The sequence below is a fragment of the Aotus nancymaae genome, unplaced genomic scaffold (assembly GCF_030222135.1).
Source record: "Aotus nancymaae isolate 86718 unplaced genomic scaffold, 86718_ANA_hifiasm-v0.15.2.pri h1tg000058l, whole genome shotgun sequence".
Classification (NCBI taxonomy): domain Eukaryota; kingdom Metazoa; phylum Chordata; class Mammalia; order Primates; family Aotidae; genus Aotus; species Aotus nancymaae.
Genome location: NW_026988472.1, coordinates 13,862,030 through 13,983,925, shown reverse-complemented (window position 1 = coordinate 13,983,925; position 121,896 = coordinate 13,862,030). Strand labels below are relative to the sequence as shown.

At 42.5% G+C, this 121,896-nt stretch overlaps 2 protein-coding genes and 1 non-coding gene across 6 annotated transcripts; 1 reads left to right on the top strand and 2 right to left on the bottom strand.

Moving 5' to 3' along the window:
* The first annotated feature begins 23,349 nt into the window (after positions 1-23,349).
* Positions 23,350-23,704, top strand: LOC105714305 (metallothionein-1E-like). The gene has a single exon (XM_064364610.1). The coding sequence runs from the start codon at positions 23,379-23,381 to the stop codon at positions 23,595-23,597; it is 219 nt and encodes a 72-aa protein (XP_064220680.1). The 5' UTR covers positions 23,350-23,378; the 3' UTR covers positions 23,598-23,704.
* Positions 23,705-29,205: 5,501 nt separating this feature from the next.
* Positions 29,206-81,934, bottom strand: DIPK2B (divergent protein kinase domain 2B). 4 transcript variants are annotated; one of them, XR_010338158.1, is made up of 6 exons: positions 81,652-81,897; positions 73,355-73,619; positions 39,126-39,299; positions 34,332-34,620; positions 31,922-32,698; positions 29,206-30,291 (listed from the first exon to the last, which is right to left on the bottom strand). XR_010338158.1 is itself a non-coding variant. In XM_064364401.1 (5 exons), exons 1-5 carry the CDS (start codon positions 81,882-81,884, stop codon positions 32,358-32,360), a joined length of 1,302 nt encoding a protein of 433 aa, XP_064220471.1. In that variant the 5' UTR covers positions 81,885-81,897; the 3' UTR covers positions 29,206-32,357. The 4 variants fall into 4 exon arrangements, 2 of the variants coding, with proteins under 2 accessions (XP_064220471.1, XP_012303600.1); XR_010338157.1 differs by having other exon boundaries at positions 29,206-32,079; positions 32,182-32,698; XM_064364401.1 differs by having other exon boundaries at positions 29,206-32,698.
* Positions 81,935-94,320: 12,386 nt separating this feature from the next.
* Positions 94,321-94,484, bottom strand: LOC135270016 (U1 spliceosomal RNA). The gene has a single exon (XR_010338243.1). It is a non-coding gene; the product is annotated as a U1 spliceosomal RNA (small nuclear RNA).
* Positions 94,485-121,896: the final 27,412 nt, after the last annotated feature.

Below are 121,896 nucleotides of genomic sequence, written 5' to 3'. Positions count from 1 at the left end.
TAAAGGGATTCCATTGATTTCCATACATTTGGTGACATTTGCCAGAGTTCTGTGGAACGACAACCTGATTGCCATGGATGGGAAAAGGTACTGAGTTTGAGAGTGATGGGTCAGTTTGATCTTCCCAGGAGCCCCAGATATGAAATTATGTTGGTCTTTGGTGATCTCACCCATTTTAAACATTGTGCAGCATTATCCTAAAATGCTTTACAAAGTAATAGCTTTGTAAACATACGTTGAAGCAACCCATGTGATGTTTTGCTTTTAGGGAAAGATACTTTCAGTTGAACAGGGAAATGAAAATGAGAATGGTATTTTTTTAGTGTGGCCTAAAGATACCTACCATTTACTGAGAATTTATGCAAGGCACAGTGCTAAGTATTACATTCTATTTAATCCTTAATAAAAATAAACTGATTTAAGTACTGTTTTATTCCCATCATTACAGATAAAGTTAACTGAGGCAAAGAGATTGTGTAAGTTGCTCATGGTTTCATGGTTAAGTGGTGAAGTCAGGATTCTAACTCTCAGCAATCCAACTCCAGAGCAAGTACTATTCTACCTCTGAGGAGAAATACGAATTTCTGAGTGCTTACTCCACAGTCACGTTTGGAAGAAACTTTTCATTTTGAGTATTTCTTTAACAAGATTAGAATGTCTTTAAACTTGTATAATTAAGCTGATGATATCTTTTAGAGTCCAAATCAGGACCCGTTTAAGATTGAAAGGAGGCATTATTAATAGTTGGCCTAGGCACCGGCTATAAAATGGTGTTTAAGTTGTCTTCAGAAGCAGCATTTTGGGAGTCACATTTACCTCCTCCCAACATCATTATCCTAGATTTTTGCACTCTTAGAATGGAAAGGACACATGAGTTTACATGCTAACGTTAGGACCCATAATAGTGGTTGAAACAGGTGATGAATTATCACAGTAAAGCTGTGTACATGAAATGAATCAGAAAATGGAAATGACAGAGAAAGGGGAAATTCCTGTTTTTAAGCCTTAGTGATGTTTGCTGAGTTTTTCTCAAAATAAGTAGTGGCAAGTGAAAAAAAAAAATGTAAGAAAAAAGTGAGCAAGAATATAATATTCACAGTGTAAAGATTTTATTAATATGCATTTTCCTAAACTCTTGGTCCAACTGCAATTTACCCATGTAAGATGGGAATCTGATGTAACATATTCAAAATAAGATTTTTAAATGTGTCAATTTGAAAAAAAATGTAGTCACTGTTTTCTCAGGATTTTAAAACCATTTAGTGCCATGTAGTTTACTTCCAAGTGATTAAGCATGTTTTAATATATAAACCAACAAAGATTTCTAATGAACATAAGGACTATGCTAATGTATTTAAATTATAACTGTGTGTGAGAGAAAGATGACTTCAGATAGATTCGAGGTATGGTTAACACAAAGCAATACTCTGAACCACACCTTCTTTCAAAAATGCCCAGATATAACATCTAAAGAGAATGGAGAAAAGAGGAAAAAGTGAATACACTGATTTTGGAGGCCTATATAGTTTATCGTAGTTAAGCATTAACTTCAACTCACTGCTTTGTGGAAGAAAAATACAGTTGACAGACTGAAACTAAGAATGTTATCTTTAGAAAACTAGATACAAATGATTTAAATGCTATTATCTTTCTATGAAATGTAGTCATTGGATGCAACTTTTAAGATAACTGTAGAGAGGAATCTGTTTAATAAATGGGAATCAGTACCCAGATCTATAATCAGCAAGATTTTCTGGGCTAAGGTACTTAAAACATTTGGGTAGAGGAGGGCAAGTTCAAAACTACATGAGGTACTGATGCATCAAACATTTCAGGAAAAAAAAAACACCTACCAGAGATTTGAAAATACACTGCTGTGTACAAAACCTGTATAGTTTAAAAATATTGGTGAACCTGCAAGTTATATGGCATTCTAGATCAGATGGAGTTGTTTGTAGTCTATGCATTATAATTTCTCTTAAGACTGTCTCCATCTCCATCTGCTTCTCCGGAAAAGGTCAGTCTGCTGAAATTTTCATGAATAAGAGTCCATGGAAGAGCTGTGTGTCTAACAGCAGGTAATCTAGCTAACCTGGAAAGGCCACGAGATGCTAGCATTCTGAAACTTGCCTTTTAGGCTTGCTTCCACCTCTGTCTGGTTCCCTTTCCTCACTTCCTTTTATCTTACCTTTTTATCCCCTCTTCCCTCCCAATTCAGCTCTCCAGTTATTCCCATTAAATAATCATGACAGAATATTTAAATTTTTATTTGAGCTTTTAATCTTAATTTCTATAAACTTTGTATTGAAATTTGACATGCATAAAGTGCACAAATCATAAGAGTACAGCTTGAGTTACTGCAAAGCCAACACCCACGTAACCAGCCATATAAAGAAATAGAACATTACCAGTGCCCCACGGGCCCGCTTCTTCATCCTTCCTATGACTATGCCTTCTACAAAGGTAATGTCAGCCTGGCCTCTAAGACCAGAAATTATTTTTACCATTTTTGAACTTTACATACCATATGTATTCATTTGCTTCTGGCTTCTTTTATATTTGCTTTCTCTTCACATTTTATAGATAAACACATTTTTTTTTTTATTTTCACAGAACCATTTAAAAGTTGGTTGCAGACTTCATGTTGCTTGCCCCTAAATATTCAACATGCACATTGTGAAAATGCAGAAGCTAAAAATGTAATTACATATCTAAGAGTAATTCCAATGTCAAATATTCAGTTCAAATGAAAATCTCAATTGTCCTCAAAATTGTCTGTTAGGCTTTTTTGTTTTTTTAGAGCTAAGATCCAATCAAGACAGGTGCATTGTATTTTGTTTTTATTTCTGTTTAGTCTCTTTTAATCCACTGACCCTTTTTTAGAAAAAAAACAAAACATTGACTTAAGAGTCCAGGACAGTGTCTTTTTCGAGACTGTCCTGCATTCTGTATTTGTCTTACTGTTTCCTCGTGGTGTCATTTAACTTAGGTGAGGTTTCATATAGATGATGTTGTATACCTTATATTTGTGTCCCATCAGGAGGCACATTATGTCAGATTGTCTCACTGTTTGTGATGTTGTTTGATCATTTGGTCAAGGTAGTGACTGCTAGATATTTCCACCATACAGGTACATTTTTCACTTTCTGAATAGGTAGTTATGAGGGTGATACTTTGGCACCATGCAAATATCCTGTTCTCAACAAGATTTTACTTAGTATTTTAACCCACTGATCATTTTTGGCTGAATTGGGGGTTGAAAAATGCTAATTTTCTTTCTTTTTGTTTTTTTTTTTTTTTTTGATGGAGTCTTCCTCTGTCACCCAGACTGGAGTGCAGTGGCATGATCTCAGCTCACTGAAACCTCCGCCTCCTGGGTTCAAGGGATTCTTCTGCCTTAGCCTCCTGAGTAGCTGGGCTTACAGGCGTATGCCACCACGCCTGGCTAATTTTGGTATGGTTAGTAGAGATGGGGTTTCACCATCCTGGCCATGCTGGTCTCGAATTCCTGACCTCATGATCCACCCGCCTCGGCCTCCCGAAGTGCTGGGATTACAGGCGTGAGCCACTTCACCTGGCTGAAAATGCTAATTTTCTAATTACATTGTTCTAGCTATGTTAGCTAGTACTCTTCTCTAAAGAAGAGTATTATTTTTCTTCTCTGACTTATTCTCTATTACCATAAACTCACGGATTTTTGAATGTTTTACCATCAATTACAGTCATTACACTTTTTTTGATGCTCAAATTGTCTCAAGCTGGTTTCTGTGTCGACACTTCTGACACACCCCTCATCAGTCTATCAGCTAGTTTTGCTGGAAGGTGCCTCAGGCTTTCTCACCTTCTGTTTTCCCTGCCTCAGCCCTGGGATCATTTCTCAAAGAATCTTGATTTTATTTCCTTTTTTTTTTTTAAGTGTAAAAAGGTATTTAGAATCCAAGGTCTGTGTGCTAAGTGTGTGTATTGCTACTGTGGTATCATTGTTTCTAATCCTTTTTTTTTTTTTTTTTTTTTTTGTAGACAGCTTTTATTTTTAAAAATTGAGGTTGAGTGCAGTGGTTCACGCCTGTAATCCCAGCACTTTGGGAAGCCTAGGCAGGCGGATCGCTTGAGCCCAGGAGTTCAAGAGCAGTCTGAGAAACATGGTGAAACCTCATCTTTACACAAAATAAAAAAAAAATTAAAAATTAGCTGGGCATGGTGGTATGTGCCTGTAGTTCCAGCTACTCAGGAGGCTGAGGCAGGAGGACTGCTTGAGCCCAGGAGGCAGAGGTTGCAGTGAGCTGAGATCGTGTCACTGCCCTCCAGCCTGAGTGACAGAGTGAGACTCTATATCATAAAAATAAAAAGTGAAATGAATTGAGTTCATATTGGTATTTTAAATTCGCATTTGATGTTACAGGTTTTTCTTTTCTATTTTTCTCCTCTTACGTGCAAAGTCTTGGTTCCTAATAACATGAATTTTTAATTTGTTATTCTATAATAAATATAAATGTTGAAATTACAATACCTAATATTATTACCAACCATAAACCTACTGATATTTGAGATTTCTCTGCAATTGTTTGGTTGTTAGAATATATACCACTAAGGATGAAACACTGTGTTCAAAAGTTACTTACAATTTTCTTTTGTCTGTGTGGTTATGTTACCACTTTGATATTCACTTTCGTTTAAATTTTTTTTCTACCTTATGTTTGGCTTTTTTCTATTGATTTAACTTTATTTTCAAAATATATAACATTTGTGTGGTTCAAAATGCAAAATTATATTAAAAGGTACTTTCAGAGAAGACTTGCCCTTTCACCTTCAAATTGCCTTCACCTCCCATCTGTAGGTAACCATTTACAACTCATTAGGAAAGTTCCTTTCCATTCTCTTTTCCAAAAGTAAATTTGTACATATAGTCTTATTTCTCCTTTTTTACACAAGATGTAGCATGCTGTATATGTTGACACCTTGATTTTTTTCATTGACTGTATCCTAAAAAGCCACACGACAATTCATTGGTGCTTCTTTGTTGTGTGCATGTACCATTTCCTAATGATGGACATTTGGGGTGTTTGCAATCTTCTGCTATTTCAAATAATGTTGCAATGACTTATACCTACATTGTTTTGTGTTTGTGGAGGTATATCTTCCAGGTAGAGTCCTAGAAGTTTGATTGGTAGGCCAAAAGGTAAGTGCAGATATAGTTTAGCTCAATACTGCCCTTCATAGATGTATGCTTTGCGCTCACCCCAGCAATGTGTGAACGTGACTACTTTTCCCACAGCCTTGACAGCAGACTGTATTATGAAACATTTGGATTTTTGCAAATGTGATAGGTGAAAATGGAATCTTAGGATAGTTTTAATTTGCATTTCTCTTATTACTAAGGTTGAATATCTTTCCATATATTTAAAGATCTGTTTTTTAAACTTCATCTTTTTTTAATGACGTATGGTTACGTACAGTAAGCTGAACAGATCTTAAGTGTACAGTTTGATGAGTTTTGACAAATGAATACACTTGTGTAATCTTTATCCCCCTCAAAAAATGCATTGCCATCGCCCTAGAACGTTCCCTTGTGTCTCTTTTTATTCTATCTCCTTCCTCCCCTGCCCCTGGAGGAAATCGCTTTTCTGATTCCTATACCTATGGATTAATTTTGCTATTCTTACAACTCTTAAAATGGCAGCATGGAAAATGTACTTTTTTATCTTTGACTCCTTTCACCTAGCAGAATGTTTTTGACATTCATAATTTATAATGATGTGTGCTTACTGAGTTAACCCTTTCTTGCACATGCCACCCGCCACAAATTTGGATATGGTATCTTTTCATCTTCATTTATTTTATAATACTTTGTAATTTCTTCCTTGATTTCCTTTTTCACACATAAATGATTTAAAAGTGTGTTATTTAGCTTACAAATGTTTAAGAACTTTCAAGATATTTTTCTTACTGGTTTCTAATTTAATTCCATTGCTGTCAGAGAATATATTTTGTATGTCTTGAATCCTGTCTTTGATTTCACTAAATTCTACTTCCACAGTGTCTAATTTGCTCTTAATCCCATCCAGTTGTTTATTTATATCTCAAGCACCATAATTTTATCTCTGCATGTTGAATTTGAATCATTTTAATATCTTCCATGTCTCCTCCTTTCCTCTCCTTTCTTGAACGTATGCAATATAAGTTAATAATGCTTTCAAAGTCCTTGTATACTCATTCTGTCATTGAAATAATTTCTAGGCATTTTTGAATGCCTTTTCTTCTCATTATAGGTCAGATTTTCCTGTTTCTTTACATGCCTGATAACTTTTTATTTAATGCCGAACTGTGCAAATTTTATGTTGTTGGGTTCTAGATACTGTTTGATTTCCATAAATATCCTTGGACTTGTTTCTAGGATGCAGTTAAGTTTCTTGGAAACAGTTTGAACATTTCAGGTCTTGCTTTTAAGCTTTGTGAGGTGAGACCAGAGCAATATATAATCAAGTTCAAATTTTGTCCCACTACTGGAGTAGAATCATTCAGAGTACTCTACCAGATACCATGTGATTTATGAGGTTTTGCCAATTCAGTTAGGGAGAAGAGCAAATATTATTGGCTGAGTTAGCTCCAGGTATTTATTCCTCTAATTTTATAGAGTGGCTCCCCTCTCCCCTACTCATCCTGGCCCCAAGTAGTTTCTTCAACTCATACAAATCCTTTGTGGAAGACTTGAATCATAGACAAATCTCAAGAGCTACTGTTCTGCACATCTCTATTTAGTACCCTGCCCTGTGAATCTGTAGCTGTCTTGGCCCCCTTGAGTTCTTAGCTCTGTCTCTTAAACTCAAGGAAACCACAGAGCTTTGTTTGGGTTCTCTCTCCCTGGGCTACAGCCTAGAAACTCTATACAAACAATAACCTGGGGCGTACTTTGTTTTTTTCCCATTTCTCAGTGATCACAGTCTTGTGATGCCAGTTTTCCAATGTCTGAAAACCATTGCTTTATATATTTTGTCCAGTTTTTTACTTAAGGCAAGAAGGTAAATAAGTCCTGCTATTCCATGTTTACTGGAAGCAGAAATATCTGTTTTTAAATATGGAACTATCTGCCTCGATATTTTTAAGTTTGTTGGATATTATTTTGTTTGTATTATTTAGTACCTCCATACAATGCTAAATATTCATGCTCTTATATTTCAAACATACTGTTAACAACCAACCTTAACTTGCATCAGCTAGGTTTATTTTTAAGACTTCAGATTGATGTTTCCTTAGGGGACAGTCATGGGGAGATGTTGCTCAAAGGGTACAAAGTTTCAGTTAGGTAGGATGATTAAGTTCTGCAGGTCTAGTGTACAGCACGGTGACTATTGTATATTCGAAGTTTGCTAATAGTAGATCTTAAATGTTCTTATCTCCCTTTCACTCACACACACACCTACACACACACAATGTGAGGTGATAGATATGTTAATTAGCTTGATTGTGGTAATCATTTCACAGTACACATATATCAAAACATCTTCACAATAGCCAAGATTTAGAATCAACCTTCTACTCTCTATCTGCAAGGGTTCAATTGTTTTGATTCTTAGATCCCACAAATGAGTGAGAACATGCGACGTTTGTCTTTCTGTGCCTGGCTTATTTCACTTAACATAGTGATCTCCAGTTCCATCCCTGTTGTTGCAGATGACAGGATCTCTTTCTTTTTAGTGGCTGAATAGTACTCTGTTGTGTCTATATGTATCACATTTTCTTTATCAATTTGTCTGCTAATTTATTAGTAATAGGTTTAAACTGGGAACAACCAAAATGTTCTGCAATGACTGAATGCATAAGCAATAATTGGTATCTCCATATGACAGAATTCTACTCAGCAAGAAAAACGAACAAAGTACAGATAGAACGTGGATAAACCTCAAAAACATGCCAAGTGAAAGAAGCTAGATCCAAACGAGTGCACACTGTATTATTCCATTTATGTGAAGTTCAAGAACAGGAAAAACTAATCTGTAGCACGAGAATCCAGAATTACTGTTACCTTTGTTGGAGATGGGAGGAGACACAGTATTGACTGGGAAGTTGCATGGAAGACATTTCTTGAGGAATGGAAATGTTCTATATCTTCATTGTATGTGTGTGTGTGTGTATGAAAAATTCATCAGACTCTATACTGAAGAAGTACACTTGTTATGGTGTCTAATTTATACCTCAATTAAAAGAAGGAGAAGAAAAGAAAGAAGAGGAGTAGGAAGTGGGAAATTAAGCCATCAATAAACCCAACAAAGCACAAAACAAGGCTAGCAGGATCTGCCATGCAGGCTTATTCTCTCTGCAGGGGGGAGACAGGCAGCTGTAGCGTGGCGCGCCTGTGAATGGAGCCAGTGTTCTGGGCTCAGAGGCCTTGCTTGGCTGCTTCCTGCTGGTGCCTGTGCAGAGTTCGCCCAAGGCTGGGGGGAGGACGGCTTGACTTGATCTTGCGGCAGGACTGGCTCTAACAGGCCACAGGCTCCTCAGCCACCAGAAACGGTTATCAGACGGTCTTTCTGGGAAGACAGATAATTTTGTAAAAATTACAGGAGCTTTTGCCAACAGCATTTCGGCCTCTTAACTTTTTGGCAGCTGCTTCAGGAGCATCACAGAGCCGGCTGAAACAGTTTCCAGAGCACAACAGAGTGGGCATTAATCCCACAGATTTGCTGCCAAACAGGGAGGAAAAATGGCAACTTAAAAAAAGACAAAGAAATAGTAGTTGGAGGCTGAGACTGCTTTAATGCAGGGCCAGAATATCTCCCAAAGCCACAGCTGAGTTCTGTGTTGGGTGCAGTGTCCTATTCTCAGAGGACTTGGCCCTTCTGATTTTCTATTTATTTATTTATTTTTATTATACTTTCATTGCTGGGGTACATGTGCAGATCTTGCAGGATTGTTACATAGGTATACACATGGCATGGTGGTTTGCTGCCTCCATCCCCCCATCACCTACATTAGGTATTTCTCCCAATGTTGTCCCTCCCCAATCTCCCCATCTCCCTCTATCCCTCCCCTAGCTCCCCACCCCCAACAGACCCCAGTGTGTGATGCTCCCCTCCCTGTGTCCATGTGTTCTCATTGTTCAGCACCCACCCATGAGTGAGAACATGCGGTGTTTGGTTTTCTGTTCCTGTATCAGTTTGTTGAGAATGATGTTTTCCAGATTTATCCATGTCCCTACAAAGGACACGAACTCATCGTTTTTAATGGCTGCATAGTATTCCATGGTGTATATGTGCCACATTTTCTTTATCCAGTCTATCATTGATGGGCATTTGGGTTGGTTCCACATCTAGGCTATTGTAAACAGTGCCACAATGAACATATGTGTGCATGTGTCTTTATAATAGAATGATTTATAATCCTTTGGGTATATACTTAGTAATGGGATTGCTGGGTCAAATGGTATTTCTATTTCTAGATCCTTGAGGAATCTCCACACTGTCTTCCACAGTGGTTGAACTAATTTGCACTCTCACCAACAGTGTAAAAGTGTTCCTATTTCTCCATATCCTCTCCAGCATCTGTTGGCTCCAGATTTTTTAATGATAGCCATTCTAATTGGTGTGAGATGGTATCTCAATGTGGTTTTGATTTGCATGTCTCTAATGACCAGTGATGATGAGCATTTTTTCATGTTTCTTGGCCGCACAAATGTCTTATTTTGAAAAGTGCTTGTTCATATCCTTCACCCACTTTTTGATGGGGTTGTTTATTATCTTGTAAATTTGTATTAGTTCTTTGTAGATTCTGGATATTAGCCCTTTGTCAGATGGTAGCTTGCAAAAATCTTTTCCCATTCTGTTGGTTGGCAGTTCACTCTAATGACAGTTTCTTTTGCTGTGCAGAAGCTCTTACGTTTCATTAGATTCCATTTGTCTATTTTCGCTTTTGTTGCCATTGCTTTTGGTGTTTTTTTTTCGTTTTTTTTTTTTTAGAAAGAAAGAAAAAGAATAAAGAAGAAGAGGAAAAAGGAAGAGAAAGAGAGAGAGAGAATGGGAGTATTGCTTTCTTGCCCAGGCTAGAATGCAGTTTAGTAATGGGTATTAAAAACCTCTTTTATACCAATAATTATACTTGATGTAAACAGGAAGGAATAAGGGAAGAAAATAACAAACGAACAGCCAACCAATATTTCATTTAAACCTATGAAATGCTATGCGATTACTGAGAAGTGATTTACTTCCAATTATGTAGTCACTTTTGGAATAGGTGTGATATGTGCTAGTGGTCAGCCACCTTGGATCTCTCTCTCTGTTCGCTTTTGGTGTTTTAGTCATGAAGTCCTTGCCTATGCCTATGTCCTAAATGGTATTGCCTAGGTTTTCTTCTAGGATTTTTATGGTGTTAGGTCTTATGTTTAAATCTTTAATCCATCTGGAGTTAATATTTTTATAATGTGTAAGGAAGGGGACCAGTTTCAGCTTTCTGCACATGGCTAGCCAGTTTTCCCAACACCATTTATTAAACGGGGAATCCTTTTCCCATTGCTTGTTTTTGTCAGGTTTGTCAAAGATCAGATGGTTGTAGATGTGTGGTGTTACTTCCTAGGCCTCTGTTCTGTTCCATTGGTCTATATCTCTGTTTTGGTACCAGTACCATGCTGTTTTGATTACTGTAGCCTTGTAGTACAGTTTGAAGTCAGGTAGCATGATGCCTCCAACTTTGTTCTTTTTGCTTAGGATTGTCTTGGTTATGTGGGCTCTTTTTTGGTTCCATATGAAGTTTAAGATGGTTTTTTCCAGTTCTGTGAAGAGGGCCAATGGTAGCTTGATGGGGATAGCATTGAATCTATAAATTACTTTGGGCAGTATGGCCATTTTCACAATATTGATTCTTCCTACCCATAAGCATGGAATGTTTTTCCATCTGTTTGTGTCCTCTCTTATTTCCTTGAGCAGGTTTGTAGTTCTTGAAGAGTTCCTTCACATCCTTTGTTAGTTGTATTTCTAGGTTTTTTATTCTCTTTGTAGCAACTGTGAATGGGAGTTTGCTCATGATTTGGCTCTCTGTTAGTCTGTTATTGATCTATAGGAATGCTTATGATTTCTGCACGTTGATTTTGTATCCTGAGAGTTTGATGAAGTTGCTTATCAGTTTAAGGAGATTTTGGGCTGAGATGATAGGATCTTCGAAATATACAATCAAGTCGTCTGCAAATAGAGGCAATTTGACTTCCTCTTTTCCTAATTGAATACCCTTTATTTTTTTTCTTGCCTAATTGCTTTTGCTAGAAATTGCTTGAATAGGAGTGGTGAGAGAGGGCACTCTTATCTAGTGTCAGTTTTCAGAGGGAATGCTTCCAGTTTTTGCCCATTCAGTATGATATTGGCTGTGGATTTGTTATAAATAGCTTTGATTATTTTGAGATACATTCCATTGATACCTAGTTTATTGAGAGTTTTTAACATAAAGGGCTGTTGAATTTTGTCTAAGGCCTTGTCTGCATCTATTGAGATCGTCATGCGGTTTTTGTGATTGGTTCTGTTTATGTGATTGATTACGTTTATAGATTTGCATATGTTGAACCAGCCTTGCATCCCTGGGACATAGCCTACTTGATCATGGTGGATAAGCTTTTCGATGTCCTGTTGCATTCAGTTCACCAGGATTTTATTGAAGATTTTTGCATCAATGTTCATCATGGATATTGGCATGTAATTTTCTTTTTTAGTTGTCTCTCTGTCTGGTTTTGGTATCAGGATGATGTTGGTCTCATAAAATGAGTTACAGAGGGTTCCCTCTTTTTGTATTATTTGGAATCGTTTCAGAAGGAATGGTACCAGCTCCTCTTTGTACATATGGTAGAATTTGGCTGTGAACCCGTCTGGACCTGGACTTTTTTTGGTTGGTAGGCTATTCATTGCTGCCTGAACCTCAGATCTTATTATTGGTCTATTCAGGGATTCAACTTCTTCCTGATTTAGTCTTGGGAGGGCGTAAGTGTCCAGGAATTTATCATCTGTTTCTTCTACATTTACTGGTTTATGTACATAGAGGTGTTTGTAGTAATCTCTGATGGTAGTTTGTATTTCTATGGAATCAGTGGTGATATCTCCTTTATCATTTTTATTGCATCTATTCGATTCTTCTCTCTTTTATTAGTCTGGCTAGCAGTCTATCTATTTTGTTGATCTTTTCAAAAAGCAGCTTCTGGCTTTATTGATTTTTTTAAGGGTTTTTTGTGTTTCTATCTCTTTCAGTTCTGCTCTGATTTTAGTTATTTATTGTCTTCTGCTACCTTTTGAATTTGTTTGATCTTGCTTCTCTAGTTTTTTTAAATTATGACGATAGGGTGTCAATTCTGGATCTTTCCTCACTTCTCATGTGGTCATTTAGTGCTATAAATTTCCCTCTAGACACTGCTTTAAATGTGTCCCTGATTTTCTAAACCATAGATGAGGAAGAATTATTGGGAACACAGTTCTCAATCTTTCTCCCCTCCGCTTTCCTCCATCCTGCCACATTCCTAGTTCCCACCAACACTTGCGTTACTTGGTTGCTCCATGTACATTGAGCTATATGTTCAATGAGAAGACATCATCTGTTCCCTTACGTTCAGCCTAGAGTTGTCTCTGCTTCTGTTTGATTCCTCCTGTTGGTCCTAATGGTGTGATGGCAAGTTGGATTTCTCTCTCCCTCTGTTTTTCCCTCCTTCTCTCCCATTTCATACATTCAACATGTATTTTTCAAACATCTATTCATGAAAAGCTCTATTGTGGACATCTGTGTGGACAATTACTCTTAATAGAACAGTAAGCAAAAATTGTCCATATGCAACCTAAACAAAAATTACTTATATATAAGTATTATCAGTCTTACCCCCTCCTTTTTTCTATGAATACACAAAGGCAATATAAACTCTAGTTCCCCATACAAGATGATATGGTTAGGCTGTGTCCCCACTCAAATCTCATCTTGAATTGTAGCTCCCATAATTCCCACATGTTGTGGGAGGGACCTGGTGGGAGATAACTGAATCATGAGGGCAGTTTCCCCCATATGGTTCTCATGGTAGTGGATAAGTCTCATGAGATCTGATGATTTTATAAGGGGTTTCCCCTTTCACTTGGCTCTCGTTCTCTTGTCTGCTGCCATGTAAGATGTGCCTTTTGCCTTCTGCCATGATTGTGAGGCCTCCCCAGCCACGTGGAACTGTGAGTCCATTAAACCTCTTTTTCTTTATAAATTACCCACTCTCAGGTATGTCTTTATCAGCAGCATGAAAATGGACTAATAATACGTAAGTCATGACTCTAAGAACCAGCACACTATCAAATGGAAATCCAGGAAAAGCAGGCTTCAGATTTAAGACTGAAGCAAATAAAAGGAATGATCAATGGGAAAATCATTTTTTTCCAGCTTTCATTTTTAGTTACCCAGTTTCTGAAATTCTTCTGAAACTTTGTGTCATTGTAGTTTTTTTTTTCAGTTCCTGGGACTTGAAAATAAACATCAAAACTGGTTCAGATTTTTTTTTTTAATTTGCCATTATGAAGGCATGCAAAACAATTCTATCAGGTTTTATCTCAGTATGAAAAAATAGTGATTATTACTGCCTCAGATGAAGTCTGTCTCAATGTCAAGGCTAAGGTCTTGGTCAGGTCTTCATTGGCCAAACCGTCGTGAGTATGGCTGCTTTTTTCTCATAAGGGAGAAATTCCCATGCTTCAAAAATGTCTTTTTTTTTTTTCATAATAAAAGCAATACATCTGGATGACTTTCATTTTTTTCTTAGACCATGTTGACATTTTTCTATAATAAACACATATTAATATTATTAAAAGTATTTTTTGGCTGGGTGCAATGGCTCATGTCTGTAATCCCAGAATTTTGGGAGGTTGCAGCAGGAGGATCACTTGAGTCCAGGAGTAAGAGACCAGCCCAGTCAACAAAGCAAAACCTTGTCTCTTCTCTCTCTCTCTCTCTCTCTCTCTCTCTCTCTCTCTATATATATATATATATATATATATATATATATATGTATTTAGACCTCACAATCTAAAACTGAACCTAATTGGCAATAATATATATATTGCTCCAAAAGAAATACTTGTTAAACACAGAAGAGTAAACATGATTTTTAAAGAATCAAAAGCCACATGATCCAAATCCAACCACTGTTAATATTTCAGTATCTTTCCTTCCATTCTTATTTCTGTGCAAAACTATTTATTGAAACAAAAGAGAAGTCAAACATAAGAAACAAAACGAAAAGAGCTTGACATCTGTAGAACATTTTGCGACCTGTTGATTTCACTTAGCATTTGGTCATAAGCATTTTCTCATAGCATTATAACTTCCCTAAAAGAAAGAAGTATTCTAATTTCGTTGTATATATAATTGTGTGGATACCACTATAATTACTTAGCCATTTCTCCACTCTTGGGAATGTAAATTATTTACAACTCTTTATTATCTAAAATAATGATGTGATTATAATTTCAATGCACAAATCTCCTGTTTATTTTATTTGAAAAGTTTTTGGTGTTGCATTTACAAAATTTTTTTTAGCAAAGTTATAGATAATATATAGTCTAGAGAGACATACAGATCTGCAGTGTTTGTTGCAAACCCCAGCAATCTCTCATCTCTCCTTCACCATTTGTCTTGCCTCACAGCCTCTTTTAGCTAATTATGTTGGGTGCTTACTGCCACTTTTCTAAATAACGGGTTTGAAGGAAACTTCTCAATTTTTTTCCGTTGTAGGCATTATCTATTGAATCTCCCCAGGGAAGATGATTTGTTTAGCTTTATTTTTCTTCTCCCTGGCCCCCTCTTCCCATGCACATCCTTCCCATACTCCCAATATCAATATATCATTATTTGGTTAAATCAGTATGTTGTGTTTAAATAACTATGGTTATGTCAACACCATTCAAAGCTGGGCCATGAGGTCTACAAGGCCCACTTTTTCTTTCCTGCTTAAATGTTTGTTTCTCAGAAGTTCTTGTGTTGTTTGTGCCTTACTTGGTTTTCTATGTAGTTATCATTAATTCAAATCCAAATTCTTTGCCAGTTGTCTAAATCTTCTCTCAAAAAAGTTAGATATAGGTTGGGCATGGTTCACGCCTATAATCACAGCACTTTGGAAGGCTGATGCGGGAGGACTGCTTGAGGCCAGCCTGGGCAACAGAGCAAGAGCCCATCTCTACAAAAAATTAAAAAATTAGTTGGGCTTGATGGTGTGTGCCTGTGGTCCCAGCTAGTCAGGAGGCTGAGACAGGAGGATTCTTTGAGCCTAGGAATTTGAGGTTGCAGTGAGCTACGATCACACCATTGTACTGTAGCATGGGGGATAGAGCTAGACCCTGTCTCTATAACAAACAAACAAACAAATAAAACATTCAGATAGATTGGGTTTTTAAAGGTTTCATCTTCCTGAAGGAATGAATCTTTTTCTTTCTTTTTTTTTTTTTTTGAGAACTGTCAATGGATTACTTTATTTCATATAAAACTTACATTGAAAGAAGAGGTTGAAAAGTCAAGTATACTTGATTTGCACACACTTGCCAAGTCTCACGGGATTCAACCACTCTTGAAGCCTTCTGACCTGCTCCCCTGTGGACTGGGGGGCCCATGCCTGGTACACAGCTGTTTCCTTGGATCCCATTTCCGTCTCTCCTGTATTGGATCCCTTATTTCCTACAACTCAGGCCTCCTTTACCTTGGTCTACTGCACTCTTTTGATAGAGCATATCTTCCAGTATCCTTAGCAATCCTTCCTAAGATAGGATGCTTGGAAACAAAAATATTTGAGAACTTACATGTCTGAAATTGATAGCATAGATATAACATTGATTGATAATTTGCTTGGGAAAGTGAATTCAAGGTTGAAAATAATTTTCATTCAGAATTTTGAAGTCATTGTCTTTTGGCTTCTAGTGATTTTGACACCCGCCCCCCACCAAGTCCCTGCCACATCTATTGTGATGGGAATTCCAAAAGTCCTTCCAATGGAAACACTAATGGCCTTTAATTATGGGAAATTGAATTTTCTTGTTGATTATTTCCTACTGTCTGTGTCTGTACGTTTGTATCTCTGTGTTTGAGTATGTGTGTCTGTGTGTGTCTTTGATGTTTATGTGTCTTTGTGCCTGTGTCACTGTGTGGTGTCTGTGTCTATGTACACACCTATGTCAGTGTGTGTTTGTCACTGTGTTTGCGTTTGTCACTGTGTGTGTGTGTTTGGAACTCCTATTATTCAGACTAATTCTGTAATTATTTTTTCCTCTTGCCTTTAGACTGACTTTTTGCTCTACTTTCTGGGAGTTTTCCCACTGGTCAAACCTGGGAAAATTTGGAGCATCAAAATAAATGGTAAGAATATATTATAATCCATCAAATAAAATAAGAATCTGCTGCTCCATACTTATATAAATGTATTAATAAATAAGTAAGTACGGGAAAGGAAAAGTTCTTTTGATTTTTGTTTTTTTTTTTAACAAAAGAATATCAACTAATAAGTGTAGAAGGAGTAACAGAATTAGAAAAGCACCATTTAGCAACCATCTTAGTAATAATTGATTCAGGCAAGAATCATTAGTGATGTTAAAATGAATGGGTGGAAGTTTGATGAATACAGGATATTTACAGGGTCTCAAAGTATTTTCTCCTCAGTTATGTATTAACTTTAAGTGGAGAAACCTAGCAGACCTCAGCTTAACCAAGTGAACATTACCAACCCAAGGGACAAACTGACCTGAAATATCTTCTGTTAGGACTGAGAAACTATTCCAGATTAAAGGTAACGAGAGAGACACAATAACTAAATGCAATATGTGATCCTGGACTAGATCCTGGGCCAGGAAAAAAGAATTTCTATGAAGGGCATTATTGAGAAAATTGCCAAAATTTAAATAAGGGCTTGTTAAATTAAGTTTAGTCAAAAGCTGCCTCCTTACATGGTTTACGTTTGCTCCGTCACTCAGGGTGGAGGCACAATCTTGGCTCACTGCAACTTTCACCTCCAGGGCTGAGGCCATCCTCCTGCTTCAGCCTCCCAAGTAGGTGGGACTACAGGCACATGCCACCACTCCCAGATAATTTTTGTATCTTTAGTAGAGACAGGGTTTCATCATGTTGGCCAGGCTAGTCTCGAACTCTTGGCCTCAAGTAATCTGCCTGACTCGGCCTCCCAAAGTGTTGGGATTACAGGTATGAGCCACCACACCCAGCCGTTCATGTTTTGCCTAAAGGTTTCTCCATACACAGTGAACTGTAACCTAACCGTATGTGTAAACAGACTGTAAAGTGCTCTTGTAACAAATAACCCGAGTCTCAACCAATTACAGCTGCTGAGTTTCAGCCAATCACAGTAGCTGAGTTTCAGCCAATCACAAGTGGCCAACTGTTTAAGCCTATGCAAATAAGGGAAACACTGAACTGTAACCAATCCAGTTGTTTCTGTAACCTCACTTGTGTTTTCTCTACCACACTTTCCTTTTTCTGTCCATAAATGTTATCTAACCATATAGCAGCCCTGGAGTTGCTGTGAACCAATTCTCGTTCTTCTGCTGCCTGATTCTTGAATTGTTCTTTGCTCAGTTAAACTCTATGAAGTTTAATTTGTCTAAAATTTTTCTTTTAACAGACTATATAGTTAGATAATAGTATTGTATCAATATTATTCTCCTGATTCTGATAATCGTTCTGTGGTTAGGTAAGACTATATTTGGTTTTTAGGATATATACTCTGAAGTATTTAGAGGCACATCTGTCACTTCTCTAAAATGGTTCAGAACAAAATGGGTGGGAGTTGGGCAGGATAGTAGGGGGAGAGCATGAGGAGGAACATTCAGGGAGGGAGAGATGGATAAAGGAGGGGAGAGAATGATGGAGCAAACAATGGGAATATGGATTTGTATTTTTCCTTCAACCTTTCTAAAGGCCTAAGATTATTTCAAAATAATGTTAGGGGGGAAAAATCCCAGAAAATAAAAGGAGTGGGAAACTAAAAAATGACTGGGTGCTCTGGACAGCCAGTGGGGTTTGCTAGCTGTGACTTTCAATGTGAGGACCTGGCTGGGTAGGAGTGGTTGAGGGGCTTCCGATGACAGAAATGAAATACCCTGGGGGCTCCCTCTTCCATTCTCTGTGCAGGTGAGGATGGGGAGCCCACAGTCACTGTGCACACAAGCCCTTCATCCCCTAGTTTTCAGTGTGACTTGCCACCCCGATATTGCCTTGGTGCTCCTGAAGACCTTTGACTGACTCTCTCTAGGGAAGGAGCCTCCAATCTTTTGTTGGTCTTGGAGGACCATTACCTGGCTGTGAGGAGTAGGGAGAGCGAACCAGATCCAACCGTTTAAAACAGTCTTAAGCTTCATCCAGATTTCAGCCACCTCTTCCCCCTTATTTCCTGAGGGATCTAGTGCCATCAATTCCTTAACCTTTTGAGGGATTTGATGGTGTAAATCAGGTTGGTTCTCAGCATTCTTTGCTGCCGGTTTAGGATTCAGTTTTTTTGGTCCTGCTATTTGCTTTCCAGCTTTCAAAACTGCGTTTCTATTTTTCTCCTCTCTCATTTTCTCCTGTCTTGTAGTTTATGCCTATTAAAAATTCCTCTTACTTTTATTTTAGCAGGGGTTACAAGTGTTCAATCCATGATTTTTAACAGCCGGTCTGTGCATAAATCTCTCTGCATTCTTGATGACTTCCTTTGGATAGCATCCCGGAAGTGGAATTATGGGGTAGAGTGTGCCATAGTTTTTGAGGCTCTTGATGAACTTTGCCAAATTGCGTTCAATAGGATTATATTCTCACCAAGTTTCCATGACTTGCCTCTTTTCTCAATTTTTGCCTGCCTTGCATAGGATCACTTACAAAAATGAAATATTAAAAATTTGTTGTTTTGACAAGAGGAATATGAACTCACTCTGCCACAATTCTCTTTAAAGGATGATTTTTTAGAGAGAAGCTCCAGGTATGAGTAGGTGACAGAAAGGTGGATTCAGCTAAATGGGCCGAGGTGGGGTGTGGGGTGAGTTTCTTTTTCTTCTTCTTCTTTTTTTTGGGGGGATGGTGTTTCACTCTTGCTGCCCAGGCTGGAGTGTGACCACAACCTCTGCCTCCTGGGTTCAAGTGATTCTCCTGCCTCAGCCTCTGGAGTAGCTGGGATTACAGGTGCCTGCACCATGCCCAGCTACTTTTTGTATTTTTAGTAGAGATGGGGTTTCACCATGTTAGCCAAGCTGCTCTTGAACTGCTCACCTCTGGTGATCCGTCTGCTTCGGCCTCCCAGAGTGCTGGGATTACAGGCGTGAGCCACCGCGCCCGGCCGGGGTGAGGTTCAACTCATGCTCGGTGTCCTCTCTGCAAGAGGTACGGTGGTCTGTGTGGAGAAGGGAAGGAATTGGAAGTGACCGCGTGGAAGGTCCAGGTCTCTGCTGCTTTCCAGGGTGGTAGGGGCAGTCCTGGTTGTAGCATGGGCATATTCACTTGGGCAGATTAAATAGAAGAACGGGAGAGAAAGAGCAGTAACAGTGAAAACGAGGCAGTGATGCATCTACTCAAGGAGCATTACCCTAGAGTAAGACCTAAACAGGAGCCCTGAATCTTCCTTTCAATCCTACTCAATTTCTATGCGTTGTCTGGGCCATCTTGTCACACAGGTAATGCTTTAGTGTTTTGAGATATGCGTTTAGTTTTATACAGCACAGCTTGGATATGCAAGTCAACCTCTTCTTCATACGCTAAGTTTTTTTTTTAACTTTTTATTTTGGAATAATTTTATACTTATGAAAAAGTTCCAGAATAGTATACAGAGTTCCTCTATACCCTTCATCCAACTTCTCTCTCTCTTTTTTTTTTTTAATACAAATAGAGATGGGGTTTCACTATGCTGCCCAGGCTGGTCTTGAACTTCTGGGCTCAAGGGATCCCCCTGCCTTGGCCTCTCAAAATGTTGGGATTACAGGTGTGAGCTGCCGCTCCTGGCCAACTTCCCCTCCTGTTAACATCTTACATAATCATAGTACAATGATTGAAAGTAAGAAATTAACACTGATAAAATGCTATTTACTAATCTGTAGACCTTATTCAAATTTCACCAGTTGTCCTATTGAGAAAGAGAAAAGCAGCTCATGCCAGCTGGGAACTGGCTTGGCATTATCAGTTAGGCCTCACCCTTGGTGTCACTCAGGGCTGGCTTGGCCCTCGTAGCTTGGCCTTTGTGGTCTCTTTGAACATAAACAATATATCAGAATGCCATCAAACAAAGCTGCTCTGTGACCAAGATAGATCAAGACAAAACAAGGCCACTCTGTACTCACGGCTGAACACAAACCACAATGCGAACATTGTTCAAACAGAAATGACTACAACATCCCCCTATCCTGGTTAGTATGAGAGTATGAGTGACTGCCGTGACTTTACTAATTAGAGCTTCATTCCTCCTGTTCCGTAGATAAGATGTATTGATATATTCGAGCATAGAATTACCCCCACTTCCTGACAGCATCCAATCCAGAGCATTACAAATGAGCAGATATATAAATGATTTCCCTGTTTTTTTTTTTTTTTTTAAACCGGATCTCACTCTGTCACCCAGAGTGATCTCGGCTCACTATGACCTCCGCCTCCTGGGTTCAAGCAATTCTCCTGCCTCAGCCTCCCAAGTAGCTGGGATTACAGGCATGCACCACCATGCCTGGCTACTTTTTGTATTTTTAGTAGAGATAGGGTTTTGTCTTATTGGGCAGCCTGGTCTCGAACTCCTGACCTCAAGTGATTCACCTGCCTCGGTTTCCCAAAGTGCTGGGATTACAGGCATGAGCCACTGTGCCTGGCCTAAATGATTTCTTATATCCCCTTCTTTTTTATATGGAAGGTAACATCCTGTAAATACGCTTCGCTTCTTGCTTTTTTCCCCCTCACTTAGCACGGTATCCTGCAAATCATTCCTTATCAGGTCACCGAGCGTTTCCTCATTCATTTGTACAGCTGCACAGCACTCCATTGTGTAGATGAACTGTAGTTTATTCAACCACAGACATATAGATTGGTAACAATATTTTGCAGTTGCAATGAATGATTTGCTTATTCATTGCAAATATTTGTTTATTCATTACTCAATTGCAATGAACACCATGGCGATAAATAACTTTGAAGCTCTGACTTTTGAAGAGGGACTGGTACAGGATCTGAAGGCAGACGTGTCTGCATTCGGAGCCAGTGCTCTCTCTGCAACGGCGTAGTGCCTCTAGAGTCATTGTCCAGGACTGACACTATTCCCTGGTCACTTGATTGGGACAGGAGTGTTCCTGTCTCCTTGTTTGATTCTAAAAAAGGCTCTAATGGGTGCACAGGGTGCCTAGCCTACCTTTCTTGGTTGATTACTTTGTTACCTTTTTTTTAATTTTTTTTTTTTTTTTTTTGAGACGGAGTTTCACTCTTGTTACCCAGGCTGGAGTGCAATGGCGCGATCTCGGCGCACTGCAACCTCCGCCTCCTGGGTTCAGGCAATTCTCCTGCCTCAGCCTCCTGAGTAGCTGGGATTACAGGCACGCGCCACCATGCCCAGCTAATTTTTTGTATTTTTTAGTAGAGATAGGGTTTCACCATGTTGACCGGGATGGTCTCGATCTCTTGACCTCGTGATCCACCCGCCTCGGCCTCCCAAAGTGCTGGGATTACAGGCTTGAGCCACCGCGCCCGGCCTTTTTTTTTTTTTTTTTAGAGACAAGGTCTTGCTCTGTCACTCAGGCTCCAGGCTGGAGTTCAGTGGTGAAATCACAGCTCATTGCAGCCTCAACCTTTCAGACTTAAGCAATCCTCCTGCCTCAGCCTCCCGAGGAGCTGCGATTTCAGGCACATACACCACCATGCCTTGCTTTTATTTTTTTTGGTAGAGATGGTGTCTCGCTATATTACCCAGGCTGGTCTCAAACTCTGGGCTCAAGCGATTCTCCCGCCATGCCCTCCCAAAGTGCTAGGATTATGGGTGTGAGCCATCATGCCCGGCCTAAGTTGCCTTTTAAAAAAAATTCTTAATTTTTATATTTTTATATCTTTAAGTTCTGGGATACATATGCAGAATGTGCAGGTTTGTTACATAGTTATACACATGCCATGGTGGTTTGCTGCATCTAAGTCACCTTTTTGAAGGGTCATTATATCTGCAAATGCCGTGGCCCTTTCCTGTGTGTTGACCCTTCCACACAGCCCATGACCATCTTTCAACAATGTCATAAAGAGAGGCAGACATGGCCGAGAGCTATGGCTCATGCTTGTAATTCCAATACTTAGGGAAGCCAAGGCAAGAAGATCACTTGAGCCCAGGAATTTGAGACCATCCTGGGCAATAGAGTGAGACCCCATTGCCTCTACAAAAAAAAATTTTTTTTTGAGACAGAGTATCACACTGTCGCCCAGGCTGGAGTGCGGTGGCATGATCTCGGCTCACTGCAACCTCTGCCTCCCAGGTTCAAGAGATTCTCCTGCCTCAGCCTCCTGAGTGGCTGGGATTTTAGGCATCCGCCACCATTCCCAGCTAATTTTTTGTATTTTTAGTAGAGACAGGGTTTCACTATGTTGGCCAGGCTGGCCTTGAACTCCTGACCTCAGATGATCTACCCGCCTCACCCTCCCAAAGCGTTGTGATTACAGGCGTGAGCCACTGCACCTGGGCTACAAAAAATTTTTTGTAGCCAGGCATAGTGATGTACTGTGGTCCCAGCTACAGAGAAGGCTGAGGCGGGAGGATTGCTTGAGCCCAGGAGGCAGAGGTTGCAGTGCGCCATGATCATGCCATCACTGCACTCCAGCCTGAACAAAGCCCTGCCTCAAAAACAGAAACCAAAAGACTGTGGACAGAGCAGAGAGTATACTTGTGTGCATGTGAGCATGTGGGACTCAGCCGTGCCAGCATATGTGAGCAACAGGCCCCAAGCCACATCATCATGAACCAGCAGTGGAGCTGCAGTTTTCAACGGGCCAAACTGCATTCCTCCTTTCTCTTCACAGACTGACTATGAATGGACTTCTTCAGGCGCCCAACGTTACCTGGTTAAAGAGGAGCCCCTTCTGAGCCTGGCTGAGGGCCGGGCTGTGGAGCCAAGGTTAGTGGCTGCTCTGCTGCCATTCATGATCCACCCAGAATTTGGCTGAGGAAGGGAAGAAAAATGGCCTGAGGCATCCTGGTGGCTCTTCTGAGCTAAAGTAGAGGCTTGGAGTAGGGACCAGAATCCCTCCCAAGATGCCGCTGTGCTCGCCATGGCTGCGTGAGGAACCCTGTCTGCCTGGAGACGCTCTGCTCTTTCCCTACCTTTACCTTCAAATATAGACCTCCCAACCACACCTTCCACGTGCCTCACAATTTCCCAACTTCTCACATGGGATCTCCAGCCTCATTGTGGCTCAAAATGGACCCCAACTGCTCCTGCACCACTGGTGGCTCCTGCACGTGCGCCGGCTCCTGCAAGTGCAAAGAGTGCAAATGCACCTCCTGCAAGAAGAGCTGCTGCTCCTGCTGCCCCGTGGGCTGTGCCAGGTGTGCCCAGGGCTGCGTCTGCAAAGGGGCGTTGGAGAAGTGCAGCTGCTGCGCCTGGTGTGGGGACAAACCTGCTCCCAGATGTAAATAGACCAACCTGCACAAACCCGGATTCTTTTTTAAATACAACCCTGAGCCATTTGTGCATTTCCTTTTCTATTAAATATGTGAATGACAATAAAACAATTTTGACTTGAATCTTAAAAAAGAAAAGCAAACAGAAATATAGACCTCCCATGTGTGCCCGGCTCTTGAGGGACATTATGTTATTTACACAGGATAATGACTTGGAAAGGATAAATCTCTTTCTCCACGTTTTCTAGATGGGTAAAAGGAGGCTCAGAAAGGTTAAGTAACCTGCCCAAGATTACACAATGTCAAGCAGAGTCATGATTTGATCCTAGGTCTGTCCGATTGCAGAGCTCTAGATCTTTCCAGAAAAGAATACACATTCAACAGAGCATTTATTTTAACTCCAGAAGAAATGCTCAGGCTCATGGAATCACTTACAGGCAGAAGTCAGATGCTACAGCGGAGGACTGGGAAAGCAGGAGACCTAAAAATGATCATTTTGTGCAAATCAGTGAAATCACTTTCCTTGTGTGAAAAGGGGATCTTGCCTGCGGGGCTGTGGTTTGGCTCTCCTGATGACTGCAGCTGGTGGAGTCTGTTCTTATAGGTCAGTTCGTTTGCCCCGTGGAGGTTAATTTTTTTTTTTTTCCGAGATGAAGTTTTGCTTTGTCGTCCAGGCTGGAGTGCAGTGGTGTGATCTCACTGCAGCGTCTGCCTCCAGGATTCAAACGATTCTCATGTCTCAGCCTCCTGAGTAGCTGTGATTACAGGCGTCTGCCACCACGCCTGGCTAATTTTTGTATTTTTAGTAGAGACAGGGAATCACCATATTGGCCAGGCTGGTCACGAACTCCAGATCTCAGGTGATCCTCCTGCCTCAGCCTCCTAAAGTGCTGGGATTACAGGCGTGAGCCACAGCGCCTGGCCTAAATATTTTATATATTGCTGCTAGTCCCACATCTACTCCTCTGGGGTGTGGAGGTCAACTGAGACCCCAGCAAACGCTGAGAACACTCTATGCCAAGAGTAAGGAGAATCAGTATTTATAGGCACCCAGGGTCAGCTTTGTGGACCTGCAACCAATGCAATCCCAGGGGGCGTGAGCTTGGTTTAGTTCTCTGCTACCTTGTCTTGTGATTCTTAATTGTTGGACAATGAACCTCACGTTTTCATTTTGCACCAGGCTCCACAAATTATGTAGCATGTCCTGCAGGCTAAAAGGCAAATGCTTGACATAATTCAGAAAAATACCCTAATGCCTCCAATCAAATTCCAGGGGACTAAGAATACACGACATATAATTTCTTTCCGCCTGAAGTCACTGGAGTGTCGACTCTCCTGTTTCCTGGCTATGGAAGGGAAGGCACAGTTCCTGAGGAAGTGGCTCTATCCCGTGTAAGGCCAGTATGGTGTATGAAGTACTCCAAGTGAAAAGGGCTAAGAACGCCATCATTATCCTCAGCAAGAACATTTTCCCAGCATCTGCTCTAGTTGCTATGGGGAACACTTGAGGCCAGGAGTTTGAGACCAGTCTGGCCAACATGTTGAAACCCCATCTGTACTAAAAAAAAAAAAAATGAAAAAATTATACAGGAGTGGTGACACACACCTGTAACCCTCAGGAGGCTGAGGCATGAGAATTGCTTGAACATGGGAGACAGAGGCTACTGTGTGCCGAGATCGTGCCACTGCACTCCAGCCTTAGTGACAGACTGAGACCCTGTCAGAAAAAAAAAAAAAGAGAGAGAGAGAGACGTCAAACTGTGAGGCAGTCTCAACAGTCTTGATCAGCTTGGTGGGAGTTCCGGAAGGAGAACTGCCTGTTAGAGTTGTTGCTCGATGGAACAAAATGGCTGGGCCTTCACATTTCTCCATGCCTAGTCACTGGGTATAGATATGCCCTAGGAAGGCTGTGACCTCAATTGAAACCACTCTGTGTGGCTGAGGCAGAGCCTGAAGGAGCTGATGGCTTACTACTGCATGCCAACCATGCTCCCATGCTGGGAAGAGCATTGTTTCTTGAAGGGAGAGCTGGGTGGCTCATCTCTGTGTCCACCACAGGGTGGGTGGGGGAGGGTTAGCAGGTGGCAGTAGTAGGAAGTAATCATAGCAGTAGTAGTAGTAGTAAGAAGTAGCAGTATTAGTAGGAAAGTAGTAGTAGCAGTAGTAGAAAGTAGTAGTAGTAAGAAGTAGTAGTAGTAGGAAAGTAGCAGTAGTAGGAAGTAGTAGTAATAGGAAGCAGTAGTAGTAGGAGGAAAGTAGTAGAAGTAGTAGTAGGAAAATACTAGTAGGAAGTAGTGATGGTAGTAATAGGAAGTAGTAGTAGTAGAAAGTAGTAGTAATGGGAAGTAGTAGTATTAGTAGGAAAGTAGTAGTAGTAATATGAAGTAATAGTAGTAGTAGGAAAGTAGTAGTAATAGGAAGTAGGAGGAGGAGGAAAGTAGTAGTAATGGGAAGTAGTAGTATTAGTAGGAAGTAGTAGTAGTAATATGAAGTAATAGTAGTAGCAGGAAAGTAGTAGTAATAGGAAGTAGTAGTAGGAGGAAAGTAGTAGAAGTAGTAGTAGTAGGAAAATACTAGTAGGAAGTAGTGATGGTAGTAATAGGGAATAGTAGTAGTAGAAAGTAGTAGTAATAGGAAGTAGTAGTATTAGTAGGAAAGTAGTAGTAGTAGTAATATGAAGTCATAGTAGTAGTAGGAAAGTAGTAGTAGTAGGAAGTAGTAGTAGTAGTAGTAGGAAAGTAGTAGTAAGGAAATAGTAGTAGTAGGAGGTAATAGTAGTAGTAGGAAAGTAGTAGTAGGAAAAAGTAGTAGCAATAGGAGGTAGTAGTAGTAGTAGGAAAATCATAGTAGTAGGAAAGTAATAGTAATAGGAAGTAGCAGTAGTAATAGGAAGTAGTAGCATTAGTAGGAAAGTAGTAGTAGTAATATGAAGTAATAGTAGTAGCAGGAAAGTAGTAGTAGTAGGAAGTAGTAGTAGTAGTAGGAAAGTAGTAGTAAGGAAATAGTAGTAGTAGGAAAGTAGTAGTAGTAGGAAGAAGTAGTAGCAATAGGAAGTAGTAGTAGTAGTAGTAGTAGTAGGAAAATCGTAGTAGTAGGAAAGTAATAGTAATAGGAAGTAGTAGTAGTAGTAATAGGAAGTAGTAGCAGTAGTAGGAAAGTAGTAGTAGTAATATGAAGTAATAGTAGTAGTAGGAAAGTAGTAGTAATAGGAAGTAGTAGTAGTAGTAGGAAAGTAGTAGTAGTAATATGAAGTAATAGTAGTAGTAGGAAAGTAGTAGTAATAGGAAGTAGGAGGAGGAGGAAAGTAGTAGTAATGGGAAGTAGTAGTATTAGTAGGAAGTAGTAGTAGTAATATGAAGTAATAGTAGTAGCAGGAAAGTAGTAGTAATAGGAAGTAGTAGTAGGAGGAAAGTAGTAGAAGTAGTAGTAGTAGGAAAATACTAGTAGGAAGTAGTGATGGTAGTAATAGGGAGTAGTAGTAGTAGAAAGTAGTAGTAATGGGAAGTAGTAGTATTAGTAGGAAAGTAGTAGTAGTAATATGAAGTAATAGTAGTAGCAGGAAAGTAGTAGTAATAGGAAGTAGTAGGAGGAGGAAAGTAGTAGTAATGGGAAGTAGTAGTATTAGTAGGAAGTAGTAGTAGTAATATGAAGTAATAGTAGTAGCAGGAAAGTAGTAGTAATAGGAAGTAGTAGTAAGAGGAAAGTAGTAGAAGTAGTAGTAGTAGGAAAATACTAGTAGGAAGTAGTGATGGTAGTAATAGGGAGAGTAGTAGTAGAAAGTAGTAGTAATGGGAAGTAGTAGTATTAGTAGGAAAGTAGTAGTAGTAATATGAAGTAATAGTTGTAGCAGGAAAGTAGTAGTAATGGGAAGTAGTAGTATTAGTAGGAAAGTAGTAGTAGTAGTAATATGAAGTAATAGTAGTAGCAGGAAAGTAGTAGTAATAGGAAGTAGTAGGAGGAGGAAAGTAGTAGTAATGGGAAGTAGTAGTATTAGTAGGAAAGTAGTAGTAGTAATATGAAGTAATAGTAGTAGCAGAAAGTAGTAGTAATAGGAAGTAGTAGTAATAGGAAAGTAGTAGAAGTAGTAGTAGTAGGAAAATACTAGTAGGAAGTAGTGATGGTAGTAATAGGGAGTAGTAGTAGTAGAAAGTAGTAGTAATAGGAAGTAGTAGTATTAGTAGGAAAGTAGTAGTAGTAGTAATATGAAGTCATAGTAGTAGCAGGAAAGTAGTAGTAGTAGGAAGTAGTAGTAGTAGTAGGAAAGTAGTAGTAAGGAAATAGTAGTAGTAGGAGGTAATAGTAGTAGTAGGAAAGTAGTAGTAGGAAAAAGTAGTAGCAATAGGAAGTAGTAGTAGTAGTAGTAGGAAAATCATAGTAGTAGGAAAGTAATAGTAATAGGAAGTAGTAGTAGTAGTAATAGGAAGTAGTAGCATTAGTAGGAAAGTAGTAGTAGTAATATGAAGTAATAGTAGTAGCAGGAAAGTAGTAGTAGTAGGAAGTAGTAGTAGTAGGAAAGTAGTAGTAAGGAAATAGTAGTAGTAGGAGGTAATAGTAGTAGTAGGAAAGTAGTAGTAGGAAAAAGTAGTAGCAATAGGAAGTAGTAGTAGTAGTAGTAGTAGGAAAATCATAGTAGTAGGAAAGTAATAGTAATAGGAAGTAGTAGTAGTAGTAATAGGAAGTAGTAGCATTAGTAGGAAAGTAGTAGTAGTAATATGAAGTAATAGTAGTAGCAGGAAAGTAGTAGTAGTAGGAAGTAGTAGTAGTAGGAAAGTAGTAGTAAGGAAATAGTAGTAGTAGGAAAGTAGTAGTAGTAGGAAGAAGTAGTAACAATAGGAAGTAGTAGTAGTAGTAGTAGTAGTAGGAAAATCGTAGTAGTAGGAAAGTAATAGTAATAAGAAGTAGTAGTAGTAGTAATAGGAAGTAGTAGCAGTAGTAGGAAAGTAGTAGTAGTAATATGAAGTAATAGTAGTAGCAGGAAAGTAGTAGTAGTAGGAAGTAGTAGTAGTAGTAGGAAAGTAGTAGTAAGGAAATAGTAGTAGTAGGAAAGTAGTAGTAGTAGGAAGAAGTAGTAGCAATAGGAAGTAGTAGTAGTAGTAGGAAAGTAATAGTAATAGGAAGTAGTAGTAGTAGTAATAGGAAGTAGTAGTAGTAGGAAAGTAGTAGTAGTAATATGAAGTAATAGTAGTAGCAGGAACGTAGTAGTAGTAGGAAGTAGTAGTAGTAGTAGTAGTAGGAAAGTAGTAGTAGTAGGAAGAAGTAGTAGTAGCAATAGGAAGTAGTGTAGGAAGTAGTAGTATGAGTAGGAAAGTAGTAGTAGTAATAGGAAATAGTAGTAGTAGGGAAATAGTAATAGTAGGAAGTAGTGGTAGTAAGAAGGCCGCTGAGTGAGGCCTGTGGTCTTCAGGCGTGTTGATAAGAACATCTGCTCTGTGGTGAAAGTGTATGAGAAAAGGGACTCTGTGACCTCCTGAAGCTAGGAAAGGCCACTAGCTGGGGAACTATTTCGAAGCCACTCCTAAGCACATGGAAGCCCTGCCTAACATCTGCCCTGCTTTCCTTAGCACACAGCTTGTAGTAGGCCATTTTGGCATTACTATAAAGAGATACCAGAGGCTGGGTAATTGATAGAAAAGAGCTTTATTTTGGCTTATGGTTCTGCAGGCAGTACAGGACGTGTAGGGCTGGCATCTGCTTCTGGTAAGGGCCTCGGGAAGCTTCTAACCATGGTGGAAGGCAAAGGGGGAGCAGGCGCGTCACATGGTGAGAGAGGGAGTGAGAGAGAGAGAGGTGGGGGAGGGAGGTGCCACACTTTCAAACAACCAGATCTTGAGTGAGCTCGGAGAGCACTCACTCATCACCTCGGGGAGGGCATGAAGCCATTCAGGAGGCAATTGCTCCCATCACCCAGTCACCTCCCACCAGGTCCCACCTCCAATGTTGGGGATCACAGTTCATGAGATTTGGAGGGGACAAACATCCAAACTATATCATCACAGCTTACACCGTGGATGTGAACACAGCTGTACACATACACAGGATATTATTGTAATTTATACTAAAAACAAATCTCCCAACAGCTCCCCAGAAGAGAGCTCGCTGCTTTTCTTATTGGCTCCATCCTGGGATTGGGACAAGTGGGGCACAAGGTCTCTTTCTGCTGACAGAGGTGGGTGCCAAGTCTGCATTTCCTGCCTGGACCCAGCATTGCCAGCGGCTTCGTGATGGTTTAGGAGGAACATTGCTCAGCGTCTCAGGCAACTGGTCTGGAGGAGAGAAGGGGCAGGGCCAGTGCTCACCCCAAACCCGTACAGGTGGACAGACGTGTGGCGGAGGTAGTCGAGGGTTACCTCAGACCACACGCTGGCCCATACAGGGCCAAAGTCACTCATTGTGTGGCGGCATTTTGTGGTGGAAACACACCCGGACGTAGGGACAAGCACTGGGACCTGACTCGCGCATCAATCTCTCTGGTAAGCCTTCTTCCTCCGGGGGACTCTGGATGCTCTGGAGGCTGTGGCCTCTCTCCTGGTCTGTGGTCAGGTGGCCAGCTGCAGTCAGGCCAGCAGGAGAGGGACTGTGACTGTGCAGGTGTGAAGGGTGGTCAAGCCAGAAGGCAGCCATTTCAAAGCGTCTCAGGCAGCCCAAGCTTGCCGGCCAGTCCACAAGCTTGGCCAGTCATCTTCTCAATCGTGGTCGCCCTGGGGCAGTGCCTGTAGCAGTCAAGAGAAAACCCAAAAGGCAACCAGGTACACCACAAAGTAAGGCTTTTATGGGGTCCATTTTTGAGTGGAAGTGAAGGGACCAGAATTGGGTAGCACAGGTGAGAGTCAGAGGCTGAAGGTGAGGGTAACAGAAGCCTCCTAATAGCAGGGGTTCTGGAAATATCCCTGCAGATCACTCTTCCTTTCTGGGCCTCAGTTTCCTCATCTGGATAGTGAGACCTGTTAAGCCAGGTGTTCTGAATTTATTTTTATCTATTTATTTATTTATTTTGAGACTGAGTCTCGCTCTGTTGCCCAGGCTGGAGTGCAGTGGCATGATCTTGGCTCACTGCAACCTTCGCCTCCCGGGTTCAAGCGATTCTCCTGCCTCAGCCTCCCGAGTAGCTGGGACTACAGGTGCATGCCACCATACGTGGCTAATTTTTGTATTTTTAGTACAGATGGGGTTTCACCACGTTGGCCAGGCTGGTCTCGAACTCCTGACGTCAAGTGATCCGCCACCTAGGCCTCCCAAAGTGCTGGGATTACAGATGTGAGCCAGCGTGCCTGGCCTGTTCTGACTTTAAAGGTGGGGATTCAGAGGTAGAAAAGAGGAGGTAGACTGAGAGGTTCCTGGGGTTAAAGGATGGCAGGGAGGCTGGGCAAAGGTGCAGAAGAGCCCCCGCTTATGTTTCAGGGGTCAGGGCAAGAGTGTACATGGAAGCCATGTCGACATACCATGTGGCTAAATATTTAAAAAGCAAACTGACGAACTGTTGAATAAAAGTATGTTCTATTGGTTGACCTTGAAAAAAATGTATTTCTGGCGAGTGACCTGTAAGGCCAAATTTGAATGAAAATTCCCAGATTCAGAGTCCCAACTTGAAGCATGTGGTGTGGAGGGAGCCGGTTCAGGGCCTCAGCTGTGGCTACAAGAAGAATGTTCTTTCACTCAAGATCTCCTGCTCTAGGGAGCAGGGTTGACCAGGGGGTCCTCACTGCTCTGCTCTGAAATCTATCTTTGTGGTGGGGCGGAGGCCAAGCTTACCACAGGCTGTATCCACCAACCACTGCGTGCAGCAGGGATGCCAAAGGGGTCTATTTGTGGGAGACATGGGGATCCTCTGATGGCCTTCGCCTTGAGAACACCCCTTGAGCGCCTTGCAGGATCTTTCTTCGATTTTGAGCTTAGCAAGCATCTGCCGGACCTTCTCTCCTTCGCTGGGGCTCAGCTTGCAGCTCGACTTCATGGTCCTCCCAGTCTTCTCCGGCTCCCTCCTTTCCTTTCACACAAGCATTTCCCCTAATACATCTCTGTCCCATTCACTCTGTCTTGACACCTCTCTTGGAGGACTTGGGCTAACACACTGGCCCCCCGCTGGCTCCCCTTTCTCTTCCTACCCCTGGCTTCTTCCCACACCCGGAGAATCCCCATGTGCAGGTGGATGAAGCCCCAGGTACCAGGCTCTAGGCAGTGGCAGGCGTGTCCCCTTGGCCTGCAGTCTCCTCATCCCGCAATGGCATTGGGAGTGTGGCAGGGCCATAGGGAGCAGAAAGGGGGCCCCTCTTGTCCGAGTCTAAAGTGGTAGCAGCAAAAAGCCTGTCTTCCCCCGCCTTCCCTCCACTCCAGTCTCCTGACCTGTGCGGCTCTTGCCCATGCTCCCTGCCTCTGTGCTTTTCCAGAACACACATCGTAACCACTGGGATGGAGGTGGTGAGCACGCGTACCAAGCCCCATGCTTGGGACACATGCTCAATGGTGGCTCCATCTCCGTCTTCTTTCACCCTCCTGAGAGTCTGGTGGAGAAGAGAGGAAACTGATGCTCAAAGACACTGAGTGAGCGTCCACACCCAGGTCTTCTGATGCCCCCCCCACCCCCGGGCTTTGCCAGGACATACCAGCCAGCAGAGACAGACACACAGTATCTCACAACTTCCCTCTCAGTTCCTGAGAAATGCATATGCCTTTGTCCTCATATTTTAGAAAGAGCGGCTTCTTTCAACCTTGCAGCAACTCAACTGGGGGAATGGAGAGCCCAGCGTGTCATCCCCGAGGCTAGTTAGACACCAGCCTTTCAGAACTTATCGTTATATTTGCAGTCTGGGTAACGGTAGGCAAATCTGGAGTCACAGGTTCTCAGGGGCCTCAAGATGTCTTTCAGCTGGCTGGCGGCCCCAAGGGCTTCTGGGTCTGGGCGGGTGGCATCCCCACATTGAGCAAGAGCAGAGTCTATGTCATCTTGCACGGCGGAGGGGAACCTCCCCTGGAGAAGTCGAGGCAGCAACTTCTGACACACCAGCACCAGGCTCTGCTTCTCAGAGACGCTGTCGCAGGAGGGCAGCTGGGCCTGGCAGCCAGAAACCAGGCAGCTAAAAATGTCTTTATTCTCTCCGGCCCCGGTGGCTTCTTGGCTGCCTAGAAGACAAATGGGAAATATTACACACCCTGCCACCTGTGTTCATTGAGGAAGGGCACCACTAATTAGAATTACTGGGTGAGGCCGGGCGTGGTGGCTCAAACCAGTAATTCCAGCTACTTGGGAGGCTGATGCAGGAGAATCGCTTGAACCTGGGAGGTGGAGGTTGCAGTGAGCTGAGATCACGCCACTGCACTCCAGCCTGGGCGGCAGAGCAAGACAAGACTCCATCTCAAAAAAAAAAAAAAAGAATTGCTGGGTGACATAGTATAGTCTCCTAGCATTTCCCTGTCACCAGGAGATTTAGAACTCAGAGGCACAGTGGTTCCTTTTGAGAACCACATGGAAGGAATCCTCTGCTACAATAAGGTGAGGCCTGGGCACGGAAAACCCACTTACCTCACCAGAAGTTAGGCTGATAATTGCAGGGATCACATCCATATTGTTAGACTCTCATTATTACTAAATTAGGGAACTCAGAAAATTACTGAGATGTGTTTCATTTGCGCCTTTAAAATGCAAAGTTAGGGCCAGGCACGGTGGCTCATGCCTGTAATTCCAGCACTTCAGGAGGCTGAGGCGGGTGGATCACCTGAGGTCAGGTGTTTGAGACCAGCCTGGCCAACATGGTGAAACTCGGTCTCTACTAAAAATACAAAAATTAGCCAGGTGTGGTGGCACACATTTGTAATCCCAGCTAATTGGGAGGCTGAGGCAGGAGAATCGTCTGAACCCAGGAGGCGGAGGTTGCAGCGAGCTGAGATCATGCCACTGCACTCCAGACCGGGCAACAGAGTGAGACTGTCTAAAAAAATAATAATAAAATAAAATAAAAACAAAATAATATGCAAAGTTAGGAGAAAAAACAAGTAATCCCAAATATGTATTCAATGAGTTGTAGTGTGTCTGACGTTTCATGATTTATATATCCAGAATATTCTGGAATCAGCCTCATTTCTTCTAATTTGATTCTTCTTAAAGGCAAATCAGGAAATATATAAGTGTGGTGTAATTTGTCTATTTTTGTAGGCTTTTGCATACAAACAAAATCAGAAATTAGAAAATAAAACCCTTTGTCCTCTTATTGGGCTCAGAAAATTTGGTCAGCATTAGAGATTAGGGTGTTTGAAGGGTTCTAGAACCCTGAATGAATCTCTACACATAGTGAGAAACACAATTCAGTCACCCACCTCGTTTGCTTCCATGCTTTTTCACTTTGAAAACTTTATAAAGAGCAATTGTGCCAAAATAGATTGCAAAATGTACCAGTGAATCAGCCTGATACTTAAGTTTCAGATAAAGGGTAAAGGCATCTGATGAGAAAGACTCTGAGCGAGAGATGGACCCAAAGGTTGTGTGTGTGTGTGTGTGTGTGTGTGTGTGTGTGTGTGTGTGAGAGAGAGAGAGAGAGAGAGAGAGAGAGAGAGCACGCAAGGAGGGGCAAGGCAGAAATTCAAATAGGAGTATGGGACATTTTACATGAAATCTAACATTCTCCAGACTTGAGTGGGTCTCACTGTGACATGCAGAGATGGGAAAGGCCCAATAGTGTGACCCCTAGCCACCCCTCCCTAGCTCCAGTCACCCTGACTTCCCCTCTGACAGCTGCTCGGCCAGGCCCATGCTGAGTACCTTCCTGCTTGTCGATGACGCCCACTGCACTGGCATCTCGGATGAACAGATGCCCGTTGTTAAAGACACCGAACATGCCTGCATCAATATGGGTGAAGTAGAAGAAATAGTTCAAATCGTTGCTCTTCAGAGACTCCAGGACACCCAGGAGCTGGTAGGCAAGGTCAGCCGCCTGATCTGGGGGTGCATCATAGAATTCCTGTAGCGGTCTGGTGCTGGTGCTGACGACGAATCTGCCACAGGAGCCCAGGTACTTGGGCAGTGGCCATCCCTCGGCCCCAGGGAAGATCTGCCAAGCCAGAAGGAGGAGGATTAGAGAGAAAAATCTGGCGACAGTTATCTATGTATGTATGTATGTATGTATGTATGTATGTATGTATCTATCTATCTATCTATCTGTCTGTCTGTCTGTCTATCTGTCTGTCTGTCTGTCTATCTCTGTCCCTCACGGCAAGCACAGAAAGATCAGCATCTCAAAACACATCAGCGAAGTGTCTCTCAACCTTTTTTATACGTCTTGGAACATGCAATGCCTCTGTCCCTCCCCTTCCCCATTTTTTAATTCTATTGCTGATAGGAAGATTCAGAAAAGGAGGCTGCTCTCATTTCTTTGTAGTAGACGGCATTTCAACAGAGTTCCTCCAAGCAGGGTATGAGAATGTTAATGGACTTGCCACAATTTTAGATAGTATCCGGGATTCAGGGAAATATGTGTGAGTTGTATAGTTGAAAAAAATAGGACTATTTGAGATTTCACAGATATCACTGCTTAGGAAGAGGCTATGGGAAAAATAATGGAAGATCAACTTAAGGCTGACTTAAAGAAAAACTTTTTTTTTCCTCAGAGACAAGGTTTTGCTCTGTTCGCCAAGCTGGAGTGCAGTGGTACAATCACAGTTCACTGCAGCCTCAAACTCCTAGGCTCAGGCAATTCTCTCACCTCAGTCTCCTGAGCAGCTAGGACTACAGGCAAGTGCCACCATGCCTGGCTACTAAAGAAAAACATTGTTAAAAATAACAGCGGCCAGGTTCCGTGGCTCATTCCTGTAATCCCAGCACTTTGGGAGGCCAAGGCAGGTGGATTGCTTGAGGACAAGAGTTTGAAGTCAGCTTGGCCAACACGGCGGAACCGTGTCTTTACTAGAAATTTAAAAATCAGCCAGGAGTGTTGGCGCATGCCTGTAATCCCAGCTACTCTGGAGCCTGAGACAGGAGAATTGCTTGAACCCAGGAGGCAGAGGCTGCAGTGAGCCAAGATTGTACCACTGCACTCCAGCCTGGGTGACAGAGCAAGACTCTGTAGGGACATGGATGAACCTGCAAACCATCATCCTCAGCAAACTGACACAAGAACAGAAAATCAAACACCGCATGTTCTCACTCATAAGTGGGAGTTGAACAATGAGAACACATGGACACAGGGAGGGGAGCATCACACACTGGGGTCTGTCAGGGGGAAATAGGGGAGGGACAGCGTGGGGTGGGGAGTTGGGGAGAGATATCATGGGGAGAAATGCCAGATATAGGTGAAGGGGAGGAAGGCAGCAAATCACACTGCCACGTGTGTACCTATGCAACAATCTTGCATGTTCTTCACATGTACCCCAAAACCTAAAATGCAATAAAATTTTTTTTTTAAAAGTGTGTATATCTATATATACACACACACATATTATATTTATATGTATATATACATACATATACTATAATGTAAATATATGTAATTATGTAATTTATATATAAACATATAATTATATATAATATATGTTTATATATTATATTAATATATATTAATATGTTATACTATATATGCATATATACACATATTATATATAAAATGTATATTTGTATACACACACACACACACACACACACATAACAGTACAGGTACCTTGTTCTGGGATAGGGAAAAAATGAAGGTGTTCTGTGGGTGGCTGAAGTTTTGGGAACTACTGTACTAGCCTTAAGCCTCTCTCCTGCCAGCCCTGGGTGAACGTGTCTGGCTGGGGTAGCTACATACATGGAACAGATGTTCCCCAACTAACTGGAACCTTCCAGACAGCCTAACAGTGGCCTAGGGAAGCACGAAGCCCTCACCTGTCTCCTCTGCCTCCTTGTGAGGGTTCCAAACCTGTGGATTTGTGAGATGAAAAGCGGAGAGGTACCCTGGCTAACCTTTTGCTGACTATTTCTTTGAAGCAGCTATATCTAGAATGGTGTTTCTTTAAACTATGGGGAAAATAACAGCAACTCAGCATTTTCTTCCTTGTTCTCCTTCTTTGAAAAACAAAGTCATCCCATCTCTGACGGTTTTCTGCAGTCCTCTGCCCATTTTATCCCACATACTGCATTGTGAAGAACCCACGCCCATTTGAGTTTCCCCTGCTTACAGGGACCTTTTTTTTTTTTTTTTTTTTCAGACAGAGTCTCACTCTGTTGCCTAGGCTGGAGTGCAGTGGTGTGATCTTGGCTCACTGCAACCTCCACCTCCCGGGTTCAAGCATTCTCCTGCCTCAGCCTCCGGAGTAGCTGGGATTACAGGCATGCCCCTCTGTGCCTGGCTATTTTGTTTTGTTTTGTTTTGTTTGTTTGTTTGTTTGTTTTTGAGATGGAGTGTCGCCCTGTGGCCCAGGCTGGAGTGCAGTGGCACAATCTCAGCTCACTGCAACCTCCGGCTCCTGGGTTCAAGTGATCCTCCTGCCGCGCCTCCTGAGCCGGGATTACAAGCATGTGTCACTGTGCCCAGATAATTTTTTGTATCTCTACTAGAGATGGGGTTTCACCATGTTGGCCAGGCTGGTCTCGAACTCCTGACCTTGTGATCCACCTGCCTCAGCCTCCCAAAGTGCTGGGATTACAGGTGTGAGCCACCGCACCTGGCCTTTTTTTTTTAATTAAAAATTTTTTTATTTTTATTTTTGTCTTGCATTAGAATAAATTTTTTTATTTTTTAGTAGAGACTGGGTTTCACCATCCTGGCCAGGCTGGTCTCGAACTCTTGAGCTCAGGTGACGTGCCCGTTTTGGCCTCCCAAAGTGCTGGGATTACAGACATGAGCCACCACGCCTGGCCTAGAGGGGACCTTTCTTACTGAGTACCATGAAGGGAAGTCCTGGGCCTACTGTGGTTGTCTACAGGTGCAGCCACACAGCCATTCCCGGGTTCCATGCCATGCCCTTCCTGGGCAGAGCCCAGAGCTGAGTGGAGGGTCCCAGCCCCATGCTCTTAGCCCATGCCTCTCAGGAGCCAGGCCTGGAAGTAGCCAAGGTTTGGGAGAAAAGACCTGTGAGAGTGCGGGACAACCTGCAATTCCTTTTCCTCCACCAGTATTTCAAAGGCCAATGTCGCCAGGCAGGTTTTAGTGGAACGGCTCTGCATTTGGGTTCTATTACTCACGGTGGCCAAAAGTGACTTGGGCTAAGTCACTTCACATCTCAGAACTCCACTGAACCTCATCTGGAAAGGGGACAACAATAATATTCTCGGGGGGAGGTTGTGAGCAATAAATGAGATAATGTCCCTGTAATCCCAGCACTTTGGGAGGCCGAGGCGGGTGGATCATGAGGTCAAGAGATCGGGACCATGCTGGTCAAAATGGTGAAAACCTGTCTCTACTACAAATACAAAAATTAGCTGGGCATGGTGGCGTGCGCCTGTAGTCCCAGCTACTCGGGAGGCTAAGACAGGAGAATTGCTTGAACCTGGGAGGCGGAGGTTGCAGTGAGCCAAGATCATGCCACTGCACTCCAGCTTGGCACCTGGCGATGGAGCAAGACTCTGTCTCAAAATAAATAAATAAATAAATAAGATAATGTCAAACTTTCAGCCCAATGCCTGGTACATGGCAGGTGCTCAGTAAATGACAGCTGTTACCATGTATTCAATCATCATCCCTTTGGCCAGTGTTTGTTTAATAACTGTCTGTGCTGTGGCTTCCTCCTCCTCTACCTGTATCTTTTTCTCCTCTTCTTCCTTCTCTTCTCCTCCTACCTTTCCCTCTCCTCCCCGCCCTCCTTCCTTTCTCTTCCTTTTCTTAGTCTTCTTCCTCCTCCTCCTCCTCTCCTTCCTCTTTTTCCCTCTTTCTCTCTCTACCCCTCTTCCTTTTCCAGCTCCTCTCTCCCGCTTTCTAGTTCCCTTTGTGTCCATTATGTGATCCCTGTGTCCTTACCCTTGAGGTCAGGGGTCAGTCAGACTGATTGGGCTCCACATATTTTATGGGTGTTTGTTTCCATGTTAAGTGTCTGTCTCTACCACTGGACTGGAAGCTGCATGAAGGCAGGAGACACCCTACTTGTCTTGTTGACCAGTTTATCTCCAGGCCCTTAATGAATCTTCATTTATTTGACCATTTCCCTGTGTATGGACATTTAGGAGTTACTTCCTTTTTTTTTTTTTTTTTTCTCCTTTCCAAGCATAACTGCAAGGTACATCTCTGGGTGGGTCATTCTTTGGCTGTTTCTCCACTTCTGAGCTCACTCCCATCTGACTGATCTTTGAGGCACGGGTCAAAGTTGGCCTCCTTTACACAGCCCTTCAGGGCTGCTCAGGCAGTGAAGGTGGCTACTCTTCCCTCCTAGCCCCATCCCCCTCCCAGCTCTGGACTCCCACCCCTGTTTCCTTACAGCAGCCACAGCACTTTCACACTGCAGAAACCAACAAATGCCAGAAAGGTCCTAACACGGGCGAGTGGCCCCAAGACATGCAATAAAAAGAGGGAGAGGGCTCAATCCAGGGTGGCTTCTGGGAGTCCAAAGTTGACCTCCAACCTAGAGGGCTTGCTGGGTCGCTGCGTACCTGTAGGAGGATGGGGTGCGAGTTGACAGCCAGCGTGTAGAGCAGGCGCAGCTTGTCCCGGTCGGTGAAGTGGTCCATGAAGATGCTGCCAGCGTCGGCCACCTCTGCGTAGCGCCTGACCACGCGATCCAGGAGTCTCTGCGAAGGGCAGCGCAGGAGGGGGCTGGCCAGGCCCTAGGAGCAGGTGGGAGAAAGGTGAGAGAAGACAGGGTGGGTGCCCAGCTCTTGTGAGGGGCTGATGTGGGGGGAATGGGCAGATCCTGCTGTCAGAGGTGTGGTAGAGTTTGAGGTTGAGGAGGCCAGGTAGGGCGTGGGAGAAAGACCTGCAGGAGTAGGGGTTGGGGGTTGGGAGTTGTTGGGTGGCTCTGCCCAGGTGGAGGAGGGGGCAGACCCCTGTGGCTGGGGAGAAGGGCCAGAGCACTTTTGGGGGTGCAGGGTGGGAGGCCCCGTCGCCCACCGCAGGCTACACTAGGGGCAGGGCCACAGAGACCCAGGGAACAGAGAAGGGAATGAGCTCTCTTGGGGAGCACGGCGGGAGGGCACCGGGCAGGTGAGGGGAGGGCTGGGGAGAGGAAGAAGGGGAGGGAAGGTGGACTCCTCCTTCCCTTCCCCCACCCCTCAGCTGGCCATCTGAGTTTTGCATTTCCTGTGTCTCTACCCACTGTTGCACCCTGACCCTGCCCTTGGAAAGAAGGCTGATCCCAGGCTGAATTCATTCCCTGCCATGGGCTCGTTTGATTCCTTCTGCCATTTGACTTCGATATCACAACTATGAGGCGACACATGAGCGTCTTTATATGCACCACTGTGTTCTTGGGATAAAACCTGGAGATATAAACCTAGGCTTTTTTTTTTCATGACTTTCTAGCCGTACCCTACAACTTTCTCCCCATGCTGAACAAAGACGAGGACGAACCTCCTGATGAAAAGAAATAGAGTTAAGAACAAGGCCCTGGGGCCAGTCTGCCTGCATTTTACCCGCTTCCACAACTACCAACTGTGTGACCTCGGACAAGTTACTTAGGCTCTCCGTACCTCCTGTTCCAGCTGAAATTGAGGAGGGTACTAACGGGTCATGAGGATCAAGTAAATTAATAGATGTAATTCATTCGGTGCCTCACTGAACCCTCCCAGACCCTCTAAGAGGTAGGTGCTATTACGATCCTCATTTTTCAGGAAGGAATTGGAATGCAGAGTGTAGGTAACGGTTGGAAAAGTTGGATTCAGGATTTGAACCCAATGGGTTAGACCCTAATATTTGTGCCTTTTCCCAGTAATAGACCCTGCCCTGCCCCCATCCCCATAAAGCACCCAAGTGGAGGCCATAGAAAATGATTTGAGGCCATGGGATTGCCTCTTTGCCTCTGGTCACCTTCTCCTACACAGCCTGAAATCCCACCATTAGAGGTGATCATTGGGGAGCAGGAGGTGGGGGTGGGGATGAGTAATTTCTTCTCTTCTCCAGGAGCCAGTTCTTAAATGAACGGATTTCTGGGAGAGATAGGACAGTAATTGGCCATAGTAACAACAGCAATAATACGTAATAATTATTGAGTGCTTACTACGCAACAGGAACTGCTCTAAGCCCTTCACAGGTGGTGTATTCTTTTATCTACCTCACAAGAACTTACTATTGCTCCATTTTTCGGATGGCAATACTGAGATTTAGAGAGATGAAGTCAGTTGCTCCAAGCCACATATACCTAGCATTGGAACCAAGACAGTATGGGTGAGAGGTAGGTGAGGATAGATAAAGGTAGATGAAGGTAGATAAAGGTAGATAAAGATAAGGAGCCAGGCAGGACCTGCACCCTTATCTTTACTGGGGATGAGAGGATCACATCACATAACCCTGCAGTTAGCACCAGGCTGTATTCAGATTGTATTTGTGGAAACAAAGGGAAGAAAACAGGCCCCGCCCTCCAGGGTGCCTCTCAGCTGGGAGAGACTGTCAGGCGCCAGCAGTTAAGATGTGGTGCAGGAAGAGTTAACGCTGAAATGAGCTATTGGAGCCAACAGGACAAGGGCCACATTACAACTTTCACGGGCCCTTGGGACCCTTGCTTTCGCAGGCTCCTTCCTCTGTGAAAAATATTAAAAATTATATTTTACAGCTGCACTGGTATAAAGACAAACATATTAAAATGATACATTCAAACATGTTCTTGGACTTGAAAGTTTGCTTTCTTCTTCTGATTTTAAAAGAAAGCAAAACGCTTTTGTGGGACCCTGATACAGTTTGGCTCTCTCCTGTGGAATTGTGATCCCCAGTGTTGGAGGAGGGGCCTGGCGGGAGGTGATTGGCACGGGGCTGGATTCCCCCTTGCTGTTCTCGTGATAAGGAGTGAGTTTTCATCCTTCCTCTTTGCCTTCTGCCATGATTGTGAGTTTCCTGAGGTCTCTCCAGCCATGCTTCCTGTACAGTCTGAAGAACTGTGAGCCAATTAAACCTCTTTTCTTTATAAATTATCCAGTCTCAGGTAGTTTTTTGTTGTTGTTGTTGTTGTTTTGAGACAGAGTTTCACTCTTGTTGCCCAGGCTGGAGTGTAATGGTGTGATCTCAGCTCACTGCAACCTCAAGCTTCCAGGTTCAAGCGTTTCTCTTGCCTCAGCTCCTCAAGTAGCTGGGATTACAGACATCCACCACCACACCTGGCTAATTTTGTATTTTTAGTAGAGACCGGGTTTCACCATGTTGGCCAGGCTGGTTTTGAACTCCTGACCTCAGGTGAACCACCGGTCTCGGCCTCCCAAAGTGCTGGGATTACAGGCGTGTACCATGGTGCCCAGCCTCAGGTAGTTCTTTACAGCAGTGTGAGAATAGACTAACACAGACCCTAAAAGACTTCTTGAAAGATAGTGAAGTCTAACCTGAAGCCTTAACTTGCAAAGAGGGTGGAAGAGGGAACAGTACAGGCAAACATCTTGAGAGGAGAGAGAATGTGCTAGAAACTACAGCTTGGTTAGGGCTTTTTGAAGCTACAGTATCACTAGTGAGAGTGAATGGAGAGGAACCCCAGAATGGAAGAAAAATGAAGTCATTTTAAGGAATTCTGATTTTATCTAGAAGGGATAGGGGACCACTGAAGGCTTTAAGCAGATACACATTTTATGCTCAGCTATATGTTTTAGGAAAGTGATTCTGGGTTGTTATGTGGACAATAGATTCAGAGGAGTGTGGCCAAGATTGCTAGTCACTGGCCCCTACATTTTAGCTAGGCATATGGCTACCCCAAATAAAGATTTCATTCCCAGCTTCCTTTGCAGCTAGGGGTGATAACGTGACTAGGTACCAGTCAATGAGTTATAAGCAAAAATTTCTGGGAAGAGTCCTTAAAGGGAGAGGATGTATCTTTCTTCACTCTTTTCTTTTCTTTCTTTCTAGAGGATGTATCTTTCTTCACTATTTTCTTTTTTCTTTCTTTCTGCCTGCCTTCCCTCCCTCCCTCCCTCCTTCCTTCCTTTCTTCTTTCCTTCTTTCCTTTCATTCGAGACGAAGTCTCACTTTGTTGCCCAGGCTGTAGTGCAGTGGTGCAATCTTGGCTCACTGCAAACTTCGCCTCCCGGGTTCAAGCAATTCTCTTGCCTCAGCCTCCTGAGTAGCTGAGATTATAGGCACATGCCACCACACCTGGTTAAGTTTTGTATTTTTAGTGGAGATGGGGTTTCACCATGTTGGTCAAGCAGGTCTCAAACTCCTGACCTCGTGATCTGCCCATCTCAGCCTCCCAAAGTACTGGGATTATAGGCGTGAGCCACTGCAACCAGCCTCTTCACTCTTTTCTTCCTGGCTGGAATGTGGAAGTGACGGGTGGTGCTCAGGCAGCCATTTTGGATCATGGCACACTAAGCGCTGTGTAGCAGCAGAATAAAGTAGCCTGGATCCCTGACAATCATGGAGCCACTGTATTGGCCTTGGACAACTATGTATCAGTTTCTTTTACGTTTTATAAAAAGTATATTTTGGCCAGGCATGGTTGCTCTTGCTTGTAATACTACTAGCACTTTAGGAGATTGAGGTACGCAGATCCCTTGAGTCCAGGAGTTCGAGACCAGCCTGGGTGACATAGCAAAAGTCCGCCTCTACAAAAAATACAAAACTAGCCAGACATGGTGGTGCATGCCTGTAGTCCCAGCTACTGAGGAGGCTGAGGCAGGAGAATCACTTGAGAACAGAAGGTAGAGGTTGCAGTGAGCTGTGATCGTGTCACTGTACTCCAGCCTGGGCAACAGAGTGAGACCCTGTTGCAAAGAATAAGTGTATTTTGATTTTGTTTAAGCCACTGTCACTTGGATTTGTTGTCACATGCAACTGAACCTAATCTAAAATATCACAGGAGGAAAGAGTGGAAGCAGGAAGGTCAGTTAGGAAGATGCAGTGGTTGAGGTGTGAGATGAGAGAATGTAAAGATTTGAAGATATTTGTTGGTACAGAATATACAAGTCTTGGTGATAAGCTGAATGGTTGGAGGCTGTTGGTGAGAAGAAAGGAGGTGTCAGAAATAGTACTCAATGTGAGGGTGGACAACAGGAATATTGTTTGCTGAGGTGACTTTAAAACATGTTTGCAAACTCTTTGCCACTCCTCCAATCAAGGGATAGTCTCATTTCCCTCCCCTGGAATATGGACTGGCTTTGGTGACTCACTTTTGGTGGATAGGATGGTGTAGGAGTGATGACGTAAAACTTTGAGCCTCGGTCTTAAAAGGTGATACAGCTTCTACTTGGTTCTCTGTGGATGCTTGCTTTTGTACGTAGCCATGCTGTAAGGAAGCCCAGGCCACACGGAGAGCCCTACGTGGAGAGAAAAACCAAGATCCCCACTTCACCCCAGCTGGGCTCCTGACTGATGGCCAGCCCCTAGCTTGCCAGCCATGTGATTGAACCATCTTGGAAGTGGAACCTCTATGCCCTATAGAACCACTCGAGCTGATGCCACGTGGAGCTTCATGAGCCTTTCCCACCAAGCCTTGCTCAAGTTGCATGTTCATGAGCAAAATAAATGATTATTGTTTTAAGCCACTATGTTTTGAAATGCTTTAATACACGACAATAAATAACTGATATATTTGCTGAGAAGGTTCCGAGCCACCTCTGGAACTATAGCAGGAACCGGCTTACGAGACCATCTGTACGACCCTCTCCCTTTCTGGTGGAGGCAGCTCCTACCCAAGCTCCCACTTACAGAGTGAGAGCTTTGTCTACTTCTATTTGGCATGTGCCAGCCGTGTGCAAACCCACAATTATATTGGCCAATGGCAAAACAGAATTGGGACACCAACCATTTCAAATAAAATAATGATTCATTTCAAACCAGATACACCCTTTTTGGGGATCACCAATTGCTCTGAAGTTTCTAAATCGCTTCTCCTATCTGCATACGTGGGCAGCAGGGCTAACTTACCACCTCCCGGTGAAAGATCAAAAGAACCATACCCTGGACCTCTGTTGCCCCTCTGCCTCTGGTGCCTGCTTTCCTCATTTTTGCATTTTCTGTCTGGTGCTATTCCTTGGAAAGCCAGCCAACCAATCAATGTTTCCATTGACTGGAATTTTGCTTGGCTATGTGGTTACTTGATAGGGGCCTTTGGTTCGGGGTGAAACTGACAGTGGCCGTCACAGTTCTCTACCACAGTCCCTAACAGTCTGTAAGACGGTCGATAAAATTTAGCAGGCATGTTGCTGTGATGGTTAATTTTATGTGTCAGCTTGGCTAGGCTGTATTCCCCAGTTATTCAATCAAGTGGTAATCTAGGTGTTGCCGTGAAGGCATTTCGTAGATGTGATTAACACCTACAATCAGTTTACTTTAAGTAAAAGAGATTATCTAGATAATCTGGGTGGGCCTGATGCAATCATTGAAAGCCCTTAAGAACAAAACAGATTTTTTTTTAAGGAACAAGGAATTCCATGTGCAAACTACAGCATTGGCTCCTGCCCAAAGGTTTCCAGATTGCTGGCCTACCATGTGGATTTTGGACTTGCCAATCCCTACAATCATGTAAATCCATTCTTTGAAGTAAATCTGGACATGTATACGTATCTCCTACTGATTATGTTTCTCTGGTAGAACCCTGCCTGATACACTAGCTAGGGGAAAAACACTTGTTCATTACAAAAACAGACAGCAACTAAGACCGAAATCTAGGTTTGCTTTCATCTTGGAACCTTTTAGTGAAATCTGAATACAGGAGAATTAATTTCCCCAAAGAGTCATTTGACCTGCCATTGGCTTTCATCCATACCCCGGAGTGTTTGCTCAAAAAACATCACCAGCAATCAGCAGTGTCCTCATTTAAAGGGTTCTTACCAGAATGGAAACATAAAAGGTAAATAGTCTTGACAGATGATTTCATGACTCTGATGGAGGTACTTAAAAAGTAAAAGAGGGATTCTTTTGTTTCCCTTTAGAAGCTAGAGATAAAAGAGTTCATTCATCACTAGGGAAAGAACAGGTTTTCCTTCAGACCAGGCCAAAACTTAGAAGTTATGTGGACCTTCGGTAATCTTGTTAGAATTGCCCTAGCCTTTATCAGGTTCTATCTCATGGGGAAGACCTGTCCAGACTGAGAATCTCGCCAGAAGCAGATCACAGGGGCATCACATCTGGATTGAGGTGGGCTGAGCGATGGCCCCACCTAGCGGACCACAGTGTGGTGGAAAGAGTCCGGGCTTTGGAGTTGCCATTAGAGAATACTGTGCAAAGGTAGCCTACTGCTGGTGGGCCTGTGTGTTGGTGAATTCTGGAGGGTGGCGTGGGAGCCGCGTGTGAAGGTTTGATGCAGAAGCCTCTTTAGTGATTACTATTTGAAAACGTGGTTGGCGTAACACAGTTGAAAGAAAACTAACTTTCTGGAGTTCTAAGTACTGGGCCCTATGCCAGGCTTTTTCACTGGTGTCATCTCAGCACACACAGGAACTTAAGTTCTCTCTGGCCCTGGTGACAGTCCTGGAAATTTCAAATGATTGATTGAAAAAAGGCTTCAAAAGATTTGTGGGAAATGTGACATTAATTTTCGCAGCCCAGGCTGGTAAATGCAAACGGTACACATCATTATCCAGTGATCTAGTAAAATACTCCCATTTTCCAGATGGGAATAAGGATCAGGAAGGAAGTGGCTTGTTAAAGATCGTGTTCCTGGCCAGGTGTGGTGGCTCATGCCTGTAATCCCAGCACTTTGAGAGGCAGAGGCAGGAGGATTGCTTGAGGCCAGGAGTTTGGGACCAGCCTGGGCAACATGGCAAGACCCTGTCCCTAAAAAAATTTAAAAGTTAACTAGATGTAGTGGCACACGCCTATAGTCCCAGCTACTTGGGAGACTGGAGCAGGAGGGTCACTTGAGCCCAGGAGTTCAAGACTCCTTACTGGTGTCCAAGCTTGCCTTCATACCCAGATTCCAGTAGGGTATTACATTGATTAAATGGGGGAAAGATGGGGGGAAAAAGTCAGTGATTTCAGAATAGGGCAGTGTGTCCCAAAGTTGGCTGACAATCCTGGCCTTCAGAATGCTATAAACATACAGATTCCTAGGTCCTCACCTAGAAATTCTGGAAAGGTAGGTCTGTTGGAGGCTTAGAATTCTGGATTTAGACAGATATCATGGGCCGTTCTTGTTACCAGCCAAGCCTGGGGAACAGAAGGGGAGCAAGGGAGATAAGAAACTGAGATGCAGGCCGGGCACGGTGGCTCACGCCTGTAATCCTACCACTCTGGGAGGCCGAGGGGGGCGAATCACCAGGTCAGGAGTTAGAGATCAGCCGGACCAACATGGCGAAACCCCATCTCTACAAAAAATATAAAAATTAGCTGGGCATGGTGGCAATGAACTGTAATCCCAGCTATTCAGGAGGCTGAGGGAGGAGAGTCACTTGAACCCGGGAGGCAAAAGTTTCAGTGAGCCAAGATCGCCCCATTGCACCCCAGCCTGGGCAGCAGAGTGAGACTCCATCTCAAAAAATAAATAAATAGAAACAAACAAACAAACAAACAAACACACTGAGATGTAATTCAGTATTTCTAGCTCAGGAGCTTTGGAAGAAGTCCCTGGGCAGACTTCTTTCTTTAGTTTAGACACAGATAAAAATGACTGTGCACTCTTGATGGTGGAGTAAAGACAGTTGGTCATGGCTTCCCCATCACTCCTCATATGGCTATCATCTTTCCCCAGAAGGGTTTGGCTGGTAAAAGCCCAAAGTTGCCCTTTAAAAAGGGATGTGGACACTGCAATGGGGTGCTCCAGAAAACCAGACAATCTTCAAAACCACCTGAATGACGCTCAGGAGGAAATCACAGCTGCTTGAAGGAAAGATGGGGTTGCTAGCCCCTCACATCACATCATGGAGCTCACTCCAAGGACGGATTGAGTGGAAAGAAGAATCAGGAGTGCTTGGTTGCAGCTGGAATGGCATTGACTGTCTAAGGGCTATGCACTGACTCCAACTGACCGCTAGCCCCATGCTGCAACTTGGGGTGACAAAAACCAAAGGGGAGCTGGCATCCTGGACACCTCCATTTTTAGACTTCCTATATTGGGTCAGTGAAGATACTGTCACACTACCCATTGTGTGACAATACATAGCTATTTACCATGCTAAATGAGTCCATTCTAGCATGGTAAAAAGAACCAGAGGCCGGGCACGGTGGCTCACGCCTGTAATCCCAGCACTGGGAGGCTGAGGCGTGCGGATTGCCTGAGGTCAGGAGTTCAAGACCAGCCTGACCAACATGGAGAAACACTGTCTCTACTAAAAAGGTAAAAATTAGCTGGGCATGGTGGTGGGTGCCTGTAATCCCATCTACTTGGGAGGCTGAGGCAGGAGAATCATTTGAACTTGGGAGGCGGAGGTTGCAGTGAGCTGAGATGGCGCCACTGCACTCCAGCCTGGAGACAGAGCGAGACTCTATCTCAACAACGAGAAAAAAAAAAAGAAAAAGAAAATTTGGAACATATACAGCCTGGAGTACTATTCAGCCATAAAAAGAATGAGGTTCTGTCATCTGCAACATCATGGGTGGAAAAAAGAACCAGAGACGCTGTTGGAATTCTCTACTGCTGCTCGTCCAGCTCCCTCTTTGGAACTTCAGCACAAACTCAGTTGACAAACCTCACAGAACATGCATGAAAAAGGCTTGGCCTGGTGAGAGGCACATCCTCTGCACTCAGTACCTAGTATGTATCATTGTCACCATCATAGTCATCAGCATCGACATTGTCACTGCCATGTGCCAGACATGCCTTCCATAAAGAGCCATGGCACTCTCCATGCCCTACGTCCCCTTAGAGCTGAAACTTCCCCTTCCATGGCCACTTGCTTAGGGCAGAAGGGCAAAGCCATCTGTGATGGACAGGGGTACCTGGTGTGAAAGGCTCTACCTAATGAGCTGTTGGTAAAGAGTTAAGCCAATGATTCTGATTCCCTTTTGGGATTTTGATCTGGGATCTATCTGAGAAAGAGAGGATGGGGCAGTGCCATGGAAAGAAGCCGAGATGCCTTGAGTGAGGGTGATTGGGGGCCCATGAAACAGTGACCGAAGCACCAGATGCATAGCTGCTGCATGTTAGGGCTGCCTCAGGTCTTAAAAGCTTCTGTGCCAAGTTCTGGGCCAAGGATGGCCTTACCACAAACACCTTTTCAAGAGAGTGGGCTCCTGGAGTCTTTGCGCTTGGTCTCCAGGAGAGCCAGGCAACTCACCAGCCCATAGAAATGGGGCTTTATTGAGGCACGAGGGAAGGGCAGTGGGTTAGGATTGGAAGTCCTGGGCCTACTGAGACTCAATTTCTGTCTCTGTAAGACGGAGGATGACAGTGGCTTTTCTCATACCTCATGGGAATGGCACAGAAGATAATGTGTGTGAACCTTGTTAAAGCATTCACCAGCCTGTGCCCTGGTATAGCCGTGTTATCCTCAAGCCCATCTTCCATCTTAATTGACAATTTCCAAAAGCAAATGTTTCTCAAAAGACAAAGATGCACCACTACTGAACATATCTGAATATTTGCTCCAATAGAAATAAGTGTGTGGAAAAAAAAAGAACATGAACTGCTCTTCGAAAGAAAATCTAAGACCAGAAGTGTGGCTTTTCCAAGATGAAAAGTCAGCTTGTCTCAGTAAGGTTGTCCTTGCCAGCTGGATTTGGAAGGCTGAGGGAAATCTTGGAACCAGTGAATTTTCACTTTGAGTGGACTTATTGTTCTCATGCTCACCCAGGGAGAAGAGAATGTGCTAATGTTAATAAACCTATGAATTTCCTTTCTGGTTACACACCTGAACACCTTTCGCATGATTTAGTTGTTAAATATGCATGTGAAACGAGACTTAGGTTAATCATGCATCATAAGTTAATAAATGCTTTATAATTAAAACAATGTTGATTCAATAACTGTCTTAGCTGTGGATAATTAAACCGAAAGTTACTGAAAGTTTCTTCATGCTGTATTGTATTCAAAATCATGAAAACTCTTTTTTGGTTTACGTTATTAAGAGAAACATCTTGGCTGGGTGTAGCGGCTCATGGCTGCATTCCCAGCACTTTGGGAGGCCAAGGTGGGGAGATTGCTGGAACCCAGGAGTTCCAGACCAGTGTAAGCAACATAGGGAGACCCTGTCACTACAAAAAAAAAAAGAAAAAGAAAAATTAGCTGGGCATGGTGGTGCCCGTAGTCCCAGCTACTTGGGAGGCTGAGGTGAGAGGATCGCTTGAGCCTGGGAGGTTGAGGCTGAGCTGAGCTGTGATCATGCCAGGTATGGCACTCCAGCCTGGCCAACAGAACAAGACTGTCTTAAAAAAAAAAGAAGAGAAACAGCTCACAATTCTTTTCCTGCTACAGTAGATGGATTTTTTTCTTGTACTAAAGTTCTTTCTGATTGTTTTTTCCACTGAAACCCAGACACAACAAAGATTTTTCGTGTGTTAACTTTGGATTCTACAAGTGTTTGGCCACCAGAGTTATTATTATTATTATTTTTTGAGATGGAGTTTCACTCTGTCACCCAGGCTGGAGTGCAGTGGCATGATCTCGGCTCACTGCAACCTCCGCCTCCTGGGTTCAAGGGATTCTCTTGCCTCAGCCTCCCACGGAGCTAGGATTACAGGTGTTGGCCACCATACCTGGCTAATTTTTTGTATTTTTAGTAGAGACAGGGTTTCACCACATTGGTCAGGCTGATCTCGAACTTCTGACCTCATGTGATCCACCCACCTTGGCCTCTCAATGTGCTGGGATTATAGGCGTGAGCCACCACGCCCGGGCCAGAATGATTATTTTTGAGAAACCACTTGGATGATTTAGAAAGTTGACGCCTTGTAACCCTCAGTCATGTTTATAGGTAAAGCTTACCTCTTAGCTCACTGTCCCAGGAATTAAAGGCGGAAGGAAAATCTATGAAGTAGCTAGCTCCAAAATCGCTTCAATTTTGCTTTGAAATCCATAAGATATGGCAGGTTTATGATAGGTCCCTTCCTCCTTTTAGGAAGTTCCTCTCTGTTACCATTGGCCTAGGCTGATCAATTTAGATTCCCTTAAACTCAGTCACTGAAGGAAGAAAGTCAGGTGCAAAGGGTAGAAGCAGAGACAGGAATGAGTCAAGAAGGGGGCATAGGATTTGGAGTTTCCCTTGGATCATCTCAGAGTGAATAACATATCCAGGAGGGTTGAATAGACGTTAAAACCCCATAAAACAGACTTGGTGGGGTGGGGTCAGGGATATGAAATATTTCTCCTTGCACCAGAAAACCTGTCTCATAGACCTATAGCTTCTATGTAAGACAGATCTCCTGGCCAGGCGCGGTGGCTCACGCCTGTGATCCCAGCACTTTGGGAGGCCGAGGCGGGCAGATCACCTGAGCTCAGGAGTTCGAGACCAGCCTGGCCAACATGGCGAAATCTCGTCTCTACTAAAAATATGAAAAATTAGCTGGGTGTGGTGGCGGGCGCCTGTAATCCCAGCTACTCAGGGAGGCAGAGGTTGCAGTGAGCCATCACGCCATTGCACTCCAGCCTGGGCTACAGAGCGGGACTCCATCTCAAAAAAAATGACAGGTCTTCTAACTCCAGGAGACATCCTTTCCTTGGGCAGAGTTTCTTTTTGTTTAGATTCTTGGTATTCTACAGAGGTTCTGGGTTGAGCCTTGATGGAATGTTCTCTCAGGAGCAGAAGGCTTGAGAGAAGCTCTGTTTCATTCCCTGGGGAGGGTTTCCAGGAGAGGAGACCCATATGTGGCTTCATCCACTCTCCTGTGTACCAGCACCTCCTGGCATGTCTTCTCCGTGTCTCACCTCTTCAGGCCAACTGCCTGCATCCCTTCATTCTGTCTTGTATTCCCATCGGCCTGCGGAGGGGTCTCTGCTGGATGGGTGGACAGCCTTCACCCCAAACTTCAAAGGTGAAAAAAGAGGTTCAACACCCCCTTTGGGAAGCAGTACAATGAAGTAGTTACCACCATGTCATTTAAAGTCAAGCTGCCTGCGTTCAAATCTCAGGTCTGTCACTTAACAATTGCATGACTGGAGTCGAGTTCTTTAATTTAGCTATGCCTCAGTTTCCTCATGGATAGCTGAAGGATAATAATTAAGGGGACCCACAGGACTCATGTTCTGAGCCAGGATATTTTTGAGAGTGAATGGGGGTGGTTTTAAGAATTAAATCAGGACAGTGGGCGTCCTGCGGGACTGTCTCAGGCAAATCTAAATAGCTGGTTATCCTAATAATTACGGTACCCGCCTAATGAGGGCACTGAGAGGGTTAAGGCTGTGAGGACAGTGTCTGGTACATGGGAAGGGCTCTAGAAGCATTTTCTATTATCATTTGTCCCAAACACAACACCCTTTTCTAATGTTTCCATTTCTGTAAGTGACCCCACCATTCTCCCAGTCTTCTGGGTTAGAATACCTGAAACTATTTTTGACTTCCTTATCTCATTGGCTGATCTCTCGGGTCTTTGGCTCCCCATATCAGTTTACAATGTCACCATTGTGACTTGTAACATATGCATTGTGTCACGTCCACTTGTGACCTTAGTCACCTCTCCCCCAGCTGGCCCAGGCTGGTTCCTTCCCTTCCTGAGCCCGTGTTCCCTCATCTCTCAGGTGGGGAAAATGGTATTTGCCACCAAGGACACCCCCATTGCCAAGCTCTGGCATGGTCTCTGGACATCACAGACACCTGTCACCTCCTTTCCGAATGCACGATAAACACGTCACTGTGCTTTACAGACTGTGGAGTGCTTTGTAAACACAAGGTACCGTTGTAAGTTTGAAAGGTCCATGGTAGGAAGGTTGCCCTTGGAGTGCAAAACAAACAACATTTGATGAAGGATAGTCTTGAAATGTGGGAAAAATATTTGAGAAACCCTAGTCAGGAAATCATTTCCGGCAGAAGGGTTGGGGAGTGAGTGTTATCAACTTCTCAACCATTTAAAAAGGCCAAATGGTCACAAAGCTCTAATCAGACTGGGCATTCAGACAGGAAAACCCAAGGGTCAGAAGTTGGCCTTGGGAGGCCAAGCATACTGGCTCACGCCTGTAATCCCAGCACTTCGGGAGGCTGAGGCGGGTGGATCACTTGAGGTCAGGAGTTCGAAACCAGCCTGGCCAACATGGTGAAACCTCATCTCTACTAAAAATAATACAAAAATTAGCTGGGTGTGGTGGTGGGTGCCTGTAATCCCAACTGCTTGGGAGGCTGAGGCAGGAGAATCACTTGAACCTGGAAGGCAGATGTTGCAGTGAGCCAAGTTCATACCACTGCACTCCAGCCTGGGCGACAGAGTGAGACTCTGTTTCAAAAAAAAACAAAAGAGAGAAGTTGGCCTTGGGATCAGGAAAGAGGATGCCCCAGCCCATGGCCTTCAGCACTGTGGCCCAGGGACAGGTGGCCAGGCCACTGGCAATCACCCACCAACTCCTGTCTTAGATCAGCACCCACCCACCAGCCTTCTGTCTACTCAGAAGCTTGTCTTCGTGTAGACAGAGGTGCGTTCCACTCTATGGAAGAGTGATGCTTTGTAAATACCATTTCAATCTCTGGCTCTGTGACTTGGTCAGTGTGAATTGGCTTCTTTTAGGGTGTGCTGGTAAGACCACCAAATGTGAGCTCCAAGAGAGCAGGGACTTGGTCTTACTCACCTCTGTGTCCCTAGCACCTTGTAGAAAGTTCATACTCAATACAGTGTTGTTAAACCAGAGGAGGAATTATTGAAACCCCAACTCTGGACTGTGGTGAATTTACCAGGGTAAATGCCAGCCTGAGACGCCCTTTGAGAGCCAACAGAAAGGGTGGCTTTTCTAGTGACACATCTATGTGTTACTGCATAGTACAACCTCTGACGTGACGACAATGAAAACCAATTGCTAACATTACTGCATGCTTCCCTGCTCTGGTTCAGGCGCGGCGCTCTGCCTTGCACTGCTGCCTTGGTTAGTTCTCACACTCCCATGAGGGCGGGCACTGTGCTCGCCTGCAATGAGTATTCTGTGTGCCTGGAAGTTGAGCAACACATCCAGGGCTTTGTGCATAGATGTGGAGCCAGGATGTGAACCCAGGTCTGCCTGAGTCCCAGCCCAGGCCATACTGTCTTCTGGGGCATTGAACCTGCAGCCTCCTTGTCGGGTCTTCTCTCTCTGGCACTGCCAGGTGGTCTGTGCGTCAAGCGCAGGAAGCGGATCTCATGTGCTCTCATCTTTCCAGGAACCCTGGGCATCATCTGGCCTATGGCAGATGTCACGGGTCTTGGATGTACCTTCCCTTTCCCTCTTTCTCTGTTAGTCTGTGTGAGTGTGGCCCTGCCCTACTTTTGCCGTGAAGCCTCCCTGACCCCACTCTGAATCCTTGACTGTCCCTGTGTACCACTTTTAGAACTATTTCTGAAAAGATCCATTGTCTTCGAGTCATTTTTCTTTCTTTTTTTTTGAGACACAGTCTCGCTCTGTCACCCAGGCTGGAGTGCAGTGGCGCACTCTCAGCTCATTGCAACCTCCGCCTCCTGGGTTCAAGCGATTCTCCTGCCTTAGCCTCCCAAGTAGCTGGGACTACAGGCACGTGCCACCACGCCTGGCTAATTTTTGTATTTTTAGTAGAGACAGGGTCTCACTATATTGGCCAGGCTGCTTTCGAACTCCTGACCTCACGATCCGCCTGCCTCAGCCTCCCAAAGTGCTGGGATTACAGGCGTGAGCCACCACCCCCATCCGTCATTTTTCTTTAGAAATATAAGTTGTCAGACCCTGTCCCAGACCTGCTGAATTAGAACCTCTAGGGCGTATATGCTAACAAGCCTTTCTGGGGATTCTGCTGCCTGCTCAAGTTTGAGAACCACTGTCCTATAGAATTTAGCTCCCCACCCCTAGCCCCCGCCCCACCATTACATCTACCCGCTGCTCTCTGATACTCTAATGTGGGGCTGTGACCCTTGCTCTACTTCTCACAATCACGCCTTATTCTCACTTCCACATCTTTGCCCTGCCTATGGAAAATCCGTCATTGACATTTTCCCTGTCCCATCCCTCCTCTCCACACCTCCTCCAGGCGGCTTTCCTGGTCCTTCCAACCCTCGTTTTCTTCCTTCTTCTGCATTCTATGCTACACAGGCCTTGTTCTACGCATGTCAGGTCTCTCCTTAGCTGTTCAGCGCCTGGACACAGGAACTTTGAATAATCATACCTTGGTAACTGCCTCAGCAACTAGTAGTGGGTGGGTACCTAAGAGGTCCTTAATAAGCAAATCCTGTCCACACACTGATTGTTGTGCTGCAATGCACTTACTCGGGGTGTGTGCCCCAACCCACAATTCCTGAGAGGCTGACTTAGGCAGCTGGTGGTCAGTCCAGGAACAGTAGCATGAGGTAATGTTGGAGGAGCAGGAAGCATGGTTAACACTGAGAGATCCAGTCTGCTAAGAGATAATGGAGCCAGACACCCAGAAAGGAACAGAGATGAGAAGCAAGGCACGTCTGCAGCCAGATAGGAACTTACAATTTCTTTCTCAACAGGAGGGCTGGATGGATGTACTTCTGGCACAATAAACCCCCTTTTCACTTTAATTTCTGAGGTTCTGATCTTTACAACGACTGATCCCTGATTAAGATACAAGCAAATGGTTGCTTTGGGAGACATGTTGTCATGGTTAAGTAGGTGACTGTCTTAGCTGAATACCACACAGCGGCATGCATGGTATCTATGCAGCAGTAGCGTTGGTCAACTCTACTTCCTTTGCCTACCTGTGCCCCTTGCTGTCAAACCTTTGGCAGCCACAGGCTCATTTGTTGGTGATTGTGGCGTCCTCTTCCACTGGGTGGCCCACACCTTGGATGACCCCTCTGGTGGAGGTGGTAGCTAACTTTCCCTTCCTATTCAAGACTCTTTCTTTCCTCTCACCTCCCACTTTGTCCACCATCTTCCTCCATTCCAGGGCCCCTGGAACCTTGCCACTGAAGCATTTGTGGATTGCTCAAAGATTCTCACTGTGGCAGATGAAATAATCATTCTGGCAGGCAATTCAGCTAATAGTTGGGGCAAGCAGGGCTGCTCATGCAGAGTAAAGCACATTATTTCATGGTCTGTCGTTTCGATTCAGGTGTGTTAAGCACGTCATAATTCTCCACTGGGCCATTTCTTTTTATATGGGCTGTTGGTTTTCTTTTTTCTTCTTCTTTCTTAAATCAAAAGACAGGAAACCAAGTGCTTCTGACAAGTCATTTGTGCATCCACGTTTGCAGAAATATCCATAGAAGCTCAGTGGCTTCTGCTGTGCAAGGGTCCTGTGGCCCAGGAGGCTTGGACAGAATTTTGATTGTCAGGAAAACCCTCACACCTGCCTGAGAGCTCCCCGCAGCCCTTCTGTCGAGATTGCATCACCTGTATGAGTGAGGGTTCAGTCAGAGGCAGAATCACCAGGAGATTGTTTTAGTTTTACAGGATTTGGACTTTATACAGTCGTGGGAACTGGCTAAGCAGTCTCTGCAGGGCCGCCGTTCTCCCATCTGATGTTGGAACTTGAAGCCCACTGGGCGGAGAGTTGGGAAGGAAAGATAGATGCAAAGTGTGGGAAGACCAAGGACAAGGTTGAACCCATAAGCACAAGCTGGAGCCAGTGAGGATTGACTGAAACAGCGTCAGTTCTTGTTGCCTTGACTTGATGGTGTGGCCGTCTGCAGAGGCCGGAGTTCTGTAGTGTGGAGCTAAACCTGGCTCAGGAGTCAGAGAAACTCAAGAAGGAGATGGGGAAATGTAGAGCAACGGCATCCCTGGCCGTGCTTTATACCAGCAAGGTGAGCCGCCAGGTAAGTGACAATGTGTGTGAGTTTCCAAAGGACGGCCATTTCACTTCCGCCCTCCCAGGCACCCGACAGAATCTTCTGCGGCCCATCCTAATTGAAAGCATGTAGGGAAGGGAATTCTGGGAAACGTAGTTCACCCTGGCCAAGTTGACACATGACAAAGCTGTCACATCACCTTTGGCTTTCTTTGCATATCCCGCGGTGACTTTCTCTTCAACTAGACTGAGCTATCTCACTGCAGCCTAACTTCCCTGAGTCTGTGTTTGGGGCATGAGGTTTATTGTCCTGAGGAAAGGCTGGTAGGCAGCTTCTGGGCCAGGGTTTCGTGTAAGGAGCTCTCCAGCAGATGGACATAGTGTAGACAGAGCTCATGGGAGCTGCTGATGCATTCTCTGGGTACCTGAGAGAAGCTCCTGGTGCACTGAACATCTTTTTTTTTTTTTGAGACAGGTTCTTATCATCCTGTCACGCAGGCTGGAGTGCAGCGGTGTGAACCTGGCTCACTGCAGCCTCAGTCTCCTGGGCTCAAGTGATGCTCTGCCTCAGCCTTCTCTAAGCAGCTGGGACTATAGGCATACACTACCACACCCAGCTACATTTTTGATTTTTTGTAGAGACAGAGTATTGCTATGTTGCCCAGGCTAGTCTTGAACTCCTGAGTTTAAGTGATCCTCCTGCCTTGGCCTCCCAAAGTGCTGGGATAACAGGTGTGAGCCACTGTGCCCGCCCTGAACTTCCTTTCTACCTCCCATCCCAATCCCTATTTCCCCCTCTTCACTGCCCCCATTCCGCTGCACCCTGGGTGGCTTGGTGAGGTACTGTCTACCAGGTTCTTTCTGTGGTGGAAGGAAGGATTCGGAGAGAAAGAAAAGCAGGCAACGTCCTAGAGGCTGGGTGTGAGAAAGTAGCCACAGAGGCACTACAGAGAGAGGCTGCAAAGTCCAGAAAGGCCTGAGCTCAGAAGGAAGTACTGACAGTTCCAACCCAGGTCTGTCACTAGACTCAGTGGTCCTTTGGGGCTGCATTGCAAGGAGATGCAAAAAGAATTTGGAGACTCACCCCTCAACCCAAATATACTGCTGCAACCATGCATGTGGGTTAGGAAACTTGCAACAGCTCCCGTCTGAGGGTGTTGGAAGTCACTTATTCAACAAAAGTTTATCAGTGCTCTACCTTGTATAAGGTGTTGGGCCTCATATAAAGTAGGAGCTACTGGGGTCACAAAGATAAGTAAGAGTAGGCCCCTACATCCAAGGAGCTGGTGCCCTCACGGGGCAGAGTGACATATATACCACAAAGTTCAGTACGGGGCAGAATATGACAAATGCTATAAGAGATGTAAACAAGGTCCCATGGGAATACAGAAGAGAAAGCAGTAGGGAAATCCAGGTAGGCTTCACAGAAGAGGTGATATGAGCATGGCCTTGAAGAATGAGTAGGATTTTGGCAGGTGGAGATCTAATATCAATGCATTTCAATGGAGGGATCAGACTTGAATGAAGGCAAGGAGCAAAGTTAAAGGCCATGTCTGGACAAACATGAGTTCATTCATCAGGGGAGAAGATTGGAAAAGTAGGTTGAGAGAAAACCATGGGGCTTTTGAATACCACATGTGGGAATTTTGATTTTATTCTATAGATAATGTGCATAATGTTGTAGGCAACTATGATTGTTCATGAAGATGCCATGGGAACCCCACCCCCAAAACTGTTTAGAGGGAGTTAAATTCAGTTTGGCAATATGTATTCAAAGATGTAAAAGCATTCATACCCATTGACCCAGTGGTTCCACTGCAGGGAAGCAGGGAAGCCACAAAGCACCGTATTTAAGGGTGTGACTTTTGCAGTCAGGAGACAGGCCTGTGTTCAAATCTCTCCAAATCTCTTCCAAAATTTACTAGCTGGGTGACCTTGGGCAAGGTGTATAAATCTCTCTAAGCCTCAGATTCCCCATCCGTTAAACGGGAACAAGAATATCTTAGAGGGTTTGAAGATTAACTGTGACAAATGTATGTGAAGCATGCCTGTTCCATAGAAAGTAGCAGGTGGGCCGGGCGCGGTGGCTCACGCCTGTAATCCCAGCATTTTGGGAGGCCAAGGCAAGCGGATCATGAAGTCAAGAGATCGAGACCATCCTGGTCAACATGGTGAAACCCCGTCTCTACTAAAAAATACAAAAATTAGCTGGGTGTGGTGGCGTGCGCCTATAGTTCCAGCTACTCAGGAGGCTGAGGCAGGAGAATTGCTTGAACCTGGGAGGTGGAGGTTGCAGTGAGGCGAGATCGCGCCACTGCACTCCAACCTGGCGCCTGGTGACAGAGCGAGACTCTGTCTCAAAAAGAAAAAAAAAAAAAGAAAGTAACAGGTATGTGGTAGTTTTTAAAAGGAAATTTGTCTCAAAGACCTAACATGAAATTCAAAGACTTTGCAAAATGATGTTCATCAAAGCATTATTTACAATAATAAAAATGTAAACGGTTAACAATAGTGAATAAAATTATGGTCCGTACATGTGAGGAAATGATGCTTGTGAACAGTTTTAATGATATGGAGGAAATTATGAGATATAATATTAAGCCATAGAGGAATATGCAATATTACCGATACAACTTCTTTCTTTCTATTTTTTTGACAGAGTCTCACTCTGGTCTGTCCCCCAGGCTGGAGTGCAGTGGCATGATCTCGGCTCACTGCAACCTCCACCTCCCGGGTTCAAGTGATTCTCCTGCCTCAGCCTCCTGAGTAGCTGGGATTACAGGTGCATCCACGCCCAGCTAATTTTTGTATTGTTAGTAGAGACGGGGTTTCATCATGTTGGTCAGGCCTCGTGATCTGCCTGCCATGGCCTCCCAAAGTGCTGGGATTACAGCTGTGAGCCACCATGCCCAGCCTTATATACAACTTATTTTTAACCATGTTAAATATGACTAGAAAAAAGACTAGGAGAATATACACCACTGTGTTAACAGTGGTTCCCTCTGTGGCAACCCAGTGCTGAGTGAAATGGGATTTTCCCCCCTATTTTTTTGTGTTTAAATATATATACACACACACACATATATACATGTATATATATATACACACACACATACATGTATATATATACACACACACATACATGTATATATATACACACACATATATGTATATATACTTTATACATTTTTACAATGAGTATATATCACTTTATTAATAACAAATAAAAGTAAAAATTGAAGCAAAGAAAGTTTTTGAACAGGAAAGGGAAAGATCCATTTTTTAGGAGGGTACCAGGTGGCCAGGTTAAGTATGTATTTTGAGAAAGGAAAGGTGAGACAAGGAGATGGGTCACATTGCTCTCTGGAGCAGGCCTGAAGTGCTGCTTTTCCACCTCACAGTGAGTGGGGTGATTCTGAGGGTGCTGCGGGGGAGGAGCACTTTGTTGGAAGAGTTCTCTATGCATAGCCAGGAGGTCTATGCAGAGGGAAGGAGGTCTGTCACGGGGATCTCTTGCGGGAAAATATGCTTAGACAATCTGATGGCCCCTGAGCTATGAGAGATTGAAGTGTTAAGGTAAAACAGACAACAAAAAGCGGGGGGAGGGGCATACATTTTTCACCACTGGGCCACAGACAGGACGTCAGAATGGATCCAAGAAGAATGACCGTCAAGAATGAGGTGAGCCTCATGAGTTTCCACAGGTTACTGCAGCCCTCCTGGCCATGTAGAGTTCTTTAGATCCAGAACCCTGAGGGAAGGACTATAGTTTTAGGATGAAAAGGAAGCATCAATCTCAAGATGCTGTAAGGTAGTTATATTTGTTGGTTAATTAAAGAGTCATTTATATTCTAGAGTCCCTTCCCCCACCCAGGCATATATAGTGTCCACTGTCTTGTCCGTAGAATTGGAAAGTGCCACAGATAAATGATGACCTGCTGAATCTAAAAACATGACGGTGTGCCAAAAGTCTCCACCATAGTTAGCACATGTTGGGGCTGTAGATGCAGGGTCAGCCTTCCCAGAATGTTATTGGCGGGGAGACAGTTTTGATCCTAGAGATACAATGATGGAAGGGAAATTGGGATTTGCCCCTTGCCTTTCCTTTTGGTGTCTTACCTTGTCTTTGAAGCACAATCCTCAGAAGCACTTGGGCCAGCTTACTAGGCAACCCTCTGGAGAAATCACCCTTTGTCCCCCTGAGCAAGAGGCTCCCCATTAACCTTGTCTCCTGCCCTTGATCAAAATACCTTAATTGTCTCTTCTCCAAGATAACTATGGAGAGATCAATCTCTGAAGAATGCTAATGGATCACTGTGCCACCATCCGTCCTTGCTCAAATTGGGTAGACATTTCTGGAATCGAGTCATATTCCAAGGAATATGAACTGCGGGACTGGTATGGTTTAGATAGCTGTCTCTCCAAATCTCATGTGGAAATGTGATCCCTGCCAGGTGCTGTGGTTCATGCCTGTAATCCCGGTATTTTGCGAGGCCCAGGTGAGAGGATTGCTTGAGCTCAGGAGTTCGAGATGAGCCTGGGCAACATGGTAAGACCCAGTCTCTACAAAAAATACAAATATTAGCCAGGCATGGTGGTGCACACCTGTAGTCCCAGCTACTTGGGAGGCTGAGGTGGGAGGATGGCTTGAGCCTAGGAGGTTGAGGCTTCAGTGAACCATGATTGTGCCACTGCACTTCATCCTGGGTGACAGAGCAAGACTCTGTCTCAAAAAAAAAAAAGAAAGAAAGAAAAAAGAAAAAAAAAGAAATGTGATTCCCCCTGTTGGAGGTGGGGCCTAGTGGGAGGGGTTTGGCCCATGGAGGTGGATCCCTCATTAATAGATTAATGCTCTCCCTCAGTGGTGAGTGAGTTCTCACTCTATTAGTTCCAATGAGAGCTGGTTATTTAAAAGAGCCTGGCACCTCCTCCCTCCCTCTCTCTTGCTCCCTCTCTTGCCATGTGATCCCTGCTACTGCTTCCCCTTCCACCATGACTGGAAGCTTCCTGAGGCCCCACTAGAAGCAGATGCTGGCACCATGCCTCTTGTACAGCCTGCAGAACTGTAAACCAAAATAAACCTCTTTTCTTTATAAATTACCCAGCCTCAGGTAATCCTTTGTAGCAATGCAAGACGGACTAATACAGGGGTTTTCTGCTTGTTAATGCCTAAGATAAGTCAGTAAAAACTTCTCACTTGGGGAAAGACAAAAATTTCAGGGACTCTAAAATCAGAAGGTCTCCAGTGAAACTGTTGAGTTGGCTCTATCATGGTACTAAGATTTATTTGGAAATGCTAGAATCCCAATGCAATATTGAAGAAAGGTAAATCTGAGAGCCTTACACTACAGGATATCAAGGTTTACTATATGTCTACAGTAATTAATACACTTTCATATTGGCACAAAGCTAGATAATACACCAATGGAATACAACAGAGTTTCCAGAAACAGATTCACTCATATATAGTCATCTGATTTCTCACAAACACTCTATTGAAATTCACTGAGGAAAGAATGGTTTTTCTAAGATATGATGCTTGGTCAATTGGATATTCGTATGGGGAAAAAACCCTTAACCCCTACTGTACATCATTCATAAAAAATAATTTGGGATGTATTATAGACCTCTATAGGAGAGATAAAATGTTAAAGCTTCTAGAAGTAAACAAGAGAATATCTTCATAACCAGGGGATAAACAGGCACTCAAAGTGCTAACCATAAAATAAAATGTTAAAAAACTGGACTTCATTAAAATTAAGAATTCCAATTCATCAAAAGAAACAATTATGGCAGCCCAGACTACACAGTGAGACCCTGTCTCTACAAAAAATAAAATTGGCTGAGTATAGTGGTGTATACCTGCAGTCCCAGCTACTTGGGAGGCCGAGGCAGGAGGATCACTTGACCCCAGGAGTTTGAGGTTATAGTGAGCTATGATCATGCCACTGCACTCCAGCCTGATGACAGAGACACCTTGTCTCAAAAAAAAAAAAAATACCATTAAGAGGGTGAAAAGGCAAGCCATAACTGGATGAAGATATTTGCGACACATAGCTGACAAAGCGCTTCTATCCAGTATATAAATATAACTTGTACTGATTAATAAGAAAGACAATCCAATAAAAATGAACAAATGAAACCCAGTACTTTATCAAAGATGAGATCAAAGAAGCCAGTACATATGTGAAAAAGGATTCTACATCATTAGTTATCAGAAAAATGCAAATTCAAACCATACGATGATATACTGCCAGACTCCCACCAAAATAACTAAAATTAAAAACTAACAATAAAAGTGTCTATGAAGATAGGGAACATTGGAACACTTTCTCCCATTGCTAATAGGAGGAAATCAACACAACTACTTTGGAAAACTACTTAGCAGTATCAACTAAATCTGTCCATATGTACATGTTATGACCCAACAATTCTACTTCTGTGTGCTTATGTTCACAAATAGATATGTACAATAATGTTTGTAGCAACTTTAATTCACAATAGTGCAAACTAAATACAGCCCAAAATGTTCAACAGTAGAATGTAAACAGTGTGAAACCATCACATGGTGGAATATTATACTGCAATGAAAAAGAAAATCACCCACTGATTCACGCAACAACGTAAATAGCACGATGTGTTGTGTACATATCGTGTGATTCCATTTAAATAAAGTTCAAAAACAGATAAAACGAATCCATGGTGATTTAGGTTAAAATAGCGGCTACCTTTGGGAAGGGGCAGGGTAGGTTGTCCTGCGACTGAGTGGTTTCAGTGTGAAAATCAGGATAGTCCCAAGCAAACCAGGATGGCTGGTCACCCTAGGATGTGGTCTTTTTTGGGAAGGCACATGAAGGAGCCTTCTGAGGGGCCAGAAATGTTCAGTATCTCAATATGGGTGGTGGTCACGAGTGAATACACGAGTGAAAATTTATCCAGCTATGCATTTAAGATTTATGTGTTTATGTTTGCAGTTTATACTTTAATGGAAAATCTTTAAAAATAGCTGTATGTTACAAAGCACAGAGCATGAAGAAAGCCAAGACGATAGGGCCATTAGGAGAATTTTGGTGGATAACAAAATGAAGGCCCGATTTTCATTTCTAACGTTTGCTTGTTTTCTTTTTCGGGTGTTGGGGCTTTGATGTGAGAAAGGTGAAGCAAAATGTGGTAAACAGGAATGAAAAGCCAGGATGAATAAAGGAAGCCTTCATTGTTCCGAGTGAGTTTCCCAGCCTGGGAGATTCACAGAGACCTGGCACATGATATTGCTGAACCATGGGCAATGAATGCAAAGAATAGAAAAGGCAGGAAAATCCATTTCGATGTTTAAAAAAAGCAAGAGGCTAGATTTCACTAATTAGTGATTAGTGGGCTGATCCCAGATCACAGGAAGTATTCAAAAACAGGTTATTAATAGGATAATTTGTGAGCCTCCAGAAGGGGAAATGATGATCTTAAGGAGTCACTGAGGATTCTTTTAATCAAATCATTTCAGACTAACAACTTTTTTTTTCTTTGACCTGGTTACTTGATTTTTAATCAGAGAAATGCAATAGACTTAGAATATATGAACCTTAGTGAGGCATTCAACAGTGATTCTCATAAGAACCCTATAAAAGAAAAGGGGAAACAAGATTTTGGCTGCATAGAAAAATTAAGATGATTAGTAATTGGTTAGAACTGAGTTTACCTAACAACTAACAGATGAACCCCTATAGAGAAAGAAAGCTTTTTATTTGGCCCTGTTCTGTTTAACTTTTTTTTTTTTTTTTTTTTTTTAAGACAGAGTTTCACTTTTGTTGCCCAGGCTGGAGTGCAATGGCACGATCTCGGCTCACTGCAACCTCCACCTCCTGGGTTCAAGCGATTCTCCCGCCTCAGCCTCCCGAGTAGCGGGGATTACAGGTGCCCACCACCACTCCCGACTAATTTTTGTATTTTTAGTAGAGACAGGTTTTTCCATGTTGGCCAGGCTTGTCTCAAACTCCTGACCTCAGCTGATCCACCTGCCTCGGCCTCCCAAAGTGCTGAGATTACAGACATGAGCCACCACGCCCGGCCCTGTTCACATTTTTATTGAGGACATAGATTAAAAATCGTGTTCATCAAAACTGAGAACAATATGTACTGTACTTGGGGTGACAGTAGGTATGGTAAGTATCAGAATCAAGCTGACAGGCTAGAATAATGGATTTAATATAAGAAGATCATATATAACAGGATAAACAAAAGGTCCTGTCCTTGTAAATGAAAATCTAGCTACAGAAGGGGTTTTAGTTGACATAACATTTAAGAAGCTTCAATATGAGGGGAATGCCAAGATGGGAAAGAGAATTGGGGATGTTTACAAAGGGGAAGCCAGGATTTAGGAGCTGCTTGTATGGGAGGGCATATGTCATGTATAATCTGTCTGACTCCAAGGCATAGAAAGAATTTACACAAGCGAGAGCTACACGAAGACAGATTTGAGATGAATTTTCCAAGTGTCTGTTCTGTCAAAGAAGGCATAAGCTGTTTCTGAAGGTAGTGAGTTTCCTGTCACTGTCTGATAGGATAGATGACCCTTTGCCTTACAGAAAGGATGCAAAAATGTTAGAGTTCAAATTGCTGAGCTTTCAAATTTATTTCAACCCCAAGAATCTGTGACATACATGTAATTCAGTAAGTAGAAATAGATTTTGATCTTTAACAAATTGATATATTGCTCTGTGGTTTGCTCTCATATATAAACTAGGAATAAATATATACTTATTCCCTGCTTAACCAACACAAAAGGTTTACAAATCATGCCTTCTATAGACCTCTTGATAATCCTGAGAAGAGCTGACACAATTATAAAAATTATTACTGCCATAAGTGCCCTTGAATTAGGAACAAATTAATATGCATTTTTAATATCTTTTTGTATTATTTCTCCACACTAATGACTAAACTTGTGTCGACAGCAGCCTAACAGAATCCTGGGTTGATTTTCAATTTTCCTCTGAGCAGTGATTTGGCAAAGGCTAAATCATAGATTGGGGAAATAAAGAGTTTTAATCATTGTTATTATCCTGATATTATTACAATTTCAATTATTTGCTCTGTGGCTTAAAAGGTAATATTTTTACATTTCTAGTTTGGCAAGTTTTTTTCCTTTTTTATTGTTAATGTCTGATGTTATTCTCTTTTGATTAGATAAAATGATATTTAACGTTTCTACTTTAAAAAATGTATTGAGGGGTTTTGTGGCTTAATAAACAGAACACAATCACGATATCACAAGCAATTTATATAGTGATTATGTGCTGTTTATTAGGCCGCCAATACTGTGTTAGAACACAATCGCTGTATCAATTGATTGATGTCTTCCAAGTGACTTTCTTTTTTTCTTTTTTAAAGATGGGGTTTCACCACGATGGCCAGGCTGGTCTTGAACTCCTGACCTCAGGTGATCCACCCACCTCGGCCTCCCAAAGTGCTAGGATTACAGGCGTGAACCACCGCGCCCGGCCCAAGTGACTTTCTTTATAGATATATATTATATATTATATAGTTTAACCTTTGCTTACTTCACAGCATGTGGACATGCACAGAGGAACAGCCAATCCAGAGGTCTCTGGGCCAAATCACACTTAATGGCTAAAGCGTTTGTTTCTGAGTACATCAGAATAGGGATAATGAGATATCAAAGGAATTGTGTAGAACAAAGGATGCCTTGATTTTTTGAAAAATGGGCTTGATTGGTAACATCTAAGTTTAGGGAAAGCCTAAAGCCCTGTAAAGGCAAAGCCTGCTTTGTATGATCTGTTCTGATGATTGTTCACGCTTCGGTTATGTTTCGGCTGGGGGCTGCCTGTATTCTGTATTTGAGCATCATCTGGAAGGAGCCACTGGTGACTTGTGTCATGTCTATCTTTCCCCTAGTCTTCTCTTGCCTCCTTTTTCTTTCTCAACTTGTCTGTGTCAGGACTGGGGAAGCTTTTCACTGTCTCATTTTCATTTATGAGATCCAACAAGAATAATTTAAAGGTCATTTGAGTGGGCACACTGGGTGATTGTTAGTCTCTTTTCTATGAGTCTACGACATAATGGAAGTTTGGAAATGAGTAGGTTAGTCTCTGACCCATTCCAAACAACCTCTTTGCCACAAATGTTGAGATGGCAAAGTCTTAATGGTTGTAATCTTAAATAAGTTAGATGATTCAAAATCTTAGTTCTTTCAGCTCTGAACATTTCGAATTCCATGACTAGAAGGAGAAAATGGGCTGAGAGGGGACTTGTATCTTTTCCATAATCTCTCTCCAGTTGGTTCCCAAAACTCCCATGGGCGACAAACACAGCTTTCTGAATACCTCCCAAGGGACACAGGAACGGGGTCTCATGATTTCACAGTGATGATGTACCTCTGAAGGGCCTCTGTTTCTCCAAGACCATTCAGCCAGAGGATGTGCCCTGATGTCCGGGGAATATTGCCCTGTGCGGTACTGGGGAGGCATTCTTAGTTGCTTAAATTTCCTTTGCCACTAATAGTCATTTCATCTTTGACTCCAATGGTAGACGTGTGTGAAAATAATACAGTCACCAGTCAGCCTATTTTTTTCTTTTTCAGCACCAATATAGTCATGTTCTTTAAAAAAAAAAAAAGGCACTTTTTTGAAGCATCCTTGACTTAGTAGCCTGTGACAAATTAAAATGTTTATAGTCTGAAAACTAGCTGTGAATCCAATATAAAATTTTCATCTTCATTAAAACACTTTATCACAATGTGTCTTGTACTGGAACAAATCGAATAAGGTCTGGCTCCCTCATTGGGGTGTCATCTCCCAGAGTATAAGGACCTCGTCTTGATACCCTTATGCCCTCCTAGTGTCCAGCATAGGTCCTATAAATATCCCTTACATATTTTGGAGTTACAGTTAAACAAAAGTGAATTTCACTTGTTTATTAGTTACATCTAAACCCACATTTAGATTATATAATGAACATGCATTTTGGTTGATTTGCTGATTTCCCTTAGTCTATTTTAGAAAAGAATGGAGACATAGGAAGTAAAATAGCCAACCGTCCTTGTTTAAACAAAGCTGGCCGAACACTCTGTACTGCCATCTAGTGGGAGAAAAGGCTCTGCGGCCATCTAGTTTACTGCCATTTGGAGGGAGTAATGTGTTTAGAACAATGTCAGATTGGATCGTAGTTGAGGGGACGGGAGCAGGACATGGTGGGACAGGGTGGAGGATATGTGTTTTCCACTGATTAGCCACGTGCTGCCTAGAGTGGTTGCCTCTTTGCCCTTGGCATAAGAGCAGAGGAAGCCTTCTTTGTGTTTTTGTGAACAAGCACCTCATGATAAACTCTGAGCGGTGTTCTTGGCTGTGGCTCTATTTGTGGGCTAGTAATTTAGGCTGTGGGATATTCCCTTCAGAACAATGCAGCTTTTAGAGGAGAAAAGTCACGATGTTATTAGCATAAGTGCTATACACACACACACACACACACACACACACACACACACACACACATTGCATTGTTTCACCTTCTTTCTAATTCTTGATCCTGTCATCCTTAGCAGCCCTGCTACAGCTGTACCTCATTGTGGCTCAAGACTCGGTGTCCTTAAATACAAAGTTGCATTTGGCCCTGCAGGAGGGGAGCCAGGGACTCCCTGGCTCAGCCTCTGATGATGACTACTGGGGCTTTTCATCCAAGTTGACTTTATTTATTCATAAGCAGGGCTGACAGTCAAAGTTCTGAGGCCCCTGAACCGGCCAGATCCCTCCTCCCTTTCATTTACTTCTATTTCTTTGATTTTTTTTCTCCTCTCATCTCTGCCTTGTCAGTTCTCTGAGCAGAGCCTGTGAGCTCCTTGTGGCCTCTTTTTCTTCCCCTAAACACACAGCAACACACACACAAGCAGATATGCACAATGGAAGGCTCTGGCTTAGATCCCAGTTGGAAAATGGTTCTTGAGGAAATCAGAGAAAACCCACTTAAGTCACACACAGAGAGAATCCCAGGGGGCTGGCCTGACAGGTAGGCTGAGCCGACGTTGGGCCATTAGGTGTGAGTTGAAGGATGAGGCAAGTCTCCCAACCATGCAACCTATCATAGCTCCCCAGCTGTCTCCTGAAACTCCCATATAAATACAGAAAGATCATAATTTCCAAACAAGAAATTAGGACTCATATCTGATAGGTTATCAGAAAAACAGGACAGAGCTGTTTGGCCAAATCTGGGATGAATGGTCACTCAGAGATTTCATCTCTTATTCCAACTGAGATCAAAGACAGAGGCTGCTAGCTTAGAACACTACTGAGGAGAATTCTGGGGCCACATCTGGGTTTAGTAGGGGAAGAATGCAGGAATTTATTAGGACGGGCTGAGATAGTCATGCATGAACTAGTGAAAGCATTGCAATATTGGCTTCACATGCAAATGGCTTCTTAGAGGGCTAACAGTGAAATGTCATTAGCTGTTAACTTCCTGGCACAAATTAAATTATTACATTAGCCGCCCATCACAAGGCTCTAAGTGAATGGGTCACAGAATAGGTGAAGTTGTTTCTATGGCTTATTCTTCCCTTTTAGAATTGAGGTAAAATTCACGTAACATAAAGTTCACCATTTAAACCATTTAAAATTATATAATTCAGTGGCTTTTAATACATTCAGAAGACTGTGCAACCATCACCATTATCTAATTCCAGAATCATTTCATCACTCCAGAAAGAAATCATTTCATCACTCCAGAAAGAAACCCATTAAACGGTTACTCCCAATTCTCCCCTCCCCTCAGCCTTTGGTAACTGCTGATTTGCTCTCTATGGATTTGCCTATTCTGGACATTGCCTATAAATTGAATCATAAAATATGCGGCTTTTTGGTGTGGTGGCTCACGCCTGTAATCCCAACACTTTGGGAGGCCGAGGCGGGTGGATCATGAGGTCAGGAGATCGAGACCATCCTGGCCAACATGGTGAAACCCCGTCTCTACTAAAAATACAAAAATTAGCTGGGTGTGGTGGTGCGTGCCTGTAATCCCAGCTACTCAAGAGGTTGAGACATGAGAATCGCTTGAACCCGGGAGGCAGAAGTTGCAGTGAGCCGAGATTGTGCCAGTGCACTCAAGCCTGGCAACAGAGAGTGACTCCATCTCAAAAAAAAAAAAAAAAAAAAAGTGGGAAAGAGTGTGGCAGCAGTACACCTTGGGTCCGCTGTACAATCCTAAGGGCAAAGGGTCTCTAGACTTCTTGGTGAGGAGAGAGAGAAGATGGGGCCACAATAGGATAGTAATGACCTTGAGCTTAACTGATAGAAGAATGGGTTTGTGCAGAATTTATACAATGGCTGCTAATATTTCTTTTTTTTTTAATAAGGAAGAGAAAAATCTATGGTGGAGATGAAAAGATGGGTTATGGGAGGGCCAAAGTAACATGAAAATTGTTCTGGTTTTGGCCGTGTCTTACCAGCATATTGTTAATAGATGCTGTTTTAGCAGAAAGAAGAAAAGCTTGTTTAGCTGCATGTAATGCAAGATGACAAAATTGGTAGAGGAAATTTTAGCACAACAAACTGAAGAAAGAGATTCACTTATTACAAGAATACTGCTGCGCATTTCCATAGTGATGGACTTCTAAAGCATATTCTTGTCTATAAGCTCATTAGGATAAATGAATCAGACAGACCAGGTACTATTTTCTGCCATTTGAGGAATAAGAAAATCAAGGCACCCAGCATAGCTCCTGGTGATTAGTAGGTATTCAATCCGTATTTGCTAAATAAATGAAGCAGAGTCACATTGTCAAAGAATATCAGTGCTTGGAGGGCCTTTGAGATCAGCCAGAAGCCCTTCTCCCACCTCATTTTTGGAGGAGGAATATCAGAGCAGATTGGGGAAATTTGGGGCTTAAATCCAAGGTCAATTGGTCAGGGAGTTAAGGACCCAAGTCAGTAGTGTGTCCTTTGTCTCAGTACAGAGTGTCGGCATGTCAATTACATGGCTTTGTGATGATGTGTGCCCTTTCCTATCTCTACCACTGAGCCATATGCTTCTGGGGGTGGAGCTTGCGTCTGATTCATCTTTGAATACCCAGGATGTCGTAGCACAGTTGATGAAACCTATTGGATGGATTAACAGGAATGGAAGCTCTGTGTTCTTACTAGGTCTCTGCTCCTTCTTCTCATTTTGCCATAGCTTTTAGTGGCAGATACAAAACTCAACCAGAGTTTCCAGGCCCTGGGGAACTTTTCCCTCTACCCCAGTGTCTATATTCATCAAGGTAGGTGACACAAGATGTACTCACAACTTTTGCAGACCGCAAAAGTTGTACCTGGCAGGTTACTTTGGACTTGTTAGGTCCCTTGGGATAATCTCTACTGTACTGTTATTATGGAAGTATCTGGAAGGTGAGAGAAACAGGACCTTTTCCTTAATTTAAAGCCTAATGTTAGTCTAGCTACCTTAAGTAGAATCCCAAGTATATCTTGCACACCAGAAAGTTCCTTCCTGGCCGGGCATGGTGGCTCACGTCTATAATCCCAGCACTTTGGGAGGCTGAGATGGGTGGATCACTTGAGGTCAGGAGTTTGAGACCAGCCTGGCTAACATGGTGAAACCCTGTCTTTACAAAAATTAGTCAAGTGTGGTGGCACGCACCTGTAAGCCCCGCTCCTCTGGAGGCTGAGGCAGGAGAATTGCTTGAACCCAGAAGGTGGAGGTTGCAGTGAGTCGAGATCACGCTACTGCACTCCAGCCTGGGTGATGGAGCGAGACTCCATTTCAAAAAAGAAAAGAAAAGAAAAAGAAAGTTCCTCCTTTGGTATGTTGTCCAGGTCCCAGATGGAGGTAGGCTTGCCTTGGAGAAATTATGCTTTTCAGAATGGAACTCGACAATGATGGAGGCAGTAAGAGGTGACAGGATCTTCAAGGGGTTGTGAAACAATTCCCTGTCTACCCTGTTTTGCTCTTCTGGGGGACTGCTGTTTGTTCCTGAACACATATTTGAGGCAAAATGGAGGAGGTCTGATAGTGGTCTTTTCCACGCCTCAGTACTAGTTATGGTCAGCCTGTGAATGGCATATGTGGGGTACCAAAGCTCGTGCATGAAGGGTCTGTCTGCAGGACAGAAAGAGAGGCACAGGGGACTGCACATTGACCATGGTTTGAGCTTTGGTATTTGACCTCTGTCTTCTGTTTCTGCCCCGTGTTGAGTAGCCACCATGGGGTTCTTCTACATAAGCCTCCATTTCGCGTCTCCTGCACCAACTCCAAGATGCTCATATTGGATCTGGCCAACACCTCTCCATCCTGGGACACCTTGACTTCCTCTGGTTTGTTCCCTTCCCACTCAATGCCAATAAATTCACAGAGTGCAGACTGCCAAAGCACCAGGTTGGAAAGCTCAGTTGTATTCAATGTTCTATGATGGCCCTGTTACCAGCAACCTGATTCCTCCTGACTTCAAAGCAGTTTCCACATGTATTAGTCAGGGTTCTCCACATAAACAGAACTAATAGGATGTATAGATAGATAGATGGAGAGAGATTTATTATAAGAAATTGGCTCATGTGACCATAAAGATTGACAATCCTAAGAGCTGCAGTTGGCAAGCTGGAGACTCAGGAGGGTCAATGCATAGTTCTAGTCCAAAGGCTGGGAGGCTCGAGACCCAAGAAGAGCTGATGTTTCAGTTTGAGTCTGAAGGCAGGAAAAAAACCAATGTCCCTGCTCAAATGCAGACAGCCAGGAAGGAGGCGTTCCCTGTTATTTGGGAGCAGGTCAGCTTTTTATTCTATTCAGGCCTTCAGCCGACTGGCTGAGACCCACACACATTAGAGTGGGAAATCTGCTTTACTCAGTCTACTGATCTCAACATTAATCTCATCCAAAGACATCTTCACAGAAACAGTCAGAATAATGTCTGACCAGATAGCTGGGCATCCCATGGCCCAATCAAGTTGACGCAGAAAATTCACCATCACACCACACAACCTAAGCACAAAGCCCGATGGAATATCCAGGGACCAGTGAATCTTCTTTACTCCATGTCTCTCATCTTGCAGAGACCAACAGAGGGTTTGTTAGTGCTCAGAATTCACTCAGGCAGCCTGAGGTACCCATGTAAAGGACCTAGTGGCCCAGGGAGTGTGAGAAGCAGCCTCAGCATCCCCATGAGAAGGCCGGTCCAAGTCCTCCCTCCTTGTCATGGCAGAGAGATTGGGGTGAGCCTCTCCTTTCTCATTTTTGCTGAAGGTGAGCCAGTCAGTCTTCCGAGGTGGCATCTTCTGCACCAACGGGCTCAGCTAGATGTGTGTGGAGGGCCATGGCTGTGCTGGCTTGAATGAAGAAGGATGATAGTTGACATGATAGTACAGGAGGGACCCAGTGCTGAATATGACAGCACCAGCGAAGTGCTGAAGTTCCCAGGGCAGCATGCTCATGGGAGTGGGTGGGAGGCTCTCAGGTGAGAAGAGGATGCTGTATTATTTAGGTTGGCTCTGTAATGACTGAGGTTTGGTTATTCTTTACAGTGGGAGATAGAAGAGGAACCTGGCTTTCAAAGTGGTCTCTCTCTATTGTGAAACAGGATATATATGGGAGCTTCTAAGAGAGGATACTTGGCTAGCCTGGGGGCTGGCAAAGGGCTGTCAGAGAAGGATACGGGTGAGTTAAGCCCTGACAGAAGGAGGGGCTGGCAAGTGTCATCCTGTCAGATCTTCAGGCCAGAGGTCGCAGCTAGGAACTGTTTCTCAAATTGTCGCTGAGGATCGCATCAGAGAGAATGCAGGATGACAATGGGATGGAACCTTATAAGTAAACCTTGTTTAGTTACTGTTTTACCATAAGCCACTCTGTTTTATGACAGTGTTTTGTCACACTTCAGACAGACCACAGCTGCTCCTTTTCCTCAAACTGAGCTATGAGATGGGAATGAATCTCTCGTCTCTCTCTCTCTTATCCTCCCCTTCACACCCCCTTCCCATGGCCTTCACACTCACCTGCACCAGGTCCGGCGTGAGGCGCTTGGCCTGCAGCCATTTCTGGAACCTCTCCGTTTTCCGCAGGACACGCTCGATGCTGCAGGTCTTTGGGGCTGATGCAGATGCACAGATTCTCCTGTCTGATACCTCGTTTTGATATTTGCTGACCAGCCTAAGGATCTCCACAGGGCGCCAGATTTTGGAATCATCTGAGTAATTTGCAGGATAAGAAAGCAAGAAGTCGGGACGCAGTCCAAGGTGGGAAGCCAGCCAGTTGTCAGACCTGTCAGAAGAATAGCCCTTTGAGGATTGGTCTGTGAGCGGGAGGCTCGCAGAGCCCAGGGACAAGGAGACAGGGGACAAGAGCCCAACTGATCCATTTCTCCTACTTAGACTGAGGTGTTCGAAATTCTTTTTGTGAGAGGACTATTTTTGTTTCTTCAAACTTGGGGCAGTGCATATGTCATATCAGAAAAGGTGAGGGAGCTATGAGTCACACACAGACACGATCCTCTTCATGCAACTGGCACAGAAAGACTAGCCATGGCTCTCTGAACTTTTAGTCCCCGTAAAGATAGCAGCTTTACATACACTGCCATTTTTGATTCCCCTAATACCCAATTTCCACTGTACAGGGGTAGAAACTCAGGCTTATAGAGCTTCAATATCTTGGCCAAGGTCAGACAATGCGTAGCCAATCAGAGGTGCGGACCCTGGGCTGTCTGTCAGCAAACCCCAGTATCTTTCCCTTTCCCCACACTGGTTCCCCAAACTGCTCACCCTCTGACCAATGGCTGGGTCTTGGAAACACAGAGGTTCTTGAAGAAGCTCTTGGGCCTACACTAAGGAGATCGCTGTACCTCCATACCCTACCCCAAGCAGCCCCATTAATTTTGTTTTCAGTCTAAAAATTTAAATCGTCAGCACCAACAAAGTCTCAGGCAAGAGTGACTATTAAATTATCACCAAATTGGAAGCTATCTGGGCTCCAGGAGTTGTGTGATTCTACATGATGATGGCCTGGTCAGTCCTTAATCCTCCTTAGGGGAGAGGTATTCACCTTTTTCTTTTTTTATTGAGCTGGAGTCTCACTCTGTCGCCCAGGCTGGAGCGCTATGGCTCAATCTTGGCTCACTGCAACCTCCATCTCCTGGATTCAAGCGATTCTCCTGCCTCAGCCTCCTGAATAGCTGGAATTACAGGCACACACTACCATGCCTGGCTAATTTTTGTATTTTTAGTAGAGACGAGGTTTCACCATGTTGGCCAGGCTGGTCTCGAACTCCTGACCTCAGGTGATCTGCCTGCCTCGGCCTCCCAAACTGCTGAGATTACAGGAATGAGCCACTGCGCCTGGCCAGCATTGACCTATTATCATCTGCCAATTTCCTAGGCCCCACAGTTACGTTTTCTCCATAGTCATTTCTCCAGCTGTGTGCTGATATTTCCATTAGGGAAGAATGTTAAATCTCTTTTTATTTATGTATGAAAAATTACTCAGAAAAAGTTTACCTTCATTATTATTAAAAATTGAAAGTCATACTGCAAATGAAAATCAAGCAGCATAAGACATGTTATATATTGAATTTAAATAAGAATATTTAAATTCTTATTATTGGGCCACCCCATGATAATAAGTTTTGGATAATAAGTTTTGGAAGAATTAATATTTCGACTAGACCCAAACCCTAGATTGAGTTGTTTTTTTCTCTTACCCAACACAACTTTACCCTAAGAGACTGCAAGCTTTTCCCACTGTTCTGGTGGCAAAGAAAGTCACACACAAAAATTACAAGGGCAAAGAGGTCAAGGGACTCATCTGGGAATCTGGAGAGCCCAGCCCTCTGAATCCCTGAGTTATGCACTAGAGCTCCAGCCTCTCACATCTGGGAAGGTGCTCCAATGGAAACTGCCAGTGAGTAACTTCTGGAACGCAGGATAATGCAAATTGCAAAGGAAGCAGGCACAAAGGATTCTGTACAAGAACACTGCCACCAATGTATTTAAAAAGATGAAACAGTGTAAACTTGGAATGAGTCCATTTTACTAGAAGTTTCAGGACAACTATGGGAAATGATCCTCCCCTCTAGGTGGATAAGGGCCCAAGACCCAGAGATGGGCCTGTCTGCCTGTATCCTGCAGCTGCTCTTGGTCATGGAGTTTCAAACCCACCCCCACTCCCCACCCCACTAACCACCAAAGGGACGGGAGCAGGAAAGTTATCACTAGGTGGCTCTTTTAGATAATGATAATAGTAACAAATATTTCTGAAACACTTAAGTGTGCCACTTTACTTAAACACTTTATATGTACTGATTCATTTAATCCTTTCAATAAACCTGTGAAGTTGATACTATTATTAACATACAGATGAGGAAACTGAGGCACAGAGTGATTATGTCATTTGCCCAAGGTCACATGACCAAGAATCAGAGGAAGTGGCATTCAAGGCTCCAGAGCTTGCAGTGCGGACACCACCGCACCTCCATACCCAACACCAAGGAACCCCATTAATTTTTTTTTTTTTTCGAGACTGAGTCTCACTCTGTCTCTCAGGCTGGAGGGCAGTGGCACAATCTTGGTTCACCGCAACCTCCACCTCCTGGGTTCAAGTAATTCTCCTGCCTCAGCTGGGATTACAGGCAAGTGCCACCACGCCTGGCTAATTTTTGTATTTTTAGTAGAGACAGGGTTTCACCATGTTGGCCAGGCTGGTCTTGAACTCTTGACCTCAAATGATCTCCCCACCTCGGCCTCCCAAAGTGCTCAGTGCTCGGATTACAGGCATGAGCCACCGTGCCTGGCCCCATTAATTTTGTTTCTTTTATCACTTTGTGGTTGCTTATTCCTCTATCACCCATTTTATGAATTAGCTCATAGAAACAGATTGGTAACGTTATTAGGAGTTATAGGTGGCAGGATCCTTGAAGATTATTTTGTCCCTGCTCCATTCTGCATCTTGTTTTGAGGATGAGAAAATTAAATGCAGAATATACATGTGACTTTTCTGGAGACTCACAGGCAATTAGTGGTAGAGGAGGGCAGGACTCAAAGCTCCTGTTCTCCCAGCTGGTGGGGGCGGTGTGGGAAGAGATTTCTTGCCCTTTGAGACAAGTTCATTGTCCTTTATTTTTCTGTCCCCACCTCCTAAGGAGGCTCTTCTGAGACGACAGCACTGCCTTGGCAGATGACTAATAATGAGCGCCTGGGCAGGTTCCGTGATGGCTTGAGGCATTCCATAAGGACTAATTGAGACAAATAAACATGATTACAGGCTGTACTTCTCCCCTCATTCAAAATGGCAATACATTTATTGCATTGAATGGGAAAAATGTATATTCTTACAGCACTGACTGCCTACTTTATTGAATAGAAGAATGGCAGTGAGAAAATGTCAGTGGTTTTGATTCACTAAAATGTTCCTATCCTGGAATTTGGACAACCACGAAGCAGAGACAGCATTCTAATCTTCCTCCTAAATTGAGATCATGGGCCTGACAGGAGTGAGGCTGGCCAAGTTCCTCATTGTGTTGAAAGATGGACAAGCAGAATTATAGTTTCTCAGAGCTGGGAGAAAGCATCAAGGCCATGTGGTCCAATCCCCCTAAATCCCTCAACATGAGATGGGGGTGTAAGGGAGGGAGACAGCTTTGGAATTCGAATAAAAAGCCCTCTTCCCATGCATTCTTCTGATGCTTGTGTCTGGTCAAACACAAAGTCTGTAGATATGCCTTCCTAAATTTGTTTTTCCTCTCTTCCCTCTTCTTCATCCCCTAGCTCTGCACTGAACCCTTAAACCATTCAGTGTCTTTCCAAAGCTTTCACACTACAGTTCATGCTCAGTGCTTAGAGCTTAGTCCACAATGCCCGGCCTGCTGCATTGCCTTCTGCTCTTTTTACAAGTTTGCTTTGATCTCACCAAATATGGCTTATCCACTGACTATCCTTGGATAAGCCACATTCTTTCAGACCTCCGAGGTTCCAGCCACCTGTCATGTGCTGACACCTTTGTCTGAGACACTTTCTTTCTCTTCCTTGTCTGGAAAATTCCTATGTAGCCTTTTAAAACCCAGATGGTTACCACCTCTTTGGAACTCACTCCCTCACCCCCAGGTGGGACCTTCCCATACACTCCCATGATACCCTGTGTAAGACATTTAAAAATATTTCCCATACTCTGTTTTAACCATTGATTTACTTATTGGTCTTCCTAATAGAAAGTAAACTCCTTCAGAGCAAAGATTTGACCTCTTTTAAGTTTGTAACTCAGTGTTCAGCAGAGTACCAAGTTAGTGCTCAGTACTTTACAGTTGGATGGATGAATGGGTATTCAGATGTACAGACAGATACGTGAGTAGAGAGATGCATGGAGGGCTGGATGGTGGGATGCACAGAGTGATGGTTGGGTGGAAGAATGCATGGAGGGCTACCTGGATGAATGGGTAGATGGATGGTGGATGAATGCGTGCATAGGTTCACATAAGGATGACTGAACGTGTAGATGAATACTTTTGCCATAAGCTCTCGAGTCCTGTATTTCCCAAGGCTCCTGAGTTGATGTAAAGAAGTGAGTTAAGACAATAATTATTATCAACTTCTGAGGACAAGGAGACAGATAAGAGGCAAGGGAGAAGGGACGGCCAAATCAGGCCTGATGATTTAGTTGTTTTACTGTGAGCCCTCCACTGCTCAGTTGGAGGTGTTTAAACATTTTTTTAAGACTTTGATAGTGGAGGTGGTATAGAAGGCCAAGTGTGTATAATAAGGAAGGTGAGATAAAGCATTAGCCCTGGTAAGAGCCTAGAACTCCTAGGGATTATTGTGATCAGAGGTACTGCCACTATCTACTTCCCGACCTCCACACCCCGCATGCACAATACTGACCAACCAGATCATGGGAGATCTTACCAATTGGTGTGACTTCTCAGGATTTCATATATAGGTATATTGTCAGTAGGAAGAGTATGGCAATCAGGCTGACTCATTTTCCTCGCTTCCCTTAACTTTTTTCATTCAGGATTTAAAAGTCAACATGGAATGCATGGGAAGATTGGTACTGTAAACATTCATAATTTTAAAGGTCAGTGGTTGAGTATGGGAAGTATGTGATTCATCCTTAGCATTCTTGCCAAAGGAAAGACAAGAGAAAAGAGGAAAGGTGACGTTTATCTGTTAATCATGTGTCTTCAGCATATCCAGCCAGTCTGGGAAGCCCATCTATGATCTGCTGCTGAACAGATGCAAGCATTGTCCTATCCTTAGTGAGGACTAGGACCTGGCTATAGCATTTGAACCAATAGCTGACAGTTTTGGATGGGCTTTCTCCTAAGGTGTCATGGTAATCACTCTTTTAAAGTGGGAAAATGCTTGGAAATCAACAAGAACACAATGAACAAATACGCCATTAGAAAGAGAGGCAAAGGATGTGAACCTGTAGACAATTTAGCAAAGAAGAAATACAAATAGTCAAGAAATCTGAGAAAAGGTTCGACTCAGAAGAAATACAACTAAAAAAAAGTATTGAATATTTGTAAGTGTGCAAGAAGTGAGCTTTACAATTAGAAGTCTCTATTTAGATATATATATCTCCTTCCATTTTGTCTTTCTGACCCAGAAATTTCACTGCTAGAAGTTTGTCATAAGAAATTTATCACTGATGTGCACAAAACATAGCTGCAGGAATGTTTAACATAGAACTGTTTATAATACCAAAAAGTGAAATTAAAAACCTCTGGTCTCACAATGGCGGTTTTAATAAATTATGGTTAAATAATTAAATAAGTTATGTTTAGTTAAATAAATTATGGTTGATTGATGCGATTGAATACCATGAAGCTGTTAAAAATCAAAGTGTGCAGAAGATCATTCAATAATATGGAAAGATGTCCCTGATGTATTGTTAAATAATTGTTTCCAAAAAGTCTATAGCATGTTCACATTTTTGTAAAAAAATTTCTTAATTCACACTTAGAAAAAGGGTGGCAAGGATATGTAAGAAAATGTTCACAAAGGGGTGATCTCTTGGTGGAAGAATTATATGTGATTTTATTTTGTGCTTTCTTTAATCAATCTTTCCTGAAAATACTAAAATAAACCGTCACAACTTTTATAATAAGGAAAACAGTTATTTATGAGGTAGAGAAAAGAACTCTAAACAGGACACGTTCCCAGACCCACTGACTGCCTCTCTCTGCCTTTTTGTGCGAGTATGATCAGTCTGCCCTGCCTGGTGTTTTCCTGCTTGTATCTGCACACTTCCCTCTCACGGGCACATGGAAAATGAATTCTAAGGGAGATGAAGTAATATCCTGAACTCTAACGGAACACAAACCTATTTAGGGAAATGCTTTCTGAATTTGGCTAGCATCTGCCTGGAAACAACAACTTCATTTATTGCCCTTTGGTGAATGTGCAGTCATCCTAGAGCTCTTCCTCAGTTGAACCCTTAAATTTCTCTCCCTCTTATTTTAAGATATATCTGTCTTCTCCTTGGCTCCTCTCTCCAAGGAATCAGCATCCCTTCCCCTGTGTTGTTGGTCCTTTTCCATCTCATTTCCCAGGCAGAAAACCTTGAATTCACACTCAACATCTCCATATTGACTTTCTCTCACATGGTGTTGGTCAACAGAATGACTCTATAACTGAACCGACTTGTATCCTTCCTATTCTACTTTGTTCCCCATGACTCGTGTTCTGGACTACAGGAACTGGTCTCACAGCCCCAGCCAACACCACCAGTCCGTCCTGTACAGTTTCCCTGAGCTCTTCCCAAATCACACATCTCACGTTGCCCCTCTCCAGCCTAACACTCTCACCATGGCCTGCAATAGAGATTCCTCATTGGGTGGTCTTTCAAAAATGCCTTTAAAAAGCTTTAATATGTCTTTTAAAAGGCTGAATAGGAAAAGTCCACACCAACTCCGTAAAATGCCTCACAGAAGACGTTCAACATTTTTGATTGGTATTTTCTATCTATTATTTCTATTTAGTAATTTAGTTGAGTAAGCAAAAATGTCTTTGATTAATACAGATTGCAAATAAAATCATTTTAATGCCTTTTGTTTGGTCACCAAATCTTACAAGCATAAGTCAGGTCCTTTGAGGAATATGGAGGAGAAAGGGCATATGACCCTTTGGTACTGAAAAGACTGGGAACCACTGGTCCACAGGATCAAGGCCCCAATTCCTTGGCATGGCAATTAAAGACCCCCTGCCTCATATATCCCTTCAATCTCTAGCTGCTAAACACCTTTTACCTCATGCCACACCTTTGCTTAAGATGTTACTTTCACCTTAAAAGCCCTTCACCTCCCATTACATTTCGGCTCATCCTTTAAAAGGCCTTGCTCAGAATACCTCCTCATGGACAAGCCCTTCCCCAGTTCCCATTTGGAATTAATGGAGCTCCTGGAGGTCGTTTACACTGCCCTGCATCAGACCAAGCCTTAATATTATCATTTATAACATGACTCCCTCGTCCTGACCCCCTAGAAGGCAATGACCAGAGTTATAGTTGCTGTCACTGCAGTCCCTGCTAGATTTTGGCCGTGGTAAAGGCTCATCGACTGTGTGTTGATAGCCTTGAATTCTAGAGCGTGATCCCATGCTTTGCTGAGAGCCATGTGCATGCAATTTACTAAACTCTGGTTTTCCTCTGATCAAGGCTATCTCTCACAACAGAAAGCTGGCTCAGAAACTTTGGAGCAAACCGTCCTGGTTTGAATCCCAGATCTGCCACTTATTAGGTGGTAACCTTGTGCAAGTTACTTAATCTTTTTTAAAAAATAAATTTTATTGTGTATATTTCAAGTATACAACATGATGTTATAAGATGCATATATATAGCGAAACGGGTTCCATCATGTCACAGAGTTATCCATTTCCCCCCACTGAAGTCACTTTATCTTGCTATGTCTCAGCTTTCCACCTCAATAATGGGTGCACATCATTAAGTCTCATGATGGTTTAAAATATCTATCACATTGCAGACTTTCTCCAAATTTTATATCCCACCGACCGTGAGAAATGAACTTGGTAAACTCAACCGTCCCAGGCTACTCTGTTCATAGGAAAGAAAACTTCAAGCTTTCACTTCAAAAGGAAATGTTGGGTTTAGCATTTAGGGCTGGAATTTGGCTTCACATCTTACCCTCCTACCCACCCCAGCTTCAGACCATTACCACTCTGATTAAAAGGATTTGCTTCAGCTCCCACCCATATTTAACATCCTGATTCCTTTTCAACAAATTCCTGGACATCTTCACAAGAAGGGAACAGAATTTTGTGACTCAGAGTTATTTGATTGATATTCTGACCTTATTTCTTCTTTAAAGAACTTCTTGCAAATAGATGTCCCGATGCAGGCATTGCATTTATCAAGACCGAGGAAAGTCCTTCCAAAATTGTAGCTGGTTCTGACTTGGGGCACCAGAGAAGGAGGGGAAGAAGCTGGCAAGGAGAAAGAACAGCTCAGGACTGAGACCCACAGCAGCAGGGCCGGCCAGTCGTGGCGGAGGGCGGCAGCCTCAGGCCCCAAATGGGGCTCCATCTTGGGCTCTGGGCTCCAGCTGCAGCCTCTGGCTGCCCACTCGGGGTTGTACAGAGGCAGGGCTTGGCCAAAAAGGAAGCTGTCAGAGGGGGCTGGCTTCTGGGTGCTGATCCCATCCCAGCCTCCCAGGTTTCTCTTTGACGATGATGAGGAGCTTCTGGCTAATGAGGCTGGGGAGGAGGTGAGGAAGTCAGTGGAGGATGCTGATAACACTGTTTCCAGAGTTACTCTTCCTCTGCCAGGAGCGGCTGCTTCAGGCTGGGGAGGGGCTCACTGGCAGATTTTGGGAAGGACAATAGTCAGGGCTTCCCTGTGCGGTCCTTTTGACAAACACAGGATATCCCGGCAGAGCAGGAAAGGTCCATGCAGGATGTGTGTCCAACCTGCATTCCACCTGGGAGTTTCAAAGGCTCCTGAAAGCCTCCGCCCTCCACTGTTTCAATTCTGTGTATATCTGTCCCTACGGATTTCATGTGCACACCAATTTTTGACCCCTCTGTGCTAGGTCATTTGTCCTGCCCCCTTAATCAGCCCTACTTCCCCCACTTTTACCATATCTGGCTATGAAATAACTAGAGGTTAGTTTGCTTGCCATCAACTGGCACTTATTCCACTGATTTGAACGGCAAAGGCTTTTTGCTGCTTAGGGAAGAGAAAACCTCAGGTTAGTCCATCTTCTCTTGCTGGTCTGAGAACAAGAGACGGGAAAGAACCTGGTGGCCTCTGCGGCATGATAAGGGGAGCATCAGAAAGAGCCCTCTAACTGCACCCAGCTGTGTTTATCCCTCTCCCACAGACCTGAAAGCTTCTCTTCCCTTACCAACTTGCTTCACTTCTCAGTGGCTTGGCCAGATTTGGTACGATTTAACTGCACCAGGATTGCCTTCCTCTGGATACCAAGATAAAGTCCACAGCATGGAGTAGATGGGAGTGCTGATTTGGGAATAGACAGAACCTCTGAGAACCAAATCAGGGAAGTCAGGTTGCCTCACATTCTGTGAGAGGGTACAGGTGCGGAGCAGGGCACAGTTTGAAAATAGGAGAAAGTACACAGGAAGATGGGACTGGGGGAGGGAGAAAGGGAGGGAAGAGGGAGTGGGGATTACCTCAGGACAATTGACAAGTTTTGCTAAACATTGATGGGAAGAGCAAATAAAGACAATTTTCTGCTGATGAAGCACGTGCTTACTTAGCGTCTGCGTAGCCTCCTCACTCAAATGTCTGGTCATGTTTGTTTTTTATTGGTGAGTTTTGACACTTGTTTATATATTTTAGATCCTAGTCCTCTGTTGGATAAGTGGCTTGCAAGTATTTTCTCCCGGGGGCTAACTTGTCTTTTATTCTTTTAACAGAGTCTTTTGCAGAGTGAAAGTTTTGATTCTGAAGTCCAATTTGTTAATTTTTTCTTTTTGAATCATGCTTTTGGTGTCAGGTGTGATAAAAGAAAAACTTAAGCACATTTAAATTTTAAAGAGTTTACTCGAGTATTCAGCGATTCATGAATCAGGGTAGTATCAGACTGCAAACTTTCTGCTGGGAGGGGCAAGAAAGGAAACTTTTATAGTATTTACAGAAACAGGACAAAGAAAGTAATTTTTATTGGTTAGAGTCGAAAGTCCCAAGTTAGAGATTAATTGATGATTTTTTTGATTGGTACATTTTCCAGTTGAAATTTACTATTTACACTGGGCTTTGGTTTGTTCACGTAGGAATTTAAAGTGCCAGAGCCACCTCAGTCTAATGGCCTCCCAATTAGAATTTTAAAAATTAATTCGTCCCTTTTGATCAGCCTCTCATTTATGAGAGATTGACTAAAACCTGGGCATAAGCATCACTCTCTGCCGCCATCATGGCTAAGTTATCTTTGTCTCAGTGTGAAACTCATAAGTCACAACATCAAGCTCATTGAGGAAAGATTCCTTTTGTTGTTCATCTCATTTTTGTGCTCTAATTACAGTGAGACCATCTGGCATGCTGTTGATGACTGTGAACACACATTTAAGACCCTCAAGTGAATACAGTTCACCAGGGAGAATGATGATGACTACCAGGAGGGTAACACTGAGAGACTGCAGTATGTTTCTTAGACATGGTCCTCACAAACCAACCCAACTAACATTTCTAGAGAAACAAAAGAAAACCAAAGGTCAATGACTAGAGCAAACTATAAACTCAGTCTGAAGTCCAGAGGAAATTTAGTTTGGAGCTTGAAACATATTTTTCTGGCTCACAGTTTGAATGTCTCTGGTTATGGCACTGAGGGTTTCAATGATCCACCTGAGTGGTCCACATATCAGGCATAAGGGTTGTCCTCTGAAGTCATATCAAGTTGTCTACATCTGTCTTGTGGGTTTTCAGGAACAGAGCACGTCTTGTTCTTAGTGATTCCAAGTCTGAAAAATGGGAAAAAAAATTGGATTGGAGGAATCAAGATGAATTCAGAATTCAGTCCAGTCTACAGGTAGACAATGATACTCAAAAACAATAAATATGGCTACAATCTGCTATCAAAAATTATGCACAGACCTTTTCAGACATTACAGGGGTCCTCTGCGATGTCCCAAATTAGTTCTAGGTCAAAAAGACTTAATTTAGAAGTTTATTTTGGGAAGTTTGTAAAAAATATCGAAAGGTCTAAAACACTTGATTAAATAGGATCTTTAGTCATTATGAAACTATGAGAGGCAAATACAGACAGGTTATATAGCTGTAAAACCACTTAGCTCTTCTAATATTGAGAAGACTCAGTTTTTTTTTTAATATATATAATCAAATACCAAGTAAAAGACAACACGAAGCACAAGAAATTATCTTGATAAAACACAAATCCTTGTAAGGTAAATTACTTAAAAGAAAAACGTTTCACCAAGAAAACTTTGTTCTTTCAACAGAAAAAAAAAAGCCAGTGTCTACCTTTGTATCAATGTACTTTTGATATTAAAGCTAATTTTTAAAAACCCTTCTAATAAATTTATTGAATTTTAGCAAGCTTGCCAACACATGAAATACCTTTTTCAAATTTTAAACTGTCAATCTCTTTCTTATATCAATTTAGTTTGTCCTATGCTCTTCCTCTCTCCCACTGTGGACCAATTAATCACTCTAATTTAAGACAAAAACTACTCTTTTTTCCCCCCTTAACAAAAATACATCCTTATACTTACAACTTCCTTGATAAAACATGCCTTACTTCATTCACATATACAGTTGTTGCCCTTATTATTTCTAGAAGTTTTAATTACATACATTAATTAGAATTTTAAATTCTTAGTAACCTTAATTTCTAGTGAAAACTAGTAAGCATTATAAAGTTTCATATCAGCATTTTATAAACAAACGCCATGTCATATATAATATTTCATGTTTATTAACAGACCCAAATATAATTAGCTTCTCTATACTGTATAAAAACAAAATGCCAAAGTATATATTCTATTTTTTTTTTTTCAAGGCAGTTTATTGGAGCTTTCAGCTTGAGCAGAAGGGGAGGTAGCAACGGGAAGAGACCTGCAGCTAGCTCCCTGACAGCAGGTTAGTTTGGGGTTTCATTTGCTTTGGAGCTCCTCCATGTGACATCATTGCATGTTTGGGGGTGGTCTGGCAGTTGCACCTATGCAGTCTCTGGCCACGCTTCTTCATGTGACGCATGTCTTATTAGCATCTTAAATCTCCCCCAGGGGTGTGATTTTTACTACTGAAATGAAGCAAAGGCCAGGTTAGGACAGGCTAGGACAGTATTGGGCAAATGGGCAAATGCATTGGGGAGCATCTTTTGCAAAGTCCCCGCTGTTAGCTGAGATGCTTGTGCTCAGAGTACTCTGTCTCAGATTTGATTAGCCTGTTTTTGTGAAAGGAAACATTTGTGGTTGCGTGGCTGCAAGGCTGAATGTAGCTTTGGTCAGCACAGTGTGTAAGGAAAAGGGGGAGGGGTCCCTGTCCTGCTCTCCTGGTCTCACAACTGTGGGGAACCAGCCCCTACATCACCCGTGGGTACCTTGAGTTCAGTGGTGACAAAGGATTGAGGAAAAGACAGATTAAGAGTGAAAGTGGGACAGGGGCCATCACTTATTACTGGAGGCAGTGAAGGCCCTGAGCTCTGATCTCTCACAGTATTTATTGGTTACTATCACTTTGATCTATAGGGTAGGGGTAGAGTGATGGTGGGGAGAGGGTGACATGATGGTGGAGTGAATCAGTGAGCCAGAACTGAATCAGTGAGCCGGAACTGGTGTGTCATTCTAAAGATTGATAACAGTGGCAGTTTGGGAGTTTCACAAAACAAGAACATGTGGTGATCTTTAGCTTATTAGCTATGTGTAGCTGGTGGAACACGGGCCTTACAAGGATCCTACAAGTCTGGTTATGTCTTAGTGCTACGAAAGGGTTTTATGTCCTTAGCACAATGTTTATGGTAACAGAGCCTAGGTCACCCTGTACTGGAACATGAGGAATGGGCCTTCCTCCCCAGAGGCCTCCTGCAGCCTTCTGCAGTTTATTGTTCCTGAGTTCTTTTATACATATAACCAGTTTATGCAGGCACACTGTAAACCCTTCCTCCATTGCTGCTTCTCTCAACACACAACCACCTTTGGTACAGGTAGCATCTGCCCATCTTTCATTCTCAGTGAACGTGGGCCACTCGCCGGGGCACCGGCACCAGCTCGCAGTCTTACACTATTCACTGTGCCTGGGTCCAAGCTGAGCATATTAAGTAGGTTTTCTTTGCCGCCCATTGTACTGAATTCATTTCCACTGGCCATTCTGGTAATTGGCTGCCCGTTGTCCATGATCTGTGCCGGGCTGGCTGGCGAGGCTCAGCTGCCCCGTCTTGTTCTCCCCAAATGCAAACACAGAGCCTGTTTCCATTAAGGCCAAGGTGAGGTTCCGCCCACAGGCTGCCTACACACTTACTTCCTGGTAGAGACCCTCAGTGAGTCTGGGGGCCTCCATTCTCTTGGTGTCGCCGGGTCCCACCTGCTCCTTCTCATTTTGACCCCAGCTCCACAGCTTCCCTTGTGTGGTGATGAGGGTACTATGTGCAGCACACAAACCCGATACCTCTATCTGCCCCACAAATTCTGATGGAGACTGCAGTAAGCAGCTTGCTGTTTACGCACTTCCTTTCGACCCATCACGTCCTGGTTTGTCGCCCCCAAAATCAAAAGCTGCCCCCTTGCACTTCGACCCTTGAAGTCTGATGCGCTTCTTGGTGTGCTCAGGCTGCGCAACCAACCACCGTGCCCCACCGCGCACCTTGTTCACATATGCAGCCACTCATGCTGTGCCCTTGCCTCCGCCAGGGCCCACTGGAGCTGTCGGTTGGGCTTCTTGCCCACACGCTGGGACCTTTGCGCTTCCCTGGCACACCTGGGCCCCTGTGGTACCGAAGCCCGGTTCCTCCCAGGCTACTGCCCAGGCGCAATCCTGGGCTGGTCTCTGCTGGCTGGAGTGATGAGAAACCAGAGAGTAAAAGGAAGATAAGCAACTATTAATAAAAGACAGATAGGAGGGCTTCCTCCCACACCCCCACCCCTTCAAAGTATATAATCTTTAATCTTATGTTCAGCAATTAATGTTTTAACTTACTGAGAAATGGCTTCAATATTTAATGAATATTTATTACTTAATTGAACATAACATAACTTTAAGATTTCAAGTTACTGTCCAGGCATGGTGGCTCATGCCTGTAACCCCAGCACTTTGGGAGGCCAAAGTGGGTGGATCAACTGACGTCAGGAGTTCAAGAACAGCCTGACCAATACGGTGAAACCCCGTCTCTGCTAAAAATACAAAAATTAGCCGGGGGTGGTGGTGTGCGCCCAGCTACTCAGGAGACTGAGACAGGAGAATTGCTTGAACCCCCCCAGAGGTGGAGGTTGCAGTGAGCTGAGATCGCACCACTGCACTCCAGCCTGGGCGACAGAGCAAGATTTTGTCTCAAAAAAGAAAAAAAAAAAGGTTTCAAGTTACAGAAAAAGATTTTTGAAACAATTTTAAGTAGACATATTTTATAAAACATAATTACTTTTGAAGTTTATAGACTTTTATTTTATTTACATTTACCCAATTCATTTGTTCTTTTTTTAATTTTTGCCTTTTGTGGGCACATAATAGGTATTTATATTTATGGGATATATAGGATATTTCATTACAGGCATCTAATGTGTAATAATCATATAACGGTAAATGGGGTATCCATACCTTCAAACATGTATCCTTTGTGTTACAATCTAATTATACTTTTTCAGTTGTTAAAGAATGCACAATTACATTATTATCGACTATAGTCACCCTGTTGTGCTATCAAATACTAGCTCTTATTCATTCTTTGTAACTATTTTTTTTGTACCCATTAACCATCCCCACTTTCCCTCCCCTGACACCCTCACTACTCTTCTCATCCTCTGATAACCATCCTTCTACTCTCTATCTCCATGAATTCAATTGATTTGATTTTTAGGTTCCCACAAACAAGTGAGAATAAGTGAATTTTGTCTTTTTATGCCTGGTTTATTTCACTTAACATAATGATCTCCAGTTCCATCTGTGTTGTTGCAAATGACAGGATCTCCTTTTTAATGGCTGAATAGTACTCCATTGTGTGCATGTACCACATTTTCTTTATCCATTTGTTTGTTGATGGACACTTAGGTTGTTTCCAAATCTTGGCTATTTTGAATAGTGCCACAGTAAACATGAGAATACAGATATCTCTTTGATATACTGATTTCCTTTCTTTTGAGTGTATACCCTGTTAGGGTATATAGTGAGATTGCTGGACCACATGGTAGTTCAGTTTTTAGTTTTTTGAGGAACCTCTGAACTGTTCTCCATAGTGGTTGCACTAATTTACATTCCAACCAACAGTGAAGGTCCCCTTTTCTCCACATTCTCTCTAGCATTTGTTATTGCCTGACTTTTGGATAAAAGCCATTTTAACTGGGATGAGATAATATCTTACTGCAGTTTTGATTTGCATTTCTCTGATGATCAGTGGTGTTGAGCACCTTTTCATAAACCTGTTTTCCATCTCTACATCTTTTTTCTCAGTCTGTTCAAATCTTTTGCCCATTTAAACAATCAGATTATTATAATTTTTTCCTATAGAGTTGTTTGAACTCCTTACATATTCTGGTTATTAATTCCTTGTCAGATAGATAGTTTGCAAATATTTTCTCCCATTCTGTGGGTTGTCTCTTCACTTTGTTAATAGTTTCCTTTGCTGTGCAGAAGCTTTTTAACTTGCTGTGATCCCATTTGCCCATTTTTTGCTTTGCTTGTCTGTGCTTATGGGATATTATGCAAGAAATCTTTGCCCAGTCCAATATCCTGGAGATTTACCCCAATGTTTTCTTGTAGTAGTTTCATGGTTTGAGGCCTTGGATTTAAGTCTTTAATCCATTTTGATTTGATTTTGGCATATGACAAGAGATAGGAATCTAGTTTCATTCTTCTGCATATGGATATCCAATTTTCACAGCACCATTTATTCAAGAGACTGTCCTTTCCCCAATGCATGTCTTTGGCACCTTTGTCTAAAGTGAGTTTACTGTATATGTATAGATTTGTTTCTGCGTTCTCTATTGTGTTCCATTGGTCTATGTGTCTGTTTTTATGCCAGTACCATGCTGTTTTGGTTACTATAGCTCTGTAGTATAATTTGAAGTCAGGTAATATGATTCCTCTGGTTTTATTCTTTTTGCCCAGGATAGCTTTGGCTATTATTTGCTTTCTATATCTGGATGCTCTAGTGTTGGTTGCACATATATTTAAAATTGCTGAATTGACCCCTTTATTATCATATAATGACCTTCTTTGTCTTTTCTCATACTTTTTGTCTTGAAATCTACTTTATCTGATATAAGTATAGGTACTCTTGCTCTTGTTTGTTTTCCATTTGCATGGAATATCTTTTTTTCATCCCTTTATTTTCAGTCTATGTGCTTCTTTATGCGTGAAGTGTGTTTCTTGTGGGCAACAGATTATTGGGTCTTGTTTTTCTTTTTTCTTTTTGAGATGGACTTTTGCTCTTGTTGCCCAGGCTGGAGTGCAATGGAGTGATCTCAGCTCACCACAACCTCCACCTCCCCGGTTCAAGCAATTCTCCTGCCTCAGCCTCCCGAGTAGCTGGAATTACAGGCATACGGCACCACGCCTGGCTGATTTCTTGTATTTTTAGTAGAGACAGGGTTTCTCTATGTTGGTCAGTCTGGTCTTGAACTCCAGACCTCAGGTGATTAGACCACCTCAACCTCCCAAAGTGCTGGGATTACAGGTGTGATTCACCACACCCAGACTAGGTCTTGTTCTTCTATTCATTCAGCTGCTCTATAACTTTTGATAGGAGAGTTTACTCTATTTACATTAAATGTTGTTATTGATAAGTAAGGAATTACTCCTGTCATTTTATTATTTGTTTTCTGGTGGTTTTGTGGTCTTCTCTTCCTTCGTTTTTTTTCCTCCCTGTCTTCCTTTTAGTGAAGGTAGTTTTCTCTGGTAGTATGTTTTTATTTCTTGCTTTTTATTTTTTGTGTATTTTTTGTATGTTTTTTGGTTTGGGGTTACCATGAGGCTTGCAAATGCTATCTTATAACCCATTATTTTAAACCAGTGACAACACCGATAGCATAAACAAACAAAACTAATAAAAACTCTATACAACTTTGTCTCCCTGCTTTTTAACTTTTTGTTATTGTACTACATCTTGAAAAACGGTTGTAGTTATTTTTGATCAGTTTATGTTTTTGCCTTTCTACTTAAAACATGAGTAGTTTTTACACACCATGATTACAATGTTATAATATTCTGTGTTTTTCTATGTACTTATTATTACCAGTGAGTTTCATACCTTCAGATGATTTCTTATTTGTCATTAATGTCCCTTTCTTTTGCTTGAAGAACTCCCTTTAGCATTTCTTATAGGACAGGCCTGGTGTTGATGAAACCTTTTAGCTTTTGTTTGTCTGGGAAAATCTTTATTTCTCCTTTATGTTTGAAGGATATTTTCACCAGATATTACTATTCTAGGGTAAAAATTTTTTTCCTTCAGCACTTTAAATATGTCATGCCACTCTCTCCTGGCCTGAAAGGTTTCCACCGAAAAGTCTGCTTCCAGATGTATTGGCATTCCATTGTATGTAATTTGTTGCTTTCCCCTTTCTGCTTTTAGGATCCTTTTTTTTAATCCTTGACCTTTGAGAGTTCAATTATTGAATGCCTTGAGGTGGTCTTCTTTGTGTTAAAACTTCTTGGTACTCTGTAAGCTTTTTGTAATTGAATATTGATGTATTTCTCTAGGTTTGGGAAGTTCTCTGTTATTATCCATTTGAATAAACTTTCTATTACCATCTTTCTCTCAACTTCCCTTTTAAGGATGATATCTCTTAGATGTGCTCTTTTGAGGCTAATTTCTATATTTGTAGCCATGCTTTTTTAGAATTCTTTTTTTCTGTTGTCTCCTCTGACTGTGTATCTTCAAATAGCCTGTCTTCAGGCTCACTAATTCTTTGTTCTGCTTGATCAATTCTGCTGCTGAGATACTCTGATGCATTCTTCAGCATGTCAATTTCACTTTTCAACTCCAGAATATCTGCTTGATTCCTTTTAATTATTTCAGTTTGTTTATTGAATTTATCTGATAGGATTCTGATTTCCTTCCCTGTGTTACCTTGAATTCCTTTGAGTTTCCTCAACACAGCGATTTTGAATTCTTTGTTTGAAAGGTCACATATCTCTGTCTCTCTCAAATTGGCCCCTGGCACCTAATTTAGTTCACTTGATGAGATCATGTTTTCCTGGATGGTGTCAGTGCTTATAGATATTCTTTGGTATCTGGGCATTGAAGAGTTAGGTATTTATTGTAGTCTTCACAGTTTGGGCTTATTTTTACCTGAACTTCTTGGGAAGGCTTTCCAGGTTGTTGAAGGAACTTGGGTGTTGTGATCTAAGTTTTTGGTCACTGCAGCCATATCTGCATTAGAGGGCACCCCAAGCCCAATAATGCTGTAGTTCTTGTGGACTCATAAGAGCTTCTGCCTTAGTGGTCTTGGATAAGATCTGGATTAAATTCTCTAGATTACCAGAGACTCTTGTCCTTTTTCCTTACTTTCTCCCAAACAAACAGAGTTTCTCTCTCTATGCTGAGCTGCCTGAAGCTGATGGATGTGTAACACAAGCACCCTGGTGACTACACAACTGGGACTGTGCCAGCTCAGGCCTGAAGCCAGCTCAGCACTGGGTCTTGCCCAAGGCCTGTTATAACCACCACCTGGCTACTGTCTATATTTGCTTAAGGTCCCAGGGCTCTATGATCAGCAGCTGGTGAAGCCATTCAGTCTAGTGTCCTTACTTTCATGGTGGCAAGTTTCCCAGAGCCCTGGGAAGACCCAGAGATGCTGTCCATGAACAAGGGCCTGGAGTCAGGAACCTTAAAAATCTACCTGGTTGTCTACTACAGCTAAACTGGCACCAAAACCCACAAGACAAAGTCCTTCCCACTCTTTCTTTCTGTTTCCTAAGGCAGAAGAGCCTCTCCCTATGTCCACCACTATCACAGGCCCACAGAAAATACTGCCAGCGTACCACTAATGTTCAGTTAAGGCCAAGGACTCTTCATTCAGCTTGTGCTGAATGCTGTCTGGCCTGGGACTCACCCTTCAGGGTAGTGGTGAGCCCAGACATGCCATCTAAGAAGCAAGGCCTGGATTAGGGACCCTAAGAAGCCTGCTTGGTGCTCTACTTCTCTGTGGCTGAGCTGGTTCCTAAGATGCAAGACAAAGTCTCCTTTACTCTTCTCTCCATTTTTGTCAAACAGAAGGAGTTTTGCCCCATAACCACCTCAACTGGGAATGTGCTCAGTCTCACCTGAAGCCAGCATGTCTCAGAATCTCACCCAAGGGCCACGGCATATACTACCTGGTTACCACTACTGATTATTTGGAGCCCAAGGGCTCTTTAGCCATGAGGTGATGAATCTTGCCTGGACTGGATTCTTCCTTTCAAGGCAGTGGGTTCCCTTCTGGCCCAGGGTGTGTCAAGAAATATCTGGGAGCTAGAGTCTGGAATAAGTCTCACAACTCTGCTTGCTGCTCTATTCTACTGTGGCTGAGATGGTATCCAAGTTGCAAAGCAAAGTCCCATTTACCCTTCCCTATCCTCTCCTCAAGTGGAAAAAAAGAGTCTCTTTTGGAGCTACAAGCTACACTGCCTTCAGGTGGAGGGGAATGATGCAAGAACTCCTTTAGCCACTTCAACCTGTGTCTCATTAGGTTGTATGCCTCCCACATCCGCCAGCTTCGAGCCCAGCACAGCACTAAGATTTGCCTAGGAGTTGCAGTTCTTGTGGCCTAGATAGCATTTCAAGTTTATTTAAGATCCCATAGCAGTTTAGCCCATGGTGGTGAGGCTTGCCAACATCATGTTTTGAACACTAGACTGGGTGGTTCCCCTCTGGCTACAGCTGATCTAAATGTTTACTCCCTGGGCATTAGCTGAGTTCTGCCTGGTGTTGGCAGCACAATCACTGACTTTTCCCTCCTCCAAGCACACAGATTCTCCACACCATGTGGCTGCTGCCACGGGGATGGGGGTGGTGGTGTCAGCAATTCAAGACTGGCTTTCCTACCCCCTTCAGTGCCTCCTTCAGCAATATGAAGTTAAAACCAGGTACTTTGATCACACACCTGATTTTTGGTTCTTATGAAGTTACATTTTTGTGTACGTAGTTGTCAGATTTGATGTTCCTGTGTGGAGGCTGATGGATGGAGGCTTCTATTTGGCCACCTTGCTCCACCTCCTCCTTATCACTTGCTCTGAACAATTATGCTTGAATTGCTCATGAAAAAATTTCATGAAGCATTAAACAAAGCTAGCCATTGAAGGACTTCAAGAAAGGCCACCCTGAAACATACCACTTTGGTATATGATCACTTCAGGCTGAAGGTACTTAAAAAATAGCAAATGCAAGGAGAGCCTTTCTCTGGATTTCCCTTATCTGCCTAAACAAAGATCCACTAACCAAAGAAGACCAACTCCTAACATAGGAGAGAAAACTAGAAGTCAACACTATATCCAGACAAACTATGGCAAACCATCATCTATTCCTCCTGAAACCTACTTATTTTTCCCTCAAATCATTTAATCTCCCCTAAATTGTCTACATTCTCCTTCCTCTCTTCCCTATGAAGAGAACGTGCAAGCTCCTAAAGCTCACTGCTTATTGATGCGGGTGGGTAGATTCAGTTTCTTTCCTGTGATAACCCTCAATAAATCTGTATACCTTTTCTTCTGTTAATTTGCCTGCTGTTATTTATCAAAGTCTCAGAGGGAAAAGTCTTCTCTACACTATCATCTTAATTATTGTATTTTTGTTGACAAATCAGGCAAGTATGAAAAATATCACAGAAGCAAAAAAACTTAAAAAGTTTTTTTTTTTAAACAGGGGAAAGCGCAAATGCAGTCCCCCACTACCACAAATTATGCAGTCGAGTTTTGCACATTTGGAGAAATCGCAGGGGTCAGCACATCCAGAGTGCAATGGATAAGCCTCTCCCTGGGAAAACCACCTTCGTGATCATGGTATCTCCCCTGCCAGGTAAGTATGAGAAACTTAAAAAGTTAAACATCACTCTTCTCTCCTTTAAAAATTTTTTATACCTGTGATTGACGTGCATTCATTTTTACTGCATGTTTTGCTCTTAGGTTGGATTTATGATTTTGTGGTCTTAAACATCTAGAGACCCATTTCTCTAGAAAGGCACAGGTTCTGAGATGAAGTCTCAGACTCTCTGTATTTAAATAAATTCATTATTTTCTGTCTCTTTGGAACCTTTCCTACCAGGGGTCCTTTACTAAACCCAATTCAGTTTCTGTTTCACCCAATCAGACACCTGAAGCTACTCTACAGGACTCAAGTCTAGTTTCTGTCATGACTTCTGAAACCAATCTAGATTTTAACAATGCTCAAATAAACTCTGTGAACTTGACACAAGTTGTAGAGCTAGTGCATCTGAGAGATCTTACTGGTGATGACCTCCAAATGCAAAGCAAGAGGCAATGAGCACAAGGAGTTCAGCGGGGTACCTATATCTGTTTGCTTGTTCCTCCCAGAGGTCATCATCAGGCAGTCTCCCTGGGATCCAACTTCTGATACAAGATCTAATAAAAGAAAAACTTTGGTACATTTCTATTTTAAAGAGTTTATTTGAGCATTCAGTGATTCATGAATTGGAGCAGCATCAGACTGCAAACAGCTAGCACTCTGCCAGGAGGAGCAAGAGGGGAAACTTCTATAAAATTTAAGAATAGAGAGGAAGATAGATACCTTAGAAGCCTCTATTGGCACATAGGTTATACAGTATGAGAACAGAATCTTTCTTTCTATTCCTTCTGTGTACTCTGAATCTCTGACTTTTTCACCTGCTTATTTGTAGAAGCAAGATAAACAATTTTGATTGGTTAGAGTGAAAATCTCTAGTTAGAGATTAGTTGGTGATTTCTGTTTGGTACAATTTCTAGTTTTAATTTACTGTTTACCTTGGACCTTGGTTCGTTCATATAAAAATTTAAAGTGCCAAAGCCACAATCTAACTGTATTTTAATTAGACCCAGTCTAATGGTCTCCCAATTAGAAATAGTTAACAAGTGTAAGAACTCTTCACCTAACCCTAGTCCCAAAGATTTTCTCCTATGATTTCTTATGTAAGTTTTATAGTTTAAAGTTTTACATTTAAATCTACGATCCATTTTGGGTCAATTTTTGTATCAGGTATAAGGTTAAATCAAGGTTTATATATTTGCTGATAGATGTCTAATTGCTCCAGCACAATTTGTTGAAAAGGGTATTCATCTATTGAAATGCTTTGCAGCTTTGTCAAAAATTACTTATCTGTACTTGTATCTTGCTATGTCTGGGTTCTCTATTCCATTGATCTATGTGTCTACTCCTCTATCAATGCCACATAATCTTGATTATAGTAGCTATACGAAATCTTAAAATTGGGTAGGGTAATTTTGTTCACTTTCTTCTTCTTTTTTAAGATTATATTAGCTCTTCTAGTTTATTTGACTTTCCATATATACGTTTTAGAATAATCTTTTATATATATATATATATATAAAATCTTCTGGAATCTTTATAGAAATTTAGATAAATCTGTGTATTGATTTGGGGAGAACTGACATCTTTATTATGTTGAGTCTTCAAATCCATGAACACCTTTTGTCTCTCATCTTAGATTTTCTTTTATTTTTTTCCATCAGTTATTTGTAGCTTTCAGCATCCAAATCCTATAAATAATTGTATTGAAAACATTATTTGTTTGGACTGGCCACAAATCCAGGAGCTGTTTTGTTTTGGAAAAAAGATCAATAAAATAGACCAATAGCTAGAATAATAAGAAAAAAAGAGAAGATTCAAATAAACACAATCAGAAACAATATGGGAGAGTTTACCACTGACCCCACAGAAATACAAACAATCATCAGAGGATACTATAAACATCTCTATGCACATAAACTAGAAAATCTAGAAGAAATGAATAGATTCCTGGACACATACACCCTCCCAAAACAACCAGGAAGAAATTCAGTCCCTGAACAGACCAATAATGAGTCCTGAAATTGAAGCAGTAACAAATAGCTTACCAAGCAACAAAAGCTCAGGAACAGACAGATTCACAACTGAATTTTACCAGATGGGCAAAGAAGAGTTGGTACCATTTCTACTGAAACTATTCCAAAAAAATTGGAAAGGAGAGACTCCTTCCTAACTCATTCTATGAGGCCAGCATCATCCTGATATCAAAATCTGGCAGATATACAACAAATAAAGAAAACTTCAGACCAATATCCTTGATGAACATCGATACAAAAATCCTCAACAGAATACTGGCATACTTAATCCAACAGCACATCAAAAAGCTTATCCACTACAATCAGGTAGGCTTCATCCCCAGGATGCAAGTTTGGTTCAACATATGCAAATCAATAAATGTGATTCATCACATAAACAGAATGAAAGATAAAAACGACATGATTATCTCAATAGATGCAGAAAAGGCTTTCAATAAAATTCAACACCCCTTCATGCTAAAAATTTTCAATAAACTAGATATTAAAGGAACATACTCCAACATAATAGGAGCCATATATGACAAACCCACAGCTAACATCATACTAATGGGCAGAAGCTGGAAGCATTTTTCTTGAAAACTGGCACAGGAGAAGGATGTTCTGTCTCACCACTGCTATTCAACATAGTATTGGAAGTTCTGGCCAGGACAAGAGAAAGAAACAAAGCACATTCAAATAGGAAGAGAGGAAGTCAAACTATCTCTGTTTGCACATGACATAATTCTATATCTAGGAAACCCCATCGTCTCAGCCCAAAAGCTTTTTAAGCTGATAAGCAACTTCAGCAAAGTCTCAGGGTACAAAATCAATGTGCAAAAATCACTAGCATTCCTATCCATCAACAACACTCAATCCAAGAGCCAACTCATAAATGAACTCCCATTCACAAGTGCCACAAAAAGAATAAAATACCTAGAAATACAACTAACTAGGAAGGTAAAAGATCTCTACAAGGAGAACTACAAAACACTGCTTAAAGAAATCAGAGAGGACACAAATGGAAAAACATTCCATGCTCATGGACACGAAGAATCAATATTATTAAAATGGCCATACTTCTCACAGCAATTTATAGATTCAATGGTATTCTCACTAAACTACCATTGACATTCTGCACAGAATTAGAAAAAAAAATTTTTTAATTCATATGGAAGCAAAAACAGCCCAAATAGCCAAGGCAATCGTAAGCAAAAAGAACAAAGCTGGTGGTATCAAACTACTTGACTTCAAACTATACTACAAAGATGCAGTAACCGAAACAGCATGGTACCGGTACAAGAACAGACATATAGACTATATAGACTAATGGAATAGAATACAGAACCCAGAAATAAGACTGTGCACATACAACCATTTGATCTTCAACAAACCTGACAAAAACAAGTAATGGGGAAAGGATTCCCTATTCAACAAATAGTTCCGGGATAACTGGCTAGCCATATGCAGGAGATTGAAACTGGACCCCTTCGTTATACCATATACAAAAATTAACTTAAGATAGATTAAAGACTTAAATGCGAAACCCAAAAGTGTAAAAATCCTGGAAGACAACCTAAGCAATACCATTCAGGATTCTAGCACAGGCAAATATTTCATGATGAAGATGCTGAAAGCAATGGCAACAAAAGCAAAAATTGATAAATGGGATCTAATTAAACTTCAGAGCTTCTGCACAGCAAAAGAAACTATCAATGGAATAGACAACCTATAGAATGTGAGAAAATTTTTACAAACTGTGCATCCAACAAAGGTCTAATATTCAGCATCTATAAGGAACTTAAATTTACAAGAAAAAAAGAAACAACCCATTTAAAAGACATAAGGCAAAAAACATGAACACTTTTCAAAAGAAGACACATGTGGCCAACATGCATATTGAAAAAAAACGCTTAACATCATGGATTATTAGAGAAATGCAAATTTTAAAAACCACGATGAGATACCATCTAACACCAGTTAGAATAGCTAGTATTAAGAAGTCAAAAAACAACAATGCTGGCAAGATTGTGGAAAAAAAGAAATGTTTATACACTGTTGGTGGGAGTGTAATTTAGTTCAGTCATTGTGGCAAGACAGTGTGACGATTCCTCAAAGAGCTAAACACAGAAATACGATTTGACTCAGCAATTCCATTACTGAGAGGAATAGAAATCATCCTATTATAAAGACACATGCACATGTATGCTCATTGCAGTACTATTCACAATGGCAAAGACATAGAATCAATCTAAATGTCCATCAATGATAGATCAGATAAAGAAAATATGACATATATGTACACCACAGAACACTATGCAGCCATAAAAAAGAATGAGACCATGTCCTTTGCAGGAACATGGATAGAGCTGGAGGCCATTTTCCTTAGCAAACTAACATAAGAACAGAAAACCAAGTACCACATGTTCTCACTTATAAGCAGGAGCTAAATGATGAGAACACATGGACACACAGAGGGGAACAAAACCCACTGGTGCCTTTCAGAGAGTGAAGTGTGGGAGGAGGGAGAAGATCAGGAAAAACATCTAATGGACACTAGGCTTAATACCTGAGTGATGAAATGATCTGTAAAACAAACCTCCATGACACAAGTTTACCTGTATAACAAACCTACACTTGTACCCCTGAATTTAAAAATTAAAAAAAGAAAAACATTATTTATCTATTTAAATTTACAAATAAAATTATATATATTTATCATGTAGAACATGTTTGGAAATATGTATACAGTGTGAAATGGCTAAGTAAAGCCAGTTGTTATATGCATTATCTCATATACTTATCATTTTTGTGGTGAGAACACTTAAAATCTATTCTTAGCAATTTTTAAGAATACGTTTTTATTAACAATAGTTACTATGTTGTGCATTAGAGTCCTTTTATCTAACTGAATTTATTCCTTTTATATAACCGAAATTTTTTATTCTTTATCTCTCCAATACCCTTACCACCATCTGCAACCCCTGGTAACTACCATTTTACTCAGCTTTTATGAGTTCCACTTTTTTAGATTCCACATATAAGTGAGATAATGTAGTTTTTGTCTTTCTATGCCTGGTTTATTTAAGTTAGCAGTAACATCAGGGTTCATCCATGTTGATGCAAATGACAGAATTTCCTTCTCTTTAAAGGCTATATAGTATTTCATTGTGTATACATGCTACCTTTTCTTTATCCATTCATCCATTGATGGACAATTAGATCGCCACATGGGGGTGCAGATATCTCTTTGACATACTGATTTCATTTCCTTTGCACATATACCAAGAAGTGGGATTACTGCATCAAACAGTAATTCTCTTTTTAGATTTTTGAAGAACCACTATATGGTTTTTGAAATGGCTATTCCAATCTACATTCCCACCAGCAGTGTACCAGGATTCCATTTTCTCCAAATTCTCGCCAATACTCATTATCTTTAGTTGTTTTTTTTTTTTTTTTTTTTTTTATAATAGCCATTCTAGCAGGTGTAACCTATTATCTCATCTTAGGTTTTTTAATTCTAATTATTACTCTTTCTGGGTATATAAGTGTGTATATTTATGGTTTACATACGATGTATTGAAATTGCACTAAATGTTATTTGTTTTTTTACTTACTGCTTTTAGGATCTTTTATTTATCCATGACTTTTGAGAGTTTGATTATTGAATGCTTTGAGGTAGTCTTTTTAGTGTTAAATCTGCTTGATATTCTGTAATCTTTTTAGTATTTTAATATTGATGTATTTCTCTAGGCTTGGGAAGTTCTCTGTTATTATCCTTCGAATAATCTTTCTATCCCCCTATCTCTCTCTCTACTTTCTCTTTAAGGGCAATATCTCTTACATTTGCCCGTTGGAGGCTATTTTCTAGATTTACAGACTTCAAAAAATTTGTTTTTCTTTTGTCTCCTCTGACTGTGTATTTTCAAATAGCCTGTCTTCAAGCTCACTAGTTCTTTGTTTTGCTGGATTACTTCTGCTGTTGAGACTCTGATGCATTCTTCAATGTGCCAATTGCATTTTTCAGATCCAGAATTTCTATTTGATTAAAAAAAATATTTCAATCTTTTTGTTGAATTTATCTGATAGGATTCTGACTTCCTTTTTCTGTGTTCTCTTGAATTTCTTTGAGTTTCCTCAACACAGCTATTTAGAAATCTCTGTCTGAACAGTCACATATCTCTCTTTCTCCAGGATGGGTCTCTGGTGACTTACTGATTTCGTTTGTTGAAGTCATGTTATCCTACATGGCATTGGTGCTTGTAGATGTTCTTTGGAGTCTGGACAATGAAAATTTAAGTATTTATTGTAGTCTTCTCAGTCTGGGCTTGTTTGTACCTGTTCTTCTTGTGAAAGCTTTCCAGATATCCAAAAGGACTTGGATGTTGTGATCCAAGCTGTGTATGCTTGATGTTAATACCATGTACTGTGAGTGTTCATCTGATTTTTGGTTCTTTTAAAGGTGCTTTTTTTGGCGTAGATAGTTGTTAAATTGGCATCCTTTTGAGGGGGATGATCAGAAGAATCTTCTATTGCTCCATTTTGCTCTGCCCCAAATCTTCATTGTAGTTTTAATTTACCTTTCCCCCAACTATTAGAGATGTTGAACATTTTTCCATTTACCTGTTGGCTATTCATATGCCTTCTTTTGAGAAATGTTTTTTCAGGTCCTTTGCTTACTTGTTAATTGAGTTATTTGATTCCTTGCTCTTGTTGTTGGAGTTCCTTATATATTTTGGATATTACCCCTTATCAGACGTGTGGTTTGCAAATATATTCTCCCATACCATAGGTTGTCTCTTTACTTTGCTGTGCAAAGGCTTTTTAGTTTGATGCAATTCCATTTGTCTATTTTTGTATTTGTTGCCTGTGCTTTTGGGGTCGTATTAAAAAAATATTGACCGGACCAGTGTCATAGAGTTTTTCCCCATGTTTTTCTCTAGTAGTTTTATAGTGTTAGGTCTTACATTTAACTCTCATTCTTCTGCATGTGGATATCCAGTTGTCTCAACACCATTTATTGAAGAGACTGTCCTTTCTCTATTGTGCGCTTTTAGCGCCTTTGTCAAAAAGCAATTGGCCGTAAATGTATGAATTTATTTCAGGACTCTCTATTGTGTTCCAGTGATCTATGTATCTGTTTTTATGCCAGGAGGGCTGAAGCCTGCATATCAAGGGCCAGTTTGGCGGCTGAGTTCATGAGTGGTAGCCTAATGACTAGAGCTGTGGGGACCAGCCTAGTTCTGGGGTCAGCCTGTAGTCTCAGGGCCATTGTTGTTAGCTTGGTGGTGGGGTGAGCAGCTCACCCAGTCTGTGGGTACTTGCCTAGAGTGTGGGACCATTGGGGCCTGCCTAGCACTGGGCTTTATTGAGGCAGACCCGGTGTTGGGGTCCAAGGCAAAGTCCAGTGCTCATTTCCCTCTCCTATTATCCAAGTGAAGGGTATCCTTTTCTACCATTCCCCTGAATTATCAGTGGAGGTCACCGACACTGCAGGGAGATAGTGATCTTGTTACTGCTGGGCAGTAATGAAAGTTCTAACTCTTCACTAAGCCTACTCTGATACAACCCTAGCGGAGAGATAGAGTGGGCACTCCATTATCACTGGGTGGAGGTTGAAGTCCAGGCTCCCTACATAGACTCCACTGATGATGCGGGAAGAGCGGCATTCCTTGCTACTACCTTCAGGACAAAGAAAGTCTTAGCTCCCCACATAACCTTCTCTGACACCACCCAGTGGATGGAGGATTGTGGGGAGGTCGGGGTGTTTCATTATGGCCTGGCAAAAATGGAAATCTGGGCTCTCCTCTTGACCTTGCTGGTGTGAGTCAGGCTACAGATTTTTCTGTCCTTGTAGGCTATCCCCTTTCCCAGTCCTTTGGCAAGAGAGATATGGCTTTTGTTGTGGCTTTAAAAAAATCTCCATCCATTGGCATTTCCAAGTTGCCAGCTTCTCCAGCACCAAGTCTTGGATATATGAGGCAAAAAGAAAACAAGGAACTCACAAATCATGTCATTCTTTGGATCCCAAGCTCCCTAGCCCATCTGTCCAATTTTCACTTTTCAGCGTCTCCCTTTTTTAAAAAAAATTATTGATACATAATATTTGTACATATTTATAGGGAACATGTGATATTTTGTTACATGCATAGACTATGTAATGATCAAGTCAGAGTATTTGGGGTGTCCATTGCCTTATTTGTCATTTTTATGTGTTGGGACCATTTTAAGTCCCCTCCCTTTTTTTTTTTTTAATTTGAGACAGAGTGTCACTCTATTGCCCAGGCTAAAGTGCAATGGCATGATCATAGCTCACCGCAGCCTCGAATTCCTGGGCTCATATGATCCCCTTACCTCAGCCTTCTGAGTAACTAGGACTATAGGCATGCTCCACCATTTCTGGCTAATTTTTAAATTTTTGTAGAGATGAGGATCTCACTATGTTGCCTAGGCTGGTTTTGAACTCCTGGACTCCAGCAATCTTCCTGCCTCAGTCTCCTAAAGGGATGGGATTATAGGTATGAGCCACCATGCCTAGTCTTCAAGTCCTTTCTTCTAACTATTTTGACATAAGCAATATATTGTTAACTATAGTCACCCCACTCTGCTATTGAACATTAGAACTCATTCCTTCTATTTAACCATATGTTTGTACCCACTAATCAACCTCCAGTACTTCTTATGTTTGGTTTACATATATAGTCATCCCTCCCTACCCATGAGTTCTATATCCTCGGATTCAACCAACCTCAGATCAAAAATATTTGAAAAAAAATTAGGAATGAGTAAGAAGAATAAAAAAATTAAAAAACTAAACAAAGAGAAAAAGCTAAAAGCAATACAAAAAATAACAAATAACAAATAAATACAGTATAATAACCATTTACATAGCATTTACATTATATTAGGTATTATAAATAATCTAGAGATAATTTAAGCTATACTGCAGGATATCTGTAGGTTTCATGCAAACACTATGACATTTTATATAAGGAACTTGAGCATCCGCAGATTTTGGTATCTGTCAGGGTCCTAGAACCAGCCTCCTGTAGTTACTGAGGGTTAACTGTAATGTGCAGGATTTTTAGTTGTACTCTGCAGAAAGAATAGGAAAAAGTACTTCTACTTCGTCTTTCTGCAAGCAGAAGTCCCTCACAGTCCTTTCCAGCCCAATCTTAGTAGCAACATCCCATCACTTTTGTTGCATTTTACTTGCTAGAAGCAAGCCGATAGGTCCAACTCATACTCAAGAGAACTGGATTACGTAAGGGCATGAATACCAGGAGATGAGAATCACTGGGAGCCATTTTAGAAATAAGCCTACCACAATCCCAGCACTTAGGGAGGCTGAGGCAGGCAGATCACGAGTTCAGGAGTTCGAGACCAACCTGGCCAACATGGTGAAACCCTGTCTCTACTAAAGATACAAAAAATTAGCCAGGCATAGTGGTGGGTGCCTGTAATCCCAGCTACTTGGGAGGTTGGGGCAGGAGAATCAGTTGAACCCGGGAGGTAGAGGTTGCAGTGAGCCGAGATTGTGCCATTGCACTCCAGCTTGGGTGACAGGGCGAGACTCTGTCTCAAAAAAATACATATATATATGCCTACCACACTAGAGCTACTCAAATTGTGACCCCTGGATCAGCAGCATCAGCATCACTTGAAACTTGTTAGAAATGCAAATCCTTGGGTGTTACTTCAGACCTACTGAATCAGAAACTCTGGGACTAGGACCAGCACTATGTATTTTAACAAGGCCTCCAGGGAATTCAAATGCACACTGAAGTTTGAGAACCACTTCTCTAAGCAATTTACTAAGCTTTTTCTCTAGCTTGTGCTTGATTGCTTTAAGTGACAAAAAAACCCACCTATCCTACAAGGCAGCCCATTTCATTTTTTTGCTATATTCATTTTAGTAAAATCAGATAGTATAGAAAAAAATCTGCCTGTCCGTCACCAACAAAGATAACCACTACTAAACTTCTGGTATATATTATGATTCTAGATTTTAAAAAACTATGGCCTTTTCTTCCTTTTTTTTTTTTTTTTTTTTAGGAGTTGAATCTCTCTCTCTCTCCCTGGCTGGAGTGTAGTGGTGTGATCATGGCTCACTGCAGCCTCAAACTCCTAGGCTCAAGTGATCCTTCTGCTTCAGCGTCCTGAGTAGCTAGGACTACAGGCACACACCACCACACCTGGTTAATTAAAATAATTTCTTTTGGTAGGGATGGGGTCTCATTATGTTGCCCAGGCTGGTTTCAGACTCCTGGCTTCAAGCAATCCTCCTGCCTCAGACTCCCAAAGTGCTAAGACTATAAGTGTGAACCACCATACCTGGCCAATATATCCCTTTTAAAAAGGGATTACACCATAAATGTAAGTATATAATTGATTTTTTTCCATAACCTAGTCTATTTTTAAGTGGTTTTAACAGAAAGTGTGTTCTTATGCTGAGTTCAATTTTGCCTCTTTGTAATTTCCAATCATTGGCTTTAATTTTGCCTCTAGCACTACAAAACCCATTTGTTTTGCATAAAATCCTTCAAACATGAGTGTGAAGTTACCATGTAACTCTTATTCAAGATAAATATATATAGATCTGCAACCTCCACCTCCCGGGTTCAAGAAATGCTCCTGCCTCAGCCTCCCAAGTAGCTGGGACTACACGTGCGTGACACCACACCCAGCTAATGTTTTTTGTTTTTTTAGTAGAGATGGGGGTTTCATCATGTTGGCCAGGATGGTCTCGATCTCTTGACCTCGTGATCTGCCCGCCTTGGCTTCCCAAAGTGCTAGGATTACAGGGTTGAGCCACCGCACCCGGCCAATATATAGATCTTTTAACATTTCCTCCTGTCATGGCTTCTAGAACTTTCACCATTGTATAGTGTTTTCTCTGCCAACATTCTTAGTGGTTCTAAGTGTGGTCCCAGGGCCATTTTCATCTGAGAACTTGTTAGAAATACACACTTCTGGACCTGACCCCTATCTACTGAATCAGAAATGCTGTAGTGGGGCCCAGCAATCTGTGGTTTAACACGTTTTCTGGATGATTATGATATATAATGAGAACCAAGGACATAACTCATTGATTCCTAGCTTAGGGAGTAAATGTGGTCTGGATTTTACTCCTAATTCAAGCATTATATTTTATTGATATATTGAAAGATCATATTTCCTTTTTCTGGCAGCTGCATATCATCTTGTCCCATATGAGCTTTCAGCAATTAAAATCCCCAGTTATTTTCCATATGAACAGTTTCATCAGGTGTCCTTAGCCTATACATGTATTACTAATTTTTTTAAGAAAGCCTTAACTTGTGATCTTGATATTTTCCCCTGTTCAATTATATCTTGTGTTTGGGTTTAGTTTCAACCCTTGGAGATGTTTTGGATTTTTGAGTCTGTTAATTCTAATTTCTGTCATCTGTGACTCTTGTAGTCATGTGTTTTTTTTGAGGCATTGATAAAAAGTACTAAAAGTACCGAAAAGGTACAGGGCCAAGTACAGAGCCCCAGGCAAAGGGCTGAATATGATGCTCCAGGTTCAATGTGGTGTAATAAGATATGTATTTGTACTTACTATGACTTTAAGAGCTTGTTTTAGGCCCTGAAAGTTGACTCCACAGCAAAGGAGCCAAGGGCTCAGGGAAAGAGCTTGTAGCCAGTACAATGGTGGGTTGCTGGGCAAGGACTGACTCAACATCTAAGACATTTGACAGGGCACTGGCTAGGATGAATAACTGTCACAATTTGCCCAGAACTATTAATATTTTAGCCTTGAAGTTCTTGCATCCCAGGAAAACCTGAATGGTTGATCACTCTAGCATTGGTGGACCTCCCGTGTGAAGTGTGTGAGGTGGGACCTGAGGTGTGTCCTTTGGCGATTAGATTAAAGAGCAACGTTTGAGGTTAGACGGCTTGCAAGACACATCGGAGGCAGAGCTGTAGGTTACATGCACGTTTATACACACACACACACACATTTTCCTTTAACTTTAGTTAACTTCAGCATTTTCTCATGTCATTAAACATTCTTCTATAAGACCATTTATAAGTATTGTATTCCATTATGTAGATGTAGCACAATTTATTTAATAAATCCCTTATTGTTCAACATTTTGGTTGCTGATGGGTAAGATTTTGACAGCTGAATATCCTGAAAATGATTGAAACCAGCATTTTTACTCAGTTCTAAAATGCTACCAATTGTAAGGTGCACCATTAATTTAAATAAAAGCTTTTAAGGAGAAAGTATAAGAAACTCTGTATCCAATATACATTTTAAAGTGACAGCATACATTTATTCATATGATTTTTAAATAGACTACTTTCCCTTTTAGAATCATGACCACATTTTGAATTTTTTTTCATAGACTCTTAATACTTTCCTGAATTGCTTTTCTCCTCAAACGTTGCAGGTGACTTGCTGCTTTTCATAATGTTCTCATTGTTACAGGATCTTTGGGGTGTCACTTTTCTGGCCGGAAACCTGCGGTGGTGGTGCCTTTGCCCGAGCTTTGCCCAGGCGGGCTTGTTCTGCCCATTCAACCTGGCAGCTTGGACTCGGTTCATGCTACTGGCCTGGATCCCATGCCTCCATAAGAGAATGTGATTCAGGTGTAGAGTGGAAAGGGGTGTGTGAGTGAGCATGGAGTCTGGTCACTGTGGAGTCAGACACGCCAGCTGTTGCAGCAGGGTAGGCAGCTCCACATGCCGGCATGGGTGCCAGCTCTCTGTGAGGCTGTGGGTGGAGCAGGCGCACTGCAAGCAGCTTCCCTGGTGGGCACTGGGGAATGCGGTGGTGCCTGGAGGCTTGGAGACACTGGAAAGCACAGGGCCCCAAAGAGAGTCACAGCCCTGGCTTAGGGAGCTCCCAAGTCTGGGCTCCCCGAAGGGCCACAGCTCTTCTCTCCTTCACTTCACCTGCAACATGTCAAGCAAGGGGCACATTTCAGCCCTGCAGCCAGCGTGATGGCAGAAGCCACTCCAGATGGCCTGCTGCTGCCATAATCGTGATTCTTGACCTCTTCGACACCTTTAATTTCTTGACATGGCAAATATAGCAGATTTTCAGTGTATAAGTTCAAATGTGTAAGACATGTAACTTTACATTTTATTACTTTATTTCCATTTGGAGCCTTCTATTTTGTATTGCTGGACAATACTAGCATGGCTTTTTCTTGAGTTCCTTTACCGAAGGAATTTTATTGAGATTCTGGGGGATTTACTCACTGCACAGCCACTGAGTAGGGCTGTTTGATATCTGACTCCTTGCTGCTCAGGTGCAGTATATTGACCTTTAGTCAATATCTGACTAAAGGTGCTCAGGGAGGAAACCCTACTGTGCCCCTTCCACATGCCCTGTCATGTCCAGTTTCAAGTTGCTCCTAAATCCCTTTGAGCTCCACTTGGGACATGGGCTTCGGGCTTCCATGTCTTCAGATATATCTAAGTACCATTTCCTTTCTGGGGAGTCCTGCCACTTCCTCCCCCCGTGCTCCTCTTATGGCCAAGACATGGGACCTGAATCCCCTCTCTCCAAGGTTATAGCTATTTTCTGACTTGCCGCATTCTTCCCTGGAGGAAGTGAGAAAGGGAAGAACTCTTTGCTTGAATTGGTGATGGGACGTGGGGTGGCAGAAAGAAGAAATACAGGAGTAACTAAGGCACAGGTTATTGTCTCCAGATGTTTTTCTGCCACACAAAGTATAACAGATTTTATCTGCATGTCTATATGGTTGGAACCACAGTTTCATTTTTTCCCCCTTGAGTTACTTGTCACTAGAAATTAAACAGTTTCTCTTAAAAGTCAACCAGATCCTGTGACAGATAGATTTTTCAGAACCTGGCAACAGTTCTTCATGACGTATACTCCACCAGGGCAGGGATTTATGTCTGCTTTGCTTCAAGCATTGAGAGCAGTTTCTACAATATGCTGCTGCATTTTAAGTAAAACTTAAGGATCCAAAGTTAAGATACAGCTTTAACAACAATTAGATGAACAGATTCCTTCCAAACATTACAACATTTTTATAGTCACAGGCAGCAAGGACTCTTTTATAACTTCTTCTTCAGTCCTGAGACTAACAGTTTTCTTCTGACCTTGATTATAAAGTACTTCTTAATTTCAGAAACACTGGAAGATTCTAAAAATACGTGGCTCAGCGTGGAGGAAATCTGCAGTGCAGCCAACAGCCAGGAAGAGGCACAGCGAGGGCAGCATTTTGATTTGTCTGATCCTGGGAATGGAGCATGTGGGTAAGTGGTAGTCAGGGTACATAGATGGAGAGCCCCATTGTGGGGGCCTTGGCTAGGAGGCTGATTATTTGGACAGGCAGAGAAGGCCAATGTGGACAGAGTGTGGGATGGACTAATGTATTAAGAACACTTGACAGACCATGGCATGGGGTCAGTTTGAAAGAATGGTGTCTGGGGCCAGAGACTTTGCAGTGGGAATAAAAGTGAAGGAAGAATATGAGAGGTTAATAAGAAGCCTACGATGCCTGACTAGCATCAACAAAGGGAGTAAAGGAGAAACAAGAATCCAAAAACCTCAGAACTTTCAAATCTAGATGTCTAGGAAAATATAGTACCATTGCCTGAAGTTAGAAATGAGGAAGAGAAGCCTGTGTTGGAAGAAGACTTTACTTACTAATATAGGTCTTATTAGTCTCCATAAATATGATTGCCCAAGAATATAAAAATTTGCCCAATTAACTGTTACACAGCTCCAATATTTTCATCTTGATGATCACGATTTTGATAAATATCTTACTGAAATCCAATTATACTGTATCATCTGCATTTTCTTGGTGTGTCAATTGGTAATGCTAAAAACAGGAAGTGAGATGAGCCATCATGGCATTTTCTTGGGGACCCCTTTCTGGACCCTAGTTATCTTCAGTGCCTGTTGTGAGAGCTCACAAGCAGTCCATTTAATAATCCAGTCTAGACTGTCTAGAGGCCACCTTAAAAAATCCACAGTGTGTCTGAACATCTTCAGACTCCTGGCACCTCCCTTATTCCACATTGTGGTAGTCACGGAGGTGCACTCCATGCCGGTCAAGAAAGAACATGGAGGTCAACCATGAGAAGTGCAGTTAGCTGATGGTCTCCAACTGTTAGCACTTCAGAATCCATCTTGGCCTTTGAGCTGTGAACACACTCTTCCTGGGCATCCCCCAGCCAATGACTGAGCATGGTGGAGATACTAAGGTTTGGCCATCTCTGCCCAACATGGGATTCCTTTAATGGGTAATCTTTGCATCAGAGCTGCCTGGGTTGGCTGAGGCTTTGTCAGATCTGCATGTGGTTTGAGACTCTCCCTGCCCCAGACTGCTTTCTTCCCCTTTATCTTTCACAAGCATCTCCTACCAATAAACCTCTTGCACTCTTAACTGCATCTCCGTGTCTGCTTCCTGCAAGACCAAACAGACACAAGGATTCTTCTTTTATACTCTCTGACATTGGTCTTGGGATCAGATGTCTAAGTTTTTTCAGGGACTCAAAAATAATGGTAAGCATGTAATCCCAAGGAAGAGGTCTTATATAGCTCTCTCAGATTGCTTGAGCTTTAATTCTTTCCCAACAATATTGGCCCTACTCTTTACTATTTGAAAATTATTCTCCTTGATGTAAAAGATGGCAATCCAATAGGATTCAACTTTCTCCCTGCCAATACCATCTACTCCAAGGGATTCTGGTGGAATTTAAATTCCCAGACGTGCAGAAGTGACATTGGGTTCTTTCTACATATTCTGGTAACACATCCAAGAAGATGACATACTTCTGAACTGGCCACATAAGGCTGACCTGTGCCCTCTCTACTCTACCCAGCAGAGATCACCGTATGAGCTACTGGTGCCTACAAAGACCTCTATATTGCCATGTGTCAGAAACTTCAGATGTCCAGCCTCACCCTTCAGAGGCAGCCAGAGATCTGGCTTCTTGGTACTATTTCTCCTCCTTCTTTTTAACCGTGCATTATTTTTTTCAATTCAACTGTCACGCCCTTGGTTGTGATTTCTCTCTACTCTCTGATTCTGGCTTTCCTTTTGGATATTTTTCTTCCATCCTGCAAAAAATCTCTGCTTCTTTTCCAGTAAATTAGCTCACATAAGATTCCTTAACCCCTTGCACCTCTCCTGAAGCCAGGAGACCAGCTTGTATCTACAGCATTCACAATGGTGAGCGTCTTGGGCAGGAAGACAAACATAGATATGCATGTTAGGTTGTTGGAAGCCTTCTCACATTGACCCTAACTCTTTATTTTATTATTATACTTTAAGTTATGGGATACATGTGCAGAACGTGCAGGTTTGTTACATAGGTATACATGTGCCATGGTGGTTTGCTGCATCCGTCAACCCATTATCTACATTAAGTGTTTCTCCTAATGCTATCCCTCCCCTAGCCATCCACCCCACAACAGGCTCCAGTGTGTGATGTTCCCCTCCCTGTGTTCATGCATTCTGTTTGGTCAACAACTCCCACTTATGAATGAGAACATGTGGTGGTTGGTTTTCTGTTCTTGTGTTAGTTTGCTGAGAATGATGGTTTCCAGCTTCATCCATGTCCCTGCAAAGGACAGGAACTCATCCTTTTTTAATGGCTGAATAGTATTCCATGGTGTATATGTGCCACATTTTCTTTATCCAGTCTATCATTGATGGGCATTTGGGTTGAGTAGCAAGATAATCCAAATCTCATTTTAAATTGTAATCCCTAGTGTTGGAGGTGTGACCTGGTGGGAGGTGATTGGATCATGGGAGTAGATCCCTCATCACTTGGTGCTGCACTCCTGATAGTAAGTGAGTTCCCAGAGATCTGGTCATTTAAAAGTGGTGTGGTACCCCTACCCCCTGACCACCTCTTGTTCCTGCTCCCTGTGAGACACCTGCTTCTCCTTTACCTTCCGCTGTGATTGTAAGCTTCCTGAGGCCTCCCCCGAAGCAGATGCAGGTGTTATGCTTCCTGTACAGCCCGCAGAACCATGATCCATTTAAACCATACTTCTTATAAATTACCCACTCTCAGTTATTTCTTTATGGCGATGCAAAAATAACAATGAGCCACTTTTTCCTCTAAGCTGGCTCCCCTAGGCACAAGTTGGTGGCTGCAGTTGTGGGCATTATATTGAGACATCTTAACTTCCAGTGGAAGAATAGGGGGTGTCCCTGTGTTTGTGTTTCTTATTTTGGAGCAAGGAACTATTTCCAGTAATTCTCCCATCAGGTTTCATTGGCTAGGATTGGATCAAATTTTACCCCATCACTGGAAATGGATTTTCTTTCTTCTGTTCTGCCATGTGAGGACACGGCATTCATCCCCTCCATAGGATGCAGCAATAGGGTACCATCTTAAAGCAGAGAGCAGTCCTTACCAGACACTGTACCTGCCAGCCCCTTGATAGTAGACTTCTCAGCCTCAAGAACTATAAGAGATAAATTTCTGTTGTTTATAAATTACCCAGTCTTGAGTATTTTGTTATAGCAGCACAATGGACTAAGACAACAGTTTTCCTGTGAACATATTAGGTTCCCTGATTTCATCTTGTAATAGAAAAAACCCTGAATAGGGAATTGAGGCTTGGGCTATGTCATCTTTCCCATAGGGGCATAATATTATTGATGCTATCACAGAGAATATTTTTGCTTAGTTTTCCAGGAATGGTTAAGGGTGTGTGTCAATCCAGTTATAGTCACTTACTCTGTTTACCTTGTGATCAAAACCAGCTGACTTGAACCAGGCAAAATATGGAATCAGATGAGCTACAGAGGTTGCGTTTGAACCAGTAAAATAAATGTCAATAGCCCCTGAGAGCTGAATGCTGGGGACAACCCTTCTGGCTTCTTTTTAGTTATGTTTCCAAAGTGTCTTCCCTTAGAAAAGGCTTCTGTGGTCTATGTGAGATCGATCAATTACTCCTTTTATTTGCAAGGCTCTCTGCTGGCCATAGATAAGAGCCAACAGGCACACTCCCTGCAGAGTTGCCAAGGATGGTTAAAATGTGGTCCTTAGTGGCAGGTTGTCAGACTCAGATGAATGCCCTCAATGCTTTCTTCGGAAGTCTTCTCATTTCCAAAGCATTTTTTTTTTTAACTGCCATTTCCTTTCCTTGCTTGTGAAATAGTCAAGGGAGGCACCTTTTTGCTGTGGAGGAGAAAAGCTGGATTCTGTGCCTTGACCCTTTGTTGGAAAAGGAAGAGTTGAGTGAATTGGGCTCAGCCAGCTCCTCATAGGTCCAAACTATCAGATACACAAACAACGTGAGGGTCTCCTGTCTAATGGTCACATGTATGCATTCCCAATATGGCCTATTATCACCTGTAAATTTGACCAATATTGTAATTGGAAAAAACTTTTACACCTTGTGGCATTTCCATTAGTCATGGTTCATGAACTTGGCAAAGATTCTATAATGTGAGAGAAGGGAAATGCAGCATTTCATAAGGCAGCAATTAGTCCTTGATGTAAAACATCAGATCTCATCGGTAAAAAGCCCAAGTTCAGACATCCTTGGCTCACATTAAATCAATGTAGGATGAAGAAGGAAAACTAAATGGTTTTTTGAAAAGGTAGTACTTTGGGGGACAGGAATGTATAGGTTCTTGAAGTTTTTCCCAATGCAGCTGTGGTCAACGGGAGGGGAATGTGTGTCTTTAGGAAGAAATAAGATACACTTCACACTTCTCCAATCTCCTTACCTGCAGGATTAAATGCAGGTAGGTTTCATCAAGAAGTAGTAATTTTTCAGATTTACAATGGCCTAGAGACTCATTGACTTGATTGATGAGACTTCGGAGGATAAACAGCAGTGATTTCAATGGCACCTGGAGATGGTCTGTGTTTTTTGTCTCTGACTCCTCTACCTACCTTTCAGGTGTTTATAAAACAGGATGAGTCCCAGACAACCTCCAATAGTCCTTTGAAAATGTGTTTTTTTCCTAAGAAGTACATTAAATGCAAATGTTTTATGCTGGCAAGAACCTAATGAAAAGCATACCACCTAAAGCAGATTGTGGGGATGCCAGCAAATGGGAAAAGCAAGTAAAAATCCTTTCTGGCTGGTCCATCTCAAAATCACTGGAGCTTTTAACCAAAATTCCCCAAACTCAGCTGGTGAGTTTTAAGCAGACTCCTTGTGGGTGCAGCAGGGTCGGGGAATAGGGGTTTTCAGAGGCCCTATGAGGACATTTAATAATTGGGTAATACATTTTTCTAAGTTCCTATGTTCTCCTCCACTCCCAATCCAGTCAGCCCAGACTCTCCCCGAGGAGGTTTTATTCCCTCTCTTGGGGATCCTCTCGGGCAGGATTTAAACGATTCCAGGTCCATCGTCTCTCCAACACCATCCTCTGTCCCCACAAACTCTGGGAGTGTGGACTACCTCAACACAGGAAGCTCTTCCAGCTAGCAAATTTGTCTCTTATGAAAATTCTTTGGAATGAATTGGACACTGGGCCATTGTTTCCTCCCCCTAGTTCCAGGGAACATACTCCAAGTGGACTTATTAAAAGCCTTTCATAGGCTTGAGATGAGAAACAGGAACCCTTACCATCTCTTTTAGGGACAAGGTTTGGGGAGGGACCGTGCAGAACAGTTATCTCTAGAATAATTCTGTATAATTTCCTTCTTCTCTTAGTCTCCAACAACCCAACTGTTTTATGCACTCAATGAAGGTGAGTCATCTAATTGGTTTTCAGAATCTATCTTGAAATCTCACAATTCACTTTGAGTGTGATATCTATCACCTTATGGTCTTGGAAGAAATTTCCATTTAACATCTTGCTCTGGTAGATTATTTCGAACTTGGGGGAAATATTTTCTTCTTTAAAACTGTTGCAATTTGCTTTCTCCAGGAAGCAGATGCTGAGACAGAGGTAGGAGTGAAGAGGTTCCATTGAGGAGTAGCAGCTGTGCCAGAAAAAGAGAGGAAACAGAACGGGGCAGGGGGAGCCATCAGACTGTGAGGAGACCTCTACCAGTTCAGTGGGGGAACTCTGGGGCAGAGATTGTGCACTCAAGGAGTCCTGTGTTGTGTGGAGATGGCCAGGCCCTTTTAGCACCTCTTTGCTCAGTCAGTTTCTGGAAGCTGCCCCAAGAAGAGTGTGTCCTCAGCTATCACCTCCTTACTCAGTCATTGGCCAGGTACAATGACTTTCCTACCCTGAGAAAGGTATGACCTCAGCTTGAAAGCTGAAGTGAACCCTTACAAAGCTAATAGGTGGAAGCTGCCACTTAACCATACTCCTCATAGTTGGATGGCAAGTTCTTTCTAAAGGAAGGTCTGAGAGTATTCCTGTATCTGACACATAACCTACTCTATATACTCTAAGAATGAATACAGATCTTTTGGCTTTCTCTCTCTCTCCATGTGCTAGGATGCTTCTGTATGACCCTTACATGGCTCCCTCCCTGACTTCATTCGGATTTCTCTCAAAGCCATCTCCTCAGAGAAGCTTCCTCTCACCATTCTGTTTGCCCCTTCTTTACTCTATTTTCCCTTTATTTGTTTTTTTTTCTACATTGGTATTTGATGACCTATGATTATATTATATATTAATTTCATCATTGTCTCACCCTTCTACTGCAATACAGGGCAGGGACTTTGTTTTGTTTCTTTTCTTTTCTTTTCTTTTCTTTTTTTATTGTCTTGCCTAGACTAATTTTAGAAAAGAATTTGACTCTTTGTATTTTTGAATCTATATTTTTGTTTTCTTTCTTAAATATCCCCAGAACTAAGCACAGTCTTATACATGACAGGTGTTCAATAAATATTTTTGACAAAATACATGAACCTGGATCACTTGAACCCCTTCCTCTCTCATTTCCTTGCTGTGGCACATAGTGGGGAGGGGGCTTGGGTTACGTGGCTGAGTGTGCTGCTCTGGCAGTCCTGCCCCTGCCTGCTATGGCTGTCAGCTCTTCAAGGGAGGATCTCTTTGTCCAACTGTGCTGATCCTAGCACGGACTCCTCAACATGGTCTCCTTTATAATCTGCTACTTTTCTGCTACTCAGAGTCAGCAAAAGGGTGAATGTGGTAAAGATCATACTTCCTTTCCTTTTTCCTTTATTTTCTCTCTCTTTTTTTTTTTTTTTTGAGACAGAGTCTCACTTTGTCACCCAGGCTGGACTCGCTGCAACCTCCACTTCCTGAGTTCAAGTGATTCTCCTACCTCAGCCTCCTGCATAACTGGGATTACAGGTGTGAGCCATCATTTCTGGTTAATTTTTTGTATTTTTAGTAGAGATGAGGTTTCACCATGTTGGCCAGGCTGGTCTCAAACTCCTGACCTCAGGTGATCCGCCTGCCTCGGCCTCCCAAAGTGCTGGAATTACAGGTGCAAGCCACTGCACCTGGCCCACACTTCTTTTTCAACAATACCAATGTTAATTAGACTTTTCTGAAGATTCAGGGGTAAAGAAAAAAAACAGAAATATTTCAAATATCTGTCCCTGTGGTTCAAAGAAATACATTAATTCTTCCTTCATGGGCTGAATTTTGTCCCTTCAAAATTCATATGTTGAAGCCCTAACCCTCAGTACCTGAGAATGTGACTGTATTTGGAGATAAGACCTTTACAGAGGTTACTAAGGTAAAATGAGGTCATTATTGAGGGTCCTAATTCAATATGACTAGTGTCCATATAAGAAGAAGTGGTGAGGACACAGACAGGCACAGAGGGAAGACCACATGAGCACACAGGGAGAATATGGCCATTTACAAACCAAGGAGAGAGTACTCAGACAAAACCCCGTTGACACCTGGATCTCAAATTTCTGGCCTCCGGAACTGTGAGAAAATACATTTCTGTTGTTTAAGCCACTCAGTCTGTGGTATTTTGTTATGGCAGCTTTAGCAGATTAATATACCTTTCAAGTAGGGAGACACCCTGATTCCTGGCCTTGTACCCTCAGGGGCATATTCCACTTCCTGACCATGCTTCCCTGTTCTCAGGTCTGCCCTTCTGAAAGAAAAGCTTTTTTCAGAAGTACACTGTATGAATCTTCATCTCCTTCACAGAGGCCCTGCCGGAGGTTGATCTTGTCTTCAGATTCATCCTCTGGCCCCATCACATGCCCTCTAGGACATGGTAGTATGCAATGGCACGTTTCTTTAAGTTAAGAAGTATTCTCGATACAACAATTTGGAACATTGCAGGGTGCTCCAAATCCGATCTCCATTGAGACCTCCCAGTTTGTATGAGACACACAGTGAGGATTCTTCCAGGTCATCCGGAAGGATACTATGGAGTCAGTCACATTTACCCATACCCATGGCAAAAGGAATATCAAATGCAAAGACCCTGAGGTAGTGATAATCTTGATGCATTCAAGAAACAGCAAGAAAGCCAGTGTGGTTGGAGCATAGTGACCCTGGGTAGGGAGTTATAGAGAAGGTGAACTCAGAGACTTATCAGTAGTCAGAGGAATTTGGGTTTTGTAAGAAATGTAGGAAGTCACAGGTCTACTCTGGCCTCAGAGTACATACATGTTTCTGAGATCACTGTTTCCTGGAGGAAGGCAGACTGTAGGAGGGCTAGAATAGAAATTGGGAGATAGAAAGGAGGCAGTCATAACAGTCCAGATAAGATGTGATCATAGCCTGGATCAGGATGCAATGGAGAATTCAAAAGAAAGAAAGTTAGCAAGAATGTGTGCAAAAGAGAGGACTCAGGTTATCCTGAGCAGCTGGGTGAATGGCAATGGCATGTACTAATATGGGAAAGCCTGGGGAGGATTGGGCTTTGGAGGGAAATTAAGGCTTTTGCTCTGGACATGTTAACACATTGCACTATCATCAGTTTGATATACAATTGATTATGTCAAATAAGCAGTTGGATATCCTAGTCAAGGTGAGGAAGGGAGTGCAGGCTGGTGACTGGTGATGGTATTTAAAGCCAAGATTATTTATGAGATCAACTAGGGAACAGATGTAGAATGACTGCTAGGACATTCCAAAATGTAAAGACCAGGAAAAGGAAGAGAATCCAGCAATGAAGAGGAGCAGCTAGTGAGGTAAGAGGAAGGATAGGAGATGGGCTATCTAGAAGTCAAATGGGGAAAATATTTCCAGAAAGAGGGAGTTATTGATTGTGTCAAATTAGGCAAGAAAAAGAAATAAAGGGCATTCAATTAGGAAAAGAAGAAGTCAAATTGTCCCTATTTGCAGACGACATGATCACATATTTAGAAGACCCCATTGTCTCAGCCCAAAACCTCCTTAAGCTGATAAGCAACTTCAGCAAAGTCTCAGGATACAAAATCAATGTGCAGAAATCACAAGCATTCCTATACATCAATAACAGACAAACAGAGAGCCAAATCACGAGCAAACTCCCATTTCCAATTGCTACAAAGAGAATAAAATACCTAGGAATACAATTAACAAAGGAGATAAAAGATCTCTTCTTGTAGGAGAACTACAAGCCACTGACCAAGGAAATAAGAGAGGACACAAACAGATGGAAAAACATTCCATGCTCATGGTTAGGAAGAATCAATATTGTGAAAATGGCCATACTGCCCAAAGTAATTTATAGATTCAATGCTATCCCCATCAAGCTACCATTGACCTTCTTCACAGAACTGGAAAAAACCACTTTAAACTTCATATGGAACCGAAAGAGAGCCTACATAGCCAAGACAATCCTAAGCAAAAAGAACAAAGCCGGAGGCATCATGCTACCTGACCTCAAACAATACTACAAGGCTACAGTAATCAAAACAGCATGGTACTGGTACCAAAACAGAGATATAGACCAATGGAACAGAACAGAGGCCTTGGAAGCAACGCCACACATCTACAACCATCTAATCTTTGATAAACCAGACAAAAACAAGCAATGGGGAAAGGATTCCCTGTTTAATAAATGGTGTTGGGAAAACTGGCTAGCCATATGCAGGAAGCTGAAACTGGACCCCTTCCTTACACCTTTGTTAATATACAAAAATTAACTTCAGATGGATTAAAGATTTAAACATAAGAACTAACACTATAAAAACCCTAGAAGAAAACCTAGGCAATACCATGCAGGACATAGGCATAGGCAAGGACCTCATGACTAAAACACCAAAAGCAATGGCAACAAAAGCCAAAATAGACAAATGGGACCTAATTAAACTTAAGAGCTTCTGTACAGCAAAAGAAACAATCATTAGAGTAAACCAGCAACCAACAGAATGGGAAAAAATTTTCACAATCTACCCATCAGACAAAGGGCTAATATCCAGACTCTACAAAGAACTAAAGCAGATTTATAAGAAAAAAAAAAAAACCCATTCAAAAGTGGGCAAAGGATATGAACAGACTTTTCAAAAGAAGACAAATGTGCGTCCAACAAACATATGAAAAAATGCTCATCATCACTGGTCATTAGAGAAATGCAAATCAAAACCACATTGAGATACCATCTCACACCAGTTAGAATGGTAATCATTAAATAGTCTGGAGACAACAGATGTTGGAGAGGATGTGGAGAAAAAGGAACATTTTTACACTGTTGGTGGGAGTGTAAACTAGTTCAACAATTGTGGAAGACAGTGTGGCGATTCCTCAAGGACCTAGAAATAGAAATTCCATTTGACCCAGCAATCCCATTACTGGCTATATACCCAAAGGATTATAAATCATTGTATCATAAAGACACATGCACACGTATGTTCATTGCGGTGCCATTTATGATAGCAAAGACCTGGAACCAACCCAAATGCCCATCGATGACAGACTGAACAAAAAAAAATGTGGCACATCTACACCATGGAATACTATGCAGCCATAAAATACGATGAGTTCCTGTCCTTTGTAGAGACATGGATGAACCTAGAAATCATCATTCTCAGCAAACTGACACAAGAACAGAAAACCAAACACTGCATGTTTTCACTTACAGACGGGTGATGAACAATGAGAACACTTGGGCACAAGGAAGGGAACAACACTCACAGGGCTAGGTGGGGGGGTGGAGGGGAGAGGAGGGGAGGGACAGCGGGGGTGCGGGGAGGATAGGGAGGGATAACACCGGGAGAAATGCCAGACATAGGTGACAGGGGTGGGGGTGGGATGGAGACAGCAAACCACCATGGCATGTATGTACTTAATGCAACAATCCTGCAGGATGCAGGACATGCACATGTACCCCAGAGCCAAAATACAATAAAAAAATACAGAATATTATAACTCCAGTTAGAATCAGCTTATGGTAAATGCTGCCTGGCCTGGGACTAACACTTCAGGGCAGTAGCCTCCCCTTTGGCCTAGGGTAGGTCCAGAAATGCCATTCAAGAGTCAAGTCCTGAGGATCAGGAACCCTAAGAGCCCACTGGGTGCTCTACCCCCTTGTGGCAGTGTTGGTACCTAAGGTGCAAGACAATGTCCCCTTTACTTTTCCCTCTGCTTTTCTCAATTATTATAGAAGGAACGTTTCCCCATAGCCACCTCAGCTGGTAAGGTGCTGAATCTCACCTAAAGCCAGCAAGTCTCAGAGGCTCACCAAGGCCCTCAACACAGTACCTAGGTATTGCTGCTGGTAGGACTCTATGAATGCTGGTAATGAATGCTGGCAGGACTGGGCCCTTTCCTTCAAGGCAGCGGGTTCCCTCCTGACCCAGCGTGTGTCTAGAAAATGTCATCTAGGAGCTAGGGCCTGGAATGGCGGCCTCACTGTTCTGACTGGTGCCCTATCCTGCTGTGGCTGAGCTGATATCCAAGATGCAAGACAACTTTCTCCCCACTCTTCCCTCTTCTTTCCTCAAGCAGAAGAAAGGGGTCTCTTTTGGAGCCATGAGCTGTGCAGCCTGGGATTAGGGGAGGGGCGATGCCAGCAATCCCCTGGTTTCCCCAGCTGGTGTCTCAGTATGTCATGTGACGCCCCCCTACCCAGTCCACTATCTCTGGGCCTAGTTCAGCCCTCAGACTCCTGAGAGTTGCAGACCTTGTGGCCTAGACTACCTTTCAAGCTTACTTAAAGACCTAGGGCGCTTTGGCCCTCAGTGACGAGGCTTTTACACACTTGAGTTTGGACCACTGGGATTGGAGATTCCTCTCTGGCTAGGGCTGCTTTAAATGCTCTCTCTGTGGATGAGCGTCAGCTGAATTTGGTCTGGTTTTTCTTTCTGCTCTAACGGGAGAGCACTGAGTTCAATGCCTCACAATTGCTGTGTTCTCCCTCCCCTAGCACCCAGAGATACTCTCTCCACCACACCACTGCTGCCAGGGATGCAAGAGGGATGGCATCAGCGATTCATGACTGTTTATTCTATCTCTTCAGTGCCTCTTTCAGCAATATGAAGTTAAAACCAGGTAATTTGAGGGCTCACCCGATTTTTGTTTTTTATGAAGGTATTTGTGTGTGTGTGTGTGTGCGTGTGTAGAAAGTTGTTAATTGGTGTCTTATTGGGGTGAGGGGACAATTGGTGGAGCTTTTTTTTCCCCACCATCTTGCTCTACCTCCTCTCTTTAGAACCTTTTTACATATTTTGAATTAATTATAGGCTCACAAGAAGTTACAAAGGGGGTATAGAGAGGTCCTGTATACCCTTCACACAGTCTCCCACAATAATTACATTTTATATGACTATAGTACAATATCAAAACCAGGAAACTGGCATTGGCACAAGCTACGTGTATAAATCTATGTGATTTCATCAAATGTGTAGATTTGTGTAACTACCATCATAATCAAGATACAGAACTGTCCCATCGCGAAAAAGGTCTCCCTCTTCCTACCCTTCTGTAGTTATGCCACCATCCTCAGACTCTGGCAACTACTTATTTGTTTCTCTAGAATTCTGTCATTTTGAGAATGTAATATAAATGAAATCATGCAGTAGGGGACTTTTTGCATTACCATTAGTAATGTGTGAGAGATTCCATTTCTCTGTATACTTACCATCATTTGGTATTTTCATTATTTTTTATTTTAGATATTCTAATTGGTGCTTAGTAATATCTCATTTTGGTCTTAATTTGCATTTAGCAAATGGATAGTAATGTTGAACATCTTTTCACATGCCTATTTGCCATCTGTATATACTCTTCAGTAAACTTTCCCTTTATGCCTTCTGCCCATTTTAAATAAGATTTGTTTTCCTTTTAGAGAGCTTTGAGAACTCCTTATATATTCTAGATGCGAGTTCTTTGTCAGATATGTGGTTTGCAAATATTTCCTTAGAGGCTGTATCTTGTCTTTTAATCTTAACAAGGTCTTTCACAGAGCAAACATTTTAATTTTGATGAAATCTAACTTATCAATTTGTTTTATGAATCATACTCTTGGTGTTACGTCTAAAAACTCTTCATCAAGTTCCAGATTCTGAAGATTTTCTCTTATGTTGTCTTTAAAAAATTTTATAGTTTATGGTTTACATTTAGTGAGTTTACTTTTGTATAAAATG

Bases quoted from the DNA above. Each gene is read 5' to 3' on its own strand.
- LOC105714305 (XM_064364610.1), top strand. From the start codon at position 23,379: ATGGACCCCAACTGCTCCTGCACCACTGGTGGCTCCTGCACGTGCGCC.
- DIPK2B (XM_064364401.1), bottom strand. From the start codon at position 81,884: ATGGAGCCCCATTTGGGGCCTGAGGCTGCCGCCCTCCGCCACGACTGG. The intron at 73,620-81,651 runs GTCAGAATATCA...TTCTTCTGACAG, and splicing joins TTCTTTAAAGAAGAAATAAG to GTCTGACAACTGGCTGGCTT. The intron at 32,699-34,331 runs GTACTCAGCATG...TTTGTCTTCTAG, and splicing joins CGTCATCGACAAGCAGGAAG to GCAGCCAAGAAGCCACCGGG.